Source organism: Panthera leo, chromosome B2, assembly GCF_018350215.1.
Source record: "Panthera leo isolate Ple1 chromosome B2, P.leo_Ple1_pat1.1, whole genome shotgun sequence".
NCBI lineage: Eukaryota > Metazoa > Chordata > Mammalia > Carnivora > Felidae > Panthera > Panthera leo.
In genome coordinates, this window is record NC_056683.1 from 135654564 (window position 1) to 135785850 (window position 131287).

The 131287-nt window shown below is 41.4% G+C and overlaps 1 protein-coding gene across 1 annotated transcript; it reads left to right on the forward strand.

Annotated features, from left to right (window-relative positions):
• Positions 1 to 18800: 18800 nt before the first annotated feature.
• Positions 18801 to 119071, forward strand: CCDC170 (coiled-coil domain containing 170). Its single transcript, XM_042940424.1, has 12 exons — positions 18801 to 19079; positions 27591 to 27809; positions 58240 to 58368; positions 60155 to 60411; positions 64783 to 64927; positions 69631 to 69816; positions 80690 to 81007; positions 89742 to 89942; positions 95217 to 95390; positions 97764 to 98006; positions 115756 to 115992; positions 117724 to 119071. The coding sequence occupies exons 1-12, from the start codon at positions 18801 to 18803 to the stop codon at positions 117883 to 117885; spliced, it is 2550 nt and encodes an 849-aa protein (XP_042796358.1). The 3' UTR covers positions 117886 to 119071.
• Positions 119072 to 131287: the final 12216 nt, after the last annotated feature.

Here is a 131287-nt window from a genome sequence, read left to right on the forward strand (position 1 = left end):
AGATGTAATTCACATACAACTCATCCATTTAATGTGTACGGTATTTTAGTATATTCACAGTTGTGCGACCACGACCAGAAATTTGATTTCTAATTTCAAAGCGTTTTTGTCACTCCTCAAAGAACCCCTGTGCCTGTTAGCGGTCATTCCTCATTCTCTTCTCAGCTCTTGGCAACTAGTCATTGACTTTTGGTCTCTGTGGACTTCCCTGTTCTGGACATTTCCTATATAAATAAGAATCAGAAAATATGTGGTCTTCGTGACTGGCTTCAAGGTCATCAGTTGTAGCTGATGTAGGTTTTCAGTCCTCTTGGGTTTCAGCCCTCTTGGGGATACGCCTAGAAGTACATGCTAGAGCCCATGGCAGCTGTGCTCCTGGCTATGAAGTGGTCTCTCGTGGTTTTGATTTGTATTTCCCTAAAGACTAACGGCGAGCATATCTGAGCGTATTTGAGCCGATTGGCCATTTGCATATCTTCTTTGGAGAAACGTCTTTTTAATTCATTGGCCCATTTTAAAATTCGATTATCTTTTTATTACCGAGCTGTAAGAGTTTTTATATATCCTGCATACAAGGTCTCATTGGATACATAATTTGCAAATATTTTCTCCCATTCTGTGGGTTGTTTTGTCACTTTCTTGATGGCATTGTTTGCAGCACCAAAGTTTTCTACTTTGATAAAGTCCTTCTATGTATTTTTTCTTTTGTTGCAAAGCCTTGGTGTTTGAACTGCTTCTTAACATCCACTTCAGGGCCGCTGCAGTGAGGGACTGAAACACCCAACGGTCAGGGCTCTGTCTATAGTCTTCCGCTCCCTCACGTGTTTCAACCCATCAGGCTTGGAGGTCAGTTAGGGGTGGTGTTCCCCCTGAAGAGCTGAGTGATTTGGGGAAACTCCCGAAATAGCATCTGCAATTGTTTCAACTGCTGATGTCATACTTGGTTAAGCATGAAGTAGCTCTTGAATACAGATTATACATTTCATGCAATACATTTTTATCAAGACATAGACCCAGTATCTTATGTACATTACGGAAATATGGATGAAGGGCAGGTAAATAATTAGGTGAGGTTGGTGGTTTATACTCCATGGGTTTATGTTACTTTCTGATGAAACAACAGTGGACAAGATTTTTTTTTTTAATGCTTATTTTTGAGAGACAGAGTTTGAGTGGGGAGGGACAGAGAGAGAAGGAAACAAAGAGTCCGAAGCAGGCTCCAGACTGAGTTGTCAGCACAGAGCCCCATGCGGGGCTTGAACTCACAGACCATGAAATCATGACCTGAGCCGAAGTCGGACATGTAACCAACTGAACCACTCAGGTGCCCCAGCAAATGGACAAGATTTATTGAAATGATCCAGCTTTTTTTTCTTTCTATAATTTGAGGTGTATTTTGTGTTGGATAAAATGCAGTAATGTTTTTGAATCTTTATCAAGCCAGACCTTGGTTGTTCAACCTCACGGTCATGTTTCTGTAAAAGAAACACCCATCACAAAAGACAATATCAACATAGTTCAAACTCTTTACTTATATTTTAAGAAACATAATTCAGAGTTCTATTTATTAAAATTCCCTCTCCCACCCATTTTTCTGCCCAAACCCCCCAATGAGTCTTGTTCTGGAATCTCTCCCTCCATAAAACTTTTCTTCTCCTCTCTCTCTCTTTTCTGAACTGGAGGGTAGGGAAGGGAAAGACTGAACACTTCTCCACATGCATCTTATTACTTAAATGAAGCTTTAATGTAATGTCTGACTCTTATGGTAAGCAATCAGTGATGTCTTGAGATTATAGAAAATGAATAAAGCAGAAGGGAAAAATAGGAAAAACAACATAATCCTATCACCTTTAAATACCCCTGTTGATTTTTATGTATGCATTTCTTTTTTTTTTTTTTTAAGGTTATTTATTTATTTTGAGAGAGAGGCAAAGAGAGATGGAGAGAAGGATTCCCAAGCAGGCTTCACACCATCAGTGCAGAGCCCCATGAGGAGCTCAAACTCATGGAACCGTGAGATCATGACCTGAGCCGAAACCAAGAGTCAAACGCTTAACCAACTGAGCCATGCAGGCGCCCCTTTATGCATGTATTTCTAAGTTTTCCTCCATAGACAGACATATTTTCTACATTTCTAAGATAAAAAAGCAGGATCATACTGTCTGAAAAGTAATTTTTTTTTTTTTCAATTCCGAAGTATTTTTTCCAACTCCTGAAGTTTTTGTCCGGTTAGTTGGTTCCTTGTTATTCTTGCTGTCATTTTACTTTTTTCTAATTCACTGATTAGTCCCTCCTGGAGAGATAGAAGTTTGTGGGGGCTTTTGTTTTTGTTTTTTCCCTTTGGGTAGCAGTCTGGCCTGGGACTCAGTAATGGCCTGGGACTCATAAATACTTGATTTCTAATCCCTGGTCTCCTATTAATCATGTAACCTGTCACATTCTGACCATTTTACTGGAAAAGGAGAAGTTATTTCTGGTCAACTTGAACTATGTTCAATCTCAAATCCCGGGTCCCCTAGGAAAAGGAGTCATGCAGAGATATTAGCATTCTGGCACCCCCTAGCGGCCATCTGGGTATTCTGTAAAACCTGATCTTTTCCTTTCCTGCAGGGTAACTTGCAGACAGACAGGTGCTGTTGTGAGTGGAACATAAATTTAAGCTGAGCCATCCCTTAGACACCACCATTCACCTCGTTCTTCCTTCCTGATTTTCCTTGGTGGGTCACATTCCCTCCTTTTAGTTTATAGAATATCCGCTCCATTTTCAGACCTTTTAGAAAATAGGGAGGAAAATCAGTTCGTACAGAAGACATTTCTAAAGTGTTGAATTGCATTAGTTGTGCATTCCTTGGGGCAGCTCCCCACTGTGGCTTCTTTGTATTTGCCCCACACGCGGTTGGTGGAATGAATGACTGATTAATAGGTGATACATTTTAGCATTTGAAATGCTTTTTTGGATATTTATTTATTCTGAGAGAGAGAGAGAGAGTCGAGGAGGGGCAGACAGAGAGGGAGAGAGAGAATCCCAAGCAGGCTCTGTGCTGATAGCAGGCTTGATCCCAAGAACTGTGAGATCATGACCTGAGCTGAAATCAAGAGTCAGATGCTTAGCCAACTGAGCCGCCCATGTACCCCTTGAATAATTTTTTAAACCTCTGAGTGATTGAGGTCACCAGATTGAAGTCTGAAGGATGAAATGTTCTGTTAGCCTGATCAATTAGATCATTTAGTACTTGTTGAATGAATAAAGAAGTATATATTATATAATTGGGAGTTTTCCATAAATATATACATCTTTGAATACTGTTTTATTCCTTCGATATTATATTGTGATCAATTTGCCATTGTTGAAAATTCCTCAAAAATGTGATTTGTAATGGTTACAAACATTTCATCATAGAACTAGATCATATTCTCTTTTGCTCTGTAGATTGTTCAAAATTTTTGCTATTATAAAAGAGGCTGAAATGAACATCTTCAGACAACTAACCCTCATTAAGATTTGCAAGTCTTTGGGGCACCTGGGTGGCTCAGTCGGTTGGGCGTCCAACTTCAGCTCAGGTCATGATCTCAAGGTTTGTGAGTTTGAGCCCTGTGTTGGGCTCTGTGCAGACAGCTCAGAGCCTGGAGCCTGCTTTGGATTCTGTGTCTTCCTCTCTTTCTGCCCCTCCCCTGGTTGCTTTCTGTCTCTCTCAAAAATAAATAAACATTTAAAAAAATATTTGCAAGTCTTCAGTTACTGCAAATTATTTGAAGCCACTCAATTATTCTGGTTTTGCTAGAATGGTATTAGACTTGTAGCCCCAAACCCTCAATATTGAGTAATTGCTTGATATGAGATGGGAAGTCACTTTTTTCCTTACTTTCTATTTTTAAAGTCATGCCATATATCATGACTTTCAATCCTGCTTAAGTTCAATACAGAGTTTAGGCACAAGGGGGAGATCCTTTAGCATAATAAAGTGGCTGGATTTTCCTTCTACTATTTAGCAGAGATTTTAGCAAGAACTGGCACAGTATAATTTTCATTGTTGACTGCACACATTCTTGTGGTTTCAACTTCATTCCTTTCTTGGCCAAAATTTTATGTATACATATAATCCTTGCCACAAAATATTATAGTGGTTTATCATAGAAATATAGCAAAATAGATGAATTTGAAAATAAAATGAATACTTGGGGAAAGTAGAAAAAAAATAGAATTCTGTTAACAATATAGAAAAGTCACACTAGAAAAAACTTTGTAAGAAAGTAAAAATAATTGCTTTCTGTTCATTTAACCTTTGCTCGAAGGGAAAAAGCACTACTACATTTGTTTCCTTGTTTTGTAAATTTTAATACAGCAAATTAATTTTTACTGTGATTGAGAAAATTTAAAGGAACTAAATATTCCAAATGTACCTTACGTTTAAGAAGATAGGAATGTGGGGTGCCTGGGTGGCTCAGTCGATTGAGCATCCGACTTCAGGTCATGATCTCACAGCTTGTGAGTTCAAGCCCCGCGTCAGGCTCTGTGCTGACAGCTTGGAGCCTGGAGCCTGCTTCAGACTCTGTGCCTCCCTCTCTCTCTGCCCCAACCCACTTGCATTCTGTCTCTGTCTCTCTCAAAAATAAATAAACATTAAAAAAATAATAATAATAAAAAAAAAGAAGATAGGAATGGGGCATGGTATGCTTTCAGTGTAGAAATTTTTCGAGTGGTGTCCAAGGGGTTCATCAGAAATATCCAGGCGGGGGGCGCCTGAGTGGCTCAGTCAATAAATGTCTGACTCCTGATTTTGGCTCAGGTCATGACCTCACGGTCTGTGAGTTCGAGCCCCTCATCCGGCTCTGCATTGACAGTATGGAGCCTGCTTGGGATTCTCTCTCCCTTGCTCTCTGCCCTGCCCCCACTTGCTCTCTCTCTCTCTCTCTCTCTCTCTCAAAATAAATAAATAAAGTTAAAAAAAAAAAAAAAAGAAACATCCAGGCGGTCTGCAAATGTGGTTGGGAAAAAATGTCATCTTTATTTTCATTAATCCCGAATTGCAGTTTAGTATTTCCTTCAGTTTTTTATGTCAGGTTTAAATTTTTTCATGGTTTAATGATCTTTAATGATCTTTAATTGCAGCAATATTGGCAAAAAAAAAAAAAGTTTTAGAATGTCTATAATTCAATCTCAAATTTTCAACTCCTTTCCTTTCATATTATTCTATATTTAAACAGTTGCAATTATAATGAGCACATTTTTAGGTTTTTACCTGGCTTCCTCAGGTATTTCCTTCCATTTTGTATATAAGACCTGAACTTTAGCAATATTTTTTTTAAATTTTTTTTTTTTAACGTTTATTTATTTTTGAGACAGAGAGAGACAGAGCATGAGCAGGGGAGGGTCAGAGAGAGAGGGAGACACAGAATCTGAAACGGGCTCCAGGCTCTGAGCTGTTAGCACAGGGTCCGACGCGGGGCTTGAACTCACGGACAGTGAGATCATGACCTGAGTTGAAGTCGGACGCTCAACCGACCGAGCCACCCAGGCGCCCCTGAACTTTAGCAATATTAAGGGTACCTGTACCTTTGTCACCTGTGGAAATCATACATCTTTCCTATTGCATTACAGTTATCTTAAATTATTGTTTCATTATTATGTCAAAAATCAAGACACTTTATCTGGGGAAGTTGATGGCACAAAAACAGTTAAGAACACCTGCTCTGATTTTTCTCCTTTCCTTTTCATAAAGCTGGCGGAAGACATAACAGGATTTGTTTATTTTTTAATTCTTTAAAAAAAATTTTTTTTTTAAATTTATTTTTGAGACAGAGAGAGACAGAACATGAGCAGGGGAGGGTCAGAGAGAGAGGGAGACACAGAATCCGAAGTAGGCTCCAGGCTCCGAGCTGTCAGCACAGAGCCCGACGTGGGGCTTGAACTCACGAACTGTGAGATCATGCCCTGAGCTGAAGTCGGACGCTTAACCGACTGAGCCACCCAGGCGCCCCATAACAGGATTGATTTATTAAATTTTTAAAAAATGTTTATTTTAGAGAGAGAGAGAGACAGAGTGCAGAGTGTGAGCAGGGGAGGGACAGAGAGAGAGAGAGAGAGAGAGAGAGAGAGAATCTGAAGCAGGCTCCAGGCTCTTAGCCTGATGCCAGGCTCGAACTCACGACCTGCAAGATCAGGACCTGAGCCGAAGTCGGACACTTAACCGACTGAGCCACCCAGGCGCCCTGACAGGATTTATTTTTATAGGGTTTGGTTGGTTGGTTTTGGTTTGGTTTTGTCTTGAGCCGAAGAGGAAACACATTATACAGCATTTTTTCTTCCCATCTCAAACTTCACTTAATGCTAATCCTCTACTATCCAGCTTGGTACCTACCAGGGGTCCTTAAAAAAAATAAAAGAAATGAAAGATATGACATGTGCACATGGGTTGAGTTGTCCTTAACTTTACTATTAGGAGATTTTTTTTAAGAGATGAAAAAGTACTCGGAATGTTTTTTCCTATTTAGAACTCTTAAGAGTATTTTATTTTCTTTATGTATTTTAAAGTTTTTATTAATTAGAGAGAGAGAGACAGCTGAAGGGGAACAGAGAGAGGGAGAGAGGAAGAGAGGGAGAGAGAGAGAGAAAGAGAATCCCAAGCAGGCTCCACACCATCTGCACAAAGCCCAATGCAGGGCTTGAATCATGAACTGTGAGATCATAACCTGGGCTGAAATTGAGGGTCAGACGCTTAACTGACTGAGCCACCCAATACTCTTAAAAATATTTTAAAGATCCTGACAATCAGAAGTCAGAAAGCCATTTAAAGTATAAAGCAAGAAGTAAAATTCAACACAATTTCTTTTACATGTGTTTTCAATTTTATGATAATTTTGACAGTCAGTGAATATGAAGTATATATAGATGTGCTATAATCAGAATATGTATCATTTGTGGAGTACTATGTTCCAGGCTCAGTATTAAGTGCTTTACTCATAATGTGGAATGACATCCTCCTAAAAATCCTGGAGGCAGATATTTGTATTCCATTATACATACAGGAGCACTGAGTCTCAGTGATTTCAAGTGACTGGGCACAAGGCCAGTTAACTAGTTAATGATAGAGACGAAGTTAAACTCCAATCTGCTAAACTCCAAAACTCAAGTTATGGCTTTTAAAAAAAATTTTTTTTGTTTATGTATTTATTTTGAGAGAGACAGAGACAGTGCTAGTGGGGGAGGGTTAGAGAGAGAGGGAGACAGAGAATCGCAAGCAGGCTCCATGCTGCCAGTGCAGAGCCAGATGCGGGGCTCGAACCCAAGAAACCGTGAGATCACGACCTGAGCCAAAACCAAGAGTCAGACGCTTAACTGACTGAGACACCCAGTCGCCCCAAGTTATGGCTTTTATTGAATTCATTATTCCTTTAGCATAATTAATTAGCACGTAATTAATTTTTTTAAAAAATGAGTAAATATACTATCATTGGAAATTCGAGTCACGCGATTATGCCCATCATAAGTCATACTACAAATGATTAGTATGTTGAAGGCTTAGTAGAAGTAGAAAAAAACCTGAGCTCTAAATATCAATGATAACATTTTAGAATAATGATCAGGAATGGGCGGGGCAGAAATAGGGATTGTTTTTCTGTATCATTACATTTTGTACCATTGGACACATACGAACTCGTGGAATTTTACAACAGGCTGCACATCACACTGGGAGAGTGAGCCGTCTCTAAGAATTTGGTGCAAAGGGCTGAGCATCAGCAGATCCAGCAATGAAATGGAAGCCTCTCATCTTTCAGGCCAGCAACCAGCTGAAAACAAGTGGGGAGTTATTTTGAAGGGAAATTATTTTTGTGAACAGATGGAAGTGATTTCACAAGAATGCACTGGCTCATTCTTCCAACCAGAGGGATGATATAAAAATGGTTTTGCTATCTTGGTGGAATCCCAAATCTGTTCAAATCAATGATCTCAATTCTTGCCTTGTCTTCCATAGCAAATGAAATGAGGCTCACTTTTATATTAATCTGTAAAAGTAGGCCTTAATTCCAGACTTCTGTTTCCTTTCCCATCAGTTCCTAAACAGAAAGGGATTTGAATTTCTGGAACCCCAATAATGGTGATCTTAGAGAAGATCCATCACTACCTTCCATTACTGAGGTGGGTTCTTGTTCAAAGCCTTGGTAACTGGGGCAAGGAAACTGAATGCCTGTCCCAACTCGGTCACTAATTAACCATGTGGTTTCCAGTTAGCTGTTCGATTATTCTGCTACTTAATGTCACAGATAGATTGACAGAGATATAATTGGATATGTTGGTAAAAACCAAAGGATATGATTTATTTTCAGTTACAACAATTGAAAATATTCCATAATTGTAGACTGTAGACACTACAGACAGAAATTCTTCATGGAATGGAGAAATATTTTATTATATTGAGGAGCCTGGCTTCCCAACAGGACTCCAAGGGTAATATCTGGAGGGTGTTAGAAAAAAAAAAAGAGGCTTATGGAAAGAGATAACCCTCTTCTTCCTCTGGAGGTTTTCATGTCCTAATGTGATACTGTATTTGCTCCATTTTACACATGCGTTAAGACTCTGAGAGAATAAGAAACTCCAATGGCAGCAACAGAACCTGTACATGAACAAGGTCGAAAGGGCCCAAACCCATAGTTTTTGCCACCACTTACATTGCCTCCCATAATAATATTCTATCACGCATTTTGCAAAGCACTTTGTACTTTACAGAAGAATTCACGAGCACTCTGAGTGGTTATTATTACCTTAACTTGATCTGTGGGGCAACAGAGGCTCAACAAGGTCCTTAGAGCTGGTCAGTGGTTAGATTGGGGCTTGAATCCCAAATCTTCCAGTTCTCTGACCTTTCTATGGTCCCATAAATTCTTTAGGACCAATAGTAAGAGCTTAGAGATCAGAAACCCAGATCTAAAAAGTTAGGTTTTGTCCTTGTGACTACTGGTGCTTCTCAACTGGTCACTCAACTAGTCCTTCTAGGAGTTCTTAGGGGTTCTGTGGAGATACTTTGGGGGTTTGGGGTGGTGTGTAAGATGGAAATCATGGGGTGTCAACTGGGTGTCCAGGGGAATCTCCAAATTAGTCTCTTCTGCATACTGGGCTCCTGAGAAAGACTGCATCTGACAAGGATTCATTGGCTTTAGAAGGAGAAAGGCTTGGAAACCACCGCTGTAGGTGATAGGGAGCCACTGAAAGTTTCTAAGGAGGGAAGTGGTAAAAGTCATGTTCTAGAAAGATCAATCTGGCAGTTTTGTTGCAAAAGACCTTCATCGTGGAGAGTCCAGTACAGACAGACTTAGCAAGGAGGGGATAGAAACAGGAGAGGTTATAGGAGAGGTTATAGCAGGGGCTGGAAAATCATAGCAAGAGATGGGGGAGAGCAAAAACTCAACTTTTCTGGATCTTAGGACACACAGGACTAAAAAGTATTTTTCTTACATATCTATATTTTATTTATTTTTTAATTTTTTAATGTTTATTTTAATATTTTTAATGTTTATTTATTTTTGAAAGAGAGATGGAATGCCAGCAGGGGAGTGGCAGAGAGAGAGAGGGAAACAGAATCTGAAGTAGGCTCCAGGCTCTGAGCCATCGGCACAGAGCCCGATGCGGGGCTCGAACTCACAAACCGTGAGATCATGACCTGAGACGAAGTCGGACGCTTAACTGACTGAGCCAGCCACTCAGGTGCCCCCATTTTATTTATTTTTGAGAAAGAGAGAGAGAGATGGACACGCTGACAGAAAGCGAGCGTGAGTGGGGGAGGAGCAGAGAGAAAGGAAGACACAGAATCCGAAGCAGGCTCCGAGCTGTCAACACAGAGCCCGATGTGGGGCTAGGACTCCCCATGAACCATGAACCATGAGATCATGACCTAAACTGAAGTCAGACACTTTGAGCCACCCAGGTGCTTCTATATTTTATTTTATTTTTTTCCTGTTTTCTTTTGGAGTTCAATTCTATGAATTTCATCACATGTATAGATTATTGACCAACGTTATAGTCAGGATACAGATCAGTTCTGTTACCCTCTAAAATTCCCCCCACTGTTATTCTTTTATAGAGTCGCCTCTATCCCCACCCATAACTTCTGGCACCACAGATCTTGTTCTTTGCCCTTAAAGTTTTGTCCTTTTGAGAATGTCATATAAATGGAATCATACAATACAGACATTTCGAGATTGGTGTCTTTCCCTCCATGTAATGCCTTTGAGGATCATCTGTGTTGCCGTATCAACATCCAGGAAACTCAGACGGGAAAGAAAGCTGCAAAAGGGCAACAGAGCTTGCTAATGTTGGAGTCTGAATGTTTTTGAGCTGAAAAGAGTAATATTCAGGTGCTATATACTCTCTGGGGTATTTATTTATTCGTTTATAGAATTATTTACTGAGCAACAAATACATGATAGGTACTGTTTCAGGTGTTGGGGATGCAATAATGAGCAAAATAAAAATTCCATCCTCAAGTGGCTTATATCCAGTGAGGGCAAACAAACAAGTTTATTTACGATTTAATGTGAGGAAGCGATATACTCTGGGTAGCGGGGTAGAAGGAGAAGAGACTATTTAAGACAGGATTGAATGGTCAGGGGAAGTCCCGGGACCAGGTCAGCTCTGACCATAGAGGTCTCAAGAGAATGTGTGCAGGATGGATTGGGAGACTGGGAGAAACTGAGGCAAAGGAGTCATGCAATCTGGGCCTGAACTAGGCGGATGGCAGTGAAAAATGAAGGAGGATGAATGTTAAAAAATAGTTTAAAGGAAAAATGGAATGTATTAGGTAAGACGTTACGTAGGTTGAAAATTGAAATAATTTCCAGACGTGCAGGTAAACTGGTACAAGGCAAAGCAATTGTTACAAGTTATAAGAGAAACTAAGGATGTTTAGTGTGACCGTAGCTACTAGTTTGTGATTGAATTAATGTAAATTGTGGCTCTTAAACTATGCTCCTAAGTGCCCCTGGAGCCACATACTCAATTGTACTTCAACCAGAGCAGTGCCAGGATGATCTGTTTTGTATATTTTCTTCCCCGTGAATTTCACTGAAGTGTTACACAGAAAAAAAGAGGGGGGGTTAGTTACTTTGTGGGAAACCATCCGTTCAAAACCTTCTTACTCGATGAATGAAGAGCCTCCACCTGAGACAGAAGCTATTCTGGCCCTCGCTACAGGGGGCATGGCGGGCAAGGCAGATGGGGTGAGAACCGAACAGCTATTTCTATTACAGATTGGTTAAAAAAAATATTTCCCTCAAATAATTTTATCTCTCCATGTTTTTTTCTAACTATATCTATACTTACAGGTTTAATTTTACTCACCATGCAGATGTTTTATCTTTTACTTAAAAAAGAATAAATATGAGAGGCGCCTGGGTGGCTCAGTTGGTTATGCATCTGGGTTTTGACATGACCTCACGGTTTTGTGAGTTCAAGCCCCATGTCGGGCTCTGTGCTGATGGTGTAGAGCTTGCTTGGGATTATCTCTCTTATCCTCTCTCTCTGCCTCTCCCCCGCTCATGCTGTCTCTGTATCTAAATAAGTAAACTTAGGGGCGCCTGGGTGGCTCGGTCGGTTAAGCGTCTGACTTCGACTCAGGTCATGATCTCGCGGTCCATGAGTTCGAGCCCCGTGTCGGGCTCTGTGCTGACTGCTCAGAGCCTGGAGCCTGTTTCAGATTCTGTGTCTCCCTCTCTCTCTGCCCCTCCCCTGTTCATGCTCTGTCTCTCTCTGTCTCAAAAATAAATAAACGTTAAAAAATAATAAAAAAATTAAAAATAAATAAATAAGTAAACTTAAAAAATACATAAAATAAATAGGAATTCATAATACAACTCCTTTCATAAATTTCTAACATTCTCCGACATAGTTCAACAGGATGACACATCTCTTTGTTTTAGTTTTCTGTGTTTTCAAAAGGACACATTGTATAGTTAAGGTGATGCTAGTTGTTGAAGCTCAGTGGTTTATTTTATTTTATTTTTTTCAACGTTTTTTATTTATTTTTGGGACAGAGAGAGACAGAGCATGAACGGGGGAGGGGCAGAGAGAGAGGGAGACACAGAATCGGAAACAGGCTCCAGGCTCCGGGCCATCAGCCCAGAGCCTGACGCGGGGCTCGAACTCACGGACCGCGAGATCGTGACCTGGCTGAAGTCGGACGCTTAACCGACTGCGCCACCCAGGCGCCCCGAAGCTCAGTGCTTTAACAGAACAGAATGTACTCTTAGGAAATCCAGTTGCCCAGGATGCGTGTGTGTGTGTGTGTGTGTGTGTGTGTGTGTGTGTGTGTGTGTGTGAAGTAAGGGCGTTATCTGCTCTATGCAGATATTCAGGGATCCCGGCTGTTGGAGGCTGTACCACCTTCAATATGTGGAGGTCATCCTGGAATCAGGGTCTAGCCAGAAGACAGGAGAAGAGAGGGCACACGGAATCACTCAAGAGCTTTTTAGAGCAAACACGGAAGCCACACGCTTCTCCAGCCACAAACCAAAGGCCGTGCCTACCCAGGCTCGGTGAATAGCTTACCAGTCTCCGACACATGTATGAGTGCGATGTCAGAACTGGAAAACACAAGCCTGGGCCTTGGATTTGGTTTTGCTTTGGGGCAAGTCAGGCTAGAGTTTCTGTGACTATGTGTGAACACTGCAGTGTCTAACGACAGATTCAGGGAGTTTTGTTCACATAGGTGCTTATACAATGGTGCAGCCTGAAGCATGATGTGAATTAGAAAAGTCTTACTTTTTCTCATTTTATCTTGTGGAGTTGGATGCAGCTCCTCAGTGAAGTCTTTCTCTGGCTATCACCAGGTCCTTCTACAACTCCAGCTATGACTTGCCATGTTTTCAATATCGCTCAGTGACTGGTTTTGTCTGTGGTTGTGTGTTTTTTTTTTTTTTTTTTTTTTTTTTTTTTTTTTGGTTTTCCTCTTTTCCATATCTGACGGTTCCTCATTAATCTGAAAGTCCTTGAGGTTAGACTTAAATACCTTTTCCTCTCTTTTTAACTCACTGTACCTCCTGGTCACTGCTCTGTATGGTGCCGGTAATAAGTAATTGTGGCTGATTGATCCAATGAAATAAAGACAGTTTATCCTCATAAATCAGTGTTTTGTATCAAAGATGAAGCTTTGAGGAACAACCTCAAGAGACATCTGTCCTTGGGAAGCCTGAGGCATTCATTAAAAAAAAAAAAAAAGAAATGGTTAGCTGAGTGCTCAACTTTCTGTATCTTTCTTCGTCCTCTTTCTCTTTTATTAGAGGAAGCTTTATAGACCAAGGACATTTATGACTAGTAATGCAAGCTTATAAAGAGGTTATTTTCAACTGAGGCTAAGTCTCTGAACTCAGCAGAAGATAAAAATCTCTTTTCAAAAATTAGGCTAATTTATTTTTATGATATTGTTGAGACGAGCAGATGAGAATCGCTTTATATATTATAGTTGTAATATATATCATATGAACATAGTTGGCTAAATCTCAATTGCTAATAAAATGTAGCCTGGTCTGAATCAGAAAAATCATCAAAATGGTTTTGATTATTTTTGTGAAAACCTCAGCGAAAGCCAGAACCAATCCTGACAAGCCAGAGGAGAGCATATGAGAAACTTTTCACCCTCAACTTTTACAAATGTCTTATTAACAAGAATTATTTGTTGTTTTTTGAAAGAAAGTTGGCATTATTTTAAAAGAAATTTAAAGCGTGTCTAAAATAGGGTCAGGAAAATCCCACACTCCCCACCCAAAGCCATAAGAGTTTCCAAAATAACAAAGACATTTTAAAGATCTAGAAGAAGCTGGGGTTTTGCTTAATTTAGAAACCACATTTGCTTTTAAAAGTTGATTTAATGGAATGTTTGGCAAATTATCATGTTTTTTGGTGGAATTTTTAACATTCGTCCTTCAAGACCCATTGGTCCAACTTGTGGGAGCAAAAGGATCCTGAAGAACTGCGTTCATTTTTTTTCATTGCTGTTTTAGAGTATACTCTGACATGAGGGTCCTGTTTCTGGAACATTCCTGACATGTCCTGTGAATGCATGGGGAGACTGTAGCCACAGGATTGCAGGCTTGGGGCATAGAATCTGGATCTTCTAAAGCTCAAAATCTCATTTATTAATTTCGGTGAGAAATTAAGTATCAAGTGGACAAGACAGTATTAACATTTGAGGTCCACTGCCTTTCCCCTGAGTTCCCATTGTACAATAACCTCTATTGTGATTACCACATTCCTTCTTTATATATGTTAATGTATTCAGTTAGAGTTCTGTCTTGGCTGGGGAAATAGTGTCCTTATAAAGTATCTTGCATATCTCCGTTTTGTTTAATCCAGTGAAGCCAACTGATTTCTAAGGTCTTGGGGATAAGGCACGTCTCTTGCTTCCGGCTGCTCCCTACAAACTTTCTGAATCCGTTATTTTCTCAAAGGAAAGAAAATGTTTTAAGAATTTGTTTGTATATATGGGGTAGTTAAAAAAACGTTTTTTTAAATATAATTTATTGTCAAATTGGTTTCCATACAACACCCAGTGCTCATTTTTAAGACTGTGATCTTCCAAAGTTCTAAGCAATTTAGAATGAGAGTAAGCCAAGATTTCATCTCAGGCAGCCTGGCCCCAGTGTCCGTTCACTTGACGTCTGTTTGAGGGCCTCAAAGTCCAGAGATAAACCCAAGGACTTTTACTATTTTTATAAAAGGAAAAGATCTCTCACACAAGTGTATATTTTGCTGGTGCTTCCCCCTCACCCCCCAGCAAAGTTTATACTTTGCTGGTTCTTTCTAGTTCTCGGAGAACTAGATTTCATTTATAATCTGATTTCACTTAAGGGTGAACCCACTGATTGCCAACTTTGTTAAAGCAGGGGAAATGCTTGACCCTACAACATTTTCACTTGGTAGTCTATTATTTCCAGCTCCCAAGGAGGGGCTGGCTTTTTGTCTGACCCAACTACATGGATCAGTTCTAATTCTTCAGTGATACCTCTGCTAAAGTGATAATACAGCAGTGATATCCTTTCCATACTGCTTACCTCTCTTTTAAAGATTATCTTGCTGTGTAACAGCCAAAATATTTTTGTAACCATTATCGCTCCATTTTTCTTTGGAGAATTTCATAATTTCTTAATCTGATGCTTTTGACTAACACTGGTTGTTTGCATGTTTCCTTTAGTTGTTTAGGAAAATATTTAAATCAGATAATACTCGTTTAAAACAAGCTTTAGACAACTAACATGTTATAGGAGTGGTTTCCGTGACAGGTTTCTAAATACAAGTCGAAAGCCCCCAAATTTATTGTCATATTACGAATTTTGCCATGAGAAACACGTATACCTTGTGAGATAAACGAGCAAACAAAGAAAAGGAGAGACCACAGCAATAAACGTGTGACATCACAAGGGAATAAGACCTCAAGTGCTGGAAAGAGGGTTTTTTGTGTGTGTCATGTTTTATTTATTTTTGAGACAGAGAGACAGAGCGTGGCAGGAGGAGGGGCAGAGAGAGGGAGACACAGAATCTGAAGCAGGCTCCAGGCTCTGAGCTGTCAGCCCAGAGCCCGATGCGGGACTCGAACCCACAGACCCTGAGATCGTAACCTGAGCAAAGTTGGAGGCTTAACTGACCAAGCCACCCGGGCACCTGGTAGATAGTTCTGCATTTTCCCAGAGCTCCTTAGGAGGCATTTTTATCTCGTCTCAGAGTTCGTGTTTATTTAACATATACCTTAGCGTGCCAGGTTTATAAACACATTTCAGGATAAAATTTAACATTATAGCAGAATGAGCTGGAGATTCTGGTTTATGCTGGATGTGCCCAGGACTGCTTGTTCCCAAACTGCAAAATATTTGCCTTCCCCTATCAGAACCGCAGACTAAATGTGTCCCAAGCCGAACTCTCCTCCTCTCTCCTCTGCTTTATCTCCTTGCAGCCTCTCAGGCCTCACTCCACTTCCAGTCCAGCTGGGTGCTCAGACTCCAGATCGTCCCTCTCCTCCTCACCTCCACCCCCATTCCTACCAGAGCCAAATCTCAGGGGGTCCCCAACAGCCCATCCTGAAGACCTCCTCGCCCTGCCTCCACCTCCTCCAATGCATCCTGCCTACTGTTGTACCATTGTCTTCCTCTGGGTGCAACTTCCTAACAGTGCTCTTCCAAAACTTGAGCAGCAGAAGAGTTCCTAGACACCATGGCCCAAATTCAGCCTGGCATTGAATCTGGAAGAAGCATTTACAGGAGGTGTACTAGGTCACACAGCTGGTAGCTTTCTGCCTCTGTTGTTGTTATAAAGGAAAGCAGAAGTGTGTACCGAGGTATGATGGATCATAATATACTATCCATACATGCAGTTTCGTGAGAAATCTAGGCTGGAACTTGCTTTGTTCATCCTGATCTCCCTCCCTTGCTTAATTAAACTGTCATCATGCCCAGAGTCCCCCCACCGCCAGCTTGCATGTTCCACAGCATTGTGCCAGCTGGTCCCAAATTGTGGTCCTTTCCACAGTCCAGCTCAGGCCTCCCTCTAGACTCAGTCCTCCCTCTCAACCCTCAAAGGACGCATCATCAGATGTTGCCTTGAAGAGTCACTTGACTCATGTCTTGACAGGCCAGAAAGTTCAAAGGCATCTGGACAGGGGCCAGCCCAGCACTTTTCCTGCTCCCACTTACACGGAAGTGCATTGCTGTTATTCAGAGAAAAAAAATTTTTAACACTGATTAAAATGTTTTCATTGTGTGTATTTGTTTTTTTCCCAGCTTTAGTGTAATTGACAAATACAACTGTAGGATACACAAAGTGTTTATAGTGGTGATGTATATACGCATCGTGAAAGGATTCCTCCCATCTAGTTAGTTAATGCATCCATCACCAATACTGACTTTTTTTTAAAAGACTTTTATTTTAAGTAACCTTTACACCCTATGTAGGGCTTGAACCTGCAACCCCAAGGTCGAGACTCACACACTCTACCAACTGAGCCAGCCAGGCACCCTAACCGATGCTGACTTTTAAAAAGACTGTGGGAATTCAATCTTTTCATATCTTATGTTGTCATGAAGAAGAGTTACAAGGTTGACCACCGTGACCAGAATTAGACTTCATAAAATTGAATTCTGGAACAACTGGATGCTGGAGTTAATAGAGAAGGGACTTCCTCGGCTTGGTTCTCCGCCAGGTGACTTGGGGTTTCATCAACTATGTGTTTTCTCGGGCAGTGTATTTTTATTGAAAATTTAAGAACTGTGTAGCGATTCCACTGCAAGGAGAAACTGCACTTTGAAAACATGGTTATTACAAATTATACTATTATATTTTTATTTTTATTCAGAGAGAGAGAGAGCAAGCAGCAGAGAGGGGCAGAAGGAGAGAGAGAATCTTAAGCAGGTTGCAGGCTCAGTGTGGAGCTGGAGGGGTGGGGGGCTCTATGCCACAAACCTGGGATAATGACCTGAGCAGAAATCAAGGGTCAGATGCTCAACTGACTGAGCCACCCAGACTTTCACAAATTATACTATTAATAGATTTCTGAAAGCCTCAGTTTCCCTTAAGGATTTTTTTTTTTTTTTTAATGGTGCTCAAGTGAAAGCCTTTTACGTGATTATGGATTGGATCGGTGGCAAGGTTAACTGTAAAATCAAAAGCCATTGTCAAGGCCAAGAAATCCTCAGCCAATAATGGATGCATGCGGGATAACTGGATGGAATCCCAGAAGAGCTCCTATCTCTCTGATTTTATTTTATTTTAGAACAGCACAGAGGTCTGCCGAGGGCTTTCAAGTGAGGTGAGTGGGGCTCCATTTTTAAGCTCTGCTGCAAAGAGTGGAACCTTCCGCAGGATGCTCCCTTCTCTGTGCTTTAGGCCTATGGTCTGGGGTCTGATCCTCATTCTGCCCCTGACCAGCTAGCTGTATACGCGTGAACAAGTTATTTCATTTCCTTGTGATTGTTTCCTCATCTTAACAATGGATCATTCTAATGTCCACTTCATAATCTTGTTTTATTCGAGGAGATTTTTACCTCGAAAGCACTTAGAATAGCTCTTGTAAGAACACTTCGGTGTTTCATAACTAGAAGTTATGGCTGTCACTAACACTAATATTACTATTACAGTTTCCTGCGGGGTTGTTGAGAAGGTTAAATGCAAGCACACTCACCAGGACGGGCTACTTACTTTGCAGAAACCAGTACAAAATGAAAATACAGGGGCCTGTGTTCCAAAATCGTTAAGAAGTCCAAGGCTGGAAAAGCCAAACATTCAACCTAGCACGGGACCCTGCTGAGCATAGGGCCTGTACAAGCGCCCAGGCTGCACGCCCCGGAAGCCGGCCTTGGAAGGAGCACAGCGTCTGCACACAGCAGGTGCTACATAAACGCTCTTCACCTTTGTGTCAGCATCCTCCCACACATCCGGCGCGCCAGCGCCGTAACGTTGACCATACCACCGACCACTCGTTGTCACTTGTGCCTGCCCGGCGGAAGGACAAGACCTGGAATCACGCCCGTGGGGCAGCCCCACGGCGAAGACCCGGGACCCCCAGCCTTTTGGCGAGTGTCTGCCGCTCAACCAAGCCTAGGCCAGACGGGGCCGCCAGGGCCTCCCAGGCCGCCGCAGGACGCAGTCCGCAGGATCTGGGTCTGTCCCGCGGCCCCGAGCCGCATCTCCGAGGCCGCAGCCCCGCCCGCCGCCAGGGCCCGCGAGCGCCGCGGGCCCTCGTTTGCTAGTTGCCCGAGGAGACGCGCGCGCACGCGCGCCCGCACCCGCACCCTGCGCTCCGCGTCGCCTGCGCTCCGAGCGCGCCATGAGCCGCGGCCGCTCCTCCGGCTCCAGGCGCCTGGACCCGGCCGGTCACGCCGCCCGCAGCGCCTCGTCGCCCGCGCCCGAGGTACGGTCCCAGCCCGCCGGCCGCGCGCGGGGGTGGCCCCAGGCGGCCTCCCCGAACGCCGCGGAGCACCCGGAGGTGAACGGCCGCGGGGCGCCCGGGCGCTCACATTTGCAAACTTCTTCCCAGGGCGTGGGTGCATCGTGGAGGGTCCGGCCCCGCCTTGGAAGTGGACTGGAACTGCCCGCGGCTGGCTGGGTAATTTTAGGAAGTTATGGGCGGGTCGTGAGTTTGTGAAGCGCGTCTGAGCTTTAGGTGGTACCAGTTTGCTTCTCTGTGTTTAAACGGGTGAAACTCTAAAGACCGCTCCTGTCGACCCTCCCCGACCCCCGCCCTCTTCGTTCATTTAACTTCCACTGCTTGCCTAGTGAGAAGTGATTCAGAGCAGTTTCTTCAAGCTCTGGTGTGGTAGAATTAATGACGGTCCTGAGCAAAGTTGCTGGCCTTTTCGTTGCTAATCACCCTGTAAACAACCATTAAGTCGTCCTTGGATCTATGTATTCAATTACTCTCAGGAGGTACTTAAGCACCGGGGACTTTGGGGCATCAGATGTGCAGTAACGCACGCACAAACGCGCACACACACGAAGTTAGGGCTGGCTCAGCCCGGGTTATCTCCTTTTCACCTGGCATTAGGGTCATAGTGTGTTAGGCATAGTGTGTTAGGGGTGTTACCAGGGACGGGGGAGGCATTGTGTTCAGCTGAATTGCTAACCTGAGAGTTGTCCTCAGCCTAACCCTACTGACCACAGAAATTCCTCTGGCGGGGGCACTCTTAGATTCAAAAATGGGGTGGATTCTCAAACATGTTATAGGAATTCTTCTAATACTCAGCACCTTTGAATGCTGCTTTACATCTGACCTATATTTCGACTTCTCTGATTCTTGGCTTCTTGTGGAAAATCAGTAACATATTGTACAAATAAAACTAATTTTTTTCCACTTGACATTTTATCCCAATATGGTATCCTCTGTGAATTAAGTATCTTAGTCCGTGCATAAGTATGTAGCCTTTTTTTTTTTTATTATTTATATTTGTTTGGAAAAACGATTGAAAGTACGTTGTAGACGTCATGGCCCTTCATCCCTGAATATTCTAGTAGGTATCTCCTAGGAGAAACACATTCTCTGACCAAAATACATTGATCATATTCAGGGTGTTTGACATCGCTACAGTAATTTTATCTAATATATGCTATCTACAAAAATTTTGCCAATTGTCCCAATAATGCCATTTACTGCAGCATACTTTTTCATTATCATGCATTGTATTTAGTTATGTGTCTTTAGTCTCTGTAAACCTTGAAGAGTTCCCCAGTCTTTTTGGTTTTGATGACACTGATATTTTTACAGAGTCTAGGTCACTTGTCTTGTAGAAAAAGTTTGGTTGTTTTTCGTTAGATTTTTGGTAGAAGAACTCTAAAGTGATGTGTTTCAGTGCATCACACCGGGATGTACATGAGGTCACTTCGTCCCACTTTTGGTGGTCCTGATTGGTGGTGTTTGCCAGAGTTTTCCACTGTAAAAGTGAAAAAACAAAAGCTTTAGCAATAAATAAGTGATCATATTGCATAGTCTTCTTGGTTCATATTGAGATTTTAAGGATAAATTTATCTGCCTACACAAAGGAAAATTTTTACCAAGCCTTTTAATTGACCTGAAAGACGTAAATTTTATTGAGACTAAAAGTAGAAGCAGAAAGACCAGGATTTGTTACAGTTAATTTGTCAGTGTGCTAAATACTTCATCTGTGACAGTCATATAACTCGGGTAGGTAAGGCAAGAATTTCCCATTGTATAGATGTCGAAATGGCTTGCTCAATTAGCAGCTGAGGTAGCCGGGACTTAAATATCCTGCTTTTGACAGTTTAGTAGTACTTTTCCTACTACAACATCATGCACTGAAAAACAGACTAAATACAATAGTATGCAACTGTTTGAGGAAGGAGAATACTGCCGAGGCTGAAGGTATTAGTTTTGAGTTCAGGCAGTTCTGATTATATCACTTATTACCTGTGATGCCATGAGCAAGAGAATTCCTTACGTCTCTAAACTTGAGTTTCTTCATCTGAAGCACGGCACCAGAGTATTTACCACATAGGATAGTTTTGGGATTTCACAGTTAATATATTTGATGCATCCAACAGAGTGACAGAATAAGTGCTTATTAATATGAGCCATTCTTATTCTATATAGCTTTTGGAATTGGCCTTGGCATCTGTATCACTACTGTCATCACCGATACCTCCATTAATGCCTCAGTCACCACCTCAACAATCAGTAATTAAGGATCCGTGTGAGATACTGAGGGTAAAAGAAATGGATTTGAGGGATGCCTGGGTGGCTCAGTCGGTTAAGTTTCCAACTTCAGCTCAGGTCGTGATCTCGTGGCTTGTGAGTTCCAGCCCCGGGTCGGGCTCTGTGCTGACAGCTCAGAGCCTGCAGCCTGCTTCAGCTTCTGTGTCTGCCTCTTTCTCTCTGCCCTTTCCTCACTGGTGCTTTGTCTCTCTTCCCCCGTCAAACATAAATAAACATTAAAAACAATTTGAAAATGAATTTGACAGTCTTTGCTCTCAATGAAGACTCAAGAGTTCATAATCAAGAGAAACAGACACAAAAACAGTGATTTCTGTTGGTATCACCCACGAACCAGATTTAATGCTGCATTTTTCTCAAGTTGGGTTTACCTCTACTGAAATCATCATCGGAGCTTTACTAGGTTAGAGAATGTGATGAATACCAAGAGTGATATTGTGTGAGTTGAAGTATAACAGCTCAAGCATGGAAGACAGAAACATGCTTTGGGGAAATTTACAAATACAGCGTTAAGCAGAACAGTGTAACTTTGCCATGCATTTGAAATAAGGCATGGGAGCTGAAAAATGTTACCAAATTATTAAAATGATGCCAGTCAGCAAAAAGCTATAGCAGTCATTTGGTAAAAAGTGATTGGATGTGGTATGAGAGGCCACAGACATAGGGTGGCTTTGCTTGGCCAGTGTTTTCACGTACCTAGAAGACCTGAGCCAAAGTTACGGCTCCAGTACATGCCGCTGTGGGGAATTTGAGCAAGTTTCTTTCCTCTCTGTAAAACAGATTAATTAGGGGCGCCTGGGTGGCGCAGTCGGTTGGGCGTCCGACTTCAGCCAGGTCACGATCTCGCAGTCCGTGAGTTCGAGCCCCGCGTCAGGCTCTGGGCTGATGGCTCAGAGCCTGGAGCCTGTTTCCGATTCTGTGTCTCCCTCTCTCTCTGCCCCTCCCCCGTTCATGCTCTGTCTCTCTCTGTCCCAAAAATAAATAGATGTTGAAAAAAAAAATTAAAAAAAAAAAAAAAACAGATTAATTAGAATAACTGTCTGATGGGGTTGTTGAAGAAAATGTGAATAGCAACACAGGTTACCTACAGCATTAGGTCCTCAAAGCAAAGGACTTGGAACTGGTCAAGTATAGTTATGAAGGAAGTAAAGTCAGTTTTCCCTTTATTTCTCCAGTATTTCCACTTTTTTTTTAATATTAAAATTTTTAAAAAATGTTTATTTTATTTTATTTTTTTATAATTTTTTTTTAATGCTTATTCATTTTTGAGACAGAGAGAGACAGAGCATGAATGGGGGAAGGTCATAGAGAGAGCGAGACAGAATCTGAAACAGGCTCCAGGCTCCGAGCTGTCAGCACAGAGCCTGACGTGGGGCTTGAACTCACGGACTGTGAGATCACGACCTGAGCCGAAGTCGGACGCCCAACCGACTGAGCCACCCAGGCACCCCAGAAAATGTTTATTTTTTGAAAGAGAGGGAGACAAAGCACGAGCTGGGGTGGGGGAGAGAGAAAGGGAGACACAGAATCGGAAGCAGGCTCCAGGCTCTGAGCTGTCAGCACAGAGCCTGATGCGGGGCTGGAACTCACGAACTGTGAGCTCATAACCTGAGCCAAAGTCGGATGCTTAACTGACTGAGCCACTCAGGTACCCCTCCACTATTTCCACTTAAAAAAAAATTTTTTTTTAATGTCTATTTATGAGAGAGAGAGAGAGAGAGAGCAAGGGAGAGGCAGAGAGAGAGGGAGACAGAGGATCCAAAGCAGGGTCTGCACTGTCAGCACAGAGCTTGATGCAGGGCTCAAACTCACAAATTGTGAGGTGGTGACCTGAGCCAAAGTTGGATGCTTAACTGACTGAGCCACCTAGACCCGCCTATGAAAGACATATAAACAAAAGTACATGGAAAGGTTGAAAATAGAGTCTATAAAAAAATTTATCAGGCAAAAAATAAGCAAGAGAAAGCTGATTAGATATAATGTACAAAATACTTTTAAGGCAAAAATGTACTACTAGAGGTAAAGGGAGTCACTATAATGATACAAATTATATCACTGTCTCACAATAATAAAAGTTTTCATTCAACAGGAAGTTGTAAGAATTGTAAAATGTATATGCAGTAACATGGCATCAAAACTTAGCATTCAAATATGTAAAACAAATATTGACAGAAGCAAAAATCTCTAAGGAGATATAGACAAATCCAAACTAGAGTAGAATTTTTCCCACATACCTCTGTTACCAGCTGAAATATCAACCAGGCAGAAATTGGTAAGAGAGCTATTAAAGGGCACCAGGGTGGCTCGGTTGAGTGATGGACTCTTGATTTCGGCTCAGGCAATGATCCCAGCTCAGGTCATGATCTTGCATTTTGTGGGTTCTAGCCCTACGACGGGCTCTGCGCTGACAACTTGGAGCCTGCTTGGAATTCTCTCTCTTCTTTCCTTTCTCTCTCTCAAAATAAATACACTTAAAAAAAAAAAAAAAAGGTAAATGATGACAATCTGATCATGAGAGAACATTAGACACACCCACCATCTGTATATCTAGTTTTATTTTAACTACAACACTTAGTTTCTTCTGTTATCTAATCATTCTTTGACCACCTGGCTTTAGAATGCTGCATGAGAGAGAGCATTCAAAGGACAGGTAGGAGAGCTTTCTGAACACCAAACAGAGCAAGTTTTTCTTTGTGTGTTTTTAAATGTGTGTGTATTTACTTAATGTTACCAAATACAAAGTGATGTATGTTTGAAACAGTAGCGAGTGCTCCTTGGTTTGCACTTGAATTACATTGACTAATTATAAAGACTTACTTTTTCTGCGTTCAAGGACAACTTAAACATTTTTAATTGAGAAGGGGAGTAGCACTTGCTGCCCGGGAATTCTTTATGCTGTGTACTTTACCCAAGGTTGTTTTTCTTTGTTTTGCTTCCAATTTTTTTCCCCCCTTTTAAAAATTGGCACTTTGGTGCCTTTGATCTAAGGTAGAGGACTTCAGAGGCATTGCTGACGAGGACCATACATACTCTTTCTTACCGATACCAGCATAACTACCAATTATGGCTGCTCTATCTACGTTTGGATAGTGCTTGAATAAAATATCTTAAATATTGCTTATAAAAACAAATATATGAATTTTATTTCTGAGTGACTGAGTAACTTCCTTTGCATTGAATTAACTCTGTGATTTCCCTCTTGAATCTTCCCTGTTCACTTTGTGCAGAAATGCGTTTTCAGCATACTCGGGTCATTATAGCCTAACCTCAGGGTCAGTGCAAAGGGGAACAACTTTCAGACTGGACTGTAATTGTCACATTTCCCTAAGTCTCTTCCACTTCAGGGTAAAAGAAATGGAGAATTCTAGTGGAGAATACCAAAAAGGAAGTCTTGATGTTGACATCTTGTGAATGTTGGAAGTAAGCAAAAATGAGAAGTTGGGAGGAAATCTGAACCAGAAATAATCTGCTTAGTGAATCATGCATTGTGTTAGTCGCCTACCTGGCAACTACCCATTGAGTCCCAAGCTCTCTGTTAGGCACAGAAGATACAGAGATTCTTTCCTTTAGCAGCTATAAAGAGAGGGTGTATTTTTTTTTTCTTAAAAAAATTTTTTTTAATTTTTATTTTTGAGAGAGAGAGAGAGAGCGAGCATGGGGGAGGAACAGATAGAGAAGGAGATACAGGATCCAAAGCAGTCTCCAAGCTATGAGCTATCAGCACAGAGCCTGATATGGGGCTCGAACCCACAAACTGAGATCATGACCTGAGCCGAAGTTGGACGCTTAAAGCAGGCGCTGTTTTAGATATGGCCCCACTTTTATAAACCTTATATTCTTGTGCAGGGAAATAGATAACAAAAAAAGTAAAAAAGTAGATAAGGTAATTTATGGTAAAACAAAAAACAGAATGCTAAATGCTTTAACAAGAAAATAAAGCAGGATAAACAGGATCAAAATTGGCTGGGGTGAAAGGATGGTTAGGGAGGGCTCCCCAAGGAGATGATGTCTGTGCTGAGTTGTGAATGACGCCAGGAAGGAATGTTCTCAGAAATCATAAGGCCCTTAGGCAGGAATGAGAGCAGTGCGTTTAAAAAGAGCACAGCTTGGGGCATCTGGGTGGCTCAGTCGGTTAAGTGTCCGACTTCGGCTCAGGTCATGATCTCACAGTCTGTGGGTTCGAGCCCCACGTCGGGCTCTGTGCTGACAGCTCAGAGTCTGGAGCCTGCTTCACATTCTGTGTCTCCCTCTCTCTCTGCCCCTTCCCTGCTCATGCTCTGTCTCTCTCTGTCGCAAAAATAAATAAACATAAAATATAAATTAAAAAAAATAAATTAAAAAAAAAAAAAGAGCACAGCTTGTAGAATGTCCCTGATTTGGGGTATGTCCAGTGTTTCCTCATCATTGATTCAGCCTAATCATATTTGGAATTTATGGTAATTCTCTATGAGGGATGTGTTTCTCAGTGTATCATGTTAGGAGCTGTATGTCCGTTTATCTTGTTATTGATGTTATGAAAGTTAAAGGAAGGCTGAGAACCTGTTACAGATCAAACAGACGGAAGGTGGTTGACAACACAGGTAATGTAGTCATAGCTGCTCCAAGGAACAGTATTGAGGCGATTAGTGAATAATTATGGTGTCATTGGTAAATTCCTTATATTCACTGTTTTTTAAAGTTTATTTTTTGAGAAAGAGAGAGAGAGAGCATACAGGGAGAGAGAGAGAGAGAGAGAGAGAGAGAGACAGAGAGAGAGAGAGAGAATCCCAAGCAGGCTCTGCACCATCAGCCCAGACCCTGACGTGGGGCTCGAACTCACAAACCATGAGGTCATGACCTGAGCCTAAATGAAAAGTCTGATGCTTTTGGGATGAGCACTGGGTGTTGTATGGAAACCAGTTTGACAATAAATTTCATATATTGAAAAAAAAAAAAAAGAAAAGTCTGATGCTTAACCGACTGAGCCACTCAGGCACCCCATAAATTTGACTATTTTATGCAAAGGACTATTCTTGCGCTTAGGAGATACATGCTGAAGTATTTGGGGTGAAGGGCCATGATGTTGGCAAATTACCCATGAATTAGCAATCATAACTGTAATAAACACATAGAGTAAGGAGTAAGTCAAATGTGGCAAAATGTTCTCAGTTGGTGAATCCAAGTGAAGCATGTACTTGGATTTATTGGGTTATTCTTGCAATAAAACTTAAAAAAGCGTGTGCCTGCAACAAATGGAGTTACAACAGAAAAACCCTGTTTCCAGCTATTGGTCTCACAGTGTAGTTATGTAAACAATAAATGGTAATATGTAGAAGTTCAGAAAAGGGTGGAGGAAAGGGTTCCTGGAGTAAAAGGGTGCCTGGGCTCAGGTAAGGATGTAGCAGGAAATACAAACAAACAATCACACAGGGTGCTCTTGGGGACCAGTGGCAAGGATGGAGGTGGGCAGGCTTTGCTGCTGGAGGTGGTGGGGAGATGATGTTGGCTTTGAAGTGCCAGCAGGACCTGCAGGTGATGGTCAGTAGACTGTTGGGAATGGGAATCTCTAGTGTTTGGAGATGAGGCCATCAGAAGGTTAACTGGGTTTGGATGAGGTCATGAGGCTGGGCCCCCATGGTGGGATTAGTGTCCTTATAAGAAGAGGAAGAGACTGGAGCTCTCTCTGCACTGTGAGGACATTGTGAGAAGATGGCTATCTGCGAGCTAGGAAGGGAGTTGTCACCAGGAGCCAAATCAGCTGGCACCTTGATCTTGGACTTCCCATCCTCCAGAACTGTGAGGTATAAACATCTGTAGTTGAAGCCACAGTCTGTGGTGTTTTGTTACGGCAGCCCAGGCAACCAGGAGTCAGTCTTTGCCAAAGTTAGCCTCACACCCAGCACTCTCCACTTCAGGCCACGGCCTTCCAAGCAAATAAGAAGTGTTACTATGATGGTACACGATGGATGGTGTTTTCAGGGCAGAAACTTTCTTTATAGGCAGGTTTCTCACAACATTTATCCCTAAAGCTTAAGTGTATTAACCTGTGCCTTAAAGAAGTTACTTCTCTGGAGAAATAGTGTCTGCTGCTCAGATTTATACATCCTGGGCAATACCTAGTTGCTCTGTTTCTATTGTTTTCTTGTTCACATATCAGGATTTTTTTTTTAGTTTTAACTTTTTTTTTTTTTTTGTATTTAGCAGAGGATAGATAGCTCTCTTCGTGAGTTCCTGAAGTACAGATACTACATAGGTAGTGAGTATGAAGTTTGTATCTTTAGGTGGGCAAAGATGTTTTCTAATAACTTGGCTTAATCCAGGAGACACTGTTTCCTCTCTTTAGAAGAAAAATACCATCTTGTCAATTCAAAGGAATTTATTCCAATTGTTTTCCTCACTCCCTCTTTCCCGTAGGTGAGCTCAGTTTCTGCAGGTGGGGATGGGTGTGGTTTTGAATATCTTGGCACTGGGGGAGGAGCATTTGGGCTGAAGACCATCCTTTGCCTTCTCAGCTCCCGCTTCCCTTGGGGACTTGGGCATGAGTCTCTGTTGATTCCCTGGGCTTTGCTCTGGCTTCTGAAGGTCCAGCTGTGCGGCGTGTTTTTGCTTTCCTTGGAAAAATGGGAAATGAAGGTACGGTCTTCCTTCCCTGCTTGAGGAGTGAGTGCAGGAGGCGGGGCTGCCCTGGGACCCCAAGGGCACAGCAATCTATCATTGTTACTCATCCCACTCCCAGGAGCTAAGCAGCCTCACAGGTCTGGCTGTGCAGCTGACGTTCATCTCCATGGGCAACACTGTGGGAACCTAGGGAGTTGGCTGCTGTTTTTATTATTCTCCCCACTCATCTCAGGTGTCAGGTCTCGAGAGGGTGGGCAACATCTAAGCGCTGGTCATGTCTCCTTCTTCCACGAACTGGAGCCACACATCCCCTTCCAGGTGGGAAAATGATTTTCCAGCCTGGTCTGTTCTCTCCTCTACAACTTACGGGAATAAATTTTGTGCTGTGAATCCTCAGGGCTTCATTATTTATATGCAAAGCCATGCTTTTGAAATTTTAAATGATTCTCTTTCAGAAAGCCCAGTTCTGAAAATCTGGAGCATTATAGCTCTTGAAAGCCTCTGTGCATCCTCTAGACGTGAACCTGAGCGACATGCCCATGGGCCCACCCATGGGCAGTATCTATTCACACAGTATACTCTAAGTAATGGAATGAGTTGACTTGATGGAATTATCTAGAATCGACAATTAGAATTTTAGGGAATAGCTGCCAAAGCAATGATTATGGTTTTGGCCACATTGGCTGTTAAATTTTTTGTTTTTTTTTGTTTTTTTTTTCCTGATAGTAATTAACCAAGTATTTTTAGTCTTTTTTGGTTCATGATTTTAAAATCATGCCATCTGGGTAGAGAACAATGCTTGTACTCCTGTTCATGAAGGCAGATGGGTAGGCTGGCACTTCCTTGAAAGCAATATTAAAGTTATTTCAGTGTATCCAAGTTTATGACATCAGGGAGATGAAACAGTAGAAACACTGCCTAGAAAGCATTGATGAGTAATAGAAGAGGTAATAGTAAGAGATGGGTAATCTTAATGGGAATCTTAAAATTGCTTGCTCCTTCTGTAGGTTGATACAAACTGCTGAGTACTGAAATGAAGTCCCACAAGAATTAAGACTCCTCATGACAATTCTTGGTGTTAGGGAATTGCTCTTTTGGAAGATGGTATAAATTATATCTCAAGTCCCTTCTAAGGGAAATATTTCTGTTTGAATAAGCAACTTATTCACGTTTGCAGGACACCACTCAGCATAGGAGCTAAAACAATACACCTTGAAAGCTTTTTTCAATTTAAAATAATTTATTAAGTGTTTTATAACAGACAGAGTGAAAAATCCCATTGGGAAGAGTTCCGGAATCTTTAACATGTGAAAAGATGTGTGTAAGATAATGATAAATAAAATATCCCATCAGGTTGTCAACAGAGATTTTTGTCTCCACCATTTCTCTCGCAGAAGCGATTCCATATGTGACTGGGTTTTCAAATCCGCATTCGTTAGCCTTGACAGCCACACCCAGTATGTCACATGGAGCTCTATCCAATGAATGCTGAAAAACTGCTTGCACTCAGAATACTGCCCGAAGTTCATTAATTTGCCTGTGATTTTCCTTGCATCCAGCCCAGAGAAGTTATCTTGCTGACATAAACAGATTTAAAAAAATTTCGTAGAACTTTATGTTGAACTAAACTCCTAGCTTCTAAACGGACTGGACCTGACCTGTACAACATTTATGAACTTGTAGATAGCAGAACGTATCTCCTAAAAAGTAATTGGAAAGTTTATGAATTCATTAAAGTTATATTCTTTGAGCTTAACCTTATTATGAAAAGGCATCTCATTACTATAGCGAAGAGATTTTCAGACAGCAATATTGGGAGTGCGAAAATAATTCAGTTTAGGGAGAAATGATTGCTTCAACATTTAACCAGATATGGATTGAACCATATATGTTCCATATATGGAACAACGTGGGCTTTGGAGTCGGACAGCCTTGGTTTTGAACTTTGTACACAGCCATTCATTCCATCCCTTATTCATTCTATAGTATTTAACTGATACCCAGTTACTGGAGACACAGTGGTAAACAAAACAGGCGTTTTACTGCCTCTGTGGACCTCATAGTCTACTGGGGGAAGTAGATAGGAAATAAATAATCTTTTAATTAAATAATAGTTACAGCTGGTGATTACATGAAGGCTAAGTGCTGGGTGCCGTGAAATCAAATACCACAAGGAGTAATTTAGATTGAGGCTCAGAAGCCCAATTGGAGGACTGGAAGCCGGCCATAATGTGGTTGGGTAGAGCGAACCAGAGTAAGAGAGGTTGAGGGAGAAGGGTAGGGAGGGGGAGGAGAGGAGCCAGAAAAATGAAGCTGTAAGGTTTGATCAAAATTTTTATCCTTTTTGAATCTAAATTTATTTTTTATAGAATGTGGATAGTAGTAACTGCTTCATGTAATTGCTCTCAGAATTCAATAGCATTATACTTAAGTAATGCTTAATACAGACCTAGCATAATAAGTATTTACTACCTAGTGGCTGTAAATAATAATAATAATACCCTCGTGGAGTTTAAATTTAGGTGGGGTGATAATATCCACCTTAAGAATGGAAATAAGAGGGGCTGGTAGTTGCTTAAAGAGCTTCAGGGAAAAGTTCCACATTTATGCTAATTTTAGAAATGAGTTGTTTATTACAGTCACAACTGAGGGAAAAAGGAAAACAAAACATCTTACTGTTTTCTAATTAATGAGTGAATTTAAGTGACATATCAGTGAGGTTACAGAATATAGATACTGAAGTTATAGATAGTTGATTAATGTAATTTCCTGTAATATACATCTAGTATATAAAACCTTGAGATCAAGCTTGGCTGTTTCTCAGGGCCTGACAAGCTTCTGAAGGCAGGATGAGTTAAAGAAATAATTGCAAACTTACTAGTTAAGATATTTTCATAACAAGATTCAGAAAGATTACAAATTAAGTAGGAATGGACCTTCATCCTAACAAGGATTAACACATAATTTTGGTTCCTTCAAGATAAGCATTTAAAAATATTTTATACTTTTATCCTTATCTAATAATATGTGGATGGATAATTCATGGCCTTTCCTCCCCAGTGTATCTTGGTCAACTATCTCCTCTCGTCTCCAGCTTCTTCTAAAGCTCATGTCTCTGTTCTAGGTTGGTCTCTAGCCAAGGCTAATTTAAAAAAATAAGAGATTTACTACTTTCTATTTTTACAAGAAGTGAGTGAAATTCCACCTAAACTTCTTCTAAGGGGCCATTGTTTAGCCCTAGTAAAGTGTTATTATAAATCAGTAAATAAGTTCATCTAGGTATTTTTTTTTGTATTTTTATTTAATTTATTTTTTAAAAATTTACATCCAAGTTAGTTAGCATATAGTGCAACAATGATTTCAGGAGTAGATTCCTTAATGCCCTTACCCATTTAGCCCACCCCCACTCCCACAACCCCTCCAGTAACCCTCTGTTCTCCATATGTAAGAGTCTCTTAGGTTTCATCCCCCTCCCTGTTTTTATGTTATTTTTGCTTCCCTTCCCTTATGTTCATCTGTTTTGTTTCTTAAAATCCTCATGTGAATGAAGTCATATGATAATTGTCTTTCTCTGACTAATTTCACTTAGCATAATACCCTCTAGTTCCATCCACGTAGTTGCAAATGGCAAGATTTCATTCTTTTTGATTGCTGACTAATACTCCATTGTATATATATACACCACATCTTCTTTATCCATTTCATCCATCGATGGACATTTGGGCTCTTTCCATACTTCGGCTATTGTTGATAGTGCTGCTATGAACATGGGGGTGCATGTGTCCCTTTGAAACAGCATACCTGTATCCCTTGGATAAGTAGTAGTACAATTGCTGGGTCATAGGGTAGTTCTATTTTAAATTTTTCAAGGAACCTCCATACTGTTGTCTAGAGTGGCTGCACCAGTTTGCATTCCCACCAGCAGTGCAAAAGAGATCCTCTTTCTCCACATCCTCGCCAACATCTGTTGTTGCCTGAGTTGTTAATGTTAGCTGTTCTGACAGGTGTGAGATGGTATTCTCATTGTGGTTTTGATTTGTATTTCCCTGATGATGAGTGATGTGGAGCATTTTTTCATGTGTCTGTTGGCCCTCTGAATGTCTTCTTTGGAGAAGTGTCTATTCATGTCTTTTGCCCATTTCTTCACTGGATTATTTGTTTTTTGGGCGTTGAGTTTGATAAGTTCTCTATAGATTTTGGATACTAACCCTTTATCTGATATGTCATTTGCAAATATCTTCTCCCATCCTGTCAGTTGCCTTTTAGTTTTGCTGATTGTTCCCTTTGCTGTGCAGAAGTTTTTATTTTGATGGGGTCCCAATAGTTCATTTTTGCTTTTGTTTCCCTTGCCTCTGGAGACGTGTTGAGTAAGAAGTTGCGGTAGTCAAGGTCAAAGAGGTTTTTGCCTGCTTTCTCCTCGAGGATTTTGATGGCTTCCTGTCTTACATTTAGGTCTCTCATCCATCTTGAGTTTATTTTTGTGTCTGGTGTAAGAAAGTGGTCCAGGTTCATTTTTCTGCATGTTGCCGTCCAGTTTTCCCAGCACCACTTGCTGAAGAGACTGTCTTTATTCTATTGGATCTTCTTTCCTGCTTTGTCAAAGATTAGTTGCCCATATGTTTCTGGGTTCTCTATTCCATTGATCTGAGTGTCTGTTCTTATGCCAGTACCATACTGTCTTGATGATTACAGCTTTGTAATACATCTTGAAGTCCGGGATTGTGATGCCTCCTGCTTTGATTTTCCTTTTCCAAGATTGTTTTGACTATTTGGGGTCTTTTCTGGTTCCATACAGATTTTAGGATTATTTGTTCTAGCTCTGTGAAGAATGCTGGTGTTATTTTGATAGGTATTGCATGGAATATGCAGATTGCTTTGGGTAGTATTGACATTTTAACAATATGGAGCATGGAATATTTTTCCATTTTTTGGTGTCTTCAATTTCTTTCATAAGCTTCCTATAGTTTTCAGTGTATAGATTTTTCACCTCTTTGGCTAGATTTATTCCTAGGTATTTTATGGTTTCTGGTGTCATCTAGGTCTTTTTATGTTTGATAGGCTACCCTTAGAGATGTGAACAAAGAGAAGAAGCCTTGCCTTTCTCTTTGTCCGTTTACTCCTCCATCCATTCATTTATTCAACAGATATTGAGTAGATATCCATTCAGTAGACATTTATGGAGGTGTTCATCATATCCTAGGAAAGGTACATGGTGCTAGGGATACAAATATAATTGATTTCTAGATTCTGCCTTGAAACCCACAACCTTGTAGCCAAATCATTCATTCATTCATTTATTAATACTGTATATGTATTTCACAAGTGCCTACTCTGTGCCTGGCACTGTTGTAGACACTGGGGACGCAGTGCTGAAAAACAGACATAGGGTCTGCCCTGGTGGAGCTTTCATTCAAGTGGTGTACCTAAAAATGAGTGTAGAAGGTAAGGGCTCTGTTCCCCAAACTGGCCTGGTGGCTGTGTGGGGTGCACAAAATTATTTAGGAGAGTTTTAGGAAGAAAATATTTCAATTTTTATTTATCTTAATCTCATGTTACTTTATTTATATTTTGCGTATATTTGGTAATGTACTTAATCTGTATAGTACTTTGTATCATTTATGTGTAATAAATATTTAAGTTTGTTCCATCAGTTCATACTGATAGGTTGCATAAACAAAAACATTTGCAGACCCCCGGAGGAAAGCATGGATTTAGCATTAGATAGCCTTACAAGTTTGAATTCAGTTTCCATCACTCGCTTTTTGTGGGTCCTTGGGCAGGCCAGAGCTCTGCATCCTTTGTCAGAAGTGTTGTCAGGATTGACTGCAATAGTGTTAGCGGAGTGCTCATATTGTGTCTGTTTATATCAAGTCCTCAACAAAGTGATAACTGATGTTACCATTGTTATTATTCATGTGATAAATAAATGCAGGCATCTTCAAAGTGATACAGAAACATCTGAGAAGGAACTAGTTAAGCTGTCACCCTAGTGCCATGAAACTATTATAATAGATAATTGCTGGGAATATAAGTTGGTGCTACTTCATACGCAATATGTACCCAAATCCTTAAATTTGTAATTTACATTGACCCAATTATTTTCCTTCCAGGAATTTATCCTAAATTATCCTAAGGGAACAATCAGAAATTCTAACAGATTTATAATAGTGACAGATAGGAGAGAGAACTAAATGCCCAGATAAAAAATAGTCAGGTTTAATTACAACTTTATGATGGAATATTGTGCAGCTTTTAGTATTTTTATTTTTTATTTACCTTTTTAATGTTTTATTTATTTTTGAGAGAGAGAGCGAGAGAGAGACAGAGTGTGAGCAGGGGAAGGGAAGAGAGAAAGGGAGACACAGAATCAGAAGCAGGCTCCAGGCTCTGAGCTGTGCACAGAGCCCGATTCAGGGCTCGAACCCACGGGCCGGACCATGAGATCATGACCTGAGCTGAAGTCAGACACTTACCTGACTGAGCCACCCAGGTGCCCCCAGCTTTTAATATTTTTAAAGAATACTTGGGGAAACATTAATATTTAGTGATGGATGTAGGATACAAAATTACAGTTTTAGTGTAACCCCAATTACATTTTTTTTTTTTTTAAAAGCACACAGTTTAATTAAATGGTGTTGGGAAAACTAGACAGCTACATGCAAAGGAATGAAACCAGACCACTTTCTTACACCATACACAAAATAAACTCCAAATGGATAAAAGACCTACAGGTAAGACTTGAATCCATAAAACTTCTAAAAGTAAACATAGGTAGTAATCTCTTGGACATCGGCCTTAGCTACATATTTACGGATATGTCTCTGCAGGCACAAGAAACAAAAGCAAAAATAAACTATTGAGACTATACCAGATTAAGCTCCCGTACAGCAAAGGAAACTACTAACAAAATGAAAAAGCAACCTACTAAAAGGGAGAAGATATTTTTAAATGACATATTGGTTAAAAGGTTAGCATCCAAAATATATAAAGAACTTATACAACTCAACACCAAAAAAACAAATAATCTAATTAAGAAATGGGCAGAAGACATACAGATATTTCTCCAAAGAAGACACACAGATGGCCAACAGACACATGAAAAGATGCTCAACATCACTCATCATGAGGGAACTGCAAATCAAAACTACAAGAAGATCACCTCACACCTGTCAGAATGGCTAAAATAAAAAATACAAAAAACCCACAAGTGTTAGCAAGGATGTGGAGCAAAGGAAACTCTCTTGTACTGTTGGTGGGAATATAAATTGGTGCAGCCACTGTGGAAAACAGTATGAAGGTTACTCAAGAAATTAAAAATAGAACTACCCTATGACCTAGGAATCACACTACTGGGTATTTACCCAAAGAATACAAAAACACGAATTCAAAGGATATATGCACCCCTGTGTTTATTGCAGCATTATTTATAATAGCCAAATTATAGAAGCAGCCCGAGTGTCTATTGATAGATGGATGGATAAAGAAGATGTGGTACATATAAAGTGGGATATTATTCAGCCATCAAAAAGAATGAAATCTTGACACTTGCAACAATATAGATGGGGCTAGAAAATATAGCACTAAGTATGTCAGAGAAAAACAGATACCTTATGATTTCACTCATATGCGGAATTTAAGAAACAGAACAATCAATGGAAAAAAAAGAGAGACAAACCAAAAAGAGTCTCTTAATGATAGAGAACAAACAGATGGTCACCAGAGGGTAGGTGGGTGGGGGATGGGGATGGGTGAAATGGGTGAAGGGCATTAACCAAACACTTATTGTGGAGCGCCTGGCTGGCTCAGTTGGTGGAGCATGTGACTCTTGATCTCAGGTTGTGAGGTCAAGCCCCATATTGAGTGTAGAGATCGCTTAAAATTAAAATCTAAAACAAACAAAAGAGTATACCAGGAGCACCTGGGTGGCTCAGTCAGTTAAATGTCCGACTTTGGCTCAGGTCATGATCTCACGGTTCGTGAGTTCAAACTCTGCATCGGGCTCTCTGCTGTCAGTGCAGAGCTTGCTTCGGATCCTCTGTCTCCCTCTCTCTTCTTCTCCCCACTCTCTCTTTCTCTCTCTGCCCCTCCCTAGCTCACATGCACTCCCTCTCTCTTTCTCAAAGATGAATAAACATTAAAACATTTTTTTGAACATTTATTCATTTTTGAGAGTGAGAGAGACAGAGCATGAGTGGGGCAGGGGCAGAGAGAGGGAGACACAGAATCCGAAGCAGGCTTCAGGCTCTGAGCTGTCAGCACAGAGCCTGATGTGGGGCTTGAACTCATTAACTGTGAGATCATGACCTGAACCGAAGTTGGATGCTTAACTGAGCCACCCAGGCGCCCCAAGTAAATAAACATTTTTTAAAAAATTTAAAAAAAAGTGTACTTACCATGCTGAGCGTTGAGTAATGTATAGAATTGTTGAATCACTATATTGGACACTTGAAACTAATATAATACTGTCTATTAACTATACTGGAATAAAAAATAAAGAAAAACCCCTTCTAATTCCATATCTCTATTGAAAAAAATACAGTATTCCAAAATAACCTTAATACTCGTGCTCTGTTAAAAGAAATTGAGTCTTCTTTTCATTGGGTAAGGCAGAGCTGCGATTAGAAAAACTGAGATGTTGGGGCTCCTGGGTGGCTCAGTCAGTTAAGTGTTCAACTTCAGCTCAGGTCATGATCTTGCGGTTCATGGGTTCAAGCCCTGCGTAGGGCTCTGTGCTGACAACTCAGAGCCTGGAGCTCACTTCAGATTCTGTGTCTCCCTCTCTCTCTCTGCCCCTTCCCTGCTCATGCTCTATGTATCAAAAATAAACAAACATTAAAAATTAGAAAAAAAACATGAGAGGTCAAACCTTTGGGAGATTTGCTTTAAGTACTAATCCTGATGTAATTCTAAGATGTATGTATATATATATCATCCTGATGTAATTCTAAAAAAAACCCCATATACAGCATGTGTGTGTGTGTGCGCGTGTGTGCGTGTGTGTGTGTGCATGTATGTAAATCCCAACCGACTCACTGAGCCAGGGACTATTTCCATTCACTCTTTATAACAATTCACAAGTAGGAACTGTTGTTATTTCCTCACCTGAAAATGAGGCAATTAAGGCCTGAAAAGGAAATTCTACAGCCAAATAAACAACTGGTAGTAGATCTGGAGGCAATGATTGCTTTTCTGTGGTGTATGATTTAAAACGTACATCTAGGTAGGTTTATTGAGTGGACGTTGTAAAATGATCCTGCCAGTGTGGGAGGCACTTTGGCACACAGTCTACGAGTGCAATTCTCCTTTGAATTCTCTGTGAGTGTTCACAGTTTGTGGTGTCCATCAGTATAGGACATGGTCAAGTATAGTATATCCATAAGATGGGAATCTAAAAAGCAGTTAAAAGAACGGAACTATCTGTTTAGGGCAACGTGAATAGATATCAAAAACATACTGTTTAAAAAAATATTTTTAATGTTTATTTTTGAGAGAGAGAGAGAGAGAGTGTGCGTGTGTGCAAGTGGGGGAGGGGCAGAGAGAGGGGGAGATAGGGAATCCGAAGCAGACTCCAGGCTCTGACCTGTCAGCACAGAGCCTGATGTGGGGCTCCAACTCACCAACCACGAGATAATGACCTGAGCCAAAGTCAGACACTCAACTGACTGAGCCACCCAGGCACCCCAAAAACATACTGTTTCTAAAATAAAGTAAATGAGAGCAAAACCAGCAGATGTCATTTATGTTTAAAAATGTATGTTATATAAGGGGCGCCTGGGTGGCTCAGTCGGTTAAGCGTCCGACTTCGGCTCAGGTCACGATCTCGCGGTCCGTGAGTTTGAGCCCCGCGTCGGGCTATGGGCTGATGGCTCAGAGCCTGGAGCATGCTTCGGATTCTGTGTCTCCCTCTCTCTCTGCCCCTCCCCCGTTCATGCTCTGTCTCTGTCTCAAAAATAAATAAACGTTAAAAAAAAATAAAAAAAAATTAAAAAAATATATATATGTTATATAAGATAATATATCTTTTTAGGTATAAGTAAAAATGCAAAAAGATATTCCTTTAATGGTCTGAAGAATACTTACCAAACTTATCTAATAATTACCTCTGGAGTGGAGGAAGAGGTCAAAATAAGAGGTCATGGAGAAAGGAAATTGTAGCTACATTTGTCATCTTCTAATTTCTTAAACAAAAAGTGGCTATTAATTTTAATGTTAAAATTAATTTCTTAATTAAGTCAAAGACAACTGAAAGTAGTATGTTTAAAGAGTGCAGTTTACTAGGTTCTCAACTGTCACATCCTAATCTTCAGACTTAAGAAACTGAGTACTGTGTTTCTGCATTCCTTCCTGGCTGTGGAGTCAACAGGAAACCCCAAATTTGAACCTCTGCATGCACAAAGAAGGCAGAGGCAGAAAGAAGAATCGTTGAGTTCCCAGCAATACTTGGAATGAGTTTGTTAAGCAACTATAACGTTTTGACTACATTTGGGACAGGAAGTTCACATGAAAAGAAATAGAATATAATAGAATATTATAAATAGAATATAATATATAATAGAATATAATAGAATATAAATAGAATATAAATAATATTATGGCCAGAATAGTGTCTTCAAGGATTAAAAAGAAGAGAATTCAATGATTTTTAATGTTTTCATTAACTGTAAAAAGATCTCCAACTAATAAAGGACAAGCCCAGAGAAGGAAAGTGACCTAAAATAGCTTGTGTATTGCACTAAGTGCTTTCTCTTCCAAGGTGGCTGGCCCTTAACTCGGCCCAAACAAAACCCAATAAAAACCATGCTGCTTCATCACTTCTAGTAATATTGTTCTGTAAAAAGGAAGCCGCAAAGTGCAGCCTACACACTCCTGATGGTAACAAAGCCTCCACAGAGGCCTGCCTTGTAAAAAAAAAAAAAAAAAAAAAAAAAAAAAAAAAAAAAAAAATATATATATATATATATATATATATATATATATATATATATTAAAAAAAAAAAAAAAGAAAATGGCAGGAAAATGTTAGCAACAGACAATCCCTCCAGCTTTCACTGTCAAAAGAATTCACATCAGGTTTCACCTTCCTGTAAGAGTCCCTGCAAGGAGACAAAAGATCCACAATTAAGTTTTTAGAATTCATTTTTCTCTGTTTTGTGTCCAGGATGGATTGGATTAATGGCCGATTTCAAACCTTGAACCTCAGTGCTTAGCAACTCTCGTTGCTTAATGAAGAGGCGAAGGATGTCTTTGGCACGCTCAGTAGGACAGACTGAAGTGAGAAGACTCCCATTTCGGGAGCTCTTCCTTCTGAAACAGGGAGCCTGTTTATAATCTGTATAACCTGAGCTGGCTCCACCTCCACAGGACCTGCATCCCATCCTCCATGCAGGCCCCCCAGGGGCACAGCAGGAGGCGGCTGGGGAAGATGGAAGGAGGGATCAGAGCCAAGGAAGAAAACCAACTAGCGGACAGCATATTCACCTTAATAGCAGTTTCTTCACTCTTTTCTTATTTGCAATTTAGAAGTCTTCCTAACCCATTGTTCCTCCAAGTTTCTGCAGAACCTGACCAATCAGAACTCCCACTGACCACTGCTGTCTTTCAGCTATCCTCCCTCGCAGCCTAGGCTTTCACTTCACGGCACTTAACACAATGGCAAGCGATAAATTATGTGTGTAATTACGTATTTCATGTCCCCCTCCCTCAGAAGACTGTGATGTTTGCTAAGCTGTCCTTAGCACCTACTCGGGACCTCACAATGAAAACGCTCAATAATTATTTGTGGAATAAGTGAATGAATGGATGGAGAACTGTTCTTACTAATACTTTGGTCCTCCCATTTGATTCACTCCAGATCTTGTCCAGTTTTCATCTGCTATTCCAGATTCCATCAGCTGATTGACTTCTACTGAGCCCCCTGCTCCAGCAGTGGGCTGGTTTAGGAAGCCCACAGATTCTTCCACCATGCCCCATTTCAGCCTATCCTTCTCCAGTAGCATTAACAAACCAAAAACCATGGATGTATGTGTGTCAGAACCCCAAGAGAAGAGTTGCCTTCCTTTTGACTCTGTGGGTGTTCTGAAACATACTCCCCAGTAACTGAATAGCTTCTATACCATGGCAGGATCATAAACTAAAAGCAAATCCCCATCCTTCTAGTGTTTCCCATAATCTTTGCAGGTTACCAAAGGTCTCGATCTCAGAGAACTTCTAACTTCCATCCAAAGTTTCAGGTTTCTTTCTTTTCTTTTTCTTTCTTTCTTTCTTTCTTTCTTTCTTTCTTTCTTTCTTTCTTTCTTTCTTTCTTTCTGACAGAGCGTGAGCATGCATGAGTGGGGGAGGGAGGCAAAGGGGCAGAGAGAAAGAGCGAGAGAGAGAGAGAGAGAGAGAGCGAGAGAGGGAATTCCAAGCAGGCTCCACACTCAGCATGGAGCCCAATGTTGGCCTCTATCCATGACCCTGGGATCATGATGTGATCTGAAATCAAGAGTCTGACACTGAACTGACTGAGCCACCCAGGCGCCCCTCAGGTTTATTTCTTATCCAATGTTAAAAAAAAATGAAAAAGAAAAGAAAGTAAGTAAATGACAGTAAAGAAGTATGGAAAGAGGGAAAAAAATCAGAGGATGTGAAAGCAGATCATGCACGTGCTGTTGGTGCTGTGCGCTTGTAGGAGGTGGACCACAGTTTGACTTAGGTCTTCCAAGAGCATCAGCAGGAGTCCTACAATTTACTCGGACCTCAAGGTAAAGCAAACAAGTTGCCTGGTAACAGCACACCTATTCACCGTGGGAAAACCATGACAAATTTCAAAACCCATGAAACAATGCAAGCATGATGTGAGCCCTTGTTCAGTAAAAGCACTTGTATAGTAGAGTCAAAATGATGGGGTCCAAGTTAGACACCTCTCTGAGGTTCTGGCTTGTCAAGGATTATTTTCAAGTAGAGCATAGCATGAATGAATACACATTCTTCAGCTGAGCCTCTGAATACCATTTGACAACATTAATTTAGTTAATATCAGAAACGTATTTCTGAACTTCTTATCTGGGTATTAAGACTACATTCCTCATCATCTGGATCCAGCCTCCTGCTGAGATTAGTGAAGGATGTCCTGTTACTTTAGGGTAGAGGGCTCCTCTATCTAACTCCAGCTTACCAAGCCCTCAAATGTCATATATGTAATGTATGTGATAATCGTAAGGCATATCAACATTAGGCTTCAAAATGGAGTTGCCAAAGCTTCATCTGAAAATAAATGTAGGCGGATGCAGTCGCCTCCTGGCTGATCTCCCTTTCTCCTATCTCCCTTTGTACTGATCTAACCTTTTCAGTGCCACAAAGGAGACACAGTGACATGCAGACCTGATCAGGTCCCTCCCGCTGTGCAAAAGCTATTCACTTAGATAAGGTGAGGAATAAACAGACTCCTTAAGTCAGCCAAATCACTTTACCAGTGTCTAATATCTAGACAAAACTTCAGTCACATGGAAAAATTAGATTTGTCTAAACTAGCCATGTATCTTGAAGCATAACTGTTTCATGCCCCTGGTGCCTTCCACCTCCTTCCCAGGCTCCTTCTTCACATGACAAGAGTTGGAATTAGCTTTTCTGTGAAGCTTTCGTGTGACACCAAGGCAGAAATTTTTATTCCATTTACTACTCCTGCCCTCATTCTCATCTTGTTTTATCTAGTGTGTTTAATAATTGTCTGTGCAATCAACTAAAAATTTTTATTATCAAAAAGAAACCTTACTGATCTATTTTGGTACATTTCTTTATAGTACTGTTCCTATACATATATACTGTGTTCTTAAAAAAATTTATTATTAAGGTATAGTTGACACATAATGTTAGAATAGTTTCAGGTGTACAGCATAGTTATTTGACAATTCTCAGTGCTCACCACAGTAAGTGGTGTCACCTTCTATCACATGCAATGTTGTTATAATATTATTGACTGTTTTCCTTAGGCTGTACCTTTCATCTCTGTGACTTATTTATTTTATAACTGTAACTTTGTACTTCTTAATTCCTTTTACCTATTTCATCCATCCCCCTTCCTAGCTCCCCTCTGGCAACCATCCGTTTGTTCTCTGCATTTAAAAGTCTGTTTGGTTTTTTGGTTGTTCAGGTGTTTGTTTTGTTTTTTAAATTCCACTTCGAAGTGAAATCATATGGTATTTGTCTGTCTCCGTCTGACTTATTTCACTTAGCATTATACCCTCTAGGTCCATCTGTGTTGTTGAAAATGGCAAAAATCTCACTATTTTTTATGGCTGAATAACATTCCATCTCTCTCTCCCTCTCTCTCTCTCTCTCTCTCTCTCTCTCTCTCTCTCTCTCTCCCTCTCTCTCTCTCTCTCTCTCTCACACACACACACACACACACACACACCCAAATCTTCTTTATCCATTCATCTATTGGTGGACATTTAGGCTGCTTCCATATCTTGCCTCTTGTAAATGATGCTGCAATAAACACAGGGATGTGTATATCTTTTCAAATTAGTTTTTTCATTTTCTTTGCAAATATTGAACCACCCTTACACCCTAAGAATAAATCCCACTTGATTGTAGTGAGTGATTTTTTAATGTATTGTTGGATTCAGTTTGGTAATTTATCTGGTTTTGGTATTTGGGTAATGCTGGCCTCACAGAATGAATGTGGAAGCTTTCTTTTCCTCTTCTGTTTTTTTGGAATATTTTGAGAAGGATAGGTATTAACTTTTCTTTAAATGTTTGGCAGAATACGCCTGTGAAGCCATCTGGTCCTGGACTTTGGTTTGTTGGGAGTTTTTTGATTGCTGATTCAATTTCATTGCTGGTAACTGGTCTGTTCAAATTTTTTATTTCTTCTTGATTCAATTTTGGGAGGTTATATGTTTTTAAGAATTTATCCACTTCTTCTAGGCTGTCCAATTTGTTGGCATATAGTTTTCATAATATTCTCTTGTAATCATTTGTATTTCTGTGGTGTTGGTTGTTATTTCTCCTCTTTCATTCCTGATTTTGTTTGAGTCCTCTCCCTCTCCCCTCTCCCCTCTCCCCTCTCCCCTCTCCCCTCTCCCCTCTCCCCTCTCCCCTCTCCCTCTCTCTCTCTCTCTGGTTCTCTCTCTTTTTTTGGATGAGTCTGGCTAAAGGTTTATCAATTTTGTTGATCTTTTCAAAGAACCAGCACCCAGTTTCATTGAATGTTTTGTTTGTTTTTTTTAGTTTCTATTTCGTTTATTTCTGCTCTGATCTGTTTCCTTCTGTCTAGTCATTTTGTTTGTTCTTTTTCTATCTCTTTTAAGTGTAAGATTAGATTGTTCATTTGAGATTTTTCTTGTTGAAGAAGAGGAAGGAAAGCTTCCACATTCATTCTGTGAGGCCAGCATTACCTGGATACCAAAACCAGATAAATACACTAAAAAAAAAAAAAAAAAAAGTGAGAGAACGACCTATATAAACTTCCCTCCTGAAACAGCTTTTACTACAACCCAAAGATTTTCAACTGTTGTTCATCTTCATTTGTCTTGACATATTTTTTTGATTTCCTCTTTGATTTCTTGGTTGACCCACTGATTGTTTAGTATGTGATATTTTTTCTTGCATTTTTATTTTATTTCATTATTATTTTTAAAATATAATTTATTGCCAAACTGGCTAACATGCTGTGTGTAAAGTGTGCTCTTGGTTTTTGGGGTAGATTCCCATGGTTCATTGCTTACATACAACACCCAGTGATCATCCCAGCAAGTGCCCTCCTCAGTGTCAGTAGCATGATATTTAACCTCCATGTATTTGTGCTCTTTCCAGATTTTTTCTTTTGGTTGATTTCTAGTTTCCTAGCATTGTGGTTAGAAAAGATGAATGGTGACCTTGATCTTCTTGAATTTGCTGAGACTTGTTTTGTGGCCTAATATGTGATCTATTCTGGAGAATGTTTCATGTGCTCTCAAAAAGAATGTGTATTTATTCTGCTGTTTTAGGGTAGAATGTTATGAATATATCTATTAGATCCATCTGGTCCAGTGTGTCATTCAAAGCCACCGTTTCTTTGTTGGTTTTCTGTTTGGATGATCTATTCATTGATGGGAGTGGGGTGTTAAAGTCTCCTACTATTTTTTTTTTTTAAAGTTTATTTATTTTTGAGAGAGACAGAGACAGAATGCGAGTGGGTTAGGGTCAGAGAGAGAGGGAGACACAGAAGCAGAAGCAGGCTCCAGGCTCTGAGCTGTCAGTACAGAGCCTGATGCGGGGCTCGAACTCATGAGCTGTGAGATCGTGACCTGAGCTGAAGTCGGACGCTCAACCGACTGAGCCACCCAGGTGCCCCTCCTACTATTATTATATTACTATCTATTAGTTCCTTTATGTTTGTTATTAGCTCCTTTAAGTACTATGTGCTTCCATGTTGGGTGTATAAATTTTCACAATTGTTATATATTCTTGTTGCATTGTTCTCTTTATGATTATATAGTGTCCTTCTTTTGTCTCTTGTTACAGTCTTTGTTTTAAAGTCTGTTTTGTGATGTCATTATTGCTCTCCTGGCTTTCTTTTCACTTCCATTTGCATGGTAAATGTTTTTTTGTCGTTTCACTTTCAGTCTCCATTGTCTTTAGGTCTGAACTGAATCTCTTATAGGCAGCATATAGATGGGTCTTGTTTTTCTTTAATCCATTCTGTCACCTTATATTCTTTGACTGGAATGTTTAGTCCATTTACATTCAAAGTAATTATTGATAAGTAGGTACTTATTGCCATTTTGTTACTTGTTTTATGGTGGTTTTGTAGTCCTTCTTTGTTCCTTTCTTCTCTTGCTCTCTTCTCTCATGGTTTTCTGGCTTTCTTGGATTCCTTTCTCTTTATTTTTTGCATATCTATTATTGGTTTTTGGTTTGTGGTTACCATTAGGTTTATATATAACATGCATATAGCAGTTAAGTTGATGGTCGCTTAAGTTTGAATTCATTCTTCACTCCTATCCCACCACATTTTAGGTATAGGGTGTCATACTTCACATCTTATTTTTACAGCTTTTGTGTTTCCTACTTTTCTTACTCCTCCTTCTACTCAAAGAGTACCCTTTAACATTTCTTGTAGGGCTGGTTAGTGATCATGAACTCCTTTAACTTTTGTTTGTCTGGGAACTCTTTGTCTCTCCTATTCTGAATGATGGCCTTGCTGGATAGAGTATGCTTGGCTGCAGGTTTTTTTCTTTCAGCACTTTGAATATATCATGCCATTTCCTTCTGGCCTGCAAATTCTCTGCTGAAAAATGAGCTAATAGCCTTATGGTGTTTCTCTTGTATGTAACTGTTTTCTTTTCTCTTGCTGCTTTTAAAAATCTCTCTTATCACTACTTTTTGCCATTTTAATTACTATGTGTCTTGGTGAGGACTTCTTTTGGTTGATGTTGTTGGGGGTTCTTTGTGCCTCCTAGATCTGGATTTCTGTTTCCTTCCCCAGATTTGGGAAATTTTTAACTATTATTTCTTCAAATAAATTTTCTGCCCCCTTTTCTCGCTCTTCTCCTTGTGGGATCCCTGTAATGTGAACATTATTATGCTTAATGGTGTCACTGAGTTCCCTAAGACTATTTTCATGTTTTTAAGAATATATATATACACACACATGTATATATTTTTGAGAGAGTGAGAATGTGAGTGTGAGCAGGGAAGGGCAGAGGGCGAGTGGTGGTGGTGGTGGGGGGGGAGCGGGGAGAATCCCAAGCTGGCTCCATGCTCAGTGTGGAGCTCGATGAGGGGCTCAGTTCCACAACCATGGGATTATGACCTGAGCCGAAATTGAGTCAGACACTCAACTAACTAAGCCACCCAGGTGCCTCTGTTTTCATTTATTATTATTATTTTTTCTCTCTTCTGTTCAGCTTGTTTACTTTCCATTACTCTGTCTTCCAGGTCACTGAGAGTTCTACTTCCTCTAGTCTACTATTTATTCCATGCAGTGTACTTTTAATTTCTGTTATCAAGTTCTTCATCTCTGACTGGTTCTTTTTTATGTTATCAGTCTCTTTGTTGAGGGTCTCATTGAGATCCTTCACTCTTCTTTCAAGTCCAGTGCTAGTATCTTTATGACCATTACTTTAAATTCTTTATCAGGCATATATATTATCTCTGTTTTGTTTAGGTCTCTGTGATCTTATCCTGTTCTGTCATTTGGAACATATTCCTCTGCCTCCTCATTTTGTCTGACTCTCTGTGTCTGTTCCTATGTGTTAGGAAAGTCAGCTACATCTCCTGCTCTTAAAAGTGGTGGCCTTATGAAGAAGCAGTCCTGTAGTGCCCTGTGGTGCAGTTTCCTCTGTTTACCAGAACCTGGCGCTAATAGGGGTGTCTCCTATGTGTGCTGTGTATGCCCTTCTGTTGTGGCTGAGCCCCTTTTGCTTTTAGACCAGTCATCTGTAATGGCTCTCCTTGCCTATTGTGGTGGGCAGTGTGTGGTTTTTGTGGTGTTAGTTGGCCAGTCTGAAGTCACATTGAGCTTAAGTTGTCATACCAGACATTTATCAGAGGTGCAGTAGCACTGAACTTCAGGAGAGTGTGGAGGCAGGGTGCACAGTACTGGCAAGGTCTGCACCAGCTGCTAGGACCGAGGCAGACTGGGTTGGAGGAGGTGGGTTCGCAGAAGCCTGCAGTGGCTGGATGTGTGGTGTTAGCAAGGTTTACACTGGGCATCTGTGGGAGGGGACCTGCAGGCCCCAGGACTGAGGCAGGCCTGGATCTGCAGGAAAACTGTGGGCAGGGCACACCTTTAGCAAATTAGGTAGCTAGAGTGTTGGCCCAGGGATGGTTTCTGCAGGTGTTCCTGTGCTTATGGTGAGGCGTGGGGGAGGAAAATGGTAACACCACTTCCTTTGTTCCTAGAGAAGTATCCCAGTGATTCCTGCCCCACTAGCACATACTCTGAAATTAGTAAACAAATCTCCCTTCCGTATACCCCAGGCGTTTTTTAAATTCCTGCTTCCATGCTATATCTCCGCAGGGGTTATTTGTTGTGCTGTCTCTTTAAGGGCAGGGACTCAGTTTCCTTTTGTGCTCCTGGCTCTCCTACAGCCTGCTGATTTTTAAAGTTCCAGGTTTTTAAAGTTCCAGGTTTTAAACCCCATCGATTGTAAGAAATTGTGAAATTTGGCCCCTCTGGTTTTCAAAGCCAAATGTTATGGGGATTCGTCTTCCCCATGTAGGCTCCCTCATGCGAGAGTCTGTTTCTCCCCCCTCTCTGCACCTATGGTATCCCTTCCTTCTGGGGACAGTCCTGCAGGTCTCTTTACTCCTGATTTCTGTGCTTCCTGTCCTCTTCCATGTGACCTCTTCCCTACAGTTAACTGTGGAGAATCTGTTCAGTTAGTCTTTGGATGATTTTCTGGGTTATTTACACTGATGTGACTGTATCTACTTGTATTCATGGGATGAGGTGAGTGTAGGGTCCTCCTGCTCTGCCATGCTCCCCAGAAATTGAATTAATGAGTAAGAGTGACATCCGAGAGGCAAAAGATTGGAAAATAATGTAAAAATAATCAGCTTTTCCACAACACTTGATTTTGTGTAGAAATGTCTTCGCTAAAACTTTTCCCACAACTGCTAAGATGCAGGTACTCAGATTTGTTTCCTGGATTCCGCACCCCTCACACTATGCCCTGCAGGCACCAGTGAGACCCAGAGACCAAATCCACATATGCAAAGAAAGAAAAGCAGGAGGACCAGGAAAGTCCCTCAAATTAGGGAGAAGAACTGATGAGTGGTCAAAAATTGACTGGAGCATTGATTAGGCTGGAGGAATGCAATTCACAAAACTTAATTTATGCACTGTAAATTAGGGAAGAAACCACTTGGTGAAAAGAAGTTGGAGAGTAGGGGAAAGGGTTTTAGAAGGGATTGCTTACTGGGACAGCACTGGAAGCTTGAAGAGTGGGGAGAGAGAGACACAGAGAGAGAGAGAGAGAGAGAGACAGAGAGAGTCTACCGGAAGCATCCCATACTGGGAGAGCCTCAGTCTCGCACTTGTGCGCTGGAGCGTGGAATAATGCTGGGAAAAAAAGGAAAGATTGGTTATGGGAGAGGGAGATAGGAATGGATTAGGAGCTTTTGTGTGCCAGAGGTAGGCAGTGATTTTCTTGTCATTTTTTTGTCCGTGGGATAATAAGACAACTAAATATCATAGTAGCAAGACTGGCCCAAGACACTGTCCCCAGGTCAGATAATTGGGCACATTGGGTACTAAATTATGAATAAGCTTATCTCTTCTCTATGCCATTGAGCTTTGAAACCACCCTTTTTTCTGAAAAGACTGTGAGCCACCCTGTGAGGCAATTTCGATCATTATCATAATAATATCGGTAGTAGCATCAAATAATATGTAGTCGGCTTTCTAAAATTAATATAAAATTGCTTCCTGGGTTAGCTGAGAGATACCTAATAACTTAGATTGTCCTCATGTGAGGACAAATGGGTGAATTTTTAATCTTGCCATTTTGAATAGGGGAAAATTAGTTTTTTGAAAGTGAAGATTATTTAATACTTATAGAAGAAGTTGAAGAATTTTCACAAAATTTTGCTCATTACACAAAGGCTTAATTAAGAGAGCAAACCCCCTGAAGTGTCTGCTGTCACATGGGTTGAGTCGTCTGTGCTGCCTAGAGTGGCTTCTCTGTGCTCACGTTCCTCATAAAGACACTTGATAGTAGGGTTGGTGATTTTTGTCTGTCCTTGTCCTTGCTCCTTTTTTTTTTCTTAATTTAAGGGGGAGACATTTATTCTGATTATGAAAGTAATATGTGGTCATTGTCAAGGATTTGGATAATATGGAAATATAGAATAAGGAAAATAACAGTTCTATAACTAAAAGATAACTACAGTTAACATTTTCTTTCCAGTATTTTTCTTTTCTTTAAATTATATTTAATTGTGCAAATAGTGCATAAATACACCCGTCTTGAAAAAAACAAACCATTGCGTTCTCTTCACCCCCAGCCCTAATTCTTGTGTTACCTCCAGAGGTAAGTACTGTATTGTTATTGAGGTGATGGGTATGCTCTCAGACCACTTTCTTTTTTTTCCCTCTAAATATATTTATAGAAAATACATAGTATATTCCCCCCTTTGTATGTTTTATGAAAAAGAGTATCAAGCCATGGATCTACACTCTCTTATTTTTTATTCAACAGTATATCTTAGAGATAATATTATGTTCAAACATACATAGCTCATACTGTGTGTTGCACCATATGTAAATGCCTTGTTTTTTTTAATAAATTTTTTAAATCTTTATTTATTTTTAGAGAGAGAGAGAGAGAGAGAGAGAGAGACAGAGCATGAGTGGGGGAGGGGGAGGGAGACACAGAATCTGAAGCAGGCTCCAGGCTCTGAGCTGTCAACACAGAGCCCGACATGAGGCTTGAACTCATGGACCGTGAGATCATGACCTGGGCTGAAGTTGGACACTCAATTGACTGAGCCACCCAGGTGCCCCTGGAAATGCCTTGTTTTAGTAATTGCCCTGTCAATGGGAATTTATATGGTTTCAGCCCTCCTCCCTTCCCTTTTTTCTATTACAAATAATGGTATAAGGAATATCCTTATGCATATTTTTATGTACATGTATGAGCATTTTTCCTGTGGAGAGAATAGAGCTGCTGGGCCTGATGGTATTTGCCTTTAATAGACGTAATACATTGATTTTAATACAGTGAAACTAGTGAGACTATCAAAAGGGTTTAACCATTTCGTATTCCTGGCAGCTACATATGAAGTTAACCCTTTCCTCACATTTTGCTAACGCTTGACATTATCAAACCTTTTATTTTTTCCAAACCGATATACCAAAAATGGTGTGTCTTTGTTTTAAGTCTTATTTCCCTGATTGTTATGGATGTTGGAGCATCTTTTTGTGTATTTTTTGGCCATTTGTATTTCTCTTAATGAGAATTCTCGATTTATATACATACTCATTTTTATTGTCGTGATTTTCTTATTAATTTGTAGGTGTTCAAAATATTCTACGTTTTAATCCTTTGTTTGATATACATGAAACAATTTCTTTCAGCCTGATGTTTAGTGATCTATACCTCTAGGTTTTTGTACATGACAGGGATGAAACTGTATGTGTAACTTTATATTTTGTCTTTTTCACTAAAAATTATATTGCATTTTACCCTCCAGCAATATGATTTTTAATGACTGAATATAACTTTATTGTGTGAATATAACATTTTATTTTTCTCCTTTTCTTCATGTTAACACGCTTCTGTTCTAGAGCTCTAATTGTTTCTGTGATTTTGTTGTTGAATATTTTTGGAACATTTTGCTAATGACTTTCTCTGAATATATTTGTATTTAATCTTTGGGTGTATTTCCATTTATTTAGATGAGATTGTAAGAAGGCAACTCACTGGGGCAAATAGTATTAATTTAAATTTCATTGATACACACTGCCAGTTTTTTTCCGGAAAGTTTGTGCCAGCTTATCTTTCTATGAGCAGTGTATAACATGTATTTCTCGTAGAACTCTTTCACTCCTTTTTTTTTTTTTTTTTAGAACTATCTCATAGTACACTTGATTAAGTATATTTAACATGTCAATATTAAAGATCAGAAATAATAGCTAACTGATAGTATAATTTGTATTTAATTGATGACCAGTGAAGTAGTATACTTCTCATTTATAAGTCATTTCTAGTTCTTCTGTTAATTGTTAGTTCTTTTATAGGTTTTTCTCTAGGGTATTTTTTGTAATTTTTGTTGTTGTTGTTTTTTTTTAGACTGAGAGTACATGAGCAGGGGAAGGGCAGAGGGAGAGGGAGGGAAAATCTTAAGTAGGCTCCTTGCCCAGCTCAGAGCCTGATGTGGGGCTTGAAACTGTGAGATCATGACTGAGCCATCCAGGCACCCCTAATGTATAGAAGTTTTAAGGTTTTGTTGTCATATGTGAGTTTTTTTCTTTGATATTCTTTCATTGCTTCTATGCTTTGAAAATCCTTCTCCAGATAGATACGTATAAATTTATATAATACTTTTTATGGTTGCATTTTTAATATTCAGTGCTTCAAGCCTATCTTTTATTTTTAAAAATTTTTTTAAATGTTTATTTTTGAGAGAGAGAGAGAGAGCCCAAGTGGGGGAGGGACAGAGAGAGGCACACACGCATAGAATCTGAAGCAGGCTCCAGGCTCCGAGCTGTCAGCACAGAGCCTGATGCGGGGCTTGAACTCACGAACTGTGAGATCATGACCTGGGCCCAAGTCAGATGCTTAACTCCCACCTAGGTGCCTTCTTTCTTTCTTTCTTTCTTTCTTTCTTTCTTTCTTTCCTTTCCTTTCCTTTCCTTTCCTTTCCTTTCCTTTCCTTTCTTCTTTTCTTTTCTCTCTCTCTTTTTCTTTCTTTCTTTCTTTCTTTCTTTCTTTCTTTCTTTCTTTCTTTCTTTCTTTCTTTCTTTCAGTAGGCTTCACACTGGATGCAGAGCCCAACATAGGGTTTGAACTCACAACCCTGAGGTCAAGAACTGAACTGAGATTAAGAGTTGGACACTTAAGGGGCGCCTGGGTGCCTCAGTCGGTTAAGCGTCCGACTTCGGCTCAGGTCATGATCTCGCGGTCCGTGAGTTCGAGCCCCGCGTTGGGCTCTGGGCTGATGGCTCAGAGTCTGGAGCCTGCTTCCGATTCTGTGTCTCCCTCTCTCTCTGCCCCTCCCCCATTCATGCTATGTCTCTCTGTCTCAAAAATAAATAAAACGTTTAAAAAAATTAAAAAAAAAAAAAGAGTTGGACACTTAACCTACTGAGCCACCCAGGCGCCCCTAGCTTCACTATTTATTAACCAATATTTCCACCCTCCCTGCCCCCCTCTATTTATAATGCCTCTTTTTTTCATACCCTAAATTCTTCTGAGCACAGAGACTAAAGACTGTTCCTGGCGTTTCTATGGATCTTTCTGTTGATTTCCTGCTGGATATCACATTGTTTTAATTAGATTTTTTTTTCAAAATGAGAATTTTTAAAAGGGCATTTTTTCCTAATGCCTCTAAGACCATTTAGTTAAAAAAAACGAAAAAAAAAAACCAAACAAAAAAAGCAACCTGTCTAGGTAGGTACTTCTAGTTTAAAAGTGGTGGCATGCAGATAGCATTTCTCCCTTCTATTCCTGGAAATTAGCCACAAGTGACACAGAAAGTAAGAAACAAGTTCCACTTTTGGTACATCCAGGAGATGGCTGGAATCTTGTAACATGAAGTAGGCGGCAGGCCTTTCCAAAGCAGCAGGGGTTGAGGGGAGGGGCCGGGGGAGCACTGGGAGCATCGCTGCAGAGGGTAGGAAGAGCTGGAAAAGCCTATTTTGCCAAGGTGAGTGGCTGACTCAGAGGAGTCAAGTGGAAATCTCTTGTTTGCAAGAGAGGATGGAGGTATGTGGACCGGCCGCTGGAGCTTCTCTGCACCTGCTCGGTTTCCAAAAAGTAGGAGCGGGAGGGCCAAATACAAATCACGCCAGGAGCCAGATTTGTAGGCAGCTGCAGAGCAGGGGGCGCAGGGAGAGTCTGCATAGTGATAAGCCCTCTGGTTGCCTCTGTGCACGGGCTGGAATGAAAGATGGGTCTAATGCAGTTATACACAAATCCTGTGTCGTAGGGAAACTCCTTCTTGTCTAGAACGTGACACTACATTCCCATCCCTGTATGCACACAGACCTCTTCCACAGGCGGCCCAGCAAGCACTCACCTTCTAATGAGCAATCAAAAAGGAAACAACACAGGAGTTATTTAAAGATAGAGCAACATCCCTGGGCGCCTGGGCGGCTCAGTCGGTGAAGCCGCCGCTCTCTTGGTTTGGCTCAGGTTGTGATCTCAAGGTTTGAGAGACAGAGCCCCACATCAGTCTCCATGCTGAGGGTGGAGACTGCTTGGGATTCTCTCTCCCTCCCTCTCTGCCCCTTTTCTGCTCCCTCACACGTGCTCTCTCTCTCTCAAAATAAATAAGCAAACATTAAAAAATATGTTAAAAAACATATGACAAGATTCCTGCTCCCCAGATATGATAGATGAAGAATACCTACTAGAAGACTGTTGCTGTGATGGGAAGAGACGTGACGAAACATTCATCATGCATAGAACAATCGAGTAAAGCCAACACGTACCAGAAACATGTTCAGAAAGCAGAGATTCAGGACTTCAAGAAAGATGCAGCAAACAAGGAGAGGAGATCTGACTCTTGATGTCAGCTCAGGTCATGATCCCAGGGTCATGGATGGAGCCCCGCCATGGGCCCTGTGTTGGGCTCCCTGCTCGCTGTGGAACCTGCTTGGGATTCTCTCTCTCCCTCTTCCTTTCCTCCTCCCCTAGCTTGTGTGCTCTCTCTCTCTCAAAAAAATAAAAATAAAAAATTAGAAGTTGTGAGGGAGGGACGAAAGGGGCAAGGAAGAGAAGATATGCTGTTATCATGAATTAGCTGATGTTAAAGGTATTATTTAAAGTTATAGTTATAAATTCAAAACTAGAACAAAGATACAAACCTTCCCGGTTATCAGACAAAACAAAGCAAAGCAAACAGATTTGTGGTGAAGGATTTTGAAAGAGTGATAAAAACAAGAAGCATAACGTAAAAGAATGCGGCAGAACTAAGACCAAACTTATCTGTCACGTTAACACATGTAAAGTAGAGTCATCCAGGCTGGGGAAAAAGAATGTTAGGATCGATCACAAAGCCAAAACTAACCTTATTACATATGAGACATCTCAAACGAAGTGATCCAGAAAGGTTGAAAATAAGAATGGGGAATAAAGGTGTATGTAGGCAAATGCAAACAAAAAGAAATCAGGGATCATGGTCTCATTATCAGAAAAGGCTGGATTCAGAGCAAGAAAGGAGTAAGTGAAATGAGTAATGGCATGTTACGATGCTGTATGGTACAATTTGCAATGAAGATCAAGTTCTGAATCTTGCACCAACTCAGTACCAGTGTTCCTGAGGCAAGAGAACAAGAGCTACAAGGTAATAGAGAATTACGGTAGTAATGGGAGGTTGGACTCAGCTCATGACAGAGTAGAGGATAGAAATGAGGCTAGGCTCAAAAACCTAAAAACAGAACTACCCTACGACCCAGCAGTTGCGTTGCTAGGCATTTATCCACGGGATACAGGTGTGCTGTTTCGAAGGGACACATGCACCTGCATGTTTATAGCAGCACTATCAGCAACAGCCAAAGTATGGGAAGAGCCCAAATGCCCATCGATGGATGAATGGATAAAGAGGATGTGGTATAGATATACAATGGAGTATTCCTCGGCAATCAAAAAGAATGAAGTCTTGCCATTTGCAAGTACGTGGATGGAACTGGAGGGTATTATGCTAAGTGAAATTAGAGAAAGACAAAAATCATATGACTTCACTCATATGAGGACTTTAAGAGACAAAACAGATGAACATAAGGGAAGGGAAATAAAAATATAAACACAGGGAGGGGGACAAAGCAGAAGAGACTCATAAATATGGAGAACAAACTGAGGGTTACTGGAGGGGTTGTGGGAGGGGGGATGGGCTAAATGGGTAATGGGCACTAAGGAATCTCCTGAAATCATTGTTGCACTATATGCTAACTAATTTGATGTAAATTTTAAAAAATAAAAAAATAAATGAGGCTGGGCTAGGAGTGCCCAATGAAAATAATGAGTAAGGTAGATCTATCTAATTGATAGATGTTGAGCTCCAAGCCCCAAAGATAGAAAAGGCACCCTCTTTTCGAGTACCCATAAGACTTTCATAAAATTGAGCATTCACAAAACCTCAATAAATTCCCTGAAGTAGAAATAACATAGACAAGGATGATGGGGGGGAAATAGTTAACGGCTCATGTACCAAAGCACTTTCCAGTCCGAATAGACCCAATCCAGAGTGGACGCTGGTCCACCACACTGGGGTACGCCAGTGAGCATCAGCCCAGAATGCAATCGATGTGCTCTGAGCGCAGTGTAATAAAGTAGAAAACCATCACAAACCCAGAAAATAAAGAGCCATGACAACAACCAAGCTCTTGACTCAGATGAAAGAAGTATTCCAAACCAAACAGGAGGTATCTAGGAGACGGCTATGAACACTGCATAAGGATCTATATAGGGTGACTTCAGAGCTAAGAGGGAAGAGCTTAGTCATAAAGAAATACATTCACGTATTCTTCTTTCAGCTTTTGCATGGTCTCTCCATGTCCCTGTCGTCCTCTCATGCCACTGCCATTCATTTCCTCTCAGTCAAGCTCTCCCAGAGCGTCTTGAAGGAATGGCTTTCTGTGGCACGCTTCAGAGCCTTCTTAGCACAGAGGTGTTTCTAGGGCTCAGGTGGGTTCTCCAGGGTTTTCTCTCCAGGGGGAGAGAGAGAGAGAGAATATATACATGAAGATTTATGATAAGGGATTGGTTCGTGCATAATGGAGGCTGAGATATCTCAAGATCTGCAGTCAGCATGCCGGAGATTCCAGGAGAGCCGGAGTAAACCCCTATCTGAGTCTCAGTCCAAAGGCAGGGGAAGACCGATGTCCCAGCTTGAAGACAGTCTGACAGAGAATCCTTACTCAGCCTCTTTGTTCTATTCAGGCCTTCAGAGGATTGGATGAGACCCACCCGCGCTGGGGAGGGCAATCAGCTTTAGTCTTCTACCGATTCAAATGCTAACCTCACCAGGAACGCTCTCACAGACATAACCAGAATATATTGAACCAAGTATCTGGAAGCCCTGTGGCCCAGTCAAGCTGACATATAAAATTAATCATCACAGCTACTAAGACATAAAAGAATTCCCGAACAAATGGGAAAAAAAAAGGACTTCTGTTGGAAGACTCCGTATTTAAAAGTTGTCAGTACTCCTTATTTGTAAAATTAACTCGATCCCAATAAAAATGCCAACAGGATTTTTGGGAATTTGATAAGCTGATTCTAAATTTCACACGGCAGAAGGCATAAGTTAGAGTAGCCAGGAATATTCTGAAAAAGAGTAGTGCCGATGTGGCACTAACATATGTGAATGAGCTCAGAGCTGCCTGTCAAGGCACTGTTCTTAAGTTGCTCTCGTCCTGCAACCTCACTGCCTTTGCTCAGATCGTGGACCACACAGAGCACGATCCTGCCACAGGACCTTTGCTGAGACTTCTAGCTATTTGAATGATGTGTGTTGCACCTGCTTCTGTACCTCCTGCTATTTCTTTCTTTCTTTAATGTATTGAGAGCACACATTGTGTGAGGGAGAAGGACAGAGGGAGAAGGAGAGAGAGAATCTTAAGCAGGCTCCGTGCCCAGTGTGGAGCCCTGGGCGCTCAGGGCTCGATCTCATGACCCTGAGATCATGACCTGAGCTGATATCAAGAATTGGCGCTTAACCAACTGAGTCACCCAGGTGCCCCCTCTTGCCTATTTAATGCCTACTCAATCATCACTTCTTTAGGGAAATCTTTCCTTCCCTCTTCTCTGATCATATGTCAGTTTCCTTTGTTTTCCGCTTTCTTTCCTTGCTTTTATTTCAGTTTGTAATTATATAATCATCATTAAGGATGTCTGGTAAATGCTCTTTTTTCTTAGTAGGCTGTAAGCTCAGTGCCTGACCTTGAGTAAGTTTTCAGTAAATATGTGTTGGTGAATAATCTCCAGTCTGCTTGATTTAAAGGGTGATTTAAACCCAACAATTGTCCTCTAAACTCAATAATCAGGAGTCTGCCTGATGTGGGTCCCGTTCCAGTATCAGAGGTAATGAGATCTTAATGGGTTGTTTCTTTCACCCGTGCACATTTGGAGATGTAAATGCTTTTTGATAGTGTTCTGCATTAGAGGGTAACCTCCTAAAATGAAGGGCCATGCCTAAAATGGTCTTGCGTGCCTTTTAATATTATGTCCAGTGGGCACTATGTGTTCATAAGAAGGAGGTATGACGTTATGGAATGATTACATCACTTACTGAAAAAGGATGTTAGTCACTGAAAGAAAGAATCATAGCTATCGAAGAACTTATTTTCCTAATGAATTTTATGAAACCGTGTGCTGTACATATCTTGGTTGAAACCACTCATAAGTGACCAAAGGTCCTTATGTGGCCTATTTTAGAAAATACTGCTGTGGTGGTTATTGCTGTGGGTAAGTTACTTCTGAATATTAAGTGAGGCTGAACAGGATGTGGTTCTCTTATTAGATCCAGTTAAACATTTTATGCTTTCTCCCCAGAAGTACATACCTACCATCTTCTTGGATATGTTGTGATTGGCAAACACTGGCTGTTGCTAAGTGCACTGGAGGTTTTGTTTGGCATTTTGTGGATCGAAACACACGAGTCATGACAACACTTGTTACACAGTGAAGGGCTTTGAGATGACTTTTGCATTCATGAATATTTCCAAACAGTAGTCTTTGGCAGTTCAGCAGCTGGGCAGCCATAAGCCAGTTTTACTAGTGTGTCCTCTGAGGCCTCTTAGATAATTCCAGGAAACCCTCCTTTATGTGACCCCTTTCGTATTTCTTCAAAAATGAATGGCTCTCCTGTACGTCTTTCACAAAGACCACAGGCCCTGGAAACTTCACAGAGGTCGGCAGAGGTATCCATCCAAGCTCAGGAATAATTCTGAGTAAGACAGAAACAGAAGCAGAGGTTACAGACTATGACCCACAGGCCAAACCCATCAAATCTGCTCTGCAGATGTGTTTATTTGGATCACACGGTGTTTCTTTTTTAAACATTTAAATTAGTTGCCAAGTTGCAAAAACTGGGAATTTTTACTTCAAAAAGTCTGAATATATGACTTGCTTGAAAAATTGGAAAAAATTTGGCCACTTTGGGATCCACATTTCTGCACTGGCAGCCATCAGCGGAGCTGAGTCTCCACAGAGACTCCCCAGGCACTGCCGTGCGATCACCGATGTTCTGCGTTCATCTGAGTCACCATCGTGACCTTGAGATAGGCTGTGAGGTTGAGAATAAGTGGTATCGTGAATAATTACGAAGGGGACCGTCTTTTACTTTTAACTCACATGATCTCTTTGATAAACACATGGCACACTTTATTCAAAAGATGAGATGAATTGATGATTTTTGTTACCTGGAAACGTAAGGACAATGAAAACTCCCTCTTTGCTGTGGACCTTGTCACATCGCGTCTCTTCTGACAGTTCTTTGTGGACTCTATCAGTTCTGGAAAGAGGTCAAATAGCATTTGACTTGGGTGGAAGGAAGCCTTCTAAAGTGGCAAAGGCCAGTTCTTAAATGCCATCCTGGGGGAGCACATCATTCGTTCCTGGACTGCCTCCCGCCTCCTTCGGAATTTTGAGAATGAAATGATCTGGATGAGACACTTCCCTGGGCAGCATTTTCGAGATGTTTGGACCACAAAGAATGCTCTGTGTTTAATCTTGTTTTTTTACAGCTGCACAGAAAAGACTGTTTAAAACTCTTCTTTATATTTTGTCTTTTGGGGGAACCCTGTCAGGAAATTTACAACCGTCTCTTGGAAGTCCCGGTCACTAGGGAGCAGTTACACCACTATCGGAATGTGGCCGAAAGTGCTCGAAGTGACCTTGCTGCAACTTTGGTCAAATTTGAATGTGCTCAGTCTGAGGTAAGATTATGCATCTTCATGACTCAGAAGTGGGCCATTTTAGTTTCTTATTGGGTGAAGCAGAGTGTAGAGGTGATTAGAAATAGGCTAGGATGGGCTGCTTGGGTGGCTCAGTCAAGAGCGTCTGACTCTTGACTTTGGCTCAGGTCATGATCTCATGGTTTGTGGGATCGAGTCCCATGTTAGGCTCTGTGCTGACAGCGTGGAGCCTGCTAAGGATTCTGTCTCTCCTTCCCTCTCCGCCCCCATGCCCCTGCTTGTGCATGCTCTCTCTCTCTCTCTCTCTCTCTCTCTCTCAAAATAAATAAAAGAAACTTTAAGAAACAGGAAGGGGGGGATATAGCTTTACAACTTTCGGCGAAGGTTATACTTATTCCGTTATGGTGCACCTACTCCCCTTGTAGAGAATTCCTGAAAGGTTATGCATTTGCCGTGGTGCAAAGCGAGGTGACATGGGCTGCATTCTGGATGTCAGAGGGGCTTCACAGCCTTGAGAGACTTGGGGACACCTGATGGCTCTGGTTGAAGCTGCCTTGGCTTTGGGGCATTTTTGGCATCTTACTGAATATGTTCCTTTAATGTGGACTGTTTGCAATCTGGAGCTCTTAGGATGGAATTCTGGATTCCTGGGATAGTGGTAGTTCTGACTGGCTGGGGAGATTCTAGGATGATGATTGGGATCCATCTACCCTCCTGGCTGAATCTGGTCGATTTTGGAGTTTCTTGAGAGAGTCTCTCTAGGTCCATTCTGTTCACAGCCTGGTGGCCCTGAGGGAGTCTTAGGCTTGCCTGGGAGATAACTAGTGTTTTCACTAGGCTGCTGGGACCCCACCGAGAGAAGGTTTGATACCTTGTATGTGTGTGAAAAATTGTATGCATGTATACTCCCGGTTCCAAATCAGTACATGCATTCATAAAGTTTTCTTATGGGGGGGCCTGACATCCTATTCAGTATTTTGATGGCACAGAATTCATAAGTTAAAATGTTTCTTTTGTATACATCTTGTAAGGATTTTTCTTTTCTTCCATATTTTTCTTGGAAATGTTATTATTATTATTATTATTATTTTATTGCCCACAATAAGGATCTAGAAGGCAAGTGGAAGAAATACAGTGATATGTCAAATAGTCTGTATCTACTTAGGAACCACTTGTGGCCATGAAATTACAAGTATTTTAAGTTTCTTGTTTCATTGTCTGTCAGCAGCAATAGCAGCAACACAGATTTAGAAAATGAATTACCATTGCAAAATATTTTATTGCTTTTGCAAAAAAACACCACAAATGTCTCTTGAGTGGCACTGAATCACCCCCAAGACATTGCCCCAATGGTTTTGAAAGAGACATAGCATGAAGTCCATTCTTTAGGCATAATTTCTCATCTGGTGATACAGATGCAAATAGGAAAAAAAGAAAATAAAAGTTGGATTAGGTCATGTACAAATGTGTGAGATTTGAAATTATGGTTTTGGGTTTCTTTATTTTTTTAAATTAAAAAAATTTGTTTAATGTTTACTTATATTTGAGAGAGAGAGGTAGAGCACAAGCAGGGGAGGGGCAGAGGGAGAGGGACACACAGAATTTGAAGCAGGCTCCAGGCTCCTAGCTGTCCGCACAGAGCCCGACATGGGGGGCTCGAACTCAGGAACCGTGAGATCATGACCTGAGCCAAAGTCAGATGCTTAACTGAGCCACCCTGGCGCCCCATGGTTTTGGGTTTCTTAGAGGTACTTCGAACTTACGCCACTGAAATCCTTTTCCTCCTTTTATGGGTTTTCTATGTTAGCTTCGAGACCTCCGATCCAAGATGCTTTCGAAAGAAGCCTCCTGTCAAGCGTTGAAAGCTGAAATGGAGAATTACAAAGAAAATCATGCTAGAAAATCATCTCTCCTCACCTCTCTGAGACACAGAGTTCAGGAGCTGGAAGAAGAATCAGCAGCACTTGCCACTTCTAAAATTAGAACCGAAATCACAGCTCACACTGCAATCAAGGAGAACCAGGAGTTGAAGAAGAAAGTTGCGGAACTAGACGAGAACTTACAGTAAGGGTATTTCGATGTATTTGTTAGTTGAGTTAGCGTTAAAATACTAGCTTCTGATAGCAGGACACACGCTTGAAGGTCCTGGTGTTTTGCCTTCTTTGGCCCTGAAACTCAATTTGAAGAAGAAAAACGTTACTGACCTCAAATGTCTTTGGAGTCTTGAAAATTTTTCTCAAGCTCATTTCTCAATGTTACCAGGAACCTTGACAAACAAGGCCTTGTCCTAAGCATGTTTATGTCCAATTGATTAGGGCTGCAAATGCCTGTATACATAATTTGGAAGATTTTCTGTAAGTAGAGGTTTAACCAGAGGTGGTGGAATACACAGAGAGGGAGGTGTTTATTCGGAAGCTGGCTGTAAAAATACCCCAGAAGCCCAGACCACTCCAGACCACCCCGAACACTCCTCATTAGATTTTATTGCCAGTTTATGCAGAGAACTCATGAAATCTGGGTTTTCCACACTTAGTTCTGGCAAAAGGTAATTATTGAGACAAAACTGGGAACTAGTTGTTCCTAAAATATACTCTTAAAATTCTATGTGTCATAACTTAAATAACTTTAATAATAGGATACTTGATATTTATTTTACTTATTCCATCTTTGAAAAAGAACCCCAACACTGGGGCACCTGGGTGGCTTAGTCGGTTGAGCGTCCGACTTCGGCTCAGGTCATGATCTCACAGTCTGTGGGTTCAAGCCCCGTGTCGGGCTCTGTGCTGACAGCTGAGAGCCTGGAGCCTGCCTCAGATTCTGTGTCTCACTCTCTCTCTCTGTCCCTCCCCTGCTCGCACTCTGTCTCTGTCTCTCAAAAATAAACATTAAAAAAAAAAAAAAAAACCCAACACTTCCAACTCTTGTCCTCTTTTTGTCCTTCTGCTTACAGGAAAACTCCTTCCAATGTGTGTATAGACTCACCGTCTCCAGTTCTCCTCCTCTCCTCTCTTGGGTCTGCTCCGCTGACACCTCTCACTAAGGTGACCAGTGACTGTATGTTACAGATTAAATGATCAGTCTGTATCTTACTTGACCCACCAGTACATCGGTCACAGTTGGTCTTTCTCCTTGAACCACTTTCTTCTTCTGACTGCCAGGATACTACACATGGCTGCTTTGTACCTGTCCTCTCTAGCTGCCCTGCTGTAGTCCCTTTTATTTTTCCCATCTCATCTCATCGACTTCCAAAGACTGGAGTGCCCCGGGACTCAGTCCTCGAATCTCTTCTGGTTTCTATCTAAATTCGCTCTCTTGGTGATCTTGTGTCATGACGTTAAGATGATCTAAATGCTAGTGACTCCCACATGTCTCTGTCTAGCCTAGATCTCTTCTCAGAGTCAAGACCCACATATTTTACTACCTACTGAGCATCCCCATGTGGATGTCCAACAGGCATCTCAAACCTAACATGGCTGAAACGAAACTCTTGCTATTTCCACAGAATCCTCCTGCTCTTTTCCTTGTCTCCTTTAGTGATAATTCCATTCTTCTAGTCCGTCAGGCCAACAGTCTTGGTAATCATCCTCAGTCCTCTTGCTTTTTCACACTCCATGTCTGATCCTTCAATAGGTTCCATCATCCCTGCCTTCAAAATAAATCTAAATTTTGAGTACTTCCCATTGCTGCCCTAATTGCCAGTCACCTGATTCAAGCGACTACCATCTCTCTCCTGGATTTTTGTAGTAGCCTCCTAAGTGATTTTCCTGCTTCCACCTGTGCCCTTCGTAGCCAGAGTGATCCTATAAAAACATTCAAATTAGATCTTTTCGGTCCTATGCTCAGAATCCTCAATGACTTCTCACTCAGGGTAAAGACAAAGGATATTCTATGACCTAGAAGGCTCATCCTGACCTGGTTTTGCTTCCATTCTCTCTCTTATTCTTTCCATCTTCGCTGTCCTTTGAACATAACAGGTATGATCCTACCTCAGGACTTTTGCACTTGCTAATCCCTTTGCCTGGAAAGCTCTTCCCCCAAGCATTTGCATGGCTACCCCTCTGCTCCTTTTAGATCTTCACTCAGAAGTCACCTTCTTATGAGGTCTTCCATGAGTGACCACATCTAAAATTTTACCCTGCTCCCCCCAAATATTTCTCACCCCCGTTCCTGCTTAATTTCTTCTCTCCAGCTTTTTAAATAACATAGTATCTATTTTACATACATTAATTTTGGTGATTGTCCATCTTCCCAACTAGAACATAAGCTCCATGAGGGCAAAGATGTTCATCTGTTTTATTTACTACTATGTCTTGAGTATCTTTAATAGGGCTTGGTCCATAGTAAGTACCCAATCAATATTTACTAAATAAATGAGTAATAAAATGATATGTAATAAAAATATTTTTTTAATATAGAAGATTGCCAAAAATATTAAAATTACTCAAGACCTTATGATTCTCCAAGAGTTTATACTTAACATTTTGGTGGACAGGTTTTCATATAGTTGTACATAAATTATATCATGTAATGAACTATTTCTTACTGAATAATATATTGTAGATATTTTAAAAAGGCATTCATTATATCATTTTTAATAGCCCATGATACCCATTGCCCATACTTTTTAAAAAATTTTTTTTTTCAACGTTTTTTAATTTATTTTTGGGACAGAGAGAGAGACAGAGCATGAACGGGGGAGGGGCAGAGAGAGAGGGAGACACAGAATCGGAAACAGGCTCCAGGCTCCAAGCCATCAGCCCAGAGCCTGACGCGGGGCTCGAACTCACGGACTGCGAGATCGTGACCTGGCTGAAGTCGGACGCTTAACCGACTGCGCCACCCAGGCGCCCCACCTATTGCCCATACTTAACCAGTTCTCTTTGCTATTTCCTGTAGGCACGTAGGTTAGTTCTACTCAAAAAATTATTATAAACCAAGATGCAATAAATATTCATGTGCATTCATATTTTCACATTTATGTGATTATGTCCTTAGGGTAGATTCCTGGAACTTTGTTGGGTCAAAGTGAAATGCGAATAGAAGTGGAAATAGTTCAGCAACCCTTAGGATTGAGAAACAAGATTGAAATCTTGGAGAGAATGTGTGGAATCATACATGTAAATCCATCAGAATCATAGCATTAAGTGTGCCTTTCATGAGTCAGAGAGATGACTAAATATTACCTTTTAAATGCTGAAAATAAGAACCTAGAGATATACTTATGTTGGTCTTTTATTGTTATACATTTTTCTAAATAGAAATTTGATATGATTTTGAGTATATGCAATTACATGCTTTGTTAATCTTTGAATAGAGTGAAAGAATTTGCAGTAAACACTCAACATGGTAAAAAGGGAAAGCAATAATCATGTTTATTATCTAGGGTACTGAAAAAATGATACCAAATTACTGAAATGATTCTAATTTGTCTTTAAAGTATGTCTATTTTTTTAATGGTCTCTTAGTCTCTAACATTTAAAGCATTAGAAATAGACTATACTATTTCAGCAAACCTATCTGAGATTTGAAATGAAATATTCATAGCAGAGCATAATCAACTGATTTTCCTTGACTGGCCCATATCAGTACTCTTTAAAAACTCTGGATGTGTGAAAACTAATAATAGTCTTTGCTGGTGATTTAACATCTCTTTTTTCTAGAGGGGGAACATCCCCTGCTCCTGATATATTTTTTATTATAGTTATGCTTGGCCATGGACCAGGGAATGCCCTAACTAACCCTTATAGATCACTGTGTAATGTCTGAAAATAAAACAAAGGATGATGCACTAGAAGAAAAATAGCAGCGGGGTGTTTGGGTGGCTCAGTCGGTTAAGCATCCGACTTTGGCTCAGGTCATGATCTCAAGGTTTGTGAGTTCGAGCCCCACATCTGGCTCTGTGCTGACAGCTCAGAGCCTGGAGCCTGCTTTGGATTCTGGCTCTCTCTCTCTCTCTCTCTCTCTCTCTCTCTCTGTCCCTCCCCCACTCACGCTCTCTCTCTGTCTCTCAAAAATAAATAAACATAAAAAATTAAAAAAAAGGAAATATAGCAGCACTGTCCTTTTTACTCATGAAAACCCAAAGGAGACCCATGACTATATATATCCATGTGTGATCTAGAGATTTGTTGCTGCTTCTGCAAATCCTAAATGGTGGAGGACAAGAGGCAGAGAGTCTGTTTCCTTTGCTGTTACCAGATCTAAGATGCCGTGAAGATTTTTCTACATTTCTGCAAAGCGTAGATACCCAGGATGTTTTTCACTTTTCTCCTTCCCTTATGGGGCTTGCATGACAACGATGTGCTCTGTGTCTGGGAAACTGTATTGTGTTGAAAATGGTGATAGGATATAGAGAACTTAAGTTTCGAACTTTGTTTAATGAATGATCTCTTGTATGGCGTTAAAACTTGACTTATTTGTTAATTTGCCCTATAGAAAGTGTTTAAAGGAAAATGAGGAGAATAAGAAGCAAGTCTCAAAGAATTGCAGGAGACATGAAGAATTTCTAGCTCAACTTTGTGACTGCTTAGATCCGGACAAGAAGAATGAAAAGGCGTCAGATGAAGATTTAATTCTAAAGGTGTTTGTATGCACATGAAAAAGAAGATAAATGTAGCAGTCATTCTGACATGTGCCATGAAAGGAAACGTTGTGGTAGAGTGTGGGGGTGATAGGAGAATGGAACAGTAGCCCAAGTACAGCATTACTTGACTGTGTGACCTGAGATAAACCTTAATCACCTCTCTGACTCAATTCCACAGTCCTTTCTAACATTATTTGGGATTACTTGCCCTCCACAAAGGATTAATTGTTTTGTCTAAAATATGTTCAGGTTGCCAAATACGATTAATTATTCATTTTAACAATGTATTTTGGGGGAGAGTATTTTTAGTTACAGACAGAAACACACACACACACACACACACACACAACCAAAACCAACTGTGTCATTTTTGGGATACTTCTTGAGTAGAAGGTTAAGATTAGTTCTAAAGTACTTTTTAAATTTTTGTTGAAATCAAATAATAAAAATCCTACTTTAATAGTAGGTTATGAGTAAGATTAAATTAGTTCTATCAAGTGAATAATTCACTTGGCACATAGTGATTGATTAGGGCACCTGAAAGTGTTGGGGCTCTCGCCATATCTTTGCTCATTTCACACCTTACATATCCTTGCTTCCTCACAGATTTCCTTGCAGCCAATCTTTTTTCATTAAAATTGAGGTGTAATTGACATGCAATATTATATTAGTTCCAGATGTACAGCCTAATGATTCGATACTTATATACATTGTGAAATGATCACCATAGTAAATCTAGTCCCCATCTGTCACCAGAAAAAGTTACAGAAATTTTATTATTTTTTTCTTGTGATGAGAACTTTCAAGATCTGCTTGCCTGCAGTTTTCAAATATGTACTAAATACCATTGACTGTAGTCACCTTACTTCACCCCACATCTCTATGACCTATTCATTTCACAGCTGGAAGTCTGTACCTCTCACTCCCTTTTACCCATTTCACCATCCCCCCAATCCCCTCCCCGTTGGTAACAACCATTCTGTTCTCCATATACATGAGCCTTTTTGTTTTGTTTGTTCATGTGTTCTGTTTTTTAGATTCCACATGTAACTGAAATCAGAGTATTTGTCTTTCTCTGACTTATTTCACTTAGTATAATACGCTCTAAGTCCATCCATGCTGTCACAAATGGCAAAATTTCATTCTCTTTTATGGCTGAGTAGTAGTCTATTATATATACTAGAATTATTATTATATTATATGATATATAATATTATACATTTATATAGTCTCACATCTTTATTCATCTGTTGATGGACACTTAGGTTGTTTCCCTCTCTTGGTTATTGTAAATAATGCTTCAGTGTACATATGGGTACATATATGTTTTTAAATAGTGTTTTTATTTTGGGGGGATAAATACTGAGAAGTGGAATCCTAGGTCATACGGTAAATCTATTTTTAATTTTTTGAGGAACCTCCAGACTGTTTTTCCACAGTGACTGCACCAATTTACATGCCCACCCATAGTGCACAAGTGTTCCTTTTTCTCCACATCCTCACCAATAGTTATTTTTTATCGTTTTGATATTAGCCATTCTGATGGATATAAAGTGAAATCTCATTGTGCCTTTGATTTGTATTCCCTGGATAATTCATGACGTTGAACATCTTTTCATGTGTCTGATGGTCATCTTCGGAAAAATGGCTATTCAGGTCCTCTGCCCATTTAAAGATATTTCTTTTTACATTTTTAAATTTATTTTTGAGAGAGAGAGGCAGAACACAAGTGGAGGAGGGGCAGAGAGAGAGGGAGACACAGAATCCAAGGCAGGCTCCAGGCTCTTGAGCTGTCAGCACAGAGCCGGATGTGGGGCTCGAACCCAGGAACCATGAATTCATGACCTGAGCTGAAGTCAGTTGCTTAACCGACTGAGCCACCCAGGCACCCCATCTGCCCACTTTTTAAAATTAAGTTTATTTATTTTTTACAGAGAGCACACGTGGGCATAAGCAGGGGAGGGGCTGAGAGAGAGGGAGACAGAGAATCCCAAGCAGGCTCCTCGCTATCAGTGCAGAGCCTGACTTAGGGCTCTGACCCACAGACCATGAGATCATGACCTGAGCCAAAACCAAGAGTCGGACACTTAACCGACTGACACCCCCAGGTGCCCGCATGCTGCCAGTCTTAAAGACCATACCTCAAAGTTGTAGGAATAAGCTCCCCAACTGCACTGGCTGACAGCTGCAGAATAATCTTATTTTCCTTCGGGAAGTGTTCCTCTTCACCGATGGGTTTCGATAGTCCAGGCCTAGAGTCCACCCGATGAGCTCCAGGGTGCTGGGCACATCTCTTCCCCCTCCCGGTTGCTCACCTGTGACCGGGAGCCTGGATGTCAAAGTCCCCTGTGCAGGGTCATTTGGGGGATTATTTTTAAAGCCAAGTGATAGGGAGAAGCAAAGAGAATGAAAAAACTCCTTCTTTCATGACCCCCTTTCCTCACATCAGAGACTGTCTCCAGGTGCTAATCCGGGTGTCGGTGCTGCATTCATTATGCCTTATGATTTTCTGTTTTCCAGATGCTTTGACATGTGGGGCCTTGCTGACCCGGGAGAGACTGTCTCCCGGGGTTAACCAGTTCCTCGTAAAAGAGGCTCCTGGGAGCATGGTTTTCCTGTGCAAACCAACCACTCCCACATCCCAGCCCTTCGCTCTCTCAGGCTCTACCCTCTGGGCCACTGCCCCCCTTCCCTAATCACCACGGGGGTGGGCACCAGACAAGTGGGGACCCCTGCGCTCCTGCAGTTATTCAAACTAGCCAATCCCAAGCCTGCGTACCCCACCTTGCTCATTCCTTCCTGTGGAAACTGCCACAAAGACTTGCCCCTGTTTTCTGTTGCTTCTCTGTGTCTCCTGACTGACCTGGCTGTTCCCCGTGTGGCCTCGTGTGGTGTGGCCTGCCCCCTCTTCTTGAGCACTGAGTAACAGACTCTTTTTCAGCGGCAGCTCTCTCCGGATCTGTTGGCCTCAGCATACCCGAAGAGTGGTAGAAACTGTATTTTAAAACACATATTGGGATCCTAGGGCTTTAGCATCCCCAATACGTGAGCAGGTATTTAAAAAAGAAAATCACTGGTCAAGGTGCACAAAGGTTGCTGTTTTGATCAACACTCACGAGGTGTTCCCCTGAGAAGTGGGACAAAAGCACTCCTTCGGTTTCAAAGCTGTGTCCTCACTTTTATTTTTCTTTTATTTATTTATTTTGGCTTTTAAAGTTTATGTATTTATTTGCACACACACATGTGGGGGAGGGGCAGAGAGAAGGAGAGCCAGAATCCCAAGCAGTCTCTGCACCATCAGCGCAGAGCCTGATGTGAGACTTGAACTCATGAACTGTGACATCATGACCTGAGCTGAGATCGAGTCAGATGCTTAACCGAGTGCACTACCCAGGTGCCTCCACTTTCTCATTTTTAAAGCTCTCCTAATGTGCATGTGCACTCCCAGGAAACCAAGGAGGCATTCCAAGGAGACTTATTTGGCATTTGTCCATTTCGCAGATATTTAGTGAGTGACTACTATATGCTGGACACGGTTCTGGGCGCTGGTGGTGCGGCAGTGAATGAGATAAGACCGAGTCTGTGCTCTCCTAGAGCTTTCGTTATTGTGAGATAAAGATGAGGGGGAAATAAATATGTAGTATTCTGCCATGTAGGAAAAGGTGACAAAAAACCAGTCGGGATGTGGAGATACAGAGGGAGGCAGGTTAGAGGTGTGGGAGGCTAGTGTAGTAGACTGACCAAGGAGCGCCCCTCTGAGGTGGGGACTTTTGGAAGCTGTTGGGGACTGAGCGTACACACAGGCGGAACAGTATTTCCTCAGGAAAAGAGGAAACAGCCCTGAGGTGGGAGCAGGGCACCACGTTGACAAAGCTCTGAGGCTTAAGGATGGGTCACTTCCCCCCAGAGCCCTAACACAAATGCTGACTCGGGAGTGTGAAGTCTCAGCCCTTCCTATGGGCGTCCTCAGGGCGCTTCCTATGGGCGTCCTTACCCACTGAGCTGTGCAGAGGGGGTGGGGTGGGGGGGGCTTGTTCCTCGGGGCCAAGGATCCTGTCTGATTTCATTGTCCCTCCTCATACATCTTACAAATCTTATTAATGCTTCCTGCTAACAACCCAAATGCACAACAACACAGAGTGAAAAGTTCTCCTAATCCCAATGATAGCCACTGCTTGAGCGTGTTATTCCCGATTTTTCTATGCTGATATTAATTAGAAGGATTTTCTTTTTCAAAAGAGAATCCTGCTTTCATCTCCGTAGGGCTCCCCCCCCCCCCGCCACCCCGTGCCAGGTAGTGCCTTGGAGGCAGTTGGTGCCATGAGATGGGGGCAGAATAGAACTGCCTTGCTTCCTCACCTACTGTAATCTCTGTAGAATATCAGCTCCCCCAGATTACTGAAGCCAGGGGCTTGCTGACGCTTGCTCTGTCACTCGCTCTGTCGGGAAGCATTTGGCAGGACTGTCCTCCGTGTTGCCCTGTAGCTATCTCTTGATTAATTTTAATTTGATCTGTGGGTCTGCTCATAACAGAGTGTAGAGGCTGCTTTTGAAAATGTGCTCCTTTGAGTGAATGGAGGGACCCTGCTTGCTCTCGTCTAGATAACGCAGTCAGTGGGGTATGCAGATCAGAGGTGCTTAGAGGAAGTGGTTTCAAATTGTTCATTTTTACAGGACAACTGTAATTGCTTCCTCTTCAGCTCAGAGAACTGTGCAAGGAAAATGCATTCGTAAAAGGAAAAATTGTTACTCTTGAAGAGACTGTGAATGTCCATGAGATGGAAGCAAAAGCTAGCAGAGAAACCATCACGAGGCTGGTTTCAGAAGTAAACAGAGCGCAGAAAAAAGCTGCCTCCTGCACTGAGGAGAAAGACAAGCTGGGCCAGGTACAGTACGTGAAGTGTGCGTGTGCATCTGTGATGGTGTTTACGAAGCAGAAATTGAAAACCAGATGTGGGCGAGCACACTAGCATGACTGGCCACAGTTTCAAAGGGCTGCTGTCAGCAGGCGGGCTGGGGGGGCGGGGGCAGCACGGGACTCAGTGACCTGAACGGGCCATTTGATACGCATTTTTGTCTAATTAGAAAAAAAAAAAGAAATACGACACATTTAAACGTAGAGTTTGTAGAGAATGTGCCCTACTTTAGTTAGACTCTAAGGATCTTAAAACTTCAAACATTAATTTTTTTTTTGAACAAATAGGTAATGCATCAACATTCTGAAGTTCAAAATTCTAAATGGACATAAGGGTGTATGGGGAAAGTCTTCCCTGCACCCACTGCCTCTGGCCACCCAGTTGTTCGCAGAGGCAACCCCTGTTAACAATTTTTTATATACTTTTCTAGAAATATTCTATATACACGTATATATGTGTTCTTTTTATTTAGTTTTTTATATTTATTTAATTTGAGAGAGACAGAGTGAGTGAGTAGGGGAGGGGAAGAGAGAGAGAGAGAATATCTGAAACAGGGAGCTGTTAGCGTAGACCAGGTCATGGACTCGATCGCATGAACCTCCAGATCAGGACCTGAGCCAAGATCAAGAGTTGGACGCTCAACTGACTGGGCCACACAGGCACTCTTTTTATTTAATTTTAATACAAATGGAAGCATGCTCTACATTATATTTTTCTCTTTTTATTTTTAACACAAAATGGTAATATACCACGCACTATTATAAACAAGGTTGCTATGAATAATCTTATATTGTCATGCATGAGAATGTCTCAGTAAGACAAAACCCTAGAGGTATACTTGCGGGGTCAAGGGTTGTAGGTATTATTTAGAGAGAGACCGTTAAAAGGAAGCATCTCTTAATTCTGACCCTTTATTTACACAATGGATTGCTCGATCTCTTCAAATTACCTAAAACTTGTTTGAGCATGCAAATAAATACTATATGCTTTTTAACGTTATAGAACCCTTCAATTATATTTTTATATTTTTGTGACAAAGAAACTGATCATGGGATTAATAATAACGATGAGTTTTCACAAGTGAAAGTGAGCCAGTGCAATCCGTTAACAAAATACATAGAAGACAAGTGATAAAGGAGATGTGGTTTAAAATTAGGTAATGACTGGATTGGATTCAGGTTAAATATTTTCGGCAAGGGTAGTTCAAAGGTGAAGGTGTATACTTTGTATCACAGGCAAGTAATGAATGCTAGATCGTTCCTTGTTGCTGCCACTGTTTGCTCTTTGTAGCATAAAGGTACGTTTTTTCCTTTTGCAGTTAAGTAAGCTATCTCTGGGTAGATTATTCCTGATAATTGGCAGGTTATTTCTGTTCCCCATTGACTTTACCAAGTGGTGTTATCATCGTTGATTCTTGCCTGGATTAATTACCTCGGGGGTGGCAAAAAGGTAATATTCTAATCTTACCACTCCTTTTGCTTATTAGCTGGCATTCTTCTGTAAAGAAAAGCTTTTTACTCCTTTTCTTTTCAGTTCTGTGGACACATGGATTTTTATTTGCTTATTGTTATAGTCAGTGACTATTTTTTTTTTATTTTTTTCGGTGCTCCAAATTCACTGAATCGGCCCAGCAGCAGCAGCCCCTTCAGGATGGTCTCTGTGACCTTGAACCTCATCCCTTTAGTCTTTTAACATTTCCTTGCTTTTTCTGACAGAACACATGACATCTTAGGGTCTTTCAGACCACAGAACTACAGTCAACCTATTCTTTAGGGAGCTTTGGTGCCTTTTACTGGAGGATGGTGCTGAAAGCCAAGAGTTAGGCTTTCGGTGTGCTCATTGCTGTTGGGATGTCATTTCTTTCAGTGGACAGAGCTAGAAGTACGTTTTAGTAATAAAGTAATACTGGTATTTTAAATTAAAAGTGATATTTAGAGTTTTTAAAATATCTTTTGTTTTATAGTAGTATGTTTTGAATCTTAATCATAATATTTACTTATTTGCAGCTTTGTCTTTCAATATATAAAAAGTTATTTCAAAATTAAGCTTTTAATCTCTTACCTACCAGTAAGACTTCTGAGTGAAGTTTAAGTCTCTCAGGTTTCTTACTTTATTTATTTATTTATTTATTTATTTATTTATTTATTTAACTTTAGAGAGAGGGAGAGGAGGGAGAGTATTTGAGTGGGAGTGGGGGAGGAGCAGAGGGGGGGACAGAGAGAAAGAGACTTTTTTTTTAATGTTTACTTTATTTTTGAGAGAGAGAGAGACAGACAGACAGACAGACAGAACGTGAGTGGGGGAGGGGGCAGAGAGAGAGGGAGACACAGAATCCGAAGCAGGCTCCAGGCTCTAAGTGGTCAGCACACAGCCCAATGAGGGGCTCGAACCCACGAACTGTGAGATCATGATCTGAGCCAAAGTTGGCACTTAACCAACTGAACCACCCAGGCGTGCCTAGAGAGCGAGAGAGAGAGGGAGGAAGGGAGAGAGAGAGAGAGAGAGAGAGAGAGAGAATCTTAAGCAGGCTGCATGCTCAGTACAGAGCCTGACACAAGGCTCGATCCCACAACCTTGGGATGATGATCTGAGCCAAAATCAAGAGTTGGGCGTTCAACTGACTGAGCCACCCAGGCACCCCCCCCCCTTTTTTTTTTTTTTTACAGATTTTTTACTGTAATACTATCAGCAATATAGTATAATAGTCACTGTTTATACATCACTTACCATTAGCATAGTCGTGCTAAGTGCTCAAAGAAGTTATGTACTTTGCTCAAGTTCACATAGCTATTAAGTAGCAAAGCTGGGATTTGGGTCATTAAATTATTATGCTGTTAACAATAATCCCTTTACATGTATATTCACAGCTATATCCTGCATACCAGTCTGATGCTAAAACTTATTTGTCAGTGGAACTACAACAATTTGTAGTTATGCAGATTTCCTCAGTGAATGAATAACTTCAATCACAAATAGTAATTGTTAAGTTATCAAGCCTTGAAAATTAGGAAGAATTTAATGTTTATTTATGAAAATGCACACCTGAAGATTAGCAGTAGGAAATGAAAATGTGTTATAAGAGCACATCAGAAAAACTTATTCCTTTTCTTATATGTATCTTAACTTGTAAATGATGCAATGTTGTTCAGACCTGGAAACACATTCATTTTGGGATGAAGTTCCTGCCAAAATAATAAAAATTGTAAAAAAAATACGGGCAGTAAAAAAACTTGAGGTCTTTAATAAAGTGCTCATTCATAGGATTATGACTCCAAAGATTTACTGCTGAAAAATACTGACTAGTGGTTTTGCTGACACATTAATGGCCTCAGGAAGAATCTTCATAATGCTTTCTAAAGCTCTGTTTTTGAGGTAGGAAACTTACTTTATTAGCGAAGCCCAGAATGACTGCAGAAGTAGTGGTTTCCACCGGCTGTGGTGCTGTTTTTACCAAACTCAATTTTTCTGACTTTCTTAATTACTCTATTTAGGTTACATTATAAAAAAAATTTCCCAAATAAAAATCCAGGTGATTTATTACATATGTGGAAATTATATTATTTAAAAATCTTTAGTAGTTAGTATTGAAGTACGTTTTAACAACTGTCAAAGATTGGCACCTTTTCTTTTGGTTATTTTGAAATAATTCAGTGTTGAAAGACATAGGCACTTTACCTACACAAGCTACACATATGTTTCCCATAGACTGTACAAGTTCAGCTCAGTGGATCAGAAATTAAATTTACATATGGGATTTCAGACGGCGCCTTTTTCTTCACACTGTTCACATTTTCTTTTAATTCTGGTAGCTAGAATTGAAGCTAAGAAAGAATATTGGTTTTGGAATTAGGCAGGTCTGGTTTGGAAGGATGTCCCCTCTGCTTCTCTGGTGTGTTACCCTGAAGCAGTAAATGTAAGAGAGAACAGCATGAGACAGTAAACAGGGAGTGGAGTGGTTATGAGCCTAGGCTCTCAGGTTTTTATCCAGGCTCCAGAATCATTTGATTATGTGATCTGAGGCATACAACCTTACCTCCTTGAACCTCAGTTTTTTTTTTTTTTGTCTGTAAAATAAAAAAATAACTTAAGGATCTATCTCTTACAATTAGTTTTAGCATTGAATGATATACATGAAGTACTCAGGACATGCCCATCACCTGAAGATGCTCAGTGTTTTTATTTCCTTTTCCAGTTATTTACTTTTACCCAGGGATCCAAAGAAACTTAACATTATTTTAAGAGTATAGGCATATGGAAATAAGTTTCTGGAAGTAAGGACTTACTAGGTAGGATAAATTACTAAACAAATTGAAGATCTCTTCACAATCCTAGAAGTATGATGTTGGAAGTGACCCGGAGGTCTTTTAGAATCTAGATCATGTAACTCTCTGTGTGAAATCAGAATCATCTTTAAAATGTCAGTGTCTGGGGGCGCCTGGGTGGCTCAGTTGGTTGAGCATCCGACTTCGGCTCAGGTCATGATCTCACAGTTCGTGAGTTGGAGCCCTGCATTGGGCTCTGTGCTGACAGCTCAGAGCCTGGAGCCTGCTTCCGATTCTGTGTCTCCCTCTCTCTCTGCCCCATCCCCACTCATGCTCTGTCTCCCTCTGTCTTAAAAATAAATAAAACATTAAAAAAAAATTAAAATGTCAGTGTCTAGCTAGTTTCCAGGCTCCCCTTGAACTCCTCCAGAGACAAGGAACTCACTACTGAACAAGGAGGTCCATATTCTCTGTATAGTTCAGTTGTTTCACAGTTCTTCATTGTAGCAAGTCAGGGTCAGAATCCCCACATCCTATCCTGGTTCTCTCTTAATGCAACTTCATAGAATAAACTGAAATCTCTTTCTTATGGCTAACTTGCAAGCTTTTAAAGACATTTGTTATGGATTTCTAAGTCTTTTCTTTTGGCTAAACAGCCTGTATCTTTCAAACTTTGAATCTTATTTCTTATCATCTGTTAGTTTGGGAGAGTTCTAGCCTCTGAGTGAGGAATTAAAAAGAAAATAAGCACTAAAATAATATCTGCTCAGATTATAAAAAATAAACCATTCCTAAGACTCTGAAGTAAAATTTAAAACCCTCTCTCCTTCCGCTTCTAGCCTCAATGGGGCATTCCTGCTTTATTTATTTTTTAAAATTTTTATTTATTTTTAATTTTTATTTAATTTTTTAAAAAAATTTACATCCAAGTTAGTTAGCATATAGTGCAACAATGATTTCAGGAGTAGATTCCTTGAGGGCCATTCCTATTTTAGCTTCTGATAGTTACTATTGAGACTTAAAAGCGATACATTTCTGTTTCTGATTCACCAACGTGAGATAGTATTTGTAGACTTTCAGCTAGAGTGTAGAAGGAATGTAATGTCTCCTGCTTTTTTACTCCCCTCTCTTCCCAGTTTTATTTTATTATTGTATTTACGTTGTCAAGGTTTGTAATACTTATGTTGTGTTCTGTAACTATAATTAAGTCTTCCAAAGTCTTCCAAAACTTTGACTTTAGATTCAGTCTATGCATTTAAAATAAATTAAAACAGCACTTAAAATAACATGAGTACATAAATATTTTTATTATGGGTCTAATCCCACCATGGGATGCTGAATCCATTCCATTTTGACAATGTCCCTCTTAAAATTTCCAGCTGGGAACTGTCCATGGTCCTCCAGGTACAATCTGACCATTACAGGGCAGAGTGTTTGCAGTACTGTGGAGAAGCCCAGGAACACGCCGGCCTCACGAGCAGCTAAATTCATTGTCAACTTATATTGAGTTTGTCAATAATGAGAATTTCAAACTTAAGTTGAATTCTTATTATTTTCCAGGTTTGAAGATGCCACTGGGACAGCCTAGGGTGTGTGTGTGTGTGTGTGTGTGTGTGTGTGTTTCTATCACTATTGACTCGGCACTTTACATGGACCAGCATTTCCTGGGTGTTTTCATAGTTGTCAGTGTTCTGTCATATCTTCCTTATGTTTATGCCCCCCAGCTACAGGTCCCTTCTCCAGAGATGAGCAAAATGGGCACTTGCTTGTGCTTGTTTCTAGAGAGGTGTCCTGTTTATGTAGGTACAAATGCACTAGACACTTGATTAGGCACCTTACTTTTTTCACTAACCGTACCTTGGAGAGTCTTCCATAACAGTACATAAAAAGTTTACTCAATTCTTTTTAAGACTACATAGTGTTCTATGGTACAGGGGTCTCATATTGGTTTAACCCATCACATATCAGTGAATATTTGTGTAGTACCTAATCTTTTGCTGTATTGTAATGGAATAACTTTGCACATATATCACTTTCCATATTTAGTAGTCTATCCTACAGATCTATTCTTGACACTAGACTTGTAGGGCCACAGGGCCTACATATATTCTATTTTATTAGATTAAAAAAATTTTTTTTAATGTTTATTTTTGAGAGAGAGAGAGAGAGAGAGAGAGAGTGTGAGTGGGGGAGGAGCAGAGAGAGAGGGAGACACAGAATCCAAAGCAGGGTCAGCCTCTGAGCTGTCAGCACAGAGCCTGACACGGGGCTCGAACCCACGAACCATGAGATCATGACCTGAGCCAAAGTCGGATGCTCAACTGACTGAGCCACCCAGCCACCCCTATTTTGTTAGATATTTATATCAGAATTACACCTATTCACACTTCTACCAATAACGAATAAGAACACCTTTTTGGGAGAATTTCTGAGCTTTTTTGTTAAATTTAACTACAGTAGGTAGATGTAATCCACTGGTTTTTAATTTTGCAAAATTTGTCTGGGGTTGGATGAATTAAACTCAAGCCAGAGGTTGATAATTAGTCATATATTTTTGAGAAGAAGTTTGATCTTGTGCATATGCAAATCCATATAGTAGGCAGCAAGATTAAAACAGGAGACAATTGTATTTTAAAAACAAACCTTTGGGGGCACCTGGGTGGCTCAGTCAGTTGAGCATCTGATTCTTGGTTTCTGCTCAGGTCATGATCCCAGGATTGTGGGATTGAGCCCTGCATCGGGCTCTGCACTGAGCATGGAGTCTGCTTGAGATTCTCTCTCTTTCCCTCTGCCCCTTTCCCTTCTCTCTCTCTCTACAATAAAAATAAACAAATAAATACAAACCTTTGAACGATTTTATTATTTAATGCATTTAATTGGGAATTGATACAGACATGCATTTAATTGGGAAGCTAACTCAAACACCTTCGTCATATTATTTACAATTGTTTTTGTTAAAAGTAATTGTGGAAGGGTCATTATTCATTTCTTGCATTAATAGGACTAAAGCTCAATTAAAAATTAAAAAAAAAGAGAGATCCCCTCACTGTCTCTGTAAGGCCTGTCCTCGTCTGCAAATGTGATTTTCTCTGTGGAGGTGAGCCCTGATTTTGCTTAGAGAGAGCACTTGTTTCTTGCTCTGCGTGTCAGCGTAGTCTGACAGCAGTCCCCGGGTCCTGGCCGGTGATACCGATGTCACACTACACAAGTGTATCCTTGAGGTAGCCATGCAACCACACTCCAGTGCTGTCTCTGCTAGCTCTACAGGTAATTGCATTTGTAGCCTGAGGACATCTGTTCCCAGTAGATCAGCCCAGTGCTCCGAAATCCTCAAGCGCTTAATCAGAGCGCCGAGGGAGCGGCCATCCCCAAGGCCCTGTCGCGGCTCCCAAGGCCTGCGCTTCATGTGAGAAACAGCATATAGTTCGCTGGGCTGAAACGTGTCCAGAAGAGAAATCCAGCCTGCTGACATGTGCTCCTGTATTTTATGATCACAAATGAATTTTCTGACTTTTACCAGACGTGAAGTTTCATGTGTTGGGTTTGTTAGGGACTGGCTCTTGTCTTGAGGGCAGGGAGACAATAATCTGATATCGGGGTGGAAGAAAGTTCCTCATAGCTGGAATATTTTAACTGTGCTCATTGGTTTCTTGCTGAAAGCTGCCGGTTGGTTAGTCTACTCCACACCGACAGTATGTCTATAGTACTCAAGCGTCTGATATATTTTTTTGTGTGTTTTGAGAACTTTTTGTACTTAGTTAAAAATATCACTCACTCTCTCGGTCATGGAAATTCCCCTTTTGCATTAGGGGTTTTCTTTTAATATAAAAGTCAACATATAATATTCTAGAGGTTTTTTTTTTGTTTGTTTGTTTGTTTTAGAGCTCTGTATCACTGAATTTGGGACTTCAGTTTTCTAACCACATGCTAGATTGTACTTTTTATTTATTTATTTATTTATTAAAAAAAAATTTTTTTAACGTTTATTTTTGAGACAGAGAGAGACAGAGCATGAACAGGGGAGGGGCAGAGAGAGAGGGAGACACAGAATCTGAAACAGGCTCCAGGCTCTGAGCTGTCAGCCCAGAGCCCAACGCAGGGCTGGAACTCACGGACCGTGAGATCATGACCTGAGCCGAAGTCGGACGCTTAACCGACCAAGCCACCCAGGCGCCCCAAGATTGTAGTTTTTAAGTAAAACATGTAGTTTCGAATTTATTATCACCAGCGCTGATACTGGTTACCGAAATGGAGCAGCTATTGTATTACTATCTGAGAAAGAAATCTGTAAAGTCTTAAAATATTGTATTTGTGATAAAGTGCCCTTGACTCTACTTTAAGGGCTGTAATTTAATTAGCAGTAGTGAAGCTTCTCCTTATGGAAGACTAGAATCGAAAGGGAGCCGGGAAACGAAGCTGTTGCCAGGACCTTGAGAAGCAAAGTGTCTCACAAAATAGGTTCCATAATCCATAATTAGTTTAGCCATTACATCTCTGAAAAGGGCAGCCTTCTCTAACTACCTATCCACTCAATGACTTTTATTTCAAATTGTTGCTGGAGACTTCCTTGATTAAAAAAATCAGAAGGAAAAAAAAGTAAGATAGTCTCTTTTTTACAAGACCAGTGCTCTAACCCCTGAGCTGTGGAGCCAACCACAATATATTCTCTTTTTTATAAAAAGTAAAGAAGTAACATCTTTCCTGTCTTCAAGCTGTTGGTGGAGATAAATTCTTTTTAAAAGTCCAGTTCTGATGCAAGACGGATGAGTGCATTTTAACTAGTAGCCTGAAATGTTGCTGGCCTGTTTAGATGTGGAATCTGTTATTCAAAGATACTGTTTGCTTTTCGTTGTTTTTGACTCTAACATAGTATTAAAAACTTGTTTTTTTTAATGTCTATTTTTGAAAGAGAGAGAGAGTGGGGGAGGGGCAGAGAGAGAGGGAGACACAGAATCCAAAGCAGGGTCCAGGCTCTGAGCTGTCAGCACAGAGCCCGACGTGGGGCTCGAACTCACGGACCGCGAGATCATGACCTGAGCCGAAGTCGGACACTCAACCGACTGAGGCACCCAGGCACCCCAGAAAGAGAGAATCGTAACCAGGCTCCATGCTCAGCATGGGGCCCAATGCAGGACTCGATCCCCCGACCCTGGGACCATGACCTGAGCCAAAATCAAGAGTTGGATGCTCAACTGACTGAGCCACTCAGGCACCCCATTTTTTAAAACTGACCTTAAACTTGTGCTTTTTTTATGCGTCTTTGCACCATTCTGGATTATAGTAAATAGAAGTAGGTACACAGGTAGCCTCCCTTATGCCCTTCCTTTATTTTTGTGAACCTAACAATACCCATTATATTCTTTAAAATTACTGTTCCCGGGGTACCTGGGTGGCTCAGGCGGTTAAGCATCTGTCTTCAGCTCAGGTCATGATCTCACGGCTTGTGGGTTCTAGCCCTGCATTGGGCTGTGTGCTGACAGCTCAGAGCCTGGAACCTGCTTTGGATTCTGTGTCTCCCTCTCTTTCTGCCCCTCCCCTGCTCACACTCTGTCTCCGTCTCTCAAAAATAAATAAACATTAAAAAAATTTTTTTTAATTATTGTTCTCAGTATGGTACTTTATTTCCCTCTACTTTTATTTCTCCCACCTGCCAAATAGATATTTCTGTCTCTTTTCTTCAGGTTCTATCAGTTTTATGAGACAAGAAGATACACAGTAAATGCATAGTGAAAGCAAGATCTGATTCTCCTTTACGCAATGATGTTTTTATGAAAATGCTACTGTATTATTTAAAAGAGTATTAAGGAATCATCTTTATTCAAACAATTTTAGTGTGTAGGTAGGACTCTGAGGGTTTACTGTTTCTTCAAAATCAATTTCCATGTATATCAAACTTTACAGCAGATAATCCTGTAAACATTTTCTGAATATGGATTGCCTCTACCAGATGTTAGCCAACAACTTGTTTTTGTTAAGTCTTTCCAGAGGTCCACACAGAAAAGGCTTATATGCCAGTTTCCTTCTTTTCCTGGCCCTGGTTTTTTATCCCTTCTCTTTTTTTTAGACACCTAAATTTACCTGACAGAGCCCTTAAAATTTAATTTTTTAATTAAACAATTTTTAATGTTGGGGTACCTGGGTGGCTCAGTTGGTTAAGTGTCTGACTTCGGTTCATGTCATGATCTTGCAGTTCACAAGTTCAAGCGCTGGGTCGGGCTCTGTGCTGACAGCTCAGAACCTGGAGCCTGCTTTGGATTCTGTATCTCTCTCTCTCTCTCTCTCTCTCTCTCTCTCTCTCTCTCTCCCCTTCCTCCACTTGCTCTCTGTCCCTGTCTATCTCTCTCTCTCTCTCTCTCAAAAAAAAAAAAACATTAAAAAATAATTAAAAAAAGTTTTTAATGTTAAGCCTTTAAAATTTACAATTTCTATGAAGAGATGGTGGGGAATTTACAGTTAAACAGGGAATGTCGTGATTTAATCCTAACTCCGTGAAGTCAGTAGGCAAGGTAAACGGAAAGCAAATGCTGGTGTCCCTCAGTGGCTGCTAAGGTACCTGTCTTCTCTTTCTGTACTTGTTTCAGGACCTGCTCAGTGCTGTAGAGACAAAGGAGGCTCTTGAAAGGGAAGTCAAGCTCTTCCAAGAAAGGCTGCTTGCTGGCCAGCGGGTCTGGGATGCCTCGAAGCAGGAACTGAGCCTCTTGAAGAAAAGCTCTTGCGAGTTGGAGAAGAGCTTGGAGGCCAGCATGGATGCGACAGCAGCCTCGAGAAACCAGCACTCCTCGTTTAGGGAGAAAGTCGCAGCGCTGCTCGGGGGCAACTGGGGCACGATTGTGCCCACGGAGGATGCTATTTTGGAAAGGATCCGAGAAATGACCGGCCAGGGAGAGAGCAGGAAAAGTGTGAGTGGTGACTTCTGAGATTCTTAAGGACAGTAGTTTGCTGAGTTAGTAAAAGTATCATTTAAGTGTGGTTTTTATTACTTTCAGCTGTATGTCATGCTTAGGGAGCCTGGGGAGTCACTCAAATGACAGCTAATGACAATGGGGGTTCTGGAGTCAGACCTGACTGTACTGAATCCTGTCTCTACTGCAATACTCGCTCACTGCAGGTGTGCCATGGGCAGGCTCCTGAGAACCTGTCTTTGAGATTCTGTGTTCTCACCTGCTGGACGGGGAGGGCTGAGGGGCCACACCCCTTATCTGAACCCCTTGGGGCCCGATGTGTTTTTGAATTGAGAATTTTTCAGGGTTTAGAAAGGTGAAATAGTACAGGGAACGGTAATGGAGGGAGCTCTCTTTTACACATCCCTCCTCAGTGGGGTCTGAGGCGGCACCCCAGAGTGAACCACATTCATCATTCTGCAGCAGAAGCTGTGACAAATCCATCACACAGAACACACCAGGACTGTGAAGAGCTTTGTGTCACTTTGGGTCAGGGTTTTCTGACAGCTCCGGTCAGGTCAAGCTTTATCAGCAAGTGAGTTATGAAAAAAGCTGTCTGTTTCCAGATACTTTCGGATTTTGGAATTGCACGTAAGGGTTACTGGGCCTGTGAGAGTATCTGCCCCATAAGGTTATTGCTTGTTGCAAGCAGTAAATGAAAAAGAAGATTGTTCTGAAGTCCTTAATGCAGTGCCGGGCACACAATGATGATAAATATTAACTATCGCTACCCTTGATTCTCCTCATCTCCCTCCTCCTCTTCATAATGCATTGGTGCCTGGGACAGTCTTTTAGGGAACCTGTTGAACAAACGGAGATAGATGTTTGGATTCATATATATGACTGAAGCTTGTTTAATGTTGCTATCTTGTTTATACTATTAATAATTCTCCTTGGGGCACCCGGGTGGCTCAGTCGGTTAGGCGACTTGACTCTTGATTTCATCTCAGGTCACAATCTCATGGTTCATGAGATGGAGCCCTGCATCCTGCTCTGTGCAGCAGGGAGCCTGCTTGGGATTCTCTCTCCCTCCCCACCTGCTCGCGCTCTCTCTCAAAATAAATAAAAAAACTTAAAAAAAAATTCTTTACTGTCTAGCTTTGCTTAGCAGAGTCAACTTCAGCCTGACTAAATTACCATCAAATGCAAATTATTGAAGCCCTAAGTAATGAGGTTTTAAAGTAAATAATACCCAAATTCTAGGTGTAACTCCATTGTGATCTACCTCTGTGAGTTCATGTTGGTTCAAAGGAGAAATTGCATTTTTCCCTTTTTTGATGTTTCTAAAATACTCAGAGCCATCACTAACTCAGAGTTCAGGGTGGCATTTGAAAATTTCCTTTAATGATAAAACATTTTCAATCCCCTTTAAAAAATTCTCCAAAATTCATGTGTGCTCTTAGGAGCAAGTCAGGTGACCCCTTTGTCCAGGTGTAGGGTTCTCTTTGCAGATATAAAATGTGCAGGTCTCTGAGGGTAACTCAGTTTTTCTTGTGATTGGTCCTGGATTGCAGAAGAACATTACTTCCAGGACTGAGAACAATTTCATTAAGTTATTTACCTTGCCTAGTAAGAGATGCACTTCAGTAGCTAATGGTCCTTAACCATTTCATTTTATTGCTTCCCTTTTCTGGTTTTCCAAATGTTTTCCTGAAACTATTTTAATTCAGCATGTGAAGCATGGCATAAAATTGTCAGCGTGATGTATATGTTTATTTTCTGAAGCAAAATGATGTAAATTGGTTAAGCTGGCTATGCCTTCCCCTACTCCCCAGAAAAATCAGAATGATTCAGAGTCTTTTTAGTGCCTTTGTCTGCCTTTTCTACCCTGTAATTTTTTTCAATAGCTGTTCTCACTATTTAAAAGCCCGAAATCAAGCGTATAGCTGGCATCTTGTGTGACTCATCTTCAAGTAAAATCAGGAGAAAATGGATTTCATATATTGTCTTAGAAATGTTTCTAAAGAATGGGAGCTTTACAGATTGATGAATCTGTTTGTTGAGGGGGCCATACACCCCTGCCAGCTGCCGTGGTTAAACACACACTCAACAGTTGCGTAACACCCATGCGAAGGCCCAGTGGTGGGTTCAGGCCGGGCCTGGCAAATTTTGCCGCTTCATGTAGACTCCTACTTTGTGAACCTTGCCTTTCTTCTTTTCCCTGTTGCTGTTCATTTTTACTCTCCTATGTTTGCAGTTCTCAGTAGAATTCAGGACACCACCCACACGCTTTCAGTAAGTCACTTCTACTTGTTCCTGGCTTTTCTGCTTATAGCCAAGTCAAATTCTCTTTTTAAAAGCTTTACTGTTTCTGGGGCGCCTGGGTGGCTCAGTCGGTTAAGCGTCCGACTTCAGCTCAGGTCACGATCTCGAGGTCCGTGAGTTCGAGCCCCGCGTCGGGCTCTGGGCTGATGGTTCAGAGCCTGGAGCCTGCTTCCGATTCTGTGTCTCCCTCTCTCTCTGCCCCTCCCCCGTTCATGCTCTGTCTCTCTCTCTGTCTCAAAAATAAATAAAACGTTAAAAAAAAATTAAAAAAAAAAAAGCTTTACTGTTTCTTGGGGTAGTGTTTCTCAGTTTGGCACTATTGACGTTTCAGGCTGGATAATCCTTTGTCATGGGGCTGCTTTGTATGTACATTGTAGGGTATTTAACAACATCTCTGGCTTCTACCCAGTAGGTACCAATGCCACTATTTTCCCTCTCCATTTGTGACAACCAGTGATGTCTCCAGGCAAATGTCCCTGGAGGATGAAATCACCCCCGGTTGGAAACCAGTCTCTTAAAGGAATGTCCTGCTGTTGGGTTCCTAGGAATTCTAAATGAGTGTTTCGATGATGTTTAGCCTTGAAATTTCAGTACACTTGTAACAGGTGTTTTTGAAATAATGATGTCTTGCACAATGACAGAAAGTTGCAACATTTTCAGATTTTAGTGTAGGTTTTTGAGGCAAACATTTTTTTTTTCCTTAAATTTTTTTTTTTTTAACATTTATTCATTTTTGAGAGTGAGAAAGATAGACCATGAGTGGGGCAGGGGCAGAGAGAGAGGGAGACACAGAATCCGAAGCGGGCTCCAGGCTTTGAGCTGTCAGCACAGGCCCAATGTGGGGCTCGAACTCATGGACTGCAAGATCATGACCTGAGCTGAAGTTGGATGCTTAAACGACTGAGCCACCCAGGCACCTCTTCCTTACTTTTAGATGTTTCCTAACCAGCTCATCATCTGGATGAGAAGTGATTATGTACAGAGAGGACAGGACCATGATTGATCTCTATGTCATTTCCTAAATTGAAGGCAATTCATACAAGCTTACACACGATTATCTAGACAGCTCTTTTGTTCTTTAGGCACACATAAAGGTTTATTTTGTCCACTGGAGTGTTTCTTGGTCCAGTGGCTCCAGGTGAGCTGTGGGGACCCAGCCTGATGCCCTAAAGGACCTGAGACGTGCTTTACAACCCCCTGCTCCCTCATCTGATCTGATCATTCTGCTTTGTTCCTAATTTTCCCGATACACAAAACAAAACATTTACCCAGAATCTTCGGCAGACTTCCACTGTCATTTCATTGCCCCAGATTATGTTACATGGTCACGCCTAGCTATGGGGGCACCTGGGAGAGTGAAAAGATAGAGATTTTGGCTCTCCTGGCATCTACAGTGTCGTAATTTCCTAGGATGGCCATAACAAAGTGCCTCTAACCTGGTGGCTTAAACAATAGAAGTGTGTTTGTATTGTCTCCCAGTTCTGGAGGCTGTAAATCTAAAATCATGATGTCGGCTAGGTTGGTTTCTTCTGAGGCTATAAGGGAGAATCTGTCCCAGGACTCTTGCCTGGCTCCTGGTGGTCTCAGGTGGTCCTTGGCTTATGAATGGCATTCTCTCTAGATCTTCACATTATTTTCCTTCTATTTGTGTGTGTCTCCGTGTCCACATTTTCCCTTTTTTATAAGCACACTAGTCATATTGCATTAGGGCCCAGCTCTGTAAAGACTGTATTTCCAAATAAGGTCACATTCTGAGGTACTGGGGGACTTGAACATACCTCTTTTATGGAGAACCCAATTTAACCTGTAACAAAAGTCGACATGGGGCACCTGGGTGGCTCAGTCAGTTGAGAGAGCCCGACCCTTGGTTTCAGCTCAGGTCATGATCCCAGGGTTGTGGGAATGACCCTTGTGTCAGTCGGGCTCTGTGCTGAGTGTGGAGCCTGCTTGGGGTTCTCTCTCCCTCCCCTTCTGTCTCTCTCTCTCTGTCCCTCAGTCCCTCTCCACCCCCTAAAAAAAAGCATACACACCGATAATAAGGAAAGAGAATTTGATTGATGTTTTATTCCTGGTCCCTGACAACATATTTTATATACTTCCTAAGTGAAAAGTACAGCTTGACTAATGAGAAAAGAGCTGTGTGTCCAAAAGACACTGGTCCTTAAGTGACCCAAGTGGTTCTTTCTTCAGCTTAGAACTCTTGTGCTTTCTTTAGTTTAATCTTAGGGCAAAAGTGTCTCTCTGGTGAAATCAACAACTACTTGTCCTTGGGAAGTGACTGAAATTTTTTAGGGCATTATGACTTCGCTTCCCAACACCAAGCTCCTTGTTTTTGAAGGATAATTTACTTCAGTGCCTTTTTGTTTTTGTTTTTTTAAAAAAAATGAGGTATGTTTTGTTTATTATAATCCCTCTCCCTTTCCCTCGATTCCCTACATCTCTCGTGTTGAAATCCCTGGCACATTTTGTCCCACGGAATATTAGGGATATGTTAACAGATGATACTAAGAAAAAGAGGAAAAAGAAAAAAGAAAAGCTTATTGACTCTTCAGAGTTCTCGGTGTGAAAACACAACACAGCTTCACAGTTTTGGTGAGACACATATGTTCACCCAGGCGCTGGCATTTCATGTTCCCGAGAACCGAGTCAGATTAGAATGTTAATTTATTTGACTACATTTATGTAAATATCGCTCTGACAACTATTGGTCGTACATGTACTGAGACCCAAAATAAGCTTATGAAGCTACGTTCTGGGACATGTAGACTATGGAGGGGTTCCCAGCTGCTTGCTCCTTCCTGCACACCGGAATCTTGAGTTTGCAGCTTCTTTACAGTTCAGCCGTCTCATTACCAGTGGTTTTAAAAGTCATACTCTGCTGACCCTTCAAGCTTCGTGGAGCACTCTTGGGTCCACACAGGGTGAGGATGCGGGAGGAACCTTGTCACCTTCGATATAGCACATTGCGCCTTATTTGTCCTTCCCAGAAAGGTTTTTAGTTAAAAAACAGGCTCTGTGGGCTGCAGATGGTTTGAGAAACAACGATCTAGGACAATTTCTGAAGGGCCCCTTTAACGCTTTATGACAGAAGCATGGGAGTGACTGAACCAACATACTGGAGTAGGAATACTGATGGTAAAAATGGATGCAGCGCATTGAACTTCAGTCGGGTGTGAAATACTGTGCTGCTCAAATTATCTAAATTATCATCTCATCGTCAGAGCAAAGACACTAAGTTTCAGACAGGTTGATTACCTGCTTCAGTTAACATGCTGCTAAGTAGTAGAGTGGGAACTTGAGACGGGGACTGTGTGACTCCAGAGACCCCGTGCCACAGTCTGGTCTCCATCAGGATGTCCTCTTCTTTCTTCAGGGTCATTATCACTACCTTACTCATACTTTCAGCCATTGCCTGAGGTGTCATCCTCAAAATGGGAGGCTTTTTTTTTTTTTTTTTTAATGTAACCGGGCTATTTGCACATTCGTGCATTTCAGATTTTATTTTTTTTAAGTAATCTCTACACCCGGGGTGCCTGGGTGGCTCAGTCGGTTAAGTGTCCGACTTCAGCTCAGGTCTTGATCTCCTGGTTCGTGAGTCCGAGCCCTGCGTCGGGCTCTGCTGACAGCTCAGAGCCTGGAGCCTGCTTCCGATTCTGTGTCTCCCTCTCTCTCTGCCCCTCCCCCGTTACACTCAGTGTCTCTCTTTCTCTCCCAAAAATAAACATTAAAAAAAAAAAGGTCATCTCTACACCCCGTGTGGGGCTGGAACGCACAACCCTGAGATCAAGAGTTGCATGCTCCCCCGACTGAGCCAGCCATGCACCCCCAAAATGGGAGTCTTTCCTGATCAATTTCTCTGGCAGGCTTTGCTTTCCTCTGGGACCTTCTTCAGTGTACAGACTGTGGCTAAGTGATTACCCAGTTCTCCATCTCTCCAGCTGAGGATTTCTGTGTCTCTTTTTTCTTTGGTCTCATTCTCTTTGTTAGGTTAACTATGGGGTAGGAGAAGTGTTGAAGGACTTCCAGGTAGAAAGACTCACTTCCTACTTGGAGTCGAATGTGAAACACATTTCCTACTGCGCAGAATCATGTGCTCTGCCTTGTATAATCTGATATCATTAAACAGCCCTCCTCCCCCGGGCAGTATCTTGGGGCTGTTGTTTGATGGCTGTTGTTTTGTAGGTGACTTTGTATATTATACCAAGACAGGCATGCCTTTCTTTTACATTGAGATCACATCGCTTATTAGTAAGTGCCAATGGTAGGAAGTACAAAATGAGGAATTCTCAGAGGCTCATATTCTGTAATTAAAATTGAAATTTCCTTGGAGAACACAATGCCTTGGATGTGGTGCTAAGCAGCTTGCCATCAAATATTTGATTTCAAGCACCCACAGAGGTATAGAATTAACTGAATTACAGGCCTGGGACCTGGAGAGCCACAGAAGCACACGATTTGAGCATTTGGAGATGAAGTAGTCTAACCTTCCTGACTGTAGCCACAGTAAGATGCTTAAAATACGAAATAAACACAAAGACATAAAATTGCAAATATAGTATCTCACCTGTATTTTAACAGGGCATAAAAATAAATTATTTGAAAATATTAATAGTTGTTAACCTCTGAGTGGTTTTTCTTCCTTAAACTTTTTCTTTTGTCCTTAATGAATCTTTCTTTATTTTTTAAATTTTTTTAAATGTTTATTTTTGACAGAGAGAGAGAGAGAGAGAGAGAGAGAGAGACAAAGCATGAGCAGGGGAGGGGCAGAGAGAGAGGGAGACACAGAATCTGAAGCAGGCTCCAGGCTCTGAGCTGTCAGCACAGAGCCTGACGCAGGGCTGGAACTCACAGACTGCGAGCGAGATCATGACCCGAGCTGAAGTCAGACGCTCAATTGACTGAGCCACCCAGGCGCCCCTTTAATGAATCTTTTATAATGAGTATATATTACTTTGTAATTTTGGGGACCGGGAAATATTCTTCCTTTCACTGAAGTGGAATTATTTCTCTGATTTGGACCTGTTGGTCCTTAACTTAAGCTCTGAGAGCAACTCAGAGCAAACCCTAGTGTTCTTCCAGATAATAGCTTTACAAAATATTTGAAGATGGCTGGAGTGTTTTCTTGCTTTTTAAAATGGTTATTGGTAGGTAAGCAGAATTTTTTTTTAACAGAAACTATAAACCCGAAACCATCAAGATATTTCAGTTTCTGTAAGAATGGTACTGAGTAGTATGTAAATGTCTACTTTTTTCTTTTTTCTCTTCTGAAACTAACCATCAAAACAAAACACATTTTTCACCCCAAACTTGGTGTCTTTATTAAATTCAATGTTTCCTGAAGACTGGATCAGGTAGACTCAGTTTGAGCCTTCTCGACATGTACCCGAGGTCTTTGGTAAACGTACATTCTTATTTATAGGAACGTCAGGACAAAGAGAGAAACTCCAGGGAAGGATGGGAGCATTGGAAAAGTGAGGAGTGTGTGAAGAGAATGGGGGCCTTTAATGGAGAAACTGTGATTTCATTTTGTGGGAGAGGAGGTAGCAGTCAGATCGTCCCGCCTTCTTTCGTGTAGAATTGCTGTGTTAAGTTTGACCTTCCAAATGCTATAATGATAATATCACCGTATGAGTACACAGCACAGAAGCAGCACCACTGAACTTTGGTGCCTGAGTAACCGATACTCAATGGAAAATTGAAAAAATATCTTGAAAAAATATCTTTATGCACTTGAATTCTGGATAAATTTACTATAAAGTTAACTCACTGTGTAATCTTTATTTTTTTTTTTAATTTTTTTTAACGTTTATTTATTTTTGAGACAGAGAGAGACAGAGCATGAACGGGGGAGGGTCAGAGAGAGGGAGACAGAGAATCTGAAACAGGCTCCAGGCTCTGAGCTATCAACACAGAGCCCGACGCGGGGCTCGAACTCACGGACCACGAGGTCGTGACCTGAGCCGAAGTCGGCCGCTCAACCGACTGAGCCACCCAAGCGCCCCTCACTGTGTAATCTTTAATCCGCCATATATGGTGGAGGAGTTTCTCTGGGGAATGACACTTGCATAGGTTTTAAAAGCACTTTCTGTCTGAACTTTTTTTCCAGTTAAGCTTTGAGGCTCCTAAATTAATGGCAGTTTTAGGGGTATGTAAATATCACCCATAAATATTTATCGAGTAACCTGTTTAAGGAATTATATAAAAATGAAAAAAAATACCAATAGAAGTATTTTATTAGGTAATGAATACAGATTTATTTCAAGCAGAGGCAGATACAGCTATCAAATTACCTGTTTTTTATTTAATTTTTACAAAGAATCTGGAAGTTGGTGTTATAAATAGTTATGTTGCTTGGGTTGAGCACTAGATTTGAACACTTTGGTGCATCCGAAACAAGGCTTATCCTTGTCTGTTTCTTTGTTTCCAGATGGTCTCCCAGCTTGAAGCCCGAATATCTGAGCTTGTTGAACAGTTGGGAAATGAGTCTGGGTTTCACCAGAAAGCTCTTCAGAGGGCCCAGAAAGCAGAAAGCAAGTTGGAGACTCTTCAGGGTCAGCTGACATACCTGGAGGGAGAGCTGGCTTCTGGAGATGTTTTGCGAGATAACTTGGATTTTGAGAAACAAAAAGTAATAACCCGAGGGTATCTGTGGGGAGAAACATCTGTTGCAGTTTAAAATTTTACCTGAAAATGTTCTGAATTTTACAGTACTTCAGTAGAATGGTTAAGTCTGCATAATGAGTAAATGTCAGGGAACAACGTCCTGTTTTGGGGTGTCTTCCTAGTACTTAGGGCTTTCTTGATTCGGATTAATCCAGTTAAACTCAACAGGTATTTGTTGAATGCCGGTTATGTATGAGACCCTGAAGGTTTGAGGGCTAAGGTCTGAGTAACACACAGTTCTTGATCATAAAAGGCTCATAATGTACTTGAGGAGACAGACATTCTAGTCATTTGCTGTAACTATAAAGCTGTACGTGTTGTAATGGATGTATTGATTGACAAAATGCTGTAGGAACTCAGTGAAGGGAATGATAACTTCTGGATAAGAGGAGGATTTTTACAGGGGAGAGGGCAATGGAGTTCACCCTTGAAGGATAAGTAGGATTTTAGAGGAGCGAGGGTGCAAATACTGTAGGGGAAACAGTGCGAGCAAAGGCGTGAAAGCTCCTAAGGGCATAGTGTAGTCATAGTGCGGAGGGATTGTTCCAGTGTGGCGAGAACACAGCATTCCGGATGGGGTTGTGGCAGGAGAGAAGACTAGCATGGTTTGGATGATGAAGATTCTTTATTCTAGCTTCTGTAGAATATTAAGTGTAGTAAGTGATTTTGAGCATTGCGGTGTTTTAGAAAGATGACGCGATGTCACAGTGAAGCTGAAGTCACAGCAGGGACAGACTCGGGAATGCTAATGGCAATAACCCTGTGTGAGAGAAGGAGAGTACAATGAGAAGGGGCCCCCACTTATGACCTGACTGTGGGGAGACCATCTGTCACCGTCCAGAGGCAGTTAGAGTGGCGGAGAGCAGAAGCCAGTTTGCTCCGGGCTGAGGGGTGAGTGCGGAGGAAAGGTTTGAGTGTAGAAGTAGATTTTTAGGAAGTCTGGCGACCAGAGAGAAAAGAGGCATGAAGCAAGACGACTGAAGGAAGATTTTATTGGCTGGAAGGGGAAGGTACATGGTTGTGAGTCACAGGAGGAAAAAAAAGAGAGAGAGAGAAAAAGAAATGGGATTGGGATTGGATTTGGCATGAAAAATAAATACCCTTAGGTTAAAAAAAATATTCTGGAAACACATTCATCCTCATTTTTCAGCACTTCGGAAAGCCAAGGAAGCATCATGCCTGCATGGAGGGTTGGATAGGCAAAGACACGTAAGAGGTCTGTGGGAAATCCTAGTCTAAGTGGATGACACAGGTAAATGAGAACACAAGAGTTAATTAATGGAGGGAGGTATAAAATTCAACAGGAAGTTGGATAAAGTTTCCTGTTTCTGTGAGTGAGGAAATGAGCCATCTTCACACAGGAGGTAGCATCACGAGAGGCTTTAAAGAATGAGTAGGAATTTGTCAGGCAGAAGAGGTGGGGGAAGGGATTCACACTACCAGAACAGTAGGAGGAAGGAAGGAGTGGAGGTGTGACCTGTTGTGACCTGCTGTGACCTGCTCAGGAGACCAGTGAGGCACAGGGAGACCGAACATGGTGCCTGGTGAATCCGGAGGCGTGAGGTGGCTCTGGAGACGTGTAGGAATAATTGAGATAGGGAAGGCTAGTTGCCCAAGGCTTTATCCTGTAGACAATGGGAAGCCATAGAAGGCTTTTGAATAAAAGAAAAGATTTCTCCGAAGGCAGACTGGCTTTGAGGGCCTAGAGATGAAAGGTTAGGGAGCCCAGCTAGGGGATTGTTAGAATAGATAATTAGAATAGAATAGAACAGTTGGTAATAAAGATTTGGACCAGGTAGTGGGGTTATGAATGAAGGGGTAGATTTGACAAATTTGGGAGGGTGAAGAGTATCTGAAAAAGATGTGTTGATTGAAAATTTGAGTTTGAAAGGAAATGTTGCTCCTGAGTATAATGTGTTAAATTGGAAGAAATCTGACTGCTGGGCTATCTACCTAGATGTCCCATGAACACATTGCACTAATCATTTTCAAAATGGAAATGATCACCTCTCCACAAATTTGCCCCATCCTGCCTCAGGGATGATGATGTAATCTGCCTCCAGCCACCTGAGACAAAAGCCCCAGGGTCATTCTTAATGCTTCCCTCTTCTTAACCAATTCCTAAACACTGTAAATTCCATCTCCTTAACATATCTCAAATGTCACCCCCCCCCCCCATCTCTATATTTAGCGGCAGTGCTCTGACTCCAAACATTATAATCATTTGTATGGACTATCCAAACAACCTTCCAACAACTCCCCACTGCTGCCAGGGAGGTCTTAATAAAATGTGTGTCTAATTTTTCTTAAAATTGGCCAGGGGCTCTCTGTGGCCTTCAGGCTCAGCTACAGATTTCTTTTTTCCATGGCTAAGCATTCTGTGACCTGGCCAGATCCCCTCTCCAGGCTTTCCATCACCCGTGATCCCTCCAGCCTACGGTGGCAAACTCCAGGCTTCAGGGGACTAACAGGGCCCTGCAAGGGTGTGTGGTGATTGATCTCTGAGCCTGAAGACATCCACATTCAAATTTATAAAAAACAATTGGATGGCCAAAAAAAAAAAAAAAAAAAATTGGGGGCCTCCTTGGCATCCTATATTACATGTTGCTGTTCTCTCCGAGAAAAAGTTCTCCTTACCTTCTTCACCTGGTAATAGCTGTCCCTTGAAGACTCACTTCCAATGTCATTTCCTCCTTCCCCTTCCTTAGAGACTTAGTTTTCCTTCATGCAACATGTGCGTGTGTCTGTCACAGCACTTACTGCCCTAATGTCTTCTGTCTTCTCTAGTCAACTCCAAGCTTCTTGAGATCAGAGGAAATCTTTTTTTTTTTTTCTTCTTTTTTCTTGGTTTCTCCAGCAATTAGGGAAGAGTCAATAAATAGTATTTAAATTGTGAAGAAAGATCTAAAAAGCAAGAATTTTAGGTAGACTGGTGTCTCTTCCCTTTTTATTTTTCATTGTAATGACTCATTAATGTTCGCTGAGCTTGTGCCAAAAGAACTCTCAGTTACGAAAGCAAATTATGTAAATGGATTCCACTGTGGCGAATATTCCGTAGATCACCACCTCTGAACTGCACGTCCTAGTATGGATGACAGGCATGTAAAAGTGAAAAGCAAAGTTGTACAGAGTTTAAGTTTAAATATAGGTGATTGAGGTGCACACAGAATAGAATATATTTGTGCTAAACTGTGATTCAAAGAAATAAGTTGTACAGGAAATCCCTCCAGTGACCCTACCCTTTTGAGGCATAGCCGAGATCTTTGAAATGGGCCCTTGCTCTGTGGGGTGTGGCTTGGTCCTGTCCTTATCCCATTTTGCCGGTTGTAGATCCTGGCATGCTACGTGGATGGGTCACATGTAGACGTAGCAAGAGAGACTTTATGCTTCCACATGGAGGGTCCTGGTTCTATTTTATTTACAAAACAAACAATAGCAATTATTTTTACTTTCATCCATACCTTCAAAATGAATAATTCCAAGGGGAGTGCTGACACAGCATGAAGAAGTGAGAAACTGGTGATGTGGAAACAAAAGTAGCTTCTGGCCTTGGTCTTGTAGCCCAAGACAGCAACCTACCACCGTGTGGCACAGCAGATAAGCAGTACTTCCCGTGACTGTGCCTTACAAAGAAGAGATTACACTCTAGGTATGCCGCTCAACAAAATTTGAAAGTACTCACAAATAATTTCATCTCGATGACTAAAAGTATCGATAGTTCTGGGCTTTATACTGGCATGCTTCAGTCACCCAGGAATCATACTTATTTAAACATATAGTCGCCTCAGAATGCCAGATAGATGAAGACTTATTGCAGTGGGAAGAAAGTTTCAAAGACAGAACCCAAATCATGAAGTGATGATACAGAAAGTTCATTGATTGGTTCGCTCATCCAACAAGTGCTTAGTAAGCATTCCTCTGTCAGGCGTGGCCCGATAAACCACAGAAATTAAGTGGAGGATATAAAAAAAATACTGAATTCAAGGGCTACATGCACCCTGATGTTTTAGCGACATTATCAACAATAGCCGAATCATGGAAAGAGCCCAAATGTCCATTGACTGATGAATGGATAAAGAAATTGTGGTGTGTGAGTGTGTGTGTGTAAGATAAGTAAATAAATAAATAAATAAATACATACTATTCAGCCATAAAAAAGAATGAAATCTTGCCATTTGTAACGACATGGATGGAACTCAAGAGTATTACGCTAAGAGAAGTAAGTCAGAGAAAGACAAATACCATATGGTTTCTCTCCATATGTGGAATTTAAGAAACAAAACAAATGAACATAGCAGGAAAGACAAGAAGGAAAACCAAGAAACAGACTCTTAACTTAGAGAACAAACTGATGGTTACCAGAGGGGAGGTGTGTGGGGGGATGAGTTAAATAGGTGATGGGGATTAAGGAGTGCACTTGTCGTATTGAGCACCAGGCATCGTATGTAACTGTTGAGGCACTAAATGGTACATATGAAACTAGTATTACGCTGTATGTTAACTAACTGGAATTTAAATAAAAACTTGGAAGAAAAATAAGGAAATCAAGTGGAGGAAGATCCTGGAACGATTTTGTAACATTCACCTGTTAAAAAATGAACCTTGACTTCATTGATACAGCTGTGTTTTACAGTATTGTTCCTTAAACTATGTTACATTAAAAACTCTTTAAGACATTTTTTTGGTATAGGAATTTAAGTTTCAAAAAAAAAAAAAGCAAAAACGTTGTCCAAGTGTGTTTGTATGGAGAGCTTTGATTTTGGAGTGATCTGTAGAATCCAAGGGGAGTAAAGTGGCCACTGTTGTCATGTTTTTTTCCACATTTGAGGCCAGGGCCCACTTAGGATGGAAAACTTGCCATGGAAGGTTTGTGGATGAGTAGATCCCAGAAGCTGAATTAGCCTGGAAGGGACAGCAGCCTGTCACCAAAGCAGAGAGATGTAGATGTTGTCCAGAGGATGCCAGATTTGTCACATGGCAGGGTTGAGAAGAGTGTCTCGTGTTACGTTGAACATCAAGATCACTGACCACGAGAGTCAAGTGAATTTGGACAGGAAGCAGGGCAGGGAGCTGGCAAGGTGGTTCTGGAATTCATGACCAAACACTGGGGTCAGGGGTCGGGCTCCATACTGGGTTTAATGAGACCTATCTGTAAGTTTGGGAGAAAGAGAAGGAGTCTGTGAGATCACCTGTTAACTTCGTTTTTGTGCCTCATTTTCATTTTTGTTCTTGGGTTTAGTATCTTAAATTTCTGGATCAGCTCTCAGAGAAAATGAAACTGGACCAGATGGCTGCTGAACTTGGCTTTGACATGCGCCTGGATGTAGTCTTAGCTCGCACAGAGCAGCTGGTCCGCCTCGAGAGCAACGCAGTCATTGAAAACAAGACTATCGCTCACAATTTACAGAGAAAGGTAGGGGATACTGAAACTTGCTAGTGTTGAGAGAAAGAATTGCTGAGACACTTAAATATTGAAAAATAGTTTACTTCCCCTCGTATTTGTCACTGTGGTTAGGAAACATAAATATGTATTTATAATTTGAGTCTCTGTTTCAAGTCTGAGGGATGGTAAGTTTATCACCTAAGGTTATGTTTGACTGTGAGTCATAGAGACCCAAAATAATGGTGGCTTATATGACTGGATGTGCTTCCTCCCCACCCCCACCCCACCCCCATAAGTTTGTAGAAGTAGACCGCTCAGGGTGAATGTGGCCAGTCTGCTCTGTGAAGTTTGCAAGGAGCCAGGCTCATTTCAGCTCATTAATCTCCCATTCCTAGGGTGGTTCATATCTTTATGGTTCAAAATGGTACCTATGGGTTCCAGACAGAAATTTGGAGAAGAAAGGGACAAAGAAGAGGGATGCAAAAGAGCATGTGTGAGCTGTCTTTTGATGGAGGCTTCCAGAATTTGCCACGTGAACTTGTGTTTATATCCCATGATTCTGGTGACCGAAATTAATTCAAGGGAAGCCGGACACTGTAGTCCTTTCCCTAGGTAACCACTTGCCTACCTATGAAACTCACTGATTCTATTATTAAGGGAGATGAGGAGAACTTGGGAATATCTAGCAGTCTCCGAGTTGATAAACTCTCTGGCACTGGAGAGAAGAGCGAGGAGAAGCATTTACTTTTCATTGATTCAAAAGAAGAATTAAAAACAGTTTAGACTAAATAAATGAATGAGTAGATGAAAAGGATAAAAATATAATTATTAGTTATATAATTATTGGCATTGGTGAAAGAAAGAGCAAAACACAGATGTGTTCTTATAATAGTTCTTAGGAGAAAATTCTGTGGTGGAATTATAGTGTACAGGCTGTGTCATGGGTCACATCTGGGATTCCAGTTTGGTTCCACCAAGCTGTGTGACCTTGGACAAATTACATGCCTCTCTGTCTCTATTTCCTCATATTTAAGATGGGAATGATATCTACCTCATGAGGTTGTTTATTTTTAATAAGACCCATTTTTTAAACTCTTGGCTCATAGACTGAGCTATATTCACATTTGATCTCTTCTCCATATACTAGATTTTGAGGAATACTTTATGAAAGACAGCAGATAACCCCTGTGACTGTCAGAGACATTAAACTGAGCTACAGTTCTTTCTGAAGGTCTCCTCAGATAATTGATTTTCCCCCCGATCTCCAACATCGTTCCTTCTGACATATTGTATAATAATTGAAATTACCAGCGGTACAGGACTCACCAGGGTAATTGTGCAGTCGAGGGGAATTTGACATGAAGAAGCTCGAGGAAGGGAGTTTGGCTAGAGAGACACGAAACGGGCTTTGTTAAAAATGGATCTGGCTGTGGACGCTGCCACCATGGTTAGACAAGATACACAAGGCTGCATTTCAGTCTGTCCTTCACACCTCTGAGAAGTGCAGAGTATATAATTATGGAAAATGTGATGGTCCTCAGCTCTAACATTCTAGAATTCTGCACGATTCCAATCCCCAATGTTTGCAACAGATGTAAGAGGTTTCTGTACTTAATATTCTCCTCACTAATTGTGACATCACAATCCAGGAGGATTTCTTTTCCCCCTTTAGAGGCCATAATCTTTTTCTAAAATCCATTATAAATTCCTTCATCAAGTTTGATTGTCAGTGATTAGTGCTGTTTGAAGAATTTGTTCTCTGCTTGGTTTGTGGCCGGTATAGGCCAGGCAGATGATAAAGACACCAGTGAACTGGAACCTTCTTGACGTCCTTTCCATTTCAAAGATTTTAAACATATAAGCACAGCTTTCTTTAAATTCTCCCTGATATAACTTACTTTAAAAAGATAACAACTCTCATGTTTGGCATCACTCGGTCTGGTTCCAAGGGATTGAAATTACTCAGTCTCGGTTTTTGGTGCTAACACGCACTCTGTTTTCTTTTAGCAAAGACCAGTGCCAGGGGGTGGTAGAGAGGATGTTGTCTCTCTACCCTATTCTGATCTTGATAAGCCCATGCTCGTAGCTTTGAAAGTAATTGTACATGTCTGTTATGGTGTCCATAACGTTGGAGGGAATCAGAGGTGGGAAGCCTACTTCTCTGTGCATTTTCTGTGGCTCTTTGGTCTCATGCTTTGCAGCTACAGAATTAGTTCTTGGAAAACCAGGAATAAAAAAAATGCAATCAAGAAAAGGAATCCAATAACCTTTTCTGAGGGTTTATAGATGAGTCTAATTGAAGTGCAGATAAAGATCAACGTTATCTGAGTAATTCGTTTATATTTACTGACTGCTCGGTGATGATTTAAAAAAAAAAAAAGATCCCCGTTTGTGTCACATCAGCTCAAGACTCAGAAAGAAAGACTGGAGAGCAAAGAACTGCACGTGAACCTTCTCCGGCAGAAAATTGCCCAGTTGGAGCAGGAGAAGCAGGTGCGTTCGGCCTTGGCGGTAGAGAGGGACGAGGCCAATCTCACCCTAAGGAAGTTGCAAAAGAAGGTGGAGAGGCTGCAGAAGGAGCTGCGTGTGTGTCGAGACTCGAACACGGAGCTCAAAGCCCAGCTGGCTGACACCCATGAGCTTAAGGCAAGTGCCCATCTCCGTTCCCTTGTTGATTTTTGCACGTTGCCATTGAGGTTTATGTGAAAGGGTGGCAGTCTTATAACAGACACGCCGGAAAAGAAAAGGAGATAAGGGCTTTCTGTGATCTTCTGGAGTTGTGGGAAAAATGCAAACACTACACAAAATCAGCATAGTAGGCCAATTTAGCGTCTCTTCAATGCTTGGAATGGAGCCATAGTTGCCGTGTGAAAAGCCCATCAAAAAAGGGTGATGGAGGTGACGGAGATTAAGAGGACACTTGTCTTGATGAGCCCTGAGTGATGTAGGGATGTATGGAATCACTGTACTGAAATTAATATAATACCGGATGTTAATTACGCTGGAATTAAAAGAAAAAAAAGGTGATGTTAAGTACAGAAAATATAAACATTTCTTCCAAGTGTGGGTGACTATGATATTTGGGATCAGGGGTTTATCACGCGGGAATCTGCTTAGCAAGAAATGAGAAAACGAGCACAGCTCTACACTGAGAAGTCAGCCAGCATTGTGTCCCGTGGCCTGGAGATGCCGTCCGTGTACCCAGAAGTGAGGAAGGGTCCCTGACTGGGGCAGTGTGCTTCCTGGATTTGGAGGGTTCGACTTCTAATGGCTACAGAGAAGAAAGGAATTAAAACATAAAAGAATTTAATCAAAATCTTTAAATGTCATGTATGTGTGCCACCGGGAAGAATATGTAACTTCACATGCACATAGCCTTTCTGGCAGAAATGCGTGTCATGAATACAGATGAGAATAATGTCCTCGCTCTTTACAGATGAGCGCTCTGTAATGGACTTTTGGAATGTTTCTGAATCTGGAAACAGACCAGCAGGGAAAAGGAAACTGGAATTAAGCTAACACTTCAATATGTGTAGTGGGGACAATATTTTAGGAAATATTTCCTACTGTATGTTTTTTTTTCTTCTGAATCATTAGCTCTTTTCTCCTGAAACCTTTCTTTTTTAATTTTTTTAACATTTATTTATTTTCAAGAGACAGATACAGAGTGCGAGTTGGGAGGGGCAAAGAGAGAGGGAAACACAGAATCTGAAGCAGGCTCCAGGCTCTGAACTGTCAGCACAGAGCCCAATGCAGGGCTCGAACCCACTAACTATGAGATCATGACCTGAGCTGAAGTCAGACGCGTAACAGACAGCCACCCAGGCGCCCCTCTCCTGAAACCTTTCTAAATTGAGGCTTTTTTCCCCAGAGGAAAAAAACAGGGCAGACACAGCCCAGGGGAGGGAACATATTTAAAACTAAGAGAAGCAGGAAGCAAGGGAAGGCATCTGATGGGGTACGAAGGCTGGGGAGCAAGTATCAAGGTAAGCATCTCCCACACCCCCTCACACCTTGAGACTTATCTTTGGGGGGTGTGTGTGCTGGGGTGGGGGTGGAACCCCTGAAGTCAGCATGCCACTGCTTCCGCCCTGGCTGGAAGCGGCAGGAGTGCTGAGGCAGCATCAGTGTCATAAAACCAGGTCTTACAAATGTCCTGTGGTGGATACAGAGTGTTTCCAGGTGGTGTCTCACGGGGCATCATATAATGTTGAGCCCTGAAGTGGAAAATGGATTCCCTTTAAGTTTTCTTTCAATTCTTCCATTGTCAAGGAGAAAATCTTAACTAGAAGTTATTAAGGCAAAAACCGTAAGAGACTCTTAAATACAGAGAACAAACTGAGAATTGCTGGCGGTGGGGGTTGGGTTAAATGGGTGACGGGCATTAAGGAGGGCACTTTCGGGGTGAGCACTGGCTGTTGTACGTAAGAGATGAATCACTGGGTTCTACTCCTGAAGCCAAGACTACACTGTGTGGTAACTAACTTGAAAAAAAAAAAAAAGAAGTTACTATGTCTTTACTACTATTATTGCTATACCTCTGACTTTGGGCCTAAGAAGATTCTTTTCTACTCATTGGCTTCATTGGCTTCATTCAACTCATTGTTGAAGGAAAGATGAGGATGGTTCCTATAATCGGTGTTAAACATTCAGGTACCAAAACATAGACTAGGACTGATAAATAAAGTGAACCTGGATTTCAAAACAGGGAGATGAATTCCGTCATCTGGAAAGGGACATGTTTCATTATAAGCGTGTTTCGGTGGAACAGTTCAAATTCTTCAAAGAAATCTGTGATGTAAGGAAAGGGTAAACAGCACTCTTTTTTTGTTTTTTGTTCTGTTTTGTTTTGAGAGGGGGCAAGTGAGCAAGGGGCAGAGAGAGAGGGAGAGAGAGATGAAGAGAGAGGGAGAGAAGGGGGTCTCACCCGAAGCAGGGTTCGGACTCACAAACCGTGGGATTGTGTCCCGAGCCGAAGTCCAATGCTTACCTGATTGAGCCACCCAGGCGCCCTGCACTGGGGATTTTCATACACCGAGCTTGCTGAACTCCACAAAGCCAGAGGAGAAGAGAATGTGGAGCAGTCTGGGTGATTCCTAAGGACAACTAAGTGGGAGTGACACCGAGGAAGCTGAGGCATGCTGGCTGCCTAGAGGAAGGACTCAAGTGAGGATGTCCTAATAAGACCACCACTGTGTTTCTGAAGCCACGTGTGGTGATGCTGGTAGCTGCAGGGTGAGCCGCCCGGCCTCCTGTCCCCAGTCCCCTCCGCCCTGCAGCTGAGGACATCTGGTTCCTACCGACAAATTTTCCCCGTCTCATAGAGTGCGGTTTTCTGTCCTCAGGAGAAATTACGAAACTTAATTTAACAAGTCAGGATTGATTCAGCCTCGCGGTTTATTTTCCTGCTAACCTAGTTCTGAAACGTGCATTGCTTCTGCGGCTAACATCGGAGCACCTGTTCCCCATAATTGGGTTGCCACTCTGTTCTTTCTACTCCGCCCATCTCCTTATAACCTCAGAGACCCTCGCTTCCCTTGATACTAGAGGCCTGCCCTGCTTTTTCCCGTTTCCAAGAACTGTGACTCCATCTCTGAATGAAGCGGGCTGGGCCCTAATGTCAGGACTCTGACATTAACCTGCGGGTTCCAGCTACCTTGATGCGTGTTTCCAGATACTGTAAAGCTAAAATATAATACTGTGGTGAATGAATATTCTATAAAACGTGGTACAACAATTAGTTGCCATTTTTTAGCTAATTTTGTCACTGCTGATGGGTGGCAGTTATACTCTGCGCCTTCAGAATTACCATAACTCAGGAGGCTGAATAAGGTTGGCTTACACGGAGCACGGCAGCGCTCAGTCTAGCAACAGAGGACGTGATGGTGGGACAAGGGATTCCCCATCGGTGACACCCAGGAATGGGGCCCAGCACCCGCTGGGTGAGAGTGAGTGATGAGTGGTTTTAGAGGTGGGGCACTTCCTGGCTAATGGCAGTGTGGGGGCCCACTGGGGCCGTGGGTCCGAGGAGGGCATCTTCCAGGCTAAGGGTATTGGCGGTAGGGCTGGGACCCCTAGCTGAGACAACCCTGTGTATCGGAAACAGTGTTGGGGAGAGAGTAGCCCACACTTGCTGTAGCAGAAGCTGGAAAACAGCCAGTGGAAGTTGAGTCCTGCGTCTATAGAGGACGTTCCCGTCTCGTCTCAACGACCTCTGCCTCAGCTCTGCACCATATGTCCCCTGGATTATTATAATTATCTGCAAGTGGTCTTTCCACTTAGCCTTTCACAAGCAAGCCTGATTTCTGTAATTAAGTTTTGCTCTTTAGCCGGTAGGATTATGCCACAGGTGGTTCTGGGGTAGTGTCTGATCGAACGATTTTCTATTCCCGTGTCTGTGGTATAAAGCAACGTTTTCAAGTGTGGGGCATGTACCCCCTGTGGCGTGTGAAATGCTTCTAGGTGGCACTATGTAATGTTCACTTTGAAGTGAAAGATGGATTCCCTTTAATTTTTCTTTCAATTCTTTCACCATCAAGGAGAAAATCTTAATTAGAGGTTATTATGTTTTTATGCCTCTAGAACATTTGCTGGTCTGCTTTTCAAGCAAAGAATAAGCCTTAAGCTCAGTGCTGAGCACAAGAAATAGTACCTAGCAATGCTGTTTTGTGTTTATTGTATAGTGGCTTTTTCTTCTTTAAACATTTTTTTAAATTCCACTATAATTAACATTCAGTGTTACATTAGTTTCAGGTGTACAAAACAGTGATCAACAATCCTATACCTTATTCAGTGCTCCTCATAATAAGTTGTACAGTATTTGTTTTGTTTTTTTAATTTAAACAATTTTTTTTATTGATTTTTTTTAATGTGTATTCATTTTTAAGAGATGGAGATAGAGCACAAGCGGGGGAGGGTCAGAGAGAGGGAGACACAGAATCCAAAGCAGGTTTCAGGTTCTGACCTGTCGGCACTGAGCCTGACACGGGGCTTGAACCTGTGGATCGTGAGATCATGACCTGAGCTGAAGTCAGATGTTCAACTGACTGAGCCACCCAGGGGCCCCTGTGTTGGTTTCATTGATGTCTTCCTGTTGTGGCAAATTCTTTTTTTTTTTTTTTGTCATTTTATATGTTTTATTCACATTTATTTTTGTTCTCTAATTACTAATGCAAAAGAGAAGGTAGGGTTAGTCTCTGGTCTTGGTAAAGTCCAAAATCAAATGGCACGGTTTCCTATATTTTTGGATTCTGTACTGCATTTGTCCCACACAATAAAGATGAGCAGTGAGTATAGCAGTAATACTCATACTCTCCTTCCTACAACAGAAGACCCTGTGAAAGTGGTATTCATAGTTGTCCCCAACTCTTCGACATTATTAATCCATATTTTTCTTTTAAAAATTTTTTAAAAAATTTACATCCAAATTAGCATACAGTGCAACAATGATTTCAGGAATCGATTCCTTTGCCCTTTACCCATTTGGCCCATCCCCCCTCCCACAACCCCTCTAGTAACCCTCAGTTTGTTCTCCATATTCAAGAGTCTCTCTTGTGTTTTGTCCCCCTCCCTGTTTTTATATTATTTTTGTTTCCCTTCCCTTATGTTCATCTGTTTTGTCTCTTAAAGTCCTCATATGAGTGAAGTCATATGATTTTTGTCTTTCTCTGACTAATTTCACTTAGCATAATACCCTCCAGTTCCATCCACGTAGTTGCAACTGGTAAGATTTCATTCTTTTTGATTGCCAGGTAACACTCCATTGTATATATATACCACATCTTCTTTTTTCTTTTTTTTTTTAATTTTAACTTGTTTTATTTTTTATTTTTTAAAATTTACATCCAAATTAGTTAGCATATAGTGCAACAACGATTTTAGGAGTAGATTCCTTAGTGCCCCTTTCCCATTTAGCCCCTCCCCCTTCCCACAACCCCTCCCATAACCCTCAGTTTGTTCTCCATATTTATGAGTCTCTTCTGTTTTGTCCCCCTCCCTGTTTTTATATTATTTTTGTTTCCCTTCCCTTACGTTCATCTGTTTGGTATCTTAAAGTCTTCATATGAGTGAAGTCACATGGTATTTGTCTTTCTCTGACTAATTTCGCTTAGCATAATACCCTCTAGTTCCATCCACGTAGTTACAAATGGCAAGATTTCATTCTTTTTGATTGCCGGGTAATACTCCATTGTGTATATATATACCACATCTTCTTTTTTTTTTTTTCTCTTGGTTATTTTATTTTATTTTATTTTATTTTTTAATATATGAAATTTATTGTCAAATTGGTTTCCATACAATACCCAGTGCTCATCCCAAAAGGTGCCCTCCTCAATACCCATCCCCCACCATCTCCTCCCTCCCACCCCCCATCAACCCTCAGTTTGTTCTCAGTTTTTAACAGTCTCTTATGCTTTGGCTCTCTCCCACTCTAACCTCTTTTTTTTTTTTTTTCTTCCCCTCCCCCATGGGTTTCTGTTAAGTTTCTCAGGATCCACATAAGAGTGAAACCATATGGTATCTGTCTTTCTCTGTATGGCTTATTTCATTTAGCATCACACTCTCCAGTTCCATCCACGTTGCTACAAAAGGCCATATTTCGTTCTTTCTCATTGCCACGTAGTACTCCATTGTGTATATAAACCACAATTTCTTTATCCATTCATCAGTTGATGGACATTTAGGCTCTTTCCATAATTTGGCTATTGTTGAGAGTGCTGCTATAAACATTGGGGTACAAGTGCCCCTATGCATCAGTACTCCTGTATCCCTTGGGTCAATTCCTAGCAGTGCTATTGCTGGGTCATAGGGTAGGTCTATTTTTAATTTTCTGAGGAACCTCCACACTGCTTTCCAGAGCAGCTGCACCAGTTTGCATTCCCACCAACAGTGCAAGAGGGTTCCCGTTTCTCCACATCCTCTCCAGCATCTATAGTCTCCTGATTTGTTCATTTTGGCCACTCTGACTGGCGTATACCACATCTTCTTTATCCATTCATCCTTCAATGGACATTTGGGCTCTTTCCATACTTTGGCTATTGTTGATAGTGCTGCTATAAACATGGGGGTGCATGTGTCCCTTCGAAACAGCACACCTGTATCCCTTGGATAAATACCTAGTAGTGCAATTGCTGGGTCATAGGGTAGTTCTATTTTTAGTTTTTTGAGGAACCTCCATCCTGTTTTCCAGAGTGGCTGCACCAGTTTGCATTTCTACCAGCAGTGCAAAAGAGATCCTTTTTCTCTGAATCCTTGCCAACATCTGTTGTTGCCTGAGTTGTTAATGTTCTCCATTCTGACAGGTGTGAGGTTATATCTCACTGTGGTGTTGATTTGTATTTCCCTGGTGATGAGTGATGTGGAGCATTTTTTCATGTGTCGGTTGGCCATCTGGACGTCTTCTTTGGAGAAGTGTCTATTCATGTCTTTTGCCCATTTCTCCACTGGATTATTTGTTATTTGGGTGTTGAGTTTGAGAAGTTCTTTGTAGATTTTGGATACTAACCCTTTCTCTGATATGTTGTTTGGAAATACCTTCTCCCATTCTGTTGGTTGCCTTTTAGTTTTGCTGATTGTTTCCTTCGCTGTGCAGAGGCTTTTTATTTTGATGAGGTCCCAGTAGTTCATTTTTGCTTTTAATTCCCTTGCCTCTGGAGACGTGTTGAGTAAGAAGTTGCTGCGGTCAAGGTCAAAGAGGTTTTTGCCTGCTTTCTCCTCAAGGATTTTGATAGCTTCCTGCCTTACATTTAGGTGTTTCATCCATTTTGTGTGTCTTTTTGTGTCTGGTGTAAGAAAGTGGTCCAGGTTCATTTTTCTGCATGTCACTGTCCAGTTTTCCCAGCACCACTTGCTGAAGAGACTGTCTTTATTCTGTTGGATATTCTCTCCTGCTTTGTTAAAGATTAGTTGGCCATATGTTTGTGGGTCCATTTCTGAGTTCTCTATTCTGTTCCATTGATCTGAGTGTCTGTTTTTGTACCATGTTGTGGCAAATTCTAGTGAAATCGTATAATATTCCTTTTAATAGAAGTGAATTCAGAGACGCCTGGGTGGCTCAGCCAGTTAAATGTCTGATTTAGGCTCAGGTCATGGTCTCATGGTTGGTGAGTTTGAGCCCTGTGTCAGGCTCCATGCTGACAGTGTGGAGCCTGCTTGGATTCCCTCTCTCTTCCTCTTTCTTTGTCCTTCTCTCACTTGTACTTTCTCTCTCTCTAAATAAATAAATAAACTTAACAAAAAAAAAAAAAGAAATTCAAGTAAGTTAAAAAGGTGGTTGAGTTAAAAAAAACAATTACCATAGGTGATACGTGGATATGGCAAAGATTGTGGGGGTGGAATGGGAATAAATGAGCTATAGACAAAGAGATTGGAGGAGGAGATAACACTAGTGGTAATTAGATGCAGTAAGCAGGTGAATAGAAGCTCTGATTGGCTGCTGCTGACACCATGATGATTTCCAGAGTCAAGGAGTGGTGGAAGAAAAAGCTGGGCAGTGGACAGGGGCCTGATCATCCAGGGCCTTGTGTAATCTCCTAAGATGCTTAGACTTGTCCTCTGTGTCCTGGGGAGCCACTGGAGAATTTCAAACAGGAGAGTGAAGTCACCAGGGAAGACACTAAAAGGAAACCAAGCGATTTGAGAGAGCAGGGGTCTCCAGAATGAGACTATGACCAGTAGCATCAAGAGTAGCAGTAAGGTAGAGACCAAAGGACTATTCACTGCACTTGGCATTGGGACATCTATGGCTCAGGCACGTGTAGTGTAGATTGTAGTGGTAGTGGGTGAGGGCTTGGAGAATAAGCCAAATTCCAGTATGCTGAGGGATGAAGGAGAAGACACAAAGTCAGTGGCCTGCTCTTCCGGAATTCTTGGATGAAAAAGGGAAGAGTTGGGAAAGGAAATAAATTTGGCTTGTGTGTTCATTTGTTTTATTTTGCATAAAGAGATCCACACCTTTTTATAGCTAAGATTATAGGGAAGGTATAGAAGAGGTGGGTTTTGACTGGCTCAACAATTACTCAGGCCCCTAAACATTTAAATAGGATGCTAAGCTAAGTCTGCCTTCCAGTGGAGAACAGAGATCTAACTAACACAGTGAATGCCAACTTCATGAATTTATCAGAGATTTTAGTTACAAATGACTTTTTTTTTGGTTTGAGACATACAATATTAGTGCCCAAGACAGACTAATGATATCAATTATTCATCTTTGTACATTGCCTGTGCTTGTCCCTGTATTTATTATTCATAAGGTAACATTACTGAACATTAGCAAAGATGGCCTTTCTATATTCATTTTCTGTGGCTGCCGTAACCAACGACCACAAACTGCGTAGCTTAATACAATAGAAATGGTTTCTTCTCATAATTTTCGAGGCCAGGAGCCTGAAACCAAGATGTTGACAAGGTTGATTCCGTCTGGGGAACCTGAGGGCGACTCCTCTCCATGCCTTTCTTTTGGCTCGTGGTTGCTGCTGACAGCCCTTGGCTTTTGCACCTGCAGAATCCCTCTCTGCTGTCATCCTTACATGACCTTCCCCTCTTGTGTCCTTCCTTTTCTGTCTCTTATAAGGACACCCACCATTGGCTTTAGGGCCCACCCTAATCCAGGATGCTATCATCATGATATCCTTACCTTAATTATACCTGCAAAGGCCCTTATTCTAAATAAGGCACATTCTGAGGTTCTGGGTGGACATATATATTTTTGGTGGGGAGGGGCACTGTTCAGCCCAGTACACTTAGTAAATTAAGAATTAATTTCACCATTTATGGAGGATCAGTATAAAAAATAATAATTTGGGCGTGTCCGGGTGGCTCAATTGGTTAAGCATCCAACTTCGGCTCAGGTCATGATCTCACCATTAGGGGGTTTGAGCCCTGCATCGGGCTCTGTGCTGACATCTCAGATCCTGGAGACTGCTTTGGATTCTCTTTCTCTCTGCTCCTCTCCTGCTTGTGCTCTGTCTCTGTCTCTCTCAAAAAATAAAATAAACATTAAAAACAATCATTTGAGTTTCATTTCTATGTCTTAAAAAGTCAAGATATAATTCACATGCTGTGAAATTCACTTTTTTTTAAAATCCAAATGTCAGCTTTATTAGGTAAAATTTGGTTGGAGAACATGGTGTAAAACCATGGACTGACTTTTTCTTTCTTTCTTTCTTTCTTTCTTTCTTTCTTTCTTTCTTTCTTCTTTATTTTATCTTATTTTTAAAGATTTTTAAATTTACATCTAAGTTAGCATATAGCGCAATAATGATTTCAGGAGTCGAATGCAATGCTTCATCCCCTATGTATAATAACACCCAATGCTCATCCCAACAAGTATCTTCCTTAATGCCCCTTACCCATTTAGCCCATCCCCTCACCCATACCCCCACTAGTAATCCTCTGTTTGTTCTCCATATTTATGAGTCTCTTCTGTTTTCTCCCTCTCCCTGTTTTCATATTATTTTTGTTTCCCTTCCCTTATGTTCACCTGTTTTGTCTCTTAAAGTCCTCGTATGAATGAAGTCATATGATTTTTGTCTTTCTCTGACTGACTAATTTCACTTAGCATAATACCCTCCAGTTCCAACCACGTAGTTGCAAATGGCAAGATGTCATTCTTTTTGATTGACGAGTAATACTCCATTGTATATATATGCCACATGTTCTTTATCCATTCATCCTTCGATGGACATTTGGGCTCTTTCCATACTTTGGCTATTGTTGATAGCACTGCTATAAACACGGGGGTGCATGTGTCCCTTCGAAACAGCACACCTGTATCCCTTGGGTAAATATTTAGTAGTGCAATTGCTGGGTTGTAGGGTAGCTCTGTTTTTTAATTTTTTGAGGAACCTCCATCCTGTTCTCCAGAGTGGCTGCACAAGTTTGCATTCCCACCAGCAGTGCAAAAGAGTTCCTCTTTCTCCGCATCCTTGCCAAGTTCTGTTGTTGCCTGAGTTGTTAATGTTAGCCATTTTCACAGGTGTGAGGTGCTTAATTTTATTATATCATAGAAGAAGGGAGAGAGAGAAGGAGAGTGAGGGCTACAGGAAGATTGACTGACTGATTTTAAGGAATTGGCTTACACGATTATGGATTTGGCAAGTTTAAAATCTGGGGATAGGGCGGCAGGAAGAGCTGATATTGCAGTTCAAGTCCAAAGGTTGTCTTCTGGTAGAATTCCCTCTTGCTCCGGGAGAGTCACTTTTGTTCTAGTCAGGCCTTTGAATGATTGGATGAAGCCCATCCACACTATGGAAGGGAGATCTACTTTACTGAAAGTCCACTGACTTAAATGTTAATCTCACCCTGAGACACCCTCACAGAAATATCCATGCTTCACCAAATATCTGGGCTCTGTGGCCCAGCGCAGTTGACACATAATGTTAACCATCACAGTACCTTTTTATGCTGAATACTTTTCCGTCATTTGGATATACCACACTTCATTTATGCATTCAGCATTTGAAGGACATTTTGATTGTTTCCACTTTTTAGCTATTATGAACAAGGCTGTTGGCAACATTTGTGTGGAGTTTTTCTGTGCATTTCTCTGTCTGTTGCAAAACTGCGCTCAAAGACCTTGACTCCTAGGTTATCCCAATCTCCCTTTTAAAGACTCATGCAGTAAATTTCCCCCTGAATTCTTGACCAGGAAAAAACGGACCTCTCCAGATGAGCTATTAAATTTGAAGTTGGCAGGCAAACCTGATTATTATAGATATCTCTTTTTGAAAGAAAAATACTCTTTTATAGATTCCCCTCCCTGTGTTGAGTCAAAATAACTTTATTACAATATCGCTTTCATATATACAAACTTAATGCTGTATAGAAATTTCTTAATCTTGGTACATTTTTACCCCTGTAAATTTCAAACAGATTTAGAAAAACAGTGAAGTATAAAAATAAACACATTAATGACATAAATTCAATATGCCAGGTTGTGTTATTCCCCTACAATCATTGTGAATAAGAATGTGTAGGGTCAGTTGCTTGCTGTACAGTTTCTTTTGAGTTTATGTTTTCTAAGGACAGGACATTTATGCTACCCTGTGATTTAATTCAGTGCTTCAGATATTTTGTTTGCACACGCACCATGACAGAGTTTCGACTTCATTTGGCATGAACACATTATTTATGTATGAACTCCACCTTTGCTCTTCTCTCATTAACCTAGAATAATTAACGTAGTACTACTAATTGGTACAAACGTAGGTTTTTTGCACAAATGCAAACACAGGCACTGACATCATGTGGCAGCCCTCCAGAGGATCCAGAAAACGCTTTGTGTAACTCATAAAGCACCATTTGCTTCTTAGCCTGTGTTGGTTGCGATCAGTTTCAGCTAAATATACTGAAAGATCCCGTCATAACCGTGGCTTAGGTAGGAGAGATGTTTATTCCTTTCTCATGGAAAGGAAGACATGCCATGCTTAGTGGGATGGCTCTGGGGTCATCAGCAACCCTGGCTTGTTCTTTCTGCTTCACTGTCCTAGCAATAGCTTTTATCCTCAATGCCACTTCTTGACACAAGCTGGCTGCTGGGGCTCTGGCCTCATTCCAGCCACCTGTGAGGAGGAAAGGGAGGAGGACACCCTGAAGGCCACTTTCCAGGAACAATACAATGCTTTGCATTTCTCCATTGGCCAGAAGTTAGTCCCTGGACCTCACTTAGGTGAAGTCAGCCTGAGAAATGGGTCTATTCTGGGCAGGAAGGACAAAAGAAAGAATAGATATTTGGTGGAAAGGTATCAGCTTTCCCTATGTACCATGTGGCCCAATTTTGGTAGGGAGCTGTGCCCTTAAATCAGTAGTCAGACAACAAAAGGGACAAAAACTCAGTGAAAAGCCATTGTTACCTTCATTGTAGTGTCTTAAGAAAACACCAAAAGGGAATAACACTCCTTAGCCAGCAGCAAAGGCCTCTCCCTCTTGCTACCTCTCTTGATAATCTCCCACACAAGATAGCTTCTCCTCATGCTCCTTCTTCACTCCAGAACTATATCCAACCCAGTCAGGGCAGCCTTTCTTTGTATGTATAGTTGGATTCATTGAATCTTGGATTCAATGGAGGTAGGTCCACTGGCTTGGAATTGCTTTGAGCTCTCCTCACTTTGAATGTGTGCACCAAGGAGAACCTACAAAGAAGAACTTCTTGGGTTGTGGAATGGGTTAAAGAATGGGTTGTAGAAAAGTGGAAGTGTGCTCAGATTGCAACGTCAAATGAACCCCTTCCTTTAATTTCAGCTTCAGTTTCCTTCTAGTAAGATAGCTGTGGTTGGTTCTCTTTAGTAGAGACATAACATGTTTTTGGGCCATGGGGATACTCTCCTGCTGTGCTACCCCACTGTCTTCAAGGAGTCTGTGTGAGGTGCCTAGCTCCTTCCTGCAGGTTTGCATTTTCTATGCAGTTTCTTGAAAACCCTCCAGCTAGAGAATTTAGATCCTTGAGGCCCGGGGTTGGGGAGTGGGGTGGGGAGGGAATTCAACACATCAGATTTTAAATTTAATCACCATCTCTTTGAGGGCCTTCAGGCCTTCTGACATGACAGAGAATCATTCACCAGATTTTGAAATTTTTTTCTCTCAAGGAGACACTCAGAACCTTCTCCATCCTTGCTGGGCTCTGGGTGGCATGTCAGTCTTGTTTATGACCAGTTCTGCCCCACCGGAAGACCATTAGCAGCACAGGCTCTGGCTGAACTCTGGGCCGGATCTGGGAGGCTCCTTTAGGGGGAACTAAGAGACCAGCTTAGCCACGCCCCCACTCCCAGGAATCTCGTTTGTTTGTTGGGTTTGATTTAGGAGTCTGAGGTCTCTGTTGTCCACTGGCTTTCAGTTCTGTTTCTGGTGGCTTGGCTCAGAGCTCCTTGACTCGCCTCTGCTCCCCGATGACAAGAACTGAGGCAGCCCTTAGGATTGTGATAATGTCTCATATTTTTCAGAAGTTCTTGGCTATGAATTCTTCTCATTAGGACCTGATTTATGTACTTCCAGCTCTCCAAGCTGTGTTCCGTCACTTTTGGTAGATAGCCCACTGTAAATGTTTTTCCAGTCTGAGCAGAAAGGCTGCATATATCTGTTAATACAAGGTTTTGAATTCAATATCCCAATCCCAGCAACTTCCCACTTTGCTGTCCATTTTCTCTGCAGCAGGGAGATAGTTTGCATATGAGGGGAATCTCTGTCTTAAAGGGAGATAGCTTTGTTTTAAAAGTGATAGATTTCATTCATGTAATGTATCCAATTTGTAAAATGTTTGATAATCCATGGAATATATTATTTAGAGCAGCTGCTTGTATAATTTATAAATATATATATATATTAAAAAATGTTTACGAGTAGGATGTGTGTTGTATTGATCATGCATGGGAAAGTTCCCTTTTCTTTTTTTCCTTTTTTTTTTAATAAGAAATTTATTGTCAAATTGGTTTCCATACAACACCCAGTGCTCATCCCAACAGGTGCCCTCCTCAGTACCCATCACCCACTTTCCCCTCCCTCCCACCCCACATCAACCCTCAGTTTATTCTCAGTTTTTAAGAGTCTCTTATGGTTTGGCTCCCTCCCTCTCTAACTTTTTTTTTTTTTTCCTTCCCCTCCCCCGTGGTCTTCTGTTAAGTTTCTCAGGATCCACATAAGAGTCAAAACAGATGGTATCTGTCTTTCTCTGTATGACTTATTTCACTTAACATAACCCTCTCCAGTTCCATCCACATTGCTACAAAAGGCCATATTTCATTCTTTCTCATTGCCAAGTAGTATTTCATTGTGTATATAAACCACATCTTCTTTATCCATTCATCAGTTGATGGACATATAGGCTCTTTCCATAATTTGGCTATTGTTGAGAGTGCTGCTATAAACATTGGGGTACAAGTGCCCCTATGCATCAGCACTCCTGCATCCCTTGGGTAAATTCCTAGCAGTGCTATTGCTGGGTCATAGGGTAGATCTATTTTTAATTTTTTGAGGAACCTCCAGACTGTTTTCCAGAGTGGCTGCACCAGTTTGCATTCCCACCAACAGTGCAAGAGGGTTCCCATTTCTCCATATCCTCTCCAGCATCTATAGTCTCCTGATTTGTTCATTTTAGCCACTCTGACTGGCTTGAAGTGGTATCTCATTGTGGTTTTGATTTGTATTTCCCTGACGAGGAGCGACGTTGAGCATCTTTTCATGTGCCTGTTGGCCATCTGGATGTCTTCTTTAGAGAAGTGTCTATTCATGTTTTCTGCCCATTTCTTCACTGGATTATTTGTTTTTCGGGTGTGGAGTTTGGTGAGGTCTTTATAGATTTTGGATACAAGCCCTTGGTCTGCTATGTCATTTGCAAATATCTTTTCCCATTCCGTTGGTTGCCTTTTAGTTTTGTTGATTGTTTCCTTTGCTGTGCAGAAGCTTTTTATTTTCATGAGTTCATTTTTGCTTTTAATTCCCTTGCCTTTGGAGATGTATCAAGTAAGAAATTGCTATGGCTGAGGAAAGTTCCCTTTTCTGACTTCTTGTCAGAAGAAGAATTTCAAATCTATAGAACAGTTGCAAGAGTAGTATAATGGACAGTATTTTATTCTTCACATAATGATTTATGTAATAATTGTTAATATTTTACTGATTGCTGGGGCGCCTGGGTGGCGCAGTCGGTTAAGCGTCCGACTTCAGCCAGGTCACGATCTCGCGGTCCGTGAGTTCGAGCCCCGCGTCAGGCTCTGTGCTGACAGCTCGGAGCCTGGAGCCTGTTTCCGATTCTGTGTCTCCCTCTCTCTCTGCCCCTCCCCCGTTCATGCTCTGTCTCTCTCTGTCCCAAAAATAAATAAAAAAACGTTGGAAAAAAAAAATTAAAAAAAAAAAAATTTTACTGATTGCTGTGTTTTGCCTAATGAGGGTGGGAGGTTTTCATTTTTGCTGAACCATCTGAGAGTAAGTTACATGCATCATGACACTTTACCCCTAAATACTTGCCTGGTATCTCTTAAGACCAAGAATACTCCTCCTCTTCCCCCTCCTCCTCTTCTTTTTTTTCTTCTCCTCCTCCTCCTTCTTTTTAAATTCTTAAGTTGATGATCAAATTGCTGAATTATGGATATGTCATATAGTTCCTGGGCCATGTCACAAATTATTTTAAAGCTTTTATTTATTTATTTTTAAATGTTTATTTATTTTGAGAGAGAGAGCACACATGTCTGTGAGCGAGCAAGCAGGAGAGGAGCAGAGAGAGAGAGAGAGAGAGAGAGAATCCCAAGCAGGCTCCATGCTATCAGCACAGAGACGGACTTGGGGCTTGATCTCACGAACTGTGAGATCATGACCTGAGCTGAAATCAAGAGTCAGATGCTGAACCTACTGAGCCACCCAGGCACCCCAAGACCAAGAGTATTCTTCTATGTGACCACTGTACATCATCATGCTCGGGAAGCACCGTGGGGGCGATACTCCATTATACTGTATCTAATATGCTAGGCATATTCAGATGTGGGTTTTGATAACTTGAAATCCATGAATGGTCTGCCAGGTCCACCTCTGTAGACCTGCACTTAGTGGGTGCCATTAACTTGACTCAAGTGGTAGGTCTTCTAGTGCCATATCATTGGCTCAAAAATGGACTCAGAGTTCCTTTCTCCACCAACTATTGACATCTTATGGCCTACGGATTTCCCAAGCTGCAGTGGTAGTTTTTATGCCTTCTTGATTGCAAGTCCCACAGCAGCTGTCAGTTTCCCAAGGATTACCTGTCTCTTGCGTGGAACCAGTTTGGAGCTTTGAGTTTGTCCAAGCATGTCTGCCATCAGCCTCCTCTCTGCCGGAAAAGGAGCTAAATTCTTAAGAAGTTGTGTGTGTTATAGTGGATGGAACCAAATTTCCATTATCTAATTTCAGAACATTTGCATCATCCTTCAAACCCATTAGCAGTTACTCCCCAATCTCCCCTCCCACCAGTCCCTGGCCTTTTCCAGATCTTTCATATAAATGGACTAATACAGTCAGCGGTCTTTTGTGACTGACTTTTCCCCCTTAGCATAATGTTTTTGGGGTTCATCCAAGGTGTCAGGATTTTCGTTTCTTGTCGCCAAATGACATTCCAGTGCGTGGGGAGACCACATTTTATGTATCTGCTCATCAGTTGATGGGTATTTGGGTTGTTTTGACTTTTTGGTGATCATGAATAGTGCTGCTGTATACAGTTTTTTTTTTGTATACAGGTTCTGTATGACACAAGTTTTCAAATCTCTTGAATATATAAACCTGGATGTGGAATGGCTGGGTCCTGTGTTAACTCTGTGTTTAACATTTTGAAACCTGGTTAACTGTTTTTCATAGCAGCTACACCAGCTGCTTCCCATCATCAGTATGTAAGGGCTCCGACTTCTCCACATCCTTGCCAACACTTGTTATTGTGTCTTGTTCTGGTTATGGTCATCCCAGTGGGTGTTAAGTGCTAGCTCATTCATATTTATTTTTAATGGTCAGTTTTAAAAATTTTGTGTCAAATATGAAAACTGCCTCCAGCTCTTTTTTTTTTTTTATTGTGGTGAAATATACATAACATAAAAGCTACCATTTTAACCATTTAAAAATTTTTTTAAAAATGTTTATTTATTTTTGAGAGAGAGAGAGAGCGCACACAAGCAGGGGAGGAGCAGAGAGAGAGAGAGAGACGCAGAATCTGAAACAGGCTCCAGGCTCTGAGGTGTCAGCACAGAGCCCGACGCGGGACTCGAACTCACAAACCGTGAGATCGTGACCTGAGCCGAAGCCGGACGCTCAACCGACTGAGCCACCCAGGCACCCTCATTTTAACCATTTTTAAGCGTACAACTCAGTAGCATTAAGTACATTCACAGTGTTGTGCGACCATCACCACTATCCATTTCCAGAACTGTTTGTCATCCTAAACTGAAACTCAGTGCCCATTAAATAACTCCACATTCCTCCACTGGGGATGGAATTCTATTCTACTTTCTGTGTGAATTAGCCTGTCCTAGGTACCTCATATAAAGAGAGTTATACAATAACTGTCCTTTTGTGTCTGGCTTATTTTACTTATTGTAATGTCTTTAAGGTTCATCTATGTTGTAGTATTTGCCAGAATTTCAACCTTTTTATTCATACTCTTTTGTAAGCAAATCTGGAAAAATTTTACATATTAAGCTAATAAAGACAAAGTGCCTCACACTCTACATCCTCCAATAATGGTACTCTGACATGTTTATAAACTATAACTGCCTTAAGACATGTTTGCCCAGCATGTATGCTTAGCAAAGTCTATATAACTGGGATGAATTCCATTCTTTATTCATAAAAAAGTTATTAAGTGAATTTCATTGACTTCTAGTTTATCTTGTTGATACAATTTTCCTAGATGAATACAAAAGAAATTATTGGCATTCTCTTAACTTCTTAGATTAAAACTTTGGAACAGACCAAAGCCATTGAAGACCTAAATAAATCCAGAGACAAACTTGAGAAGATGAAGGAGAAAGCTGAGAAAAAACTAATGTCTGTCAAGTCAGAACTGGATTCTACAGAGCATGAGGCTAAGGAGGATAAAGAGAGAGCCAGGAACATGGTAGAAGCGGTAACCAGTGAAATGAAGACACTAAAAAAATCTCTGGAAGAAGCAGAAAAGAGAGAAAAGCAGGTGGGTAGAAATCTGGTGGTAAAATCTTGTTTAGGAAAGATAGGACAATTCAAAAGCTTGAAGATTATTCATATGCTTCTTCAAAAACAATTTACAAAGCTTTCTATATCATTTCAATGTATCTGTCTACCCTCTAGCATCTTTTTGGCACTAAAATAACCATAATGATTTACTCTGCTAAGAACAATAATTCACATTTTCATGGCATGAATTGTAGAAAAGAAAAAAGACGTTCTTATCAAAGCAGCGGAAAGCCTGTGAAATGCCAGTTTCTGGTTGTGGAGAGGTTTTTATTATGTGCACTGATTGCCTCTGAAGTTTGCATCATCCCAGGCTTCAGCCTCAGGAGGGAAGGCTTATCTCCAGCAGAGATCAGTGGCAGGAAACAGTCCCAACTCTCAAACAGTGGCACCCAGACTCGATGGCCAATCTAGCCCAGATGGAAGCCATAAAACAGTCCTCACTTGCTGGCTGGTTGCAAGGAGGAGAGTTTTATCTGGCGAGCACATCAGGAGGTCACGCACAAAGAACTGTACTGGGCAGCCTGACCCCCATTGCTTTTGGGTTTCATCTCCCTCTCTTTCTGAAGCTCAAAAGGGCAGAGAGTGGACTCTCGTCCTAGGATATTTTTTCTCTTTGGCTGCCTCTGCTCTGGCTCATGTGTCAGGCCGAGCCGAGGAAGGCCAAACTATAAACTGCGTGTTCTCAGAGGAAACCCTCTCAGGAATTAAGAGCTTTGACCATATTTGAAAGGGGAGAAAAGTTTGAGGGAAACTTTCTCACCAGGGACACTAGGGGGGAGAGGGTATTATGTTCCCCAAATTGGACTCAGCATAGGAAGGAGGTTGGGATGTGAATGAACACGTGGTGAGAATGTTCGGAAGGCAGTTTTCCTGGAGGTAACATCTGTCTTCAGGTTGGATTGCGTCTTTTCCAAAATGGAAGGTACCTCTAGCAAGGGGTTGGCCCGATCTCCCTGATGTATCTGCTCCTGCTTTAGCGCAGAATCACAGTTGATGAGAATGTGAAGGACTATGAGACATCTTTTCATCCATTTTCTCCAAGCTCGTCACCTCTCCGTGTTTCTTTTTGTGATCGACAGAGAGTAGTCCCGGAGGGTCCGATGTTATGGTTTGTGAGGAGGCTGTTTATGTGATGTCATCTGGTCATTATTTAGAGCTCCTTCTCTTTTCATCAGCTCATACTTTCTTGCCCTTTGTTCTTCCTTTAGTTTAAGTGGTTCCATGCCCACTTAAACTTCCACGTACTTATCAACGGTGTGCACAACCACAGCATTTGTAAAGCACTTCCTAGTATACAGAACACGTACACATCCATTGTTTCATTTGATCCGAATTTCAGAACAGCTCTGGGAAGTAGGCATATGGTTATTTCCCTCAGGAAGTGAGAACATGGGTCTCATTCGTGGTTGCTTTTCGCTGAGATTCTTGACTTGGTAGCCAATGCCACACTAACTGGCATGAAATGCCACCCTAAGTGGCTGTGAAATCACTGACAGTTGGTGCCCGGAAGGACTGTAGGGGGAATTGAGGAGATTCGCCTTCTTATTTTATAAATGAGAGGACTAAGATAAAAGACAGTAAGTAATTTGCCTACCTCATGTACCTCTGGGTTTTCCACAGGGTTTTGTTTGTTTGGTTGGTTGCATTCAGACCAACAGTAGTCAGCATGTTTTGTTCTCGCCCTTAATGTGTGTGTTTGATATTGCAGCTGGTGGACTTCAGGGAAGTGGTTTCCCAGAAGCTGGGCTTGAACATGACCAGTCTTGCACTTCCCGACTATGAAATCATCAAATGTCTTGAAAGACTGATCCATTTACATCGGCATCACTTTGTCACCTGTGCCTGCCTCAAAGATGTGACGCTTGGGTGAGACAGGCACCCCCAAAGCCACTTTAAAACTCCTTCATTGAATACCATGTCTCTTGAAGGAGGTAGAGCTAAGTGATGGCACACAATTCTCGATCTCACTAATTCCTGAAACCTTTGAAATTTGATCAGTATGTGAATACCATATACTTTGATGATAGAGTGAGGATCCGTCATTTGCAAAAAAAGGATCTCAGAGGTGCCAGCTGTAGGGAAATGTCTGACACTAAAAACACCTATTTTTTTATTTACTAGCACTTTGGGACCCAGAAGAGTTCCAGTAGATTGTAAACCTAGAATGGGCAATGGTGGTAGGGAATTTACATTTATGGGACTCCTTTTATGACTTGGGGGCTTTCCTACCCAATTTAATTCTCATAATAGCCATGTGGAGAAGGTTTAGTGTTTGATTTTACAACCTCTCTGGGGCTCAGAGAGGGTGTTACCTACCCAAGATTGCAATTGGTTAGCAACTGAACCAGAAGTCTTACCATGCTGGCTCCGGGTCAAAGGCTGTACCTTCTCTGTTACATCACACTCCTCCAGTTTCTCCTGAATTCCTGTGATCCTGGTGAAAATTGCCCCCATAAAGAAAGGCAGACATTCATAGAATCAAGAATTGAAGCCCCCAAAGTAACAGATTTATGAATGTTACCCATATGATTTCTTTAAAAGGCAATATACCAAATTATTTGGTAAAACATACACAGGGTCCAAGGTCCTGTAAGAAATTTACCTGTTTTAAATGTGGCTGCCAGATCACATTTGGTGGCAATTTTTCATGTTGGAGCAGGGTTGATCTCAGTCCTTGAAAAGTTAAACCTTTAATATGAAACCTGTCACATGAAATCCTGTACAGTTTTATTCACCAGTTTATCAGATGCACTGACAGCAGGGGTACTTTTTTCAGATTGGGATTTTATTATGACTTTCTGTCATTTTCTGCCTTCTTTTTAAATTTGTATTTCACAGATATTTTTCAGGAAGCCATATTCTTAACTTTATTGAGAGAAAGTTTTACTTTTTTGGTCGATTACCTTATTTTTGCCATATGTAATTTTCTAAACAGTTTCTGAAAAAAGTGTTGGTGTCTCATTAAAGGAGAGGGGAAACACAGATTACATCCGAACATTAAGAGAAAAAGCATATTCTGAGGGGCGCATGGGTAGCTTAGTCGGTTAAGCCTCTGACTCTTGAGTTTGGCTCAGGCCATGATCTCCCAGTTCCTGAGATCGAGCCCCAAGTCAGGCTCTGCGCTGACAGCGAGGAGCCTGCCTGGGATTCTTGCTCTCCCTCCCTCTCTCTCCCTCTCCCTGGCTCAAGCGTATGCGTGCTCTCTTACTCTCAAAATAAATAAATTTTAGAAAAAGAGAGAAAAAGCAAATTCTAGAGGAAAGGAAATGAGTTGGACACTTACTGATGACAGATCACACAGAGGAAGAGGAAGCAAGGATGTCCTCTGGGAGATGGGTCATGGTCGCCTGGCTTTCTCCCTTGTGTGCAAGGATAGTATAAAGTACCTTTTGCAACTGAACACACTAAACACACCTTCGCAGCCCTGACTGAGGACACGAGCTAGGTCTGCAACAGGCCGGAGAGGCAGAATTGTATTTTCCCCGCAGAAATCGTCTCTGAAGATCCCCTCACATGCTCCGTAGAGACAGTGGCTGCTGTTCTGGACCCATACGCATTCAGACTGAAGGAGGCAACCTTACTGTCTGGGTCTCTGGAGGACTGAATTGCTGAGTGGCTTTGCTTCAGCCATGCCATAGAAAGGTGGGGGGTGTTCAGAGATGGAGGGGTTGTTTTTATACCCCTGTTTTATATCTCTGTTCTCATTTTCCAAATACAGTCTTTAATGAACTTCGTTTATTTTCTCTGTGAAGTTATTTTCAACACTATTCGATGTCACTTTAAAAGCATAAACTCATAAAAATATTTCTCCATTTCGTGACATAAGAAAAATAAGTTCTATCTATGTAGATGGTCCATATGCACGTTAACTATTTGTCATTTAGACAAATTGAAATCCCTTAATAAAGCCATTTTCCTCCTTGTTGAAACGCCAGTTGGTTGTTGGCTTTCCCTCCATGGCATTCATTCTAGAGCTGGCAGACCAACCTCACATTTTTGTGTTAGATTCTGTTCTTCTATAATATCCATGTATATTTTATGTTGGCCAATAAAACGTGTTATGTTGATGAGATTTTCTAACTAGGGTTTTAAAATATTTAACACTAACTCTTCTACCAAATACACTTGAGTGATAATTGCCTTTGAGATTATTATTCTGGTCATTGTCTGGGACATTTAAATGCGTGCATAAAATATCTCCATTAGGAAAAAAAAAGAATTAAACCCAGTCAGTTCTACCTTATAGTCTGTCTGTCTTACAGATGAACGGGGGTGATTCCAGGTCAAGGGGTGGTGGGCTGGAAAGTGGTTAAAGAATGTCTATATTATTTATATTGTAATAATACTTGGGACTTGGACGTGGAGTTTAATTTTCACTGGGAAGCATTTCATGGCTACATAACCTTTGATCGGGAAGGCTCTTGCCCACTCTATGCAATAGTGATTTTATCCACATTATTGTACAACCCCACTTAGCTTCTCCTCAGTAAGTGGAGTCTGTATGCTTCCCTCTCCTCTATGCTGCCTCCATACTGTTATGCCCGTGTCTTTGTATAAAAATCATTGCTCATTTGAGGCTCCTTGCTAACTGAATATAACTTTTCTCTTGGTCCTCATTGCAGTTACCTGTTAACATCCTGTATGTCTTCCTACTTAAGATGGTTCATAGTGGGGCTCCTGGGTGGCTCAGTCACTTGAGCATCCAGCTTCGACTCAGGTCATGATCTCACGGTTCGTAGGTTCAAGCCCCACATTGAGCTCTGTGATCTGTTTTGGATCCTCAGTCTCCCTCTGTCTCTGCCCTTCACCTGTCTTCTCTCTCTCTCTCTCTCTCTCAAAAATAAATAAACATTAAAAAAAAAAAGATTCATAGGTGTCTTCTCCAGCCACATTAAGTGCTGCCTTCTTCTCGGGTGACTTTAGTGCCCATAAGGAAAATTCATACAACGTTTTATCTTTAGTTTCTTGGCCTTCTTGACCTTCATACTTTTACCTCCTTTTGTTTCAGCTGTTTAAACCTTAGATTGCAGTTTATAGCAATCCAATTGAAACTCCTGTAAGTCAAAGAGAATTTGGGGGGGGGTACTCATTTGAAAGATTCAGGAGTAGACTAGCTTCAGCACGGCTAGATGCAGGGATTTAAAATTGTTATTTGGATTCTTTTTGCTTCTACCCATCTTCCTTTTCTCCTTGGTTTGCTTGTCTTTGCATGTTGGTCTCCCTTTCTCCTTCTGGTGATGGGTTTCTCCATGCTGCCAGCAAAGATGATAACCAGCAGCTACATGGTGTTTTCAACTCATGAGCTGAGAAAATGAGACACTCTCTGCCTCCAAAACTCATGGAAGGAGTGTCAGGGAAGAAGAGTCTGATCATGTCTTCTTGGCCACGCACTCCTTCCGAACGAAGCATTGTGGCCAAGGGATGAACTCACTGGCCTGCATCCCATGAATCCAACTGGACTGCAGTGAGGTGGGGTGGGGTGAGGTTCCAAGGTGATCTGTTCAACCAGAACCACACGTAATGACAGAAGGAAAGCTGGACAGGCACACAGCACACATCTATGACCCTTGGTCAAATTTAGGATCTTCTAATCACCTGCAACTTCTCCACCTCTAAAATCTTACAATCTCCATAAACTCTTATCATTGCAGACCTCTATCTCTTACCCCTACGTAAGTGCTCTTTGGGTTTCCTTGGTTCTCATATTTTCTCCCTGCTAGCCTTGCCATCTGGGGTCAGCCTAGATACTCTGGTTCCTTTTTATAGTCATTCTTTTCCCAACACCTTCAATTCCTTGTGCCCTTGCCCCTCATCCCTCAGATTTGAATTAGTCCCAACTAACAATGTTTCTGCTGCTTTTCCTGCCCCACTGGATGAGACTGGAGGAAATCACAGGTGGCCTGGCAAATTCTCACCTGAGCCCTCTGGGCTAACTGGTAATCCTTCCCAGTTCCCCAGTTCGAGCTCGCTGCCATTTTCCAAAATGACTGTTGCAAATATTCTACTCTTCCTCAAGGCTCTTAACCTGTCTTCTTTCTCCACTGTCAGCAGATAATCTTGTCTCCTCTTTCACCCACAAAGTAGAAGCCATTACAGGACATATCTTCAATATCAGACCCTAGAATAGCCTGATATGTGTGCATATATCGTGGCCCCCTTCCCTCTTCTTGCCTCGGGTTATTTCCTCCGCCTGGCCGCTTGTGTCCTCACTAACTTCATCCTATCAATTGTCCTCTGTCTCGAAAGCGTTTTCAACCTCGCTTTCCTTTGTGGCTTCTTTCCCTCAGCATTAAATACGTTCATCTTAAATCAGTCCCTCTACTCCCCAACAACTTCTCCGTAGGGCCTTATTTCCCTCTGTCTTTCTGGTCTCACCGCCTCTTCACACCATCTTCCCGTGGCAACCTGGCTTCGGTCTCCACTCACCCGGTTCTCACATTTTTGTTAGCAAACCTCTGTTAGTTTTTCTAAATTAATCAATTAATCTATTCATTTAGAGAGAGAGAGAGCAAGCCTGAGTGGAGGAGGGGCAGAGAGAGAGAGAGAGAGAGAGAGAGAGAGAGAATCTCAAGCAGGTTTTGTACTGTCATCATAGACCTGACATGGGGCTTGATCCCATGACCCTGAGATCATGACCTGAGCAAAAATCAGGAGTCAGACACTTAATGGGCCAAGCCACCCAGGTGCCCCAAACCTCTATTAGTTTTGAAGTGTTCATCTTACTAGATCTTTCTGTAACATTTGATACAATTGACCATTTCCTTCTTGAATTGTTCTTTTCCATTAGCTTCCATGATGTGACATTCAGCTCATTTCCCCCCCCCCCCCCCCCCCCCCCCCCACTCCAGCCTCTCTGGGTTCTTGAGTCAGATTATTTTAAGGTTATAGGAAACAAAAGTGAAATCAGAGGTTAATGTAAGGATGAGTATGGATATGAGTGTTGGTGTGAATCTTGACCTCCCAGTCGGAAGTCAGTGAGGAACAGTTATACATCACAGAAACCAGAATGTGGTTGATAGTCCAACAATTGGAGTGCCAGATGCATGGTACAGGGTGGCTCTCATGGCCGGGTGCTCTTACTGGTCCTATGCTTGCTGGTTTCCTTTGATGTCATGAGGACTCAACTTCCCTCTGTCTCTGTTTCTACTGCTTCAGCTGGTGTCTCAGACGTCTGGCCTCCAGAACTGTGAGACAATATGTTGTTTAAACCACTCAGTTTGTGGACTGAAGATGGGGAAATCATGCCCCATTTTACAAGATTACTGTCAGGATTAAATAATGCAGAGCATTTAGAAAATATCCTGGCATGTGGGGAGTACGCAATGCATGTTAGCGAACAACATTGTTATTGTAAATATTGCTAACTAGTTCCATCTATTCTTGTGGCTTTAATTACCATCTATGCAATGATGATGCCAACCGTTGTCTCTCTAGATCAGACTCCTGTCCTGATCTCGCTGGTGCCGGATGGTGTGGAGAGGACACCTGTAGGAATTGAGCAAAATAGACTTGGGTTCAAATATAAGCTCTGCTGAGTGACTTGGGCTGTTTGATTAACCACTTTGAAAACCCATGTGCTTCAGGACTAAAATAGGAATCACAAGACTAGTTTCCTCACAGAGTCTTTATATAAAGATTCAATGAGTCAATGTATATAAAGTTTGCAGCTTAGGACATGGATGTCACAAGTGCTCAATGAATGTTGTTATATCCTATAGGAATCTTAAACTCAGCATATGCAATGTTGAATTTTATCTGTCTATCTATCTATCTATCTATCTATCTATATAGAGAGAGCAAGAATGGAAGAGAGGGGTGGGAGGAGAGAGAAAAAGAGAGAGGCAGGATCTTAAGTAGGCTGTCTGTTCCCTGAGGAACCAAATGCAGGGCTTGATCCCACGACCTTGGGATCATGACCTGAGCTGAAATCAAGAGTCAGATGTTCAGCCGACTGAGCCACCCAGATGCCCCATTTTTTAAAATTTATTTTAATTAGTTTATTTTTTTTGCAATGTTGAATTTATAGCTTCTGACTCCCATCATCTTCTCGCCAATAGCCTTTTTCTCTTCTGGGCTCCCTGCCCCAGCCAATGGCCTGACATCTGCTCAAATGTCCAAGACAGAGTTTGGGGAGGGAACTCTGACTTGTTCCTCTTCCTCCTCCCATATCGGATAAATCACAAAGCCCTGTCCGATCTACCTCCTGTCTTCTCTCTTATCTATCTACACTTTCCTTCCACATTAACATCACAGCAGCTTATACCCCATTATCTCTTGCTCACTCAGACTTCTCTGAGTGCTGAGCAGATGCTGTGATTCACCACCCAGGTCCTCCCTTTAGGACTGAAGCACTCCTTCAGCTGCCCAGAGCTGTTGGCTCTTGACAATCTATAGCTGAGTTCCTTGCAAGGACTTGCCCTTGGCTGAAGGGAGTGACCTCATCCTGGGTCACAGACTTTTCCCAAAGGCAGTTTGTATCTAGTGACTGGTCAGTGTGGGAGTACAAAGACCTGGCCTTCTTTCCTCAATTCAAGACCACTCTGAAGGGTCATGTCATATTCAGAACTACACCAGCCGGTAAGACCAGCCAAATCCTCTGTTGCAAGTGCATTATACTTCAACTGCTTCCTCTGCCCAGTCTGCTTTCTTACTTGCCTACAGGTTTTGTTCTAACTGCAATTCAACAAAACTTCTGCCTCCAAATTCCCATCTCAGGGTCTTTCCAGGACCCTTTTTTAGGGTCTTAGGTCTGTCTGACGGATTAATTCATTCTTCTTGTAGCTAGTTATGAAACTATGAAGCCATTTGATGTTTTCCATCATGTAGTTTTATCAATGAATACGTGTTTGTTGATCACTTGGTGGTATAGGATCTACAAAAACTAGACCAAAAACAAAAAAGCCCCCAAATATCAATGACTTAAATTACTTGGTTATCTCCTTCTCTTCAGAATTCTCTATAGCGATTCATAACTAGGTTCCAGTATAGTGTTGAGTACCAAGAGATTTTATTCTATATTTCCATTTCCTCTTGGTTTTAACGGTGTAGAGTACAGAATGGACACTACTCCAAGTAGCTTAACCAAGAAAGGATTTATTAGAGGGTATTAAGTGGCTTGCAGAATCATGTGAGGGCTGAAGAATAGACTTGAAGTTGAAGTTTCCTTAGCAATTCCCAAAGGTACACCACAGAATGAGACTACCAAAAGCCGCTGCTACTTCCATAGTCAGAAAGCCAGAGGATCCAGAATCTCATTGATACTACCAAGATCTGGAAGCTACCACTTTTACGGTGCCTCCTCTCCTGCTGCTCGCTCCATTTCCTGCTGCCACCTGGGCCAGAAGGAAATGGGCGCCTTGTGCCTCATCTCTCAGAATCAAGCACCTTGTGACTCTCTGCTAATGAAGACGCAGAAAACCAAGAGTGTTTCTTCTGCTTGCCAAAAGAAATAGCTGTAGCAGTAGAGGTGTGACTACTGTCATCTTCCAGGTCTCACATTTGGGCATCTAGCTGGCAAAACCCAAATTATATCTGGAATCTTTTCTGAAGGGATTCTGGGAGACACAGTATTTAGCTTCCCAATATCAGAAGTGCAGAAAGGCATACTAGAACAATGTTTTTCAAACTTTATGATAAACTTTACTCTAAAATTCAACACACACACACACACACACACACACACACACACACAGAGTCACAGTCATGTCTGCCTGAAATAAAAGATTCACAAGACAATGGGATGCCCTGACAGATTCTATTCTAGTCTGCTGTGCAATTCTGTACTCCTGTAGGCTATGCCACTTCATGAAGAAATGCCCATCTTGACCCCCTAAGTTGACTTCATGACCAACTAATGGATGGCAATGGCAGTTTGAAAAAAAAAATACTCTAAGAAGGGAGAAGTGGATGTTGAGTGCTAATCCACGATATCCACTCTACTATATTGTTCCCTCTCCTGCCTCTGGATTAACAAAAATGATTTAAGTCTGCTCAGAGAGGGACTTAGTGATGTGACAGTGTGCAGTGGCCAGGGAATCAGGAGAATGGGTTCCAGTCCTTCCGGTAGCTGTCTCTCCTTCCATAGAGCGTTGGGGTAGCTCGGTGTGCTAATGACCTAACTGACCCGTACCTGGAAAAATTGAGAGAGCGGATAATTGGGATCTTGTGATTTTTTGTTTGTTTGTTTGTAGAGGACGGATTAAGCCCACAAGGCCATCTTAGCAGCAAATACACTTGTGCATCAACTATTGTACTCCTTAAAAAATTAGTTGGCTTCAATTCAGTTCCTGGTTATGTACATAGGCGTAAAATCTAATGATTCATTCTCAAATTATGATGGTATGTACTGAATGTGAACTGTACAATTAGTTCACCTGCCCCATGTTTGGAAGGTGATTGTTAATTTTTCTGTTAAGGTTTGCAAAGGATTTAATCCCTTAATGTAGCACTTTTAGGTAAAAGCTTATATTTGCCAATGACTAAGGCTTTTAATAAGGACTTTTCTCCTAATTTGCTGTAGGTTTGAAGGTAATTGGTGTTAAGAAAGAAAAGCCTACTGAGAAAGCAGAACAAAATAAACATTTAACAAATGCCTATTCTGTGCCAAATGGTGTACCAAGCATTTTCATCTATGATGACTCATCTAATCCTCACATTCTTTTTTTCTAAAATGTTTATTTATTTTTGAGAGAGAGAGAGACAGACAGAGCACTAGTGGGGAAGGGGCAGAGAAAGAGAGGGAGACACAGAATCTGAAGCAGGCTCCAGGCTCCGTGACAGAGCCCGACGCGGGGCTCAAACTCACAAACCACAGATCATGACCTGAGTCGAAGTCAGATGCTTAACTGACTGAGCCACGCAGGCACCCTATCCCCAGATGAATTCTTAAAGGAAGAATTAGAATTCTCATTTTTGCAGATGAGGGGGAAAAGGGTTAAAGTGATTAAAAGGGACTTGCTCTTGGTCGTTAAATGAACAGGTGGAAGAATGTGGGATTTGCACCCAGTTCTGGCAGACTCAGCTCTCGCTTTTCCTCCTGTACCACGGTGTCCCTACTGCTTTCATTATTTGTTCAAGGTGACTGAAAGTGGAAAAGAGTACTCAAAACAGGCGTCATCAAGAAGACTGGAATTTTCATGTGTTAGAAAAAGAGATGTTTGAATGGATACTTACTTAAAAGTTTCCTAAGCCACCCTCAGCTCTTTAGAGGACCCTGATATCTATAAGCAACAGGGAATTGTGAAGATTATCTTGTGGGCTTTACTTTGGTTTCATATCTTTCATGGTTTCCTTTTGCTTGTGATAGTATTTAAAGGGACCAGAAGAGTTTGTAAGTAATTATAAAATACTTCCCCATTTTGTAACCTTAACTCAATGACCTGTCATCCATGTGGAACTTTAGTTGTTCACGGTTGTTGCAATGTGAGGAATGCTAAACTTGTAAAATACATGGCAAAAAAAAACCCCTACAAAGTGTTTATGCCTCTTTTAAGGACTCATTAGACTCTTAGCTCAGTGTTTGTGTTTGAATTTTTCTTTTTTTAGTGAGTATACACAAAATTAAGTAAAACGTTAGATTTAAAAGAACACATTTCAACGTGATTCTTCACCCATGCAATTTGATTTCATTACCCTCAGTACAGAGGTTGAGCTGACATAGAAACGGACGGGATATATAATAGATGACTTTGGGAAACACGGTTCACATAGTTTTGAGAACCACGTTGCCTTTTTTCCCCCTGGCCAAGTCAAGTGGCTTCTTTAAAACTTTTCCTTGATTATTTCTTATAAGTAAGCTAACATACAGTCTACGTGGCTCTGCTGATTGTCCTCAGAAAGTTCCTCCACTGGAGGAAGCCCTTGGGATGCTTCTCACAGAATATATGACTGGCAAGGAAAAGACAGTTTCCAAAGAAGTTCTGAAAAGCCTTTAATCTTAATAATAATAGTTACCATTTATTTTATTTACCAGAGACTGCAGTGGAGCTCCTTGTAAGCTGTATCTAGTTCAGTCTTCTCCTAGGCTCTTGAGGCAGACACTGTTATTAGCCTCTTTTTAAAGCTGCAGAAACGTGGGGTGCCCGGTGGCTCAGTTGGTTGGGCGTCCGACCTCAGCTCAGGTCATGATCTCACGGTTTGTGGGTTCAAGTCCCGCATCCGGCTCTGTGCTGACAGCTCAGAGCCTGGAACCTGCTTTGGATTCTGTGTCTCCCTCTCTTTCTCTGCCCCTCCCCCACTTGTGCTTGGTCTCTCTCTCTGTGTCTCCAAAATAAATGTAAAAAAAAAATTGTTTTTAAGCTGAAGAAACGGTCTAAGGGAGGTTAAGGTTAAGTCTGGTGTCAGATCACGCTGCTGGGTGGTCTGCTTGGTGCGTTTCCTTCCGTCCTATTCCACCTCCTCCACAGAGGAGCCCACTGCCAGGCCCCGAAGAGGGGGTGCCTGGACAGGTCGTGTTCTGTCCTGTGTGAGAGGGACCTGTATCTGTGCATGTGTGTTAGCCAGAAGTCTGGGTGAATTGGACGAGGAGGAAAGAAGTCTGCTCAGCAGAGAGGTGTGTTGACAGCAGGACATTCTGACTCGCTAGTTTGGGAACCAGGATGATTGCCTTCAGTTTAATGGTAAGGGTTAATTTTTAAAGACCTGCCACTACAGTGGGGACCTCTATGCCACTTGTTTAGAAGTACGATAACATGGGGATTAAGAGCATGAACTTTGGAGTTGTGTTCACTGGACTTTCACCCGAACCCTACATTTTCCCGTGGGCTTCCGTATCTGGGCGTTGGTTCTGTCATCTACAAAATGAGGATTTCTAATGGTACCCATCTTGGACAGCTGGTATGAGGGTTAAGTGGAGTAATGAGTATGAAATGTTCAGTCTAATGCCTGGCATATCATAACTGTCAGTTTATGTATTAGTTATTATTGGTATTAGGACCTTATATGCCCAACAATTATGTTTTCATATTTAATACCTTTGTTCTGAAACTAAATGACTTCAACCAGACAGTTATAGTTATGTTTTCCTCCTTCTGGGTAGACTGTTACATGGATGGACACCAATGGATCACACGTCCTGGTATTGCTACTCTTGTACAACCCTTCCCTACTTCACAGTGATTCTGGGCTTGGCCATATGACTTGCTTTGGACAATGGGACATCAGCAGGTGTGATGAAAGCAGAGGTTTGACGAGCACTTGTACACTGGGACTTGCCCTCGCGCAACACAGATGTGCAAGAAAGACCAGGTCTGGCTGGTCTTTGAGAGAGATCCTAAGATCACGCAGAGAGAGAGTCATAACCATCCCAGTGTTCTGGTTGAGCCCAACCCTGAGCCAGATTTTCCTCTGAATGCAGCTATATGGGGGATGCCAGTAATGCATGGAAGGACTGCCCAGACAACCCATACAATCATGAGAAGTAATAAATTAGTATTGTTTTAAGCCACTGATTTTGGGGGGGGAGTGGTTTGCTATGTAGCAATGGATGATTGAGACACCCTCTGTGATACACAGAGGATAATATTGTGAAACATAACCATTTACCAAACCTGTGGTAATAAAAACACAGCAGAAATACTATAATCCCAATGGATTTGTATTTCTGTGGAGAAAGAGATGAGTTTTCAAGGAAATTAAAGTAGCACATCTGCATCCTGGGCCCATGTCCTGTTGCCAAGAAGTCGATCAGGAGGCATCAGTTGCCAGGACTTCTGCTCGGTGGGAAAGCCATCGCCGTGGCCGTCAGCCTGTGGAAATATGACAAAAACCCACAGGCGCTCCAACCGCCTTGCCACAATAATTGCAACTCATATTTCCATTTGCCAACAAAACCGGTGCTTACAACAGAAAAATAAGACAATTTATATTTTCAGAAATAAATTGTTTTATTTGGAAAATGTCAGGGTCGGTTGCACCCTAATGGTATTTTTCCAAAACGTGGTTAGTAAGAAGAGTAGAGGAAGGACTTGGCCATTTCCAGAGAGCCCTGAGAGGTTGACTAAATAATATTGGACGTTATTGTATTTGAAGGGACAAGAGCCTGTTTGCCCTGTGGCTGCCTAATAGATGTGACCTGTGACTTAATCTTGCTACGTGGACCGGCTCAGGTACATGCACTGGACGTTACTCGTCTCAGTGATTCAGATTCCCTTTCTGGAACTGCTTTTATTCACTGCATTTAGCTGAAGTAAATTGAGTGGTTTGGACACTGGAGAGGATTATGAATCCTTAGGGAGAAGATACATTTAATCCGTGACTAGGATAGAATAAACAAAACAAAATCCATTTTGAATGAACAGGATTTTTTTTTTTTTTTTTTTAATTTTTTTTTTTTCAACGTTTTTTATTTATTTTTGGGACAGAGAGAGACAGACAGAGCATGAACGGGGGAGGGGCAGAGAGAGGGAGACACAGAATCGGAAACAGGCTCCAGGCTCTGAGCCATCAGCCCAGAGCCCGACGCGGGGCTCGAACTCACGGACCGCGAGATTGTGACCTGGCTGAAGTCGGACGCTTAACCGACTGCGCCACCCAGGCGCCCCAGGATTTTTTTTTTTTAATAGACTTTACGTTTTAGAGAAGTTTTAGGTTCACAGCAAAACTGAGTGAAAAAGGTATAGAGCTTTCTCACATACTCTCTCCTCCTCTCCTCCCCACCTCTAGCCTCCCCCACTATCAAAATCTCACTCCAGAGTGGTACATTTGTCACAGTCAATGAACCTACCTTGACATACCATTATCACCCAAAGTCTGTAGTTTACATTAGGGTTCTCTCTTGCTTTTGTGCATTCTGTGAAGTTTTGACAATGACATAATGACACGTACCTATCATTATAGTAGCATACAGTGTAGTTTCATTGCCCTACAAGTCTTCTGTGTTCTACCTACTCATCCCTCCCTCCCCTCAAACCCTGAAAACCATTGATCTGTTTTTTTTTTTTTTTACTGTCTCCGTAGGTTTGCTTCTTCCAGAATGTCCTATAGTTGGAGTCATACAGTATGTAACCTTTTCAGACTGACTTTTTTCACTTAGAAATATACATTTAAGATGATTCTGTGTCTTTTGATGGCTGGGTAGGCTTATTTCTTTTTAGCACTGAATAATATTGCATTATCTGGATTACCAAAGTTTCTTCATTCATTCACCTACTCATAAAACATCTTGGTTGCTCCAAGTTTTAGCAGTTATGAATAACGGTGCTATAAACATCTGTGTGCAGGTTTTCGTGGGGACGTGTTTTCACGGGTAAACACTAAGAATCATGGTTGCTGGC

Bases quoted from the DNA above. Each gene is read 5' to 3' on its own strand.
- CCDC170 (XM_042940424.1), top strand. From the start codon at position 18,801: ATGAGCCGCGGCCGCTCCTCCGGCTCCAGGCGCCTGGACCCGGCCGGT. The intron at 19,080-27,590 runs GTAATTTTAGGA...TCTTTCCCGTAG, and splicing joins AACTGCCCGCGGCTGGCTGG to GTGAGCTCAGTTTCTGCAGG. The intron at 81,008-89,741 runs GTGAGTGGTGAC...CTTTGTTTCCAG, and splicing joins AGGGAGAGAGCAGGAAAAGT to ATGGTCTCCCAGCTTGAAGC.